The sequence below is a fragment of the Mercenaria mercenaria genome, chromosome 2, assembly GCF_021730395.1.
Source record: "Mercenaria mercenaria strain notata chromosome 2, MADL_Memer_1, whole genome shotgun sequence".
Lineage (NCBI taxonomy): Eukaryota > Metazoa > Mollusca > Bivalvia > Venerida > Veneridae > Mercenaria > Mercenaria mercenaria.
The window spans coordinates 105,044,942-105,189,120 of NC_069362.1; the positions used below are offsets into that span (position 1 = coordinate 105,044,942).

The 144,179-nt window shown below is 35.0% G+C and overlaps 3 protein-coding genes across 4 annotated transcripts; 1 reads left to right on the top strand and 2 right to left on the bottom strand.

The window, feature by feature from the left end:
- Positions 1-35,402: 35,402 nt before the first annotated feature.
- LOC123564792 (CDP-diacylglycerol--glycerol-3-phosphate 3-phosphatidyltransferase, mitochondrial-like) lies at positions 35,403-74,626 on the top strand. Of its 2 annotated transcripts, none has more exons than XM_045358616.2 (9): positions 35,403-35,494; positions 54,515-54,755; positions 56,237-56,314; positions 58,541-58,830; positions 64,420-64,598; positions 65,695-66,014; positions 68,524-68,749; positions 70,991-71,073; positions 72,238-74,625. In XM_045358616.2, exons 1-9 carry the CDS (start codon positions 35,421-35,423, stop codon positions 72,355-72,357), a joined length of 1,611 nt encoding a protein of 536 aa, XP_045214551.2. In that variant the 5' UTR covers positions 35,403-35,420; the 3' UTR covers positions 72,358-74,625. The 2 variants fall into 2 exon arrangements, with proteins under 2 accessions (XP_045214551.2, XP_053393399.1); XM_053537424.1 differs by lacking the exon at positions 35,403-35,494 and adding an exon at positions 53,249-53,740 and having other exon boundaries at positions 72,238-74,626.
- Positions 74,627-84,824: 10,198 nt separating this feature from the next.
- LOC123564794 (uncharacterized) lies at positions 84,825-110,662 on the bottom strand. The gene is made up of 6 exons (XM_053527578.1): positions 110,571-110,662; positions 93,193-93,261; positions 90,460-91,060; positions 90,054-90,212; positions 89,126-89,690; positions 84,825-87,541 (listed from the first exon to the last, which is right to left on the bottom strand). The coding sequence occupies exons 3-6, from the start codon at positions 91,024-91,026 to the stop codon at positions 84,825-84,827; spliced, it is 4,008 nt and encodes a 1,335-aa protein (XP_053383553.1). The 5' UTR covers positions 91,027-91,060; positions 93,193-93,261; positions 110,571-110,662.
- Positions 110,663-140,200: 29,538 nt separating this feature from the next.
- LOC128549884 (uncharacterized) lies at positions 140,201-141,792 on the bottom strand. The gene is made up of 3 exons (XM_053527582.1): positions 141,179-141,792; positions 140,789-140,947; positions 140,201-140,476 (listed from the first exon to the last, which is right to left on the bottom strand). The coding sequence occupies exons 1-3, from the start codon at positions 141,656-141,658 to the stop codon at positions 140,201-140,203; spliced, it is 915 nt and encodes a 304-aa protein (XP_053383557.1). The 5' UTR covers positions 141,659-141,792.
- Between the last annotated feature and the right edge of the window lie 2,387 nt (positions 141,793-144,179).

The window sequence follows — 144,179 nt, forward strand, 5'->3', positions numbered from 1 at the left end:
GGTAAATTAAGTTTGTCAAATTTCTCCTCCAGTTTGTATAAAAGTTTTAAATAAGACAAAAATTATGGCACTTTTTCGTACTTAAAATTAAAATTTGTTTTGTCCACCTTTTCGCAAAACTATAAGAGCTACATTTGAAATTTGTACACTTGTTTATCATCAAAAGTTGACTGTTTGTAGGCCAGAACTATAGCTCTGTTTTGCAGTTTTCAGAATGGACTTTTGTACTTAAAAAAATCTTTAAAATCTTGTTCGGTCACCTTTTCTAAAAAAATTTAAGAGCAAGCTTTTGAAAATTTTCACCTTATTCATCTATTAATACTATATAGTCAAGAACCATATCTCTAACCAGTTACTGTATTTTTCAAATTTTGACCTCTAGTACTTTGAAATTCTGAAATTTTTAAATCTATAAACGATGTTCAGCTGCAGATTAATAATGACCTGTAAGTGGTGCTCGTTTTCACCTTTATACCTAAGATAATACCAAAAATTTGAATAGGTCATCATGAACATTTAGTGTGAAATATTTTAACCAATGAAATAATGCGTATTTATCTGATACATTTAGATTAGTACAGTTGCAACAGCATTTTTATAAAGACTTTTTTATTTAAATGTCTAACTTGCAAATTATAAAATCATTATATTATTGTCTGCAGTGATAATTAACATTTCTGTTCAACCGAAATACATACTTTTATAATAATTGATTATATTTATAGACATCATTGTAGACACATCACACACATTGTTAGTCTTCATCATAGCATATTAATATAGTGGTTTTACTCTTCAGGCAGGCTGGAGTAGTGATTTCTTTCCTTATCCATTTGTATTTGTATTCAGTTTGATAGTTGGGCCCACCAAATAAGTTCTTAATGGCTGTTTTACTTGTGTTTTTTTCCTGTGTTGGTGTGTTTGCAAATTTATAACTGTTGGTTGTCTTTATAAGGTGCTGTGTAGTTTAGGTTGTGTTTTTCTGTAGGCAGGAATGGGAGAGTAGATTTGTCATCATGATGAAGACTAATAGAGTGCCATAGTGAAATACAAGCAGCAAAATGCAAGTTAAACAGTAAGCTTGCAAGGACTGTGTCAAAAAGAATTGGAATTTCTATAGAGACCCAGAAATTCTAATTCATTAGTCATCAGGTCATGCAAACTGTAATTCTAAGGGTCTCAGAATTATAGTTTGTATGACAAATGACTATTTGTAACAGTTTCTTGCAGCTGTAGTAAGGGGCTTGGGAATAATTGTCTTCTGCTTTATAATGAGGCATTGCCAATCTTTAAATGTTTTTCCTGAGGGTGCTAATGATGGTAGAAGTAAAACATGGTCAGTTAAATATTTTTTGATGAAGTAAGAATAGCAGAAATGTAAAAAAATCACTGCAGATCGGATCATTTTAATATCGTCTATTGTAAAATCTGAAATATTCATGAGAGATTGATTTTTACTATTTTCGCATTTTTAATTTTGATTGCAAATATAGAAAAACACTATTGCATATAGGGAGTTCAAATATCATGTCATTGGACTCTTCTTTTGATTTTAGCGTAACTGTGTTAACACGAAAATATCTGATGTAACAATATGAAGTTCAAAACAACTGTTCTGTGATGTACTCAACTCAACCTACAATGTCCATCCGATTGAAACAAACTTGAGAAACATTATTAGCTTACCTGATTTTTGGAAAAAAAAATCTACAAGGTATTGTCGTCACTTGATCGTCTATGTTGGCGTTGGTTAAAATTTTTGTTTATGTCCACCTTTTCTCAAAAACTGAGAGCTACAGCTTTTAAACTTTGCACACTTGTTTATCATCATTAGATGACTGTGCTCAGGTGAGGAACCATAACTCTGATTTGCATTTTGTCAGAATAATGGTCCTTTTTGTACTTGGAAATTCTGAACTGTACCTCTTTCCTTACATACTGTCCAGCACTTGCAGACGAGCAGTATGGCACCCATAGGCAGTGCTCTTGGTAGCATCAAGCAGACATACCCTTTTTTCATACCTGCAGTTCTGTTTTCGAACATTTTTAGGTTATGCAACTTTTTTGACCTAATGATATGATTCTATGAAGTTTTATGGGACATGTTCCAAACAGTGTTGACAATAATCTTGTTTTTTTATCAGTTGCTGTTTCAAGGTTTGAAATAGTAAATTGTTATGGAAATTATTGTCAAGAATTATTTAATGCACATTTACAAACTTATTTTTAAATAGATATAAATGTTTTATTGCAGTATGCATATTTGTTAAATATTATTGAAACAAAGCGTGCATGCCCATAATTATTATTGGTGGGTTATAGTATTTCAGTTGTAAAGTGGCAGTCAGTTAACCTACTAATAACTGTATTCCTTAGTTCTCTACCAGTAGTGACTTGTTCTCCACAAGTAACTAATAACTTCCTCACATGAATCGTAGTTTTGGGACAAATGACATCAGACAAATTGTCTACAATTTACAGATTTTATTTATTCTATATGGTATCCTCAGGTATTCTAAACCAAGAATGAGATTGAATTGATACAATTTATATAGTATGCAGTTTTATCTATCTGCTTGTAATTTGTAGCATCTAGAAATGAGTGAAAACTTCCACATCATTTAATCAACAAAAAATATGATGTCAGTTAATTGCAATAAAATCTGATGTTCCATTTTGACTAGAACTGGTCCGAACATCTCAATTTTTGGAATTTTGGAAAAATATCTGTCTGTTGTCTAAAGTGGGAAAATTCAAGCTGCTATATAATATGAAAATAGATTTTAATGTGGGATGACATTTTGATAATTTTTCAGCACTTACTGGTATTCTCTAGCCCACTAAAACCTGTAAGTTTGCAAAGCAGCAAAACTGTTTTTGTCAGAAAACCATTTACAGTAAAGAACAGTTATTTGGGAAATGTAATTTAGCATTGAAAAAAACTTTTTTGTGTACTCTAGGACTACAGACTTTGTCAAAGGTAACTTAATAGAGGGTGGTAGGGAGGATGGAAGCCCATGAAATTCATCTGTTGTAGAAGAAAACTAAACTGTTGATAAAAACTGTACATATTAAACATCTCTACAATTAAGTAACTGAAATGATAAATTTGATTATAAAGATTATGTACATCTCAAGATGGTAGGGGGCTCCATGGCTCACAGAGTAGTTAAGGGTGCTGACTTCAAATCACTTGCCCTCACTGATATGGGTCCAAGCCTCACTCAGTGGGTAGAATTCTTCATGTGAGAAAACCATCCATCTGGCTTCTGGAAGGTCGGTGGTTCTACCAAGGTGCCCACCAGTGATGAAATATTACTCTTGAGGTGCACATGAGGTCTTCCTCCACCATTAAAGCTGGAACAGTCGCCATATGACAAATACTTGTGTTGATATGATGTTAAAGCCAACAAAAATCAAGATGGAACCAGTGGAAATATTCAGTGCATGGTATATGTACCTTAGCTAGGGAATGTCTTGTTACCAAGCATTAAAATTTTCAATGTTTGGTAAAATAAAAACTTTATTGAAACTCTACAGAATCAAGAAGTCTGAAAAAGTAAACTATTTCATGCAAATGTGCTTTAATTAAAATGTTTTTACCAGTGGAAATGACAATGAAAAAAGATTAAAGAAAATGATTTGGAGGCAGGGGAGAGTCTGATTGACACATTCAGAAAGATTTGATAGGCTCAAAGTTATCCAACATTAAATTCATACAAGGCATTTCAGAAATAGAGATTTGTAAGGACATGCAGCAAAAATTTATAATAACTCAGTACCTGATCTATTAAAAATGGAAATGTTCTTGGACTTTATCACAAAATTTTACAACAACTGTGAGAGAGTTGCTCATTATTTAAAAATAATAGATCTAAAGTTTAAAAGCTTTGAGATAGGTGTAAATATTCATCAAATTTTCAAACACAAGAGAAAAAGTGGGAATTCCATAGGTTGCCCAATATGAAAACAATAAAAAATGTTGCAGCCTGTTTGCAGAAGATAGTGGAAATGCATGCTACAAATCTATTTACTACAGTTAAATTAATGAATTTACATTTGATATCAAATTTGTGATGAAAGGATTTATAACTCTGCTTCGACTTTTAGAGCAGAAATATCAAAGGGATATAATAATGGAATGTTTTTCTTTTGGGTTTCTTTCATTTGACATTCAACAGAGTTTCAAATTGGTAATGGTCCAGTATAGCAAAAAGTAGAACCCTGTTACAGTTTGGTACTCTGCCTAAATATCACAATTAATTAGTCTCATAACCTGCCCTATCATAAGCAATTTTAAAATTAGTAAGCTGAAATTTTGTTTAGAAAAGAACATGCTTAGAGTACTCCTTACACTAAGTTTTACTTTGTTATAGTTTTTCAAACTTTTATCTGTCAATTTTTCTAGATTTCTTTTACATGTTCTTCAGAGTATAAACTTTCCAAGAGTCTGACACAGATATTTTTAGCTCGCCTGAACCGAAGATTCAGGGTGAGCTATTAGTATAGGGTGGATGGTCTGTCGTCCATGTTTTTACTTAAACATCTTCTCCGCTGAAACTACTGGTCAGAATAACATCAAATTTTGTCTGTAGCATCCTGGTGAGGTGCTCTATCAAGTTTGTTCAAGTGAGGGGCATTTGGCCCCTTTCAGGGGCCGCTAGAGCTAAAAGTAGAAAAACCTTTAAACGACTTCGTCTCATGAACCGCTTAATGGATCTTCATCAAAATTGGTCTGTAGCATCATTATAAGGTCCTCCTTCAAGTTTGTTCAAATGGGGGCAGTTGACACCTTTTAGATGCCGCTAGAGCTAAAAATAGAAGAATCTTTCAATTGCTTCTTCTCATGAACTGCTTGATGGATCTTCATCAAACTTGGTCTGCAGCATCATAATAAGGTCCTCTCCCAAATTGTTTAAATGGAGGCACTTGTCCCCTTTTAGGTGCCGCTAGAGCTAAAACTAGAAAAACCTTGTAACAAGTTCTTCTCATGAACTGCTTGATGGATTTCATCAAACTTTGTCTTTACCATTATTATAAAGTCCTCTCCAAAGTTTGTTCAAATGGGGGCACTTGGTCCCTTTTAGGGGCAGCAAGAGCTAAAAACAGAAATACCTCTAAACAACATCTTAACATGAACTACAGGATTGATCTTCATCGAACTTAGTCTTTAGCATCATATATGGTCTGCTGTCAAGTTTGTTCAAATGGGAGCACTTGGCCCCTTTTAGGGGCTGCTAGAGCTAAAAATGGAAATACCTTTGAACAACTTCTGATCATGAACTTCTTGATGGATCTTCATCAGACTTGGTCTGTAGCGTTTTATATGGTCCTCTGTAAAATTTGTTCAAATGGGGGCATTTGGCCCTTTTTAGGGGTCTCTAGAGCTTAAAAAAGAAAAAACCTTTAAACAATTTCTTCTCATGAACCGCTCCATGGATCTTCATCAAACTTGGTCTGTAGCATCATTATAAGGGTCTTTCACAAGTTTGTTCAAATGAGGGCACTTAGCCCCTTTTAGGGGCTGCTAGAGCTAAAAGTAGAAATACGTTTAAATGACTTCTTATCACAACCTCTTAATTGATATTCATCAAACTTGGCCTGTAGCATCATTATAAGGTCCTTTCTCAAGTTTGTTCAAATAGGGGCACTTTGCCCCTTTTAGGGGCAGCAAGAGCTAAAAATAGAAAAACCTTGAAACAATTTCTTCCATGAACTGCTTGATGGATCTTCATCAGATTTGGTCAGAATTATCATAACATGGTCCTCTCCCAAGTTGATTTAAATGGCGGCACTTGGCCCCTTTTAGGGGCTGCTAGAGCTCTTTTAAGCAACTTCTTGTCATGAACTGCTTGATGGATCTTCATCAAACTTGGTATGTAGCATAATTATATGGTCCTCTCCCAAGTTTGTTCAATGGGGCACTTGGCCCCTTTTAGGGGCTGCTAGAGCTTAAAATAATTCTTATTTTTTTTTTAGATTTAATACTTTGTCGCATGCAAGATCTAATTAGGTCAAAGTCGGCCACAGGTTAGCAACTTAGTCCCACTTGGGCCTCTTGTTATATTTACATTTAAGTACCAGCTGAGTTGTGAGGACAGCAAGCTTTGTCAAAATGTCAACAATGATTTTAAGGTCTTAATAATTCAGTTAATTTGAACATTGAAATTTGTTAGGAATTATAGCAGTTAAGAATTCGTAATATGTAAGAATTACTTACTTGAAGTGAACTGTTACTGCGTTATCTAAGGTCAAAAAAAGAGAAGAAATTTACTAGAACTTGTAGTCGAAAGTGTACTGCATAGTGGATAAGTCACGAATACAAAATAAAATTTGCCATGACCTGTTGCCTGAAGTTGTAAAGTGATATGGCCCTTACTACTTCAGGTTAGAAATAGAAATTTCTAAGACCTATATTATTGTTTCAATGTTTTGCTATTTAAAATTGCATTTATCAGTTTATAAATAGAAATGATGAAGCCTAATGTTTTACAATAAGTTCATACCGGATAATTTAGAAAATTAATAGAACTTTAACTTGCAGCAAAAAGTTTTTTGATAACTGCATTTTTCAGTTTAGAAATGGAAATGTGTTGGCACAGCTATATTTGTAGACCAGAGTGTTGCCCAAACTGCATAACTTGTATTTCAGAAATAGAAATTAATTCAGACTTGCAGACCAAAGTATTGTCAAAACTGCATATTAAAACTGGTATTTCAAAAAATAGAAATTAATTCAGACTTGCAGACCAAAGTATTGTCAAAACTGCATATTAACTGGTATTTCAGAAATAGAAATTAATTCAGACTTGCTGACCAAAGTATTGTCAAAACTGCATTATTTGTATTTCAGAAACAGCAATTTGCTTGGAAATTTTTACCAAAGTATTACCATAACTGCATAACTGGTAATATAGAAATATAAATTTGCTTTAAATTGTTGATAAACCTATTACCCAAACTGTATTACTGGTATTTCAGAAATAGAAATTTTGTTTGAATTGTTTACCAAAGTGTTACCAGAACTGCATAACTGGACAGTGACATTTCAGAAACAGAAATTAGCTTGGAACTGTTGAAAAAATTATAACCAAAATTGCACAAATGGTATTTCAGTAATATAGAGATTTGATTGGAATTGTTGACCAAAGTTTTTTCAAAACTACATAACTGGTGTTTCAGAAATAGGAATTCACTAGGTCTTGTTGACCAAAATATTATAAAACTGCATTACTGGCATTTTAGAAATAGAAGTTTGCTTGGAATTTTAGACCAAGCTATTAAAATAACTGCATAACTGTTAATACAGAAATAGAAATTTGCTTAGATTTGTTTACCAAAGTATTTTCAAAACTATATGACTGGTATTTCGGAAGTAGAAATTTTTTAGGACTTGTTGACCGAAGTATTTTCAAAACTATGTAAAGTATTTTGGTATTTCAGAAATAGAATTTGCTAGGACTTATTGACCAAAGTATATTTAAAACTACACAACTGTTATTTCAGTAGTAGAAATTTGCTTGGACTTTTTGATTAAAATATTTTCAAAACTACATAACTGGTATTTGAGAAGTAGAATTTGTTGACCAAAGTATTTTCAAAACTACATAACTGGTATTTCAGAAGTAGAATTTTGCTTGGACTTGTTGACCGAAGTATTTTCAAAACTACATAACTGGTATTTCAGAAGTAGAAGTTTGCTTGGACTTTTTTAACTAGAAGTTTTGACTTGTTGACCAAAGTATTTTCAAAATTACAGAACTGGTATTTCAGAAGTAGAAGTTTGCTAGAACTTGTTGACAGAAGCATTTTCAAAACTTCATAACTGGTATTTAACAAGTAGAAATTTGCTTGGACTTGTTGACCAAAGAATTTTCAAAACTACATAACTGGTATTTCAGAAGTAGAAATTTGCTTGGACTTGTTGACCAAAGAATTTTCAAAACTAAGTAACTGGTATTTTAGAAGTAGAAATTAGCTGGAGCTTGTTGACAAAAGTATTACCAAAACTGCATTACTGGTATTTCAGAAATAGAAATTTTGTTGGAAATGTTGACAAGTGTTACCAAAACTGCATATCAGGACAGTGATATTTCAGAAATAGATATTAGCTTGGAATTGTTGAACAAGATATAACCAAAATTGCATTGTCGACCAAAGTTTTTTTCATAACTACATTACTGGTATTTCAGAAATAGAAATTTGTTAGGAATTGTTGACCAAAGTTTTACTAAAATTGCATAACTGTTATTTCAGAAATAAAAATTTGCTTGGACTTGTTGACCAAAGTATTTTCAAAACTACATGACTGGTATTTCAGAAGTAGAAATTTGCTAGGACTTGATGACTAAAGTATTTTCAAAGCTACATAACTGGTATTTTGGTATTTCAGAAATAGAAATTTGCTAGGACTTATCGACCAAAGTATTTTTAAAGCTACATAACTGGTAGTTTGGTATTTCAGAAATAGAAATTTGCTAGGACTTATCGACCAAAGTATTTTTAAAGCTACATAACTGGTAGTTTGGTATTTCAGAAATAGAAATTTGCTAGGACTTGTTGACCAAAGTATTTTCAAACTTACACCATTGTTATTTCACAAGTAGAACTTTGCTTGGACTTGTTGACCAAAGTATTTTCAAAACTACACCACTGGTATTTAACAAGTAGAATTTTGCTTGGACTTTTCAGAACTACACCACTGGTATTTCACAAGTAGAACTTTTTCAGATTTTCAAAAATACACAACTGGAAATTTGCTTGGACTTGTTTGACCAAAGTATTTTCAAAACTGCGTAATTGGTATTTTTTGTTGTGGGCCTACTATGCAAATGCGTGGTTATGTGGCTGTGTTTTTGGTGCTCTGTGCTTCTGAGAAATCTACTCTTTACCTGTTATCTTTTGTTGACAAAAACTGCATAACTGGTATTACAGAAATAGAAATTTGGTTTGATAGTAGACTAAATAATTACAATAACTGCATAACTGGTATCTCAAAAATAAGACTTTTCTTAGAGTTGTTGACCAAAGTATTACATAAACTGCATAACTGGTATTTAAGAAATAGAAATGACTTGGACTTGAAGATTTGGGGTGTAAAATTCTTCATGTGAGGAAGCCATCTACCTGGCTAACAGATGGTCAGTGGTTCTACGCAGGTGCCTTGCTGCCTTGTTATACCTGAAACAATGACTGGAGGGATGCCTTGGGACTTCCTCCTGCAATAACTAACAGAAAGATTGAAATATGATCTAAGATTTTCGTCTGAAGAAGCCAATGCTGCTGGCTTACGGAAGGTCAGGGGTTCTACCTAGGAGCATGCCCATGAAGAAATATTTGACAGAGGGGCACTTGGGGTCTAAATCCTCCACCATCAAAGCTAGAAAGTTGCAGTATGGCCATGATTGTATCAGTGTAACATTAAACCCAACAAAATGAAATAAAAAATTGCTTTTATCTGTAGCAGGAAGTTTTACAATCATTGCACATCTGTCATTTTAAAAACACTGCATACCCCAGTGTTCTTAGACTTCTAGTATTTCAGAAATAGAAAAGAGCTTTGACTTGCAACCTAAAAGTTAGTTACTGTGCTTTCCAGATGATAACTCAAGAATGCTTAAGCCTAGGATCATGAAAATTGACAGGCAGGTTGAACATGACCAGCAGATGACCCCTATTGATTTTGAGATCAATAGGTCAAAGGTCAAGGTCACAGTAACACAGAACAGTTTGAACGGTTTCTGGATGATAACTCAAGAACGCTTGGGGCTAGGATCATGAAACACAATAGGGAGGTTGATCATGATCAGCAGATGACATCTATTTATTTTAAGGTCAATAGGTCAAGGGCAAGGTCACATTTACCTAGAACAGTAGAACTTTTGTATACAATGACCAAACAATTTCTGTTCCTGAATGCATCAAGCGGGGCATTTTGTGTTCTATGAGCTCTTGTTAAAATTTGCTTATTTGTTTTTAAAATTTGCTATTCTCAAGTCATGCAATGACTCCCTACCAGATATTTTAAAAACAAACATTTGATTGGACTTAAACTCTGTATACCTTCTGATCCAGAAACAGAAATGTGCAAGGATTTGTAGTTAAAAGATTAACAGTACCAGGGCTTACCTGATGTTTTAAAGAGAAAAAATGCTGTAAGAAGTTTTTTTTACAAAAAATGCATATCCTAGTTTTTTGCTAGAATTACTGTTTAGTCTACGGTTTAAAATACTTGTATTTGATTAAGTTTTGTAGACTACCTCTCCTACAGTACTGACTGGATTTGAATGAAATCTTACAGGAATTATTTAGTCCCATGCTTAGTTGTGCCTATTTTATAGATATTTGGTTGATTGATTTTTAGTGATGTGGACCTTATATTCAATCATGTTTCTACTATTGACCATAATTTCTTTACCAGTCCTATTCATGCAAACCTTTTTTCCTAGAGCTTTAATCTTTACAATAAGTGCAATCCAAAGTTCAGAAATATAAATGTGTTAGGACTTCTATCCAGAAGTTAAGTAATAGCTGCCTATTATTTTTTCTGAAACATTGATGTTTACTACCAACTGTGATACCTGGTAATACAGACCTGATATTTAAAAAAGACATAAGTTTAAACTTAAGCCCACAGTTTAACAATTACTCTGCATATCTTATGATTCAGAAATAGAAATTTGAAAAAAGTCTTGTAGCCCACATATATAATATGTCTGATATCCTATCACTTATGGCCCAATGTTTTGTTGCATACATCTGTTTAGATAAGAAATGTGCTAGGATTTATAACCATTTTTTAAAATTTCTTCTATTAAATGGTATTTCAAAAATAGAAATTTGATAAGACATGTAGCTTTCCAATAACTGCATACCTTAGTTTAGAAATACAAAAATGGCGGAAGACTTGCAGTCCAGTGTCTACATAGTCAATATTTCAGAAGTAGGAAAGCCAAAGTGTTGTAATAAGCAATAACTGTATTATTTGTATTTGCAATTCAAAAAATAAAATTTGCTGATAGGAACCTGAAGCTAAAAGAGTCTTAATGTCTGCATAACTGGTATTTCAGGAATAGAAATGTGCGTGCATCTTTCTCTTTCAGTTAGTATTATTTCTTTGAATATCAAAGTACACATAGGTCTTTAATGAAGATACAATCTTTTCATATACTGTACCAAAAACTCGAGTACATAAATCAGACTTTTGATTAGGTGTTTATACTGTTTGTAGCTGGTGTAATACACAGCTGGTGTAACACACATGTAGTAAATTTAAGGAAAAAAAAGAAAAAAAAGGGAAAAAGTCTAATAGGGAAAAGCCCCATTCAAGGAACATAGCCAGCTTGATACAGCACTCATCATTGATTGAAATATGGTTACTGTATATATATGTACACACTGAGCACATAATATTATACATAAATATTAATGAGTGCTGTTTTAAAATACAGAGGTATCAAACAACATACAGTGCCATATCCATGCTGAAAAACAATTCAGGCAGGAATTTTTTTGTGTTTGTGAGTTTTGTTTCTCTCCTACAAATTACAAATAATGCTATTTTTTAAGCCACTATTAACAAATACTCGGAGCAAATCAGGTTGAAAAGTTTTTTATCCCCCGCCAATGAAATCGGGAGAGGGGTATTGAAATGGCGTTGTCAGTCCGTCCGTCCGCAGCCATTTCTCAGTAACTACTTGGTAGAATTTCATGAGACTTGAAATAAACATGAGCCAACATACTGCAATGATGCCCGTCAAGTTTTTTTTCGATTGGTCAATTTCTCTTAGAGTTATTGCCCTTGATTTAATGAAAAATGCACAAAAATATCCGTCCGCAGCCATTTCTCAGTTATTAGCAGGTAGAATTTCATCAAACTTGAAATAAACATGAACCAACATACTTTGATGATGCCCGTCATTTTCTTTTTTTATTGGTCAATTTTCCATATAGTTATTGCCCTTTAATTGTTTAAAAATCCACAGATCTGTACATAACAAACCAACCAATTGGAAGAGTTTCATTAAACTTCTTTCATTCTTTTCCATGAACATTTATTATAAACATGTGATGTTGTGTACCTACACCTGGTCACCACTTTACCTTGGTCACAACCCCTCCCCACCAATCTTTTTTTTTTTCATTTTTTTCCATCAATATTTATAATCAACATGTAAACTTTTGTATCCTCACCCCTCCCCCCAAAAAAACCCATTCATTTTCTGTTAATTTGATTTTGACTAATGAAATTATTTGCTTCTTGGTAACATTCGTAACTTTTTGCTGGATATATTTTTTTGCCGTTCCTCACCACTGACCCTTTCGGCGGGGGATACCAATTCATCGAATTTGCTTGTTAAATACTGGGTATCGATGGGGGTTTTGGGGTCCTTCCTTTAAAGTTTTGAAATTTTACTAGACAAATTATACATTTTTAAGCCATTTTCAGACAAAACGTAGTAAGCAAATCAGGTTAAGTACACTACTAGCAGTCTGGATAATTGGAATGCAGGTAGAGAAGGGTGTTTGGGAGTTCCCCCCACTTTTAGAGAAATTTTTAAAAATTCAACAAGACAGATCTGGTCTGCCATTTTAAGCCATAATTAGTGATTAATATTCAAAAGTACAAACTACTATTGAGTACAGAATGATGTTACCATTGACTCTACCACTATACAACAAACACAAACCACTTAGTCTCTATGTCAGTGGAAAAAATAGACAGCAGTAGGTTATATTTTCGTTCTCAAAATATATGACAGGCTGTACAAATTTGTTCCCATTTTTGTGGAAGTACAAATGATACCAATACAAACAGTATCCATTTTGTTAGTAACCGCTGCTCCTACCGTTATAGCCTGATGTCACACAGTACAAAAATTACAGGTTATATTAATACTGTTGCTTATTGAAAGTATCATTTTAATATGTACATGAAAAAGTTTTTAAACAATTGAAGTGTAACTATTAGGCTATTTCAACATGAAACTGTCAGTATGAAAATCTAAAAATATGTAAATTCTGAACATAATGACAGGTCTTCTAAGTATCTACATGTATAAATAAGTCATATTGACTTTTTATCGATCATTTCGAAGTTAAATGCTAAAGAAACAATTTGGGTTCTTGGATTTCAGATTTCATGTGTTCTTTGAATGTAAATCTCCCAAGTTTTGTTAAAATCAGGTTTTAATATGTTTTCATGTTTATCATATATGACTCTATATGTGCATTTATTTTACCATTTTCATATTAACTCATGTTCTTTTAAAAGTATTCTTAAAAAAGAGCATAATGTAATCATGTACATAAGCTTTAATTGAGTGAAATGATTATTTCAAGCAGTTAATATTAAAGGTAATTAAAAATGTTAAATGTCGTGTTTACATTTAATACTCGATGTTCACTGCATCAATATTTTAACTTTTTTTCGTTCATTGCCTTTTCTCAAAGAAAAAAAAGGACATACAATTGGTCACAGACCATCCATCAGTTGTATTTTGTGTCCTGTTTATAACTTTTTCATCAAGGGATTTTGATATTACTTAGTACAAGAGATGATGTTTTGTGTACATGAACCATGCCCCTAACTTCAAGGTCAAGGTATTCCATTGTCTGATCTATGCATGCCCATTAATTCTTATACAATCAAACCGGAGTTAAAGACCACCTCTAAACAGAGAGCACCTGGCTCTAAAGACCACATGTTTTGTTTACCATTTTAACATTTACAGTATATTTCAACCTGTGAATAAAGACCACCTGCCAATAAAGACCTCATTTTGGCTCTCCCAAGGGTGGTCATTATAGACAGGTTTGACTGTATTCGTCTAGGAATTTCTGCATTACTAGGCACAGTCTGTTGGTGATAACAAAAATGATAAAATTTGTAAGAAGGCCCTTTGGAGGAATGAAATGCAACAAAGCAAAATAATAGCATACTCAGGTCACTTAAAGCACAGAGGTCACATGAAAATAAAATGTAGTAATTAAAGGTCCAATGTCATTTTTCTTGCCCAGTCTGAAAATTAGCCTATTAATGGATTGACAAGCAATTTAAGATTTATTCTTTTAGCGAAGTAATTTGACAAAAAAGAAAAATACTGCTACATTTTTTTCTATTCAAATAATGATTTTAATTTTAATTTACATTTTGTATATGATATCATTACATAATTTTGATAGTATCTTTTTTTAGAAGTCAGAAATTGTAGAAGTTTGATTATTGGAGTAATTTATTATATAATAATTTTAATAGCGGGTATATTAATATTTACGAACTTTACTATTGAAACACATCATAAAACGTCACAAGCCTATAACTCAGTAAAAACATAAGTTATACATTTGTCAAATTACAAGATATAGTAAGTAACATGTGACAGATTTGGATTACAATTTTTGTATAATATGAAATAACAATCTGTCATCTGTGAATGATTAAAACTTGACACTTATTAGCTTTGAATAGTGTAGATTTTTTCAAGGTTTACAGGTAATATGATGCCTTTTGCACCCCATTCAAAAAGGAAAAGAGAGAAAGAAATGGACATAATAAAAAAAATGTGATGAATGTATGAATGAAGAAAAAGAATTTAATGAGTAAAACTGTAAAGAATGAAAGAAAACAAAATAAATGAATGGATGAAATCAAAAGGAAAATTGAAAGGAAAGGTTAGAGTGAACAAAAACTGTAAAGAATGAAAGAAAGCAAAATGAAAGAATGAATGAACAAAACTGTAAATGAGTGAAATGAATGAATGAATGAACAAAACTGTAAATGAGTGAAATGAATGAATGAACAAAACTGTAAATGAGTGAAATGAATGAAAACTGTAAATGAGTGAAATGAATGAATGAATGAATGAACAAAACTGTAAATGAGTGAAATGAATGAATGAATGAATGAACAAAACTGTAAATGAGAGAAATGAATGAATGAATGAATGAATGAATGAATGAACAAAACTGTAAATGAGTGAAATGAATGAATGAATGAATGAACAAAACTGTAAATGAGTGAAATGAATGAATGAACAAAACTGTAAATGAGTGAAATGAATGAATGAATGAATGAAAAGGAAAGAAAGAGAATAAGAATGATCAAATGAAAAGAAGAAAATCTATGTTAGAAGAACTAGAAAGAATCTGCATATTTTTTGTGAAAGAATGACTACAGTGAAATCATCTAATATTGTGGACATGAACATTTTTGCCCAAATGACTATTTTGTAGATACATGATTTTGTGGATGATGAAAGTAAATGGAGTTTAAATTACTTTTGTGGCTTTGCACGACCATGAAACATCACAGAATCCACAAAAGATTGTTCTCCACAAATACTAATGATTTTACAAAGCATACAAATAAACCCATTGATGAATTAAGACAGGTAGCAACACTCCAGGACTTTCTATATCATGATTTTTTTGTATTTTGGAATTGTTTGAAGGAGTTTTGTTTAAAAGAAAGCATGTTGATTAAATTTATGTTGAGCCCCAGGTTTTTTTTACTTTTTGGATATTCAGCTCTGTTTTATTTTATGCTTCCACTTTGCTAAGCTCCGGAATATATGCCTTTAATATGAATCATTACATTGACATAATGTTAACTTGATTTTATTTTGTAAAATAATTTTCATGAAAGTTTGCAATTCTTCAGTAGAAAAATTTAAATCAAAAAGATTAAAAAACAATTAAAGAAAATATTTTAATCTTTGATTTAATAATTATGTGTTTTACAGGAGTAAAAAAGAAATTTTAAACTGTCAGAATGTTTTCTGTAGATAATAATCACAAAAAAGTTTAAAAGATCAATTGTTTATATTTTTTTCTGATTAGAAACCGTTATATTTGTAGATTTTATTTACAGCATTATTGAATAAATGTTTCGAGTGTTCTCTCAAATACATTGTGTTTAACTTTTACAATTGATTTTTTTTTCAAATGAATAAATTTTTGTACTTCCTTTTGTTCTCTTTCTTTACACCCCTAAGCCCATACACATTTCAAAGAAGTTTTACTCCTGTTTCATTTGTATTGACTACTACAAAACTGTTTAAAAAAAAAATGTGTATAAAAAGGGCACATATAAAAGTAACTTATTCATATATTTCAAATGGGTATTGACTGCATATCTGAACTTTTAGTGTGAAACTACCCCTTTACAATTTTGCAAACAATCTACTCACAATGTTCCAAGTAACATTCTTATTCTCCCCTTTGAATGCAAAAAGGTTCATTGTTCCACTCCTGTCTGTCATGGAGCAGCGGGGCCTCCGCTTACAGGGGTAAAACGCTTGTTGCAAGATGTTCCCTTTTATTCAGTACATCAGTGGTCAAGATAACAGTGACCTCAACACTGGAAACTGTTCCCAATCTGTAACTGAAATATACAAACGTCGTAGGATGTCTGTGCTCACTTAATTTTCCCCCTCGTTTTAGGGATTTCTAGGTCTATGCCAAGGTCTCAGTGATGACTGTAGAAATGTATTTTTAATCAGTAATGGAGTATTTTCAGGAGGTCCCATCCATCAAACCTCATGTAAAGACTGCCTGCGGTGTCAGTAGGTGCCCCTAGAAGGGTGAAGGAGAACATGCCAGCAGGGTAGATACAAATTTATTGAATGTTAGCATTTCATAATACATTGTCTAGTTAAATGTTTTACCTGCTAAAATCTCATGTTTGTTTGTCTTGGTCACTTCAAGTAAATTTTTTATACCTTTCAAAGTTAATTCATATTAAAAGAAGGTAAATTATAATTGAAATTTAAGACCTCAGCTTATTTCAGTGTTACTCTTACCCATAGAAGTCTGCAATGTTGATAATTGTGTAAGTATATGCATTTGCTTTCTGATAAAAGCTAAAATGTGTATGTTGTGGGGCTGGTATATCTGTGGTAATGTATTTTCTTTCATTTTCAAGCACTGCATGATAAACTTTTTGATGGCTTCAGGGCCATTTTCTTAAGGCATAAAAAAAGAATTGTTTCCAGTATCCTGACCTACCCTAAATTTTTGGCCCAACCCTAAATGTTTTTTATGGCCTTGGGGATATTTTTTTCAACGTTTTAACAAAAAGATGCAAAAATGCACTTTTTATGCTTTAAAATGTTCAGCGATGTTAGAAATCAACTTACTGATGCTCTGAAGGCATAACCCTCTTATTTGTATTCATTTTTTGACATAAAAATAATTTCCAAAAAGTCTCAATAAAAAAAAATCCAAAAAAAAAAAAAATTCCAACCTACCTACTCTGACTTTTTTTAGCATGTTACCAGAAACAAAGAATTTCTTTAGGCCTTGTGACCTAAATGAAATATATGCAGAATATCAAACACATTGTATTCTTTGTATCGTGTCATTAAACGTTGTGAGTAAACATGGCATATCTATATTGCATTTTTATAGCTGTGTCCCTGTTTACTTAGAAAAGTGGTATTTATTGATTATTAGCTCCACTATTCGGAGAATAGGGAGGAGCAATATCCCACTCGCGTCAGCATCTGCGTGACCTTTCTCGGTTTAAAGTTTTTCGGCAACCTTTGTTTTTCTGTCATATCTTTGTTGCTATTGCATATATCTTACTGTAACTTCACATAAACATTGTCCAGCATACAAACAAAGTATATGCAGGGGCTGGGCCCATTATACCAAAGGTCAAGGCCACCAAGGTGTTATACTTTGGTTATTTTTAAGGTTAAAGTTTTTCAGCAACCTTTGTTTTTCTGTCATATCTTTGTAACTATTGCTTATATCTTACTGTTAGTTCACATAAACATTGTCCAGCATACAAACAAAGTATATGCAGGGGCTGGGCCCATTATACCAAAGGTCAAGGCCACCAAGGTGTTATACTTTGGTTATTTTTAAGGTTAAAGTTTTTCAGCAACCTTTTTTTTTCTGTCATATCTTTGTAACTATTGCTTATATCTTACTGTTAGTTCACATAAACATTGTCCAGCATACAAACAAAGTATGTGCAGGGGCTGGGCCCATTTTACCTATGGTCAAGATAAAAAAGTTGTTATACTTGGAATTATTTTCATGTTAAATTTTTTTCGAAAGCTTTGTTTATAGATTGATCTTTGGTACTTCTAAAGATAATGACTTGAAATTAAAAATATTTCTTTATAATCATCATCTGCATGTGTGGTTACAATCCCATAACTCTTACTGTATTTTTGACAGAATTATGCACCTTTCATACTGTTTTTTTGGCAATCTTCGCTTTCTGTATATAACTTTAGTACAATATAAGATAAAACTTGAAATGTATCATTATCATCATCATCTGCATGTGTGGTAACAATCCCCACTCTGATTTGTATTTTTGACCATATTATGCCCCTTTCATACAATTTTTTGACAAACTTCGTTTTCTGGACATAACTTCGGTATTAGGCCTATATAAGATAATGACTTGAAACTCAAAATATATCTTTACCATCATTAATTGTATATGTGGTAACAATCTCAATAACTCTAATTTGTGTTCTTGACAGAATTATGCCCCTTCGTGTATCTTCCTTTTAAAAGTAGAGGTCTCTTACTGAGACATACATTCATTTTACTGTCAAATCATCGAATTGTGGAGTGCGCTGTCTTACGGAAGTTCTTGTTTTTATTATGCTCCCATGTATATTAATATTGCACTGTGTGTTTATCTGTGTGTGTGTGTGTCTGTCTGTGCATGCATCCATCTGTGTAAGTTCTTGTCTGGGCTGTAACTGCCATCCATATCATTTTTAAGAGATTTTGAAATGACTTGGCAAAAATGTTCACCATAATGAGATGACGTGTTATGTGCAAGATCCAGACCTGTAGCTCCAAGGTCAAGGTCACCCTTAGAAGTCAAAGGTTAACAGCGTCTGTTTTGTGTCCAGTGCATAACTTTGCCATTAATGAATGGATCTTGAAATAACTTTATTATACCCCCACAAAACAAAGTTTGTGGGGGAGGGGGTGGGAGGGGTATATAGGTGTGAGCTTGACAGTTGGTTGGTCTGTTGGTTTTCATGGTTTCCGGATGATAACTCATGAAAGGCTAGACCGATTTTAATAATTTTTGGTACACAGGTGTAACATCAGAAAATATATGTCAGGTTTGAATTTTGGGTCAGTAAGTCAAAGGTCAAGGTCACAGTGACTCGGAACAGTTAAATGGTTTCCAGATGATGACTTGAGAACGCTTGGGCCTAGGATCATAAATTTTGGTACACAGGTGTAACATCATGAAATACAGGTCAAGTTCTACTTTGAGGTCAGTAGGTCAAAGGTCAAGGTCACAGTGACTCGGAACAGTTAAGTGGTTTCCAGATGATAACTTGAGACCACTTAGGTCTAGGATCATAAATTTTGGTACACAGGTGTAACATGATAAAATAGAGGTCATGTTTGACTATTAGGCTTGTAGGTCAAAGGTCAAGGTCACAATATTCGTAACAGTTCCGGATGATAACGTGAAAACCCTTGGGCCTAGGATCATGAAAATTGATGGGGAGTTGGTTTATAATGATCAGCAGATGACCCCTAATGATTTTGTGGCCAGTAGGTCACAGGTCAAGGTCACAGTGACCTGGAACATTTAAACAGTTTTCGGACAATAACTCCAGAATGCCTGGGATTAGGATCACGAAACTTAATAGGGAGATTGGTCATGACCAGCAGATGACCTGTATTGATTTTGAGTTCCAAAGGTCAAAGGTCAGAGTAACCTGGAACATTTAAACCTTTTCCAGACAATAACTTGAGAACGCTTGGGCTGAAGATCATGAAACTTTTATCGATTTTGAGGTCAGTAGGTCAAAGGACAAGTTCAGCTTTGACGTTGGCTTAGTTTTGTGACCAGGCCATATTGTGGGGATATAATTCATCACTCCTGTGATAACTCTAGTTAAGGTTTAGCACTATATCACAAAACAACAGATTTTTATAATAAATGAACAGCATCTTGACCAACAACTTATCTGTCCAATACATTTTTTTACTGTTTTGTCCCACAGAGTTGGATACTTAAAATATTCTAAAGGAATTGTCTCCCTTTAAATAAGAATGCCATTTGTAAACAATTAAATGTAAACAATTATCAAAAATGATGTTTTAACTACTTACGTAAAGTTTAAACACTCGTGCGATGTTATAAATGCATCGGAATGAAGACGTGTAACAGCTTTTTAAAAATGGTGAGTTTTTAAAGGCACTGAACTGTCCAGAAGTATGGCCCCTTCATGCAGTCCCTTTCTGGAATTCAATACATATACGAGTAAATTGACAATGGTTTCTCCAAAACATATATCTATAATTATCTTAATAATTTGTTTTAGGCACCTTTTTTTAAAAACTATAAGAGCTACAATTTTGAAACTTTGCACACTTGTTTATCATCATTAGGGGACTATGTAGGTCAAGAACCATAACTCTAACCTGCATCTTATCAGAGTTATGGCTGTTTTTGTACTTAGAAAATCTGAACTATACATCTCTTTTCCTGTTGGTGTGCTCTTGTTTTAAATAATTCAGCACTGAAAAATGTCATCATAACTGTTTTCTTGCATATTGCTTTAAGTTGAGCACTTAAGACAAGCATTGGCACCTGCAGGAGGTGCTCTTGTTTAAGTCTACCCCTGAGGTCAAAGACCTTGGAGGCATATAGTGTTTCAACTGTCCCTCTGTCTATAACTCTCGTGTAATCAACTCCTCCTACAATTTTCATATTTTTCAAATGAAACTTGGTTATCATATGATTAACAAAAAATGGACATGCCTGAAGATGCTGGACAATTGAAGATCCTTTGTTGGAAGATTAATAAGGTAGGCTCTGTAGCATGGCTTGAGAAAAAAGTCTTCAGTTGGTCATTGATGGCAGATTAATGATACCTTCAAAGAATTTTGAATAATGGTGTATGACATGATCATCCACCAAGCTTTTCATAGTCCATTGATTCAGACTTACTAAAAATGCTCCAAAAAGAAATTAAATCCAGGAAAAATATTGTGTGCGTTTAAACTTTTGTCTTTGATTGAATTGTGACAATTGACGATTTCTAAAAATTGTGCTCACAATTACTAAAATTTCATGAATCCTGTAACTGACTCGATGATTTTTAACTTGTCTGTTTAAAAAAAAATGCTATTGCCATCAATCAATCACCCGCGATGACTTTGATAAAGAATTTTGTTTAGGTCCACATTTTCTTAGAATATGAAGAGCTACAGCTTTGAAACTTTGCACAAGCTTGTTTGTCAGAATTAACTGAGTTAAATTAAAGAACCATAGCCTAAACTTGAATTTTGTCAGAACGAATTATGGCCCATTTTTTTTTACCGGGGTATAGAAAATTGAAATTTCTGAAATCTAGGCCAAGTTTGTAAATGGGTCATCTTGGGTCAAAAACTAGGTCACTAGGTCTAATCAATGAAAAACGTGTATATGATAGAGGCTGTATTTTTCAGTTGATCTTCATGAATTTGTCCGAATGATTACCTTGATGAAATAAGTTGGCCAAGTTTGAAAATTGGTCATCTGGGAACAAAAACTAGGTCACTAGGTCAAATCAAAGGAAAACATTGTGTATGCGATAGAGACTGTATTTTTCAATTGATCTTCATAAATTTTTGTCAGAATGATTAGCTTGATAAAATCTAGACCAAGTTTGTAAATAGGTCATCTTTGGTCAAAAACTAGGTCAATAGGTCAAATCAATGAAAAACGTGTATATGATAGAGGCTGTATTTTTCAATTGATTTTCATGAATTTTTGTCAGAATAATTACCATGATGAAATCTTGGCCAAGTTCGAAAATTGGTCATCTGGGAACAAAAACTAGGTCACTAGGTCAAATCAAAGAAAAACCTTGTGTATGTGATAGAGACTGTATATATTTTTCAATTGATCTTCATAAATTTTTGACGGAATGATTAGCTTGATAAAATCTAGACCAAGTTCGAAAATGGTTCATCTTGTATCAAAAACTAGGTCACTAGGTCAAATCAAAGAAAAACTTTGTGTATGCGATAGAGACTGTATTTCTCAACTGATCTTCATGAAATTTTGTCAGAATGATTACCTTGATAAATCTAGGCCAAGTTTGAAAATGGGTCATCTGAGGTCAAAAACTAGGTCACTAGGTCAAATCAAAGAAAAACTTTGTGTATGCGATAGAAACTGTATTTCTCAACTGATCTTCATGAAATTTTGTCAGAATGATTACCTTGATAAATCAAGGCCAAGTTTGAAAATGGGTCATCTGAGGTCAAAAACTAGATCACTAGGTCAAATCAAAGAAAAAGTTTATGTATGCGATAGAAACTGTATTTCTCAACTGCTCTTCATGAAATTTTGTCAGAATGATTACCTTGATAAAATCTAGGCCAAGTTTGAACATGGGTCATCTGGGGTCAAAAACTAGGTCACTATGTCAAATCAGAGAAAAACCTTTTGTATGCAGAAGAAACTGTATTTTTGAATTGATCTTCATGAATTATGGTCAGAATGATTACCATGATGAAATTTAGGTCAAGTTCGAATACGGGTCATCTTGAGTCAAAAACTAGGACACTAGGTCATATCAAAGAAAAAGCTTGTGTATGCAATAGGGACTGCATTTTATATCGAATCTTCATGAAATTTGATCAGAATGTTTGTCTGGATGAAACCTTGATCAAGTTTGAATATGGATTATTGGGGTAAAAATCTAGGTCACCTGGTCAAATTAAAGAAAAACCTTGTGTATACAGTAGAGGCTGCATATTACACTAGATATTCATAAAATTTAGTAAGAATGATTGCCTTGGTGAAATCCAGGAGGATTTCGAATATGGGTCATCTTGGATAAAAAGCTAGGTCACTAGGTCAGATCAAAGAAAAACTTTGTGTAAGCCAAAGAGGCTGTATTTTTCAATTGATCTTCATGAATTTTGGTCAGAATAATTGCCTTGATGAAATTTAGGTCAAGTTCGAATATGGGTCATCTTGGGTCAAAAACTAGGTCACTAGGTCAAATAAAAGAAAAACCTTGCGTATGTAGTAGGGGCTGCATTTTACACCGGATCTTCATGAAATTTGATCAGAGTATTTGTTTGGATGAAATCAAGGTTGAGTTTGAATGTGGGTCATCTAGGGTCAAAAACTAGGTCATCTGGTCAAATTAAAGAAATACCTTGTGTAGGCAATAAGGGCTGCATTTTGCACTGGATATTCATAAATTTTAGTCAGAATGATTGCCTTGATGAAATCTAAGCCAAGTTCAAATATGGGTCATCTGGGAAACATGTTCACACTGTTATGATGTGTTTCTCAGGTGAGCGGCCTTGGGCCATCTTGGCCCTCTTGTATACTGCTGGTGTCAAAGACCTTGGAGGATCATAGTGTTTCAACTGTTTATCCATCCTTTCGTCAGTCACGCCTTGTGTATGTCATAGCAAAGGTAACATCATAATATAAATAAATAGAATAAATAAAGTAGTTGTTGTTTTTCATTGCATGTGCATGCCTAAATTATATTATGTAATGGCAGCATAACATATATAGTCCATCATACAGTACTTTTATTATCCCCCGACGAAAGTCGGAGGGATATAGTTTTGGCGTTGTCCGTCCGTCCGTCCGTCCATCCTTCCGTCCGTCTTTCCGTCCGTCCTTCCGTCTTTCCGTCCGTCCGTCCGTCCGGAGCCATATCTAGGAAATGGTTGGGAATATTTATTTAAAACTTCATATACATGTTCACCACAATGAGTTCTTGCGGCCCGTCAAGTTTCAGTCAGATTGCCCAAGTAACACCAGAGTTATGGCCCTTAGAAGTTTCTAGTGTTAACTATATAGGGTACTATAAATATGGCAATTTCTGCATCATAACTTTTGATATATTTGACCTAGAACTATGAAACTTAAACAGAATTTAGATCACCATAATGAAGTTGTGTACACACAATTTCATTTGGATTTATTTGTAAATTAAGAGTTATTGCCCTTTAATTGTATAAAAATCCACATATTTGTACATAACAAACTTACCATTTTGTAGAATTTCATTAAATTTCTTTCATTCTTTTCCATGAACATTTATTGTAAACATGTGAAGTTGTGTACCCACACCTGGTCGCCCCCTTACCTTGATCACACACCTCCCCCCCTATCCCCCGACACCCCACCCCCCCCCCCCCCCCAAAAAAAAAAAAAAAAAAATTCATTCCTTATTTTAGATTTTTTTCAAACAAACTTCATATACATGTTCACCACTATGAGGTTATGGAGCCCATCAAGTTTCAGACAGATTGCCCAAGTAACACCAGGGTTATGGCCCTTAGAAGTTTCTAGTGTTAACTATATAGGGTACTATAGATCTATAGATATGCCAATTTCTGCATCATAACTTTTGATATATTTGACCTAGAACTATGAAACTTTAACAGAATTTAGAGCACTATAATGTGGTTGTGCACAGACAATTTTGTACGGATTTCTTTTTGTAACTTCAGAGTTATTGCCCTTTAATTGTCTAAAAATCCACATATTTGTACATAACAAATTAACCATTTGGCAGAATTTCATTAAATTTCTTTCATTCTTTTCTGTGAACATTTATTATAAACATGTGAAGTTGCGCACCCACACCTGGTCACCCACTTGCCTTGGTCACACCCCCTCCCCCTCCCAACCCCACTCCCCTCCCCCCTTCCCACCTCCCAATTTTTTTTTTTTTTTCATTTATTTTAGATTTTTTTCAAACCGTCCAAGTTGTACTATTCCCCCACCTCACTTCTCCACCCAGTCATGCCCACCACTGATCATGCATCCTCTGCGCCCCCCCCCCCCCCCCCCCCCCCCCCCCCCCCCCAACTTCACCCTTTTACATTTTTGTGCCCCCCCATGAGTGGAGGGGGCATATAGATTTGGTCTTGTCCGTGCGTCCGTCCGTCCGTCCGTCCGTGCGTGCGTCCGTCCGTCCGTCCGTCCGAAGTTCGTGACACGCCTAGCTCATAAAGTATTTGATATAAATTCATGAAACCTTGCATGAGTCTTTATCATGATATGAACTTGCGCACCTCCTATTTTTCGTCTGGCTCCGCCCCCTATTTTTAGAGTTATGGCCCCTGAAATAGTCAAAAGTGCACATTATCAGCTTGTGACGCGCCTAGCTCAAAAACTATTTGATATAGATTCTGGAAACCTTGCATGTGTATTAATCATGATATGAACTTGCGCACCTCCTATTTTTCATTTTGGTCCGCCCCCTATTTTCAGAGTTATGGCCCCTGAAATAGTCAAAAATGCACATTTTCACCTTGTGACACGCCTAGCTCAAAAAGTATTTCATATAAATTGATGAAACCTTGCATGAGTCTTTATCATGATATGAACTTGCGCACCTCCTATTTTTCATCTGGCTCCACCCCCTATTTTTAGAGTTATGGCCCCTGAAATAGTCAAAAATGCATATTTTCACCTTGTGACACGCCTAGCTCAAAAAGTATTAGATATAGATTCATGAAACCTTGCATGTATATTAATCATGATATGAACTTGCGCACCTCCTATTTTTCATTTGGGTCCGCCCCCTATTTTCAGAGTTATGGCCCCTGAAATAATCAAAAATGCACATTTTCACCTTGTGACACACCTAGCTCAAAAAGTATTTCATATAAATTGATGAAACCTTGCATGATTCTTTATCATGATATGAACTTGGGCACCTCCTATTTTTCGTTTGGCTCTGCCCCCTATTTTTAGCTCACCTGTCACAAAGTGACAAGGTGAGCTTTTGTGATCGCGCGGTGTCCGTCGTCTGTCGTCCGTCCGTCCGTCAGTCCGTGCGTCCGTCCGTCCGTAAACTTTTGCTTGTGACCACTCTAGAGGTCACATTTTTCATGGGATCTTTATGAAAATTGGTCAGAATGTTCATCTTGATGATATCTAGGTCAAGTTCGAAACTGGGTCACGTGCGGTCAAAAACTAGGTCAGTAGGTCTAAAAATAGAAAAACCTTGTGACCACTCTAGAGGTCACATTTTTCATGGGATCTTCATGAAAGTTAATCAGAATGTTCATCTTGATGATATCTAGGTCAAGTTCGAAACTGGGTCACGTGCGGTCAAAAACTAGGTCAGTAGGTCTAAAAATAGAAAAACCTTGTGACCACTCTAGAGGTCACATTTTTCATGGGATCTTTATGAAAGTTGGTCAGAATGTTCATCTTGATGATATCTAGTTCAAGATCGAAACTGGGTCACGTGCCGTCAAAAACTAGGTCAGTAGGTCTAAAAATAGAAAAACCTTGTGACCTCTCTAGAGGCCATATATTTCACAAGATCTTCATGAAAATTGGTCAGAACGTTCACCTTGATGATATCTAGGTCAAGTTCGAAACTCGGTCACGTGCCATCAAAAACTAGGTCAGTAGGTCAAATATTAGAAAAACCTTGTGACCTCTCTAAAGGCCATATTTTTCATGGGATCTGTATGAAAGTTGGTCTGAATGTTCATCTTGATGATATCTAGGTCAAGTTCGAAACTGGGTCACGTGCTGTCAAAAACTAGGTCAGTAGGTCTAAAAATAGAAAAACCTTGTGACCTCTCTAGAGGCCATATATTTCATGACATCTTCATGAAAATTGGTCAGAACGTTCACCTTGATGATATATAGGTCAAGTTCGAAAGTGGGTCACGTGCCGTCAAAAACTAGGTCAGTAGGTCAAATAATAGAAAAACCTTGTGACCTCTCTAAAGGACATATTTTTCATTGGATCTGTATGAAAATTGGTCTGAATGTTCATCTTGATGATATCTAGGTCAAGTTCGAAACTGAGTCAACTGTGGTCAAAAACTAGGTCAGTAGGTCTAAAATTTTTAAAATCTTTTGACCTCTCTAGAGGCCATATTTTTCAATGGATCTTCATGAAAATTGATCTGAATGTTCACCTTGATGATATCTAGGTCAGTTTCGAAACTGGGTCATGTGCGGTCAAAAACTAGGCCAGTAGGTATAAAAATAGATAAACCTTGTGACCTCTCTAGAGGCCATATTTTTCATGAGATCTTCATGAAAACAGGGTCACGTACCTTCGAAAACTAGGTCAATAGGTCAAATAATAGAAAAACCTAGAGACCATATTTTTCAATGGATCTTCATGAAAATTGGTCAGAATTTTTATCTTGATAATATCTAGGTCAAGTTCAAAACTGGGTCACATGATCTCAAAAACTAGGTCACTATATCAAATAATAGAAAAAACGACGTCATACTCAAAACTGGGTCATGTGGGAAGAGGTGAGCGATTCAGGACCATCATGGTCCTCTTGTTTGAGTTATGGCCCCTGAAATAGTCAAAAATGCACATTTTCACCTTGTGACGTGCCTAGCTCAAAAAGTATGTGATATAGATTCATGAAACCTTGCATGTATATTAATCATGATAGGAACTTGCGCACCTCCTATTTTTCTTTGGGTCTGCCTCCTATTTTTTGAGTTATGGCCCCTGAAATAGTCAAAAATGCACATTTTCACCTTGTGACACCCCTAGCTAAAAAAGTATTTCATATAAATTGATGAAACCTTGCATGAGTCTATATCAAGATATGAACTTGCGTACCTCCTATTTTTCGTCTGGCTACGCCCCCTATTTTTAGAGTTATGGCCCCTGAAATAGTCAAAAATGCACATTTTCACCTTGTGACGCGCCTAGCTCAAAAAGTATTTAATATAAATGGTTGAAAACTTGCATAAGTCTTAATCATGATATAAACTTGCACACTTCTAATTTTTTGGCTGGTTCCACCCCTATTTTTAAAGTTATGGCCCCTGAAATAGTAAAAAAATGCACTTTTTCACCTAATTATGTGCCTAGCTCAAAAAGTATTAGATGTAAATTCAGGAAACCTTGCAGGAGTCTTTATCATGATGTGGCCTTGCACTCTTGGCATTCTTCTTGAGAATCTTACTCTTATTACAGAGTTATGGCCCTTGAAATAGCCAGAATAGTGGATTTTTTGTTTGTGATGCTCATAGCTCAAAAAGTATAGGGCCTAGAATAATGAACCCTTTTCATAAAATGTTTGTTGAGGCTATACCCAATTAAGACTGCAAACATTTGAATTATTGCCCCTTATTTGTGACTAATGTACCAGTGGGGGGGCACACCCTGTGTCCTACAGACACATTCTAGTTTTTTTTTTCATTTTTAATTTTCAATCAATATTTATAATCAGCATGTGAAATTTTGTTTCCTCTCCCGTTCCCCTGCACCCCCACCCGCTAAAAAAATAAATAGATATATATATTTCCATCCTTTTTTTTTTTTTTTTAAATGTTCAAACCTTCAACATGTTAAGTTGTGACTGCACAAACCTTGCCCTCAGCCATGTTCAAGATATCTTATCTGTGTTCTCTTAAGGACATCTGATCTTTTAAGTTCAAATGTACATGTAAAACAGCAACACCTGGTGCCAAACCACTCAAAGACAATATTTCATTCCAGTTAAACTTCTAGCTCACATTTCAATTAACTGCATTTAATTTTAAAAGCTAAGCTTATTACAGTAAGCATATCCCATTCAAAATAAATTCTTTAGTCCGGATCAAAGTATCATACATTTATTGTGTACTCTTTAATTAAACATTTGTTTTCTGTTAAATTGATTTTGACTAATGAAATTATTTGCTTCTTATTAACATCCTTAACTTTTTGCCGGATATATCTTTTTGCCATTCCTCACCACAAACCCTTTCAGCGGGGGATACCAATTCATCGAATTTGCTTGTTACTTACCATTTAGCCTTTATAATACCCTTACAATACTCCAGTTATTCCCATGCTAACCGTTTACCTGTGCCCTTACGAATCAGTGATCTCTACAAGTCATATCAAAAAAAAAGCTTGTGTATGCAATGATGCACTACTCCCAACAGTTTTCATCCTTTTCAAATGAAGCTTGGTACATACATCATCAACATGAAGTGATGTAAAAAGTAAAGCCATCAGACCTTTCAAGTATTGAAGTAGTCGTGCATGAGTCTCATCATTTTTCTGCATTACTGTATTAGGAAATTAATTTGCCAGTCTAAAATTTGACCTCCCAGTGTGACTTTGACCTTGGAGCTATAAAGACTAGGCAGGATGATATGGCTGTGTTTTGTATTTATGACAAACAAATTATTGCCAGTTTTCTGAAATTCTTCAAGTAGTGAAGAAGATATGGAGTGGACTTGAAATTAAGGTATTTGGCCAGTGACCTCGAAGTTTGACCTTGAGTTTGAATGCAGTGACCTGCATCATACATGATCTTTTGTCATATTTAATGTAGTTTTGCTGAAGTGATGACACAATGCCATTTATCTATATAGAATAAAGCATGTACTTGACAAACCAAAATGAAATTCATGTCATGAATTAATGGCAATCCATGAGTAATTAAATTTACTGAAAATTTGGAAACATTTTGATTTACTGTCTTTATAAAGAAATATAATTGATACTTAGTAAACAGTTTGAAATGTTACATGATTGATTATTAACCCTTAGCCTGCTGCAGGCGAATTTAACAGCCTTTGCAAACAGCTTGGAAGCCGATTAAATCGGCGTCTGATCAGGTTCCAAGCTGTTTGCTACTCTGACAATATTTCTTCCAATTCTGGAGCAAATTGAATGAACTTTACAATTTTAGCAGACGACATTTCCAGCAGACGACAATTTATCTAGCATGCTAAAGGTTAATGAGCAAATATCTCAAAAACAGGTACCTAAACTTGTATATTTTCTTTCATTTTATTACAGAGGGTATGTTAATTTATGATCATGGGAACTTTAATTAATGTTACTGTTGTAGGAAATTTACTATATATGAAAATGCCATCAAAACTGTTATTTTCCCATAAATTTCGAAGAAAAATCGGGGATTAATCAAATTCTGCATTGTAGAAAAAGTTTTTGTCCAAACATGCAGAATTACTTTAATAATATCAGGGTGAACATTGTATGTGATTTGAAAGGAATTACAGGTGGACAGACCAACAGGCAGACCAACTGGTTGACTGTGACTCCAAGACTACTACAATCTGGAGGTGCCCTTAGTTATATTGCAAGCATCAATATTATAAGAAAATATGATTTTAGATTGTTTTATTATCTTTGTACTTGTACATAATGCGATGATTTTAATTGATGCCAAATTGTACATTTAACTGTTTGAAACGTCTCTAGTTCTGACATATATCTACATACTCTATTATTTTGGAAAATAGTACTGCTATGTAGTACATATATTACATCTATCACATCTATCAAGGAATTGTAACCATGCAGTTAAGTGTTTTATTAAGCTCTGAGCTGAGGTTTCTGTAGACTGACTTTAGCCATTCTTTTTGTTATTATTATCTTTATCCAGTATTGTACAACAATGGTCCATAATATGCAGAGCTGCCTTCAAGCGTAGCCTAATTGTAGAGCGTGGCTTCAAATGCAGAAGGTCATGGCTTTACTCCCTGGCCACATCATATTAAAGACATGAAAAAAATGGAGTTGATTATGAAGTAGTTTTCTTTGTTTGTGCTCTGCATTATTAAAAGGTGGTTAGTCAGATTTAGATTAAGTTAATTTAGCAAATGATCAATTACAATTTTGTGTTTATTGACTGCTTAATACATGTTAGATTTCCACTGATGGTATTTTAGCTCACCTGAGCCAGAGGCTCAGGGTGAGCTATTGTGATGAATCACCGTACGTCATACATCTGGTGTCTGTCCGTCCACACTTTCCTTTAAACAACATTTCCTCCTAAACCACCAGGCCAATTTTGATGAAGCTTCACAGGGATGTTACTTGGTTGGTCTTCTTTAAAAATTATTCAAAGAATTGAATTTCATAAGATTTCTGATATCCAAAGCCACAGGTCATAGAGCTTTGATATTTGGGATGTAGCATCATCTAGTGGTTCTCTACCAAGATTGTTCAAATTATCCCCCTGGGGGTCACATTTTTTACATTGTCTTATATAGGGAAAACTTTGAAAATCTTTTTGTCCAAAACCACAAAGCGTAGAGCCTCAATATTTGGCATGTGACATCATCTATTATGATCCTTTATAAAGATTGTTCAAATTATGCCCCGAGGGTCACTTAATTTTTATCCCCCGCCGATGAAATCGGGAGGAGGGTATTGAAATGGTGTTGTCTGTCCGTCCGAGCTCACATTTGCATACTTAGGTGGCTATAGGAACAATAGGTAACTGTACTTTTTCTTTGATGTCATTCATTCCGTAGGGCTTTTATGTGGCTATTTTTCTCTTACGTGGCTAAAAGAACAATAGAGAGAACAACTTAAAGGGTAGCCACATAAGTATCCATATGTAGGAACGTCCGTCCGTCCGTCCGCAGCCATTTCTCAGTAACTAGAAGGTAGAATTTCATGAAACTTGAAATAAACATGAACCAACATACTTCGATGATACCCGTCAAGTTTTTTTTTTGGATTGGTCAATTTCCCTTAGAGTTATTGCCCTTGATTTAATGAAAAATACCCAAAAATATCCGTCCGCACCATTTCTCGGTAACTATCGGGTAGAATTTCATAAAACTTGAAATAAACATGCACCAACATACTGTGATGATGCCCGTCAAGTTTTTTTATCAGATTGGTCAATTTTCCTTAGAGTTATTGCCCTTTAATTGTTTAAATTCTACAGATTTGTACATAACAAACCAACCCATTGGTAGAATTTCATTAAACTTCTTTCATTCTTTTCCATGAACATTTAGTATAAACATCTGAAGTTTTGTACCCACACTTGGTCACCACCTTGCCTTGGTCACACCCCTTCCCCCTCCCCCCCCCCCCCCCCCCCCCCCCCCCCCCCCCCCCAAAAAAAAAAAATCCTTTTTATTATTTTCTTTTCAAACCTTCCATGAATATTTATTAGCATGCAAAGTTGTACCGTTCCCCCACCTCACTCTCCACTCGGTCTTGCCCACCACCCCGATCATGCATCCCCATTCCCCCACCCAGTTTTTTTTTTTTTTCATTTTTAATTTTCCATCAATATAATCAACAGGTGAGATTTTGTACCCTCACCCAGTCACCCCTGCTGCACACCCCCCCCAAAAAAAAGCATTCATTTTCTGTTAAAATTATTTTGACTAATGAAATTATTTGCTTCTTAGTAACATAAATTCTTGCCAGAAATATTTTTTTGCCATTCCTCACCTCAAGCCCTTTCGGCGGGGGATACCAATTCATCAAATTTGCTTGTTAAATGACTTATTCACGAAAAAACACTTTAAAAAATATCTGATCATATTTCCTAGACCATTCAATTATAATTACCAGACGACCCTAAGTAATTAGGGGTCACTTGACTGTGACCTTGACCTACTGACCTACTTTCTTGTTTTTTAGCTTACCCTGAGCACAGAGTGCTAGGGGTGAGCTATTGTAATCGCTTACTGTCCAGCATCCGACCGTCCGTCCAACCTAGATGTTCCTTGGTTGGTCCCCTTCAAAAGTTGTTCAAAGAACTGAATTCCACACAGAACTCTGATTGCCATGGCAACCGAAAGGGAAAACTTAAAAAATCTTCTTATCCAAAACCGCAAGGCAAAGAACCTTGATATTTGGCTTGTGACATCATCTAATGGTCCTCTATGAAATTTTTTCAAATAATGCCCCTGAAGTGAAAAGAGGTCCCTCCCTGGGTGTCCCAAGTTTTACATAGACTTATATAGGAATTTTTTTTAAAAATCTTCTTGTCTGAAACTGCAAGACCTAGGCCTTTGATATTTGGTATGTATCATTGCCTTGTAGTCCTCTACCAAGATTGTTCAAATTATGCCCCTGGGATGAAAAGAGGTCCCCTGAGGGTCCCAAGTTTTACATAGACTTAATATGTAGGGGGTGTGGGGGTGGAAATCTTCTTGACTGAAACCACTAGACCTATATAGGTTTTTGATAATTGATGTTTTGCATTGCCTAGTGGTCCTCTACCAAGATTATTTAAAATATGTCCCTGAGGTGAAAAGAAGCCCGACCCAGGGCATCCCAAGTTCTAAATAGACTTGTATAGGAAAAAAAACTTTAACCTATTTAACTTCTTGCCTGAAACTGCAAGGCCTAGGCTTTTGATATTTGGTATGTTGCATTGCTTAGTAGCTCTCTACCAGAATTATTCAAATAAGTCCCTATGGTGAAAAGGGTCCAAAGTTTTACATAGACTAATTTAGGAAAAAAAATCTTCTTGTCTGAAAGTTCAAGGCCTAGACCTTTGATATTTGGTATGACTAGCATTGCCTAGTGCTTCTCTTAACAAGATTTTCAAATTATGCCCCTGGGGTGAAAAGACATACCGCCCTGGGTGACACTTCTTGTATATGAGTTAAATATTGAAAAAATTTGAAAATTATTTAAAAATATTTCCTGGACTGTTTAATTATAATTATGTAATGAACCCAAGTAATTAGGGGTTACTTGACTGTGACCTTGACCTACTGACCTACTTCCTTGTTTTTTATCCCCCGACGAAAATCGGAGGGATATAGTTTTGGCGTTGTCTGTCCGTCCGTCCGTGGGTCTTACCGTCCGTCCGGAGCCATATCTAGGAAATGGTTGGGAATATTTATATAAAACTTCATATACATGTTCACTACTATGAGTTCTTGCGGCCTGTCAAGTTTCAGTCAGATTGCCCTTTTAACCAGAGTTATGGCCCTTAGAAGTTTCTAGTGTTAACTATATAGGGTACTATAAATATGGGAATTTCTGCATCATAACTTTTGATATATTTGGCCTAGAACTATAAAACTTATACAGAATTTAGATCACCATAATGTGGTTGTGTACACACAATTTTGTTCGGATTTATTTGTAAATTAAGAGTAATTTCCCTTTAATTGTATAAAAATCCACATATTTGTACATAACAAACTTACCATTTGGTAGAATTTCATTAAATTTCTTTCATTCTTTTCCACGAACATTTATTGTAAACATGTGAAGTTGTGTACCCACACCTGGTCACCCCCTTACCTTGATCACTCCCCTCCCCTCCCTCCCCCTTCCCCCCCTACTCCCCCCCCACCCCCCCAAAAAAAATCATTATTTTAGAATTTTTTTTCAAACAAACTTCATATGTACATGTTCGCCACTACAAGGTTATGGGGCCCATCAAGTTTCAGTCAGATTGCCCAAGTAACACCAGAGTTATGGCCCTTAGAAGTTTCTAGTGTTAACTATATAGGGTACTATAGATCTATAGATTTGGAAATTTCTGCATCATAACTTTTGATATATTTGACCTTGAACTATGGAACTTAAACAGAATTTAGAGCGCTATAATGTGGTTGTGCACACACAATTTCGTACAGATTTCTTTTGTAACTTCAGAGTTATTGCCCTTTAATTCCCTAAAAATCCACATATTTGTACATAACAAACTCACCATTTGGCAGAATTTCATTAAATTTCTTTCATTCTTTTATATGAACATTTATTATAAACATGCGAAGTTTAAAACTTGTAAGTTGTAAAACTTGAACTGTGCAGGTACAATTTGCGTTTAAAGGGAGAAAAAAATCATTTACATCTTCTTTTACTAGACTCAAGCCAAGGTCTGTCTATTACATTGAAACATTAATTTGATGCAAGTATTTTGGCAGTTAATTAATCTCCGCTTCCTTAAATGTGGGTGAGTTATCATAAGTAGGCGGAACTATGACTTTTCATTAATTTTGTACCAGTTCATGAAAAGTTGATCAGTTTTTTTTCAGGTATGAAATCTGAAAATAAGTGAAATTCCATCTCTTAAAAAAAATGCCATGTGCACAGATGTTTCAATTATAAATCACCTATTTCTATCTATGTATACGGCTGAACTTCCCTCACGGGTATAACAGCCGGGTTGCACGTCACGCAGATAAAAGTTTAAAAAGTTTGTTTAAAAGCAGTGAAAAGGAATTAAAGCTTCAAAAAAGAAGATAGTGAGAAGGAAGATAAAAGTGTGAGTGTTAAGTAAGATGAAAAATATCAGTGAAAGTTAAAAGGGGGTAGAAACATCCGCTTTGTGAGTTCAGGGACGGTAAGAGAGGACCGAGGGGACAAGACATCATTTGAACCCCTCAAGGTCAGGCTGGAGTACAGTTTGAGAAGGCAGGTGGTTCCACAACACGACAGTTTAAGGGAAAAAGGAGTATTTGAAGTAATTTGCTTCATTATGGACTTGACGGAAGGACAACCATTTTTTTCTGCTTGACAGTTCTTATGACTAATAAAGACACAAATATTTTTAACAGTAAAAAGACTGATGTCAGAATAGCAATGGGGAATGATATCACTTTTGTTTAAGCGAACATAATTTCATCTTTTACCATATACTGTACGCTCCATGTAACGGGTACCATAACACGGACGGATTTTAGCGTCAGTGTTAAAAGCGGAAGTGGTATGGCTGCCTGTGGAAATTTGCGAATGTCAAAATATATTTTAGGAAGTTTTAGTTTTATTCCTCACAGAAAATGGTAATTTATTTCATTGAAACAATAGTATGAATCAAATTCTCTTTATTTAAAGTGCTTTTTCAAACAATTTTCTTGGTATTTTCTATATTTTGCTAATTGCATAAGACTAACAGATGATGAAATTGAAATTCGTTCCGAAAATTCTCGCGACACATATGCCGTACCAATTTTTGCCCCCGTATCATGTGACAAATTTTTTAAAACTTAGCAAATAGTTCCTCCTAGCGCAATTATATTCCTTCTTTTAAGAAAATCTGTTTAAGCAATGTGTTACAGATGTTTAATATGACTGATCATCAATACAAAGGTATCAAGTCAAAACGTCCCCTAGTCAAAACACCCCATTTTGTTGAAAACGTCCCCCATTCAGTATAGAATTTGGTCAAAACACCCCCTAATATTTTTTGTATTCTTAATTCTTTTTAATTAATTCATATATTTTATTTATCTTTTCAATTCGAAACTTACAAGACAATACAAGATACAAGAAACTTTATTTAACGTCGGATATGAAATTAACAACATTAGCTTAAAGCTATTTTCCGACAAACAAATGATATAGTAATAACAAAATAAAATAAAAACAGCTGTAAAAGAAAAAGCAGTCATAAAAGAGCAAGGGAAGTAACTCTGTAACAGTATTGACCACATCGACATTAAGGATAAATCCCGTTTTCCGGTATTTCCGTAAATAGGGTCAGGGGGGCTGGCGAGATCTATCTTCCGTAGACGTCAAACCCCTTGCGGGAACATAGACAAGATTAACCGATAAAAAGACCGTGTACAATATTAGCAATTATTTTTGCATGAAGATAAGGATTTAGGAAAGTTCTTACTTTCTCACAATGGAAATACTATTCTACGACCTCGGCAACATTTTTTTTGCAAAAATAATCTGTTTACCTTGAAAAATGCAAATAATTTTTCACCTCGGGTATCGAGCCACGGAAGCGGCAGTGTAGAATAAAAGATGAAATTTCAAAAATAAAGTAAACTTTGAGGATATTTTTGCTACATCTTAATTACAACAATGTTTAATGATAATTTGTAATACTTTTTAAATTCATTCTTGAAAAAAGGATAATCTAAACACTACCGCCATGTAGCGTAATGGCCAATACCCCACTTATCGTAAACGGGATTTATCCTATAATGTCGGTATCGAGAATATATACATTACTGACTTTGTTACTCCCCTTTGAAGCAAATTAAGATTAATTATACATGCAGAAAACAGGGATACAAAATAGGCAAAGTAAAATTCAGTTTATTACAAATAAGTATATGACATATGGGTATTGTGGCAAGTGTAAGACAAAAACCCTATCAAAGAAAGTGTCCCAGAAACAACCGAAAGAAAGGTGTAGATTTGGGAAAAGGGCCTGGAGGGGTCATACAGTTACATACACTTCACCACACCTACATCCAGGGATCAGCCTACAAGGCGATTTGAGCGATATCGTCGCTTTAAAGTCGGCCACTTCGCTTAATTATCGCCTCCGGGCGAAATCCAAATCGCCGAGTTTTTCAGCGAGTTATTATCTGTTTACTTAAGTTGCAAAACTTGATGCATATTCTAGATTAAATTATCGATAAATCCATAGTCAACCCCGCCTACTCGCCTGTCAAACTTCAGCCAATCGTAGCGTTAATATCTAACAGTGTCAATCAATAATATTGTAAGCCGCCGCCATTTTGAAAATTTTCAATCGGCGTGTAAAAAGCCGATAAACTTAACGAGAGCATGATTTTATGCAACAATTGTATATTATTCTTTCATTTTATTAAAGATTACTTCAAAAATTATTTCAATTACCATAATTACGGTCAATTTCTGTAAATGAACGGCACGGGTACTGTGGATAAAAAATGATTTCGCGGACGTCAGAACTGCCGTACAAAATATTGTAAAAAGATCGCCATTAACTACGAGTTTGGTATTATTTTCGAAAAAAATAATAAATGAATAAATTAAATGTATAAATCTGAACAAATTGGTGCAAAAATCGGGCATTATAAAAGTACGAGAATCGAAACATTAATGAAAATTTTCACGCCGTTTTGATCGTGCACCTGTTAAATTTACTAATTTCGGACATGTAAATTTCGGATAAAAATTTAAAGGCGACTTTTTCATAGCTAAGTTTATACTTTATTTAGAAATTCATGAAAATGATAATGCAAGAATCAATTTCCTTAAATATTTACTGTTTATAAGTTACAGCTAGACCCACAGAAAGTGGATATATATGGGCAAGAAACTGAATGCTATGCCGATTCTTCTCCTTAAATTTCTCAACTTCTCCCTAAATTCTGTGGAGGGAGAAGTCACTTCTCCCTAAAATTTTGACCTAGGCTGATCCCTGACATCTGTCACCTACCCTATATCACATTCATATTCTTTTTACCTCGACTAGCTATGCCAGAGGTATGGCCACTCCACATGCGATGAAGCCACACCAGAAGAGGAAAAAAGAAGCAAGCAAGTTAAAACATAAAAAACACAACAACTTTCAGTACATATTTACATAAAATTAACTAAACTAAGACAAACTAAGAGAGGAGCACATCTACATCTACATCAGTACAACCAGCAATCGATTTCTGATTATGACTGGTTGGCACTGTCACAGAAACAGGTGTTAAAGAAATTTAGTATATTACAATAATAAAAGTAAAAGATAAAAGGACAGTATGCTACAGTTAAAATAGGACAGAATGGAAGAATTACATGGTGACTGCTGCCAGCCTCTATAAAGATACTGAGGCTGGGGCTAGCTTTGACTGATGTGGGGAGGGAATTCCACTTCCAGAGACGGATGGTTCTAGGGAAATAAGAGTTAGCAAAGTACTGAGTGCTGGAATATGGGATCAAGTAGTTCAGATTTCTAATGGGGGTCAGGTAACCTTGGTCAGTTGCAATGGTCTGGGTCCTTACTTTGTAAAACAAAAGTAGTGAACAGTTTAACCTACGATATTGGAGAGTTTTCCGTTCTAGGGATTTCAGCATTTCAGTTACACTGCTTGTATAGTTGTAGTCATTCATAACATACAATTATTAATAATAAAAAATTACAAGTGACTATACATACTGCTCTGCCGTAAGAATAGTGAAATAGCCCACAGGTGGCTATTACTACGACTCTTACGATAGTTTTGTATGTCCATTTTGTATTGCATTGTACTTAATTATTTTAACTGGTATATTTTTGAACAAGTTCTTTTTCAGTCTCACATCAAGAGAAGACCAAAAAAGGAAGTGATTTTGTATATAGGAAAAGGCTAATCTTATGTCTAATGGGCAATATTGTTGTCATCATATTCATAATTTTAACATGTCCAAAACATTGCGAAATGATATCAATTTCACTTGGGTAATTATTACATTTTACTCGGACTTTAGCATAGACTCCCTGTGTAAAACCTCAAGGTATTAAATCCATTTATTTATTTATTTACATTTAGGTCATGGCATAAAAGAACACATTACAATACATAAATATCACAGACGTGACTTCATAAAAACATTTTCTAAAAAAAAAATCACAATTCTATTACATTAAATAGCACAGTATCACAATTTGCATACTTTTAATATGATAATACCAAATGTCATTGCTAAAAAAGAAACTGTGTTATTAAAATGCTATAATATTTCAATGAAACTTCAAAATTTTGAGGCATGTGCAGTGAAAAATCTTAATTTGATTTCTAAAATAGTGTATATTTACTTCTAAAGTCACTATAATGTTCATTGTAAATATACTTCATTATATCCAAGTGGAAACTGGCAGGTACTGGAAAATGCAGCTCTCTGATTGGTCAGTTAGGACCCCTGATGTACAGTGATGTCATGATAAAGTTATGAATAGTGTATATTAGTTACAGAAAGCGTTTCATTGTAGTTGATTGACAGTTTTCAACTCTATCCAGTTGATTAGCTGTATTCAACTACATCCAGGGCATATCTCTGGGAGGGGCTTTCAATCATAGCCCATAAAATATAAGTATGAAATATGAAATAATAGAATACATAAGATACATGTAAAGATATGTGTTAATGAAAGATAGTATATATAGCAACCACACCTTAATTTTTAAAATTCCTTTAACTTTGTTGGAAATCATTCTATTGTAAAGGTCTCTTGGAGAGCTTTTCAGAACTGTTTTTCTTTTTTAGATATCTCAAAAAATAAAAAAGTTATGGCAATTTATTTACCCTAATTTTACGCAAATATTAAGAATTTTTTCACTATATAATTACTATCTTTCGCACCGCGACGATGGCACCGAATAACGGAATCAGGGTGTTAAGAATTTAGAAAAAATGCCATATCTTTTTTGTTATTTGAGATATCTTAATGAAATTTGGAACACACATAGATCTTGAAGTGCTGCATTTTAATAAGTATTTAACATTCAAATAGTTCTGTAATGAAGAACAAAGAAATAATCACAAAATGCATGTTCAGTTGAATTTAATATCTTTTTTTTTTCGAATATCATTTCATCGCATTACACAGCCATTACACAAGAAACTAACACATGTAATAAATTAATTTGAAGATACAACTTCATACATTTCATCACAGTTTGAAGTTTAACTTGCAATAAATAACAACTGATTCTGCCTGGTGGCATTTGTTGTAGAAATATGTACGGGTTGTCAGAAAAAATACTTCTGAATTTATTTTTTTTTTTGAAGCTGATCAATTCATTTTACATTGCTTGAGATTAAAACTTCAGGGAAACATATTTACAAATATAATCATTTACATGAATGAAGAGCAATGCTTTTCTCAAACAAACAAAACTTGTTATTTTACTCTTAATTATGACACACATTTAGTCATTCTGAGCAGTTCATACAGTCAGGGATGAAACCAGTCTTTAAAACAAAAGCCAGATCAACAGTTTGTATGTCCTCTCTTGAAGGCCACATGAAATGACCAGTCTTCCTTGTTGGAGTCATGTATTTAACAACTAGCATTTGTTCCGACTTAACACCAGTCACAATACCGGGATACCAAGCATCCTGGTAGGCAACTGCCACATAGTCATTTTCTTTGATATTATCAGGAGGGGATATATCTTGTAAGTCACTGTCTTTGACTGGGGGATTAATTTTGGGTTTCTTACTACGGGAATTTTCACTGGCAACTTTGTGTTTCTTATTTTTGGGGACAGGTTCCTTTGTCATTTCATCATGGATTTTTGAAGAACACTGTTATCATGTTCTCTGTTTCACACGCAGTTCCTTTATCCCTTTCTAGAAGATTTCATTAGCAGTTTCAGTTTTTCCTCTGGCATTTTCTCGAGCCAATTCATCATAGGCTCCCTATTTCGTTTCAGTAATTGCACAGAGGAGTGGTGGTGAAATGAAGCATTAGGTCTCCGCTTTTGACTGCTATCCAAGTCACCGAAATGGTGCTCACAACCTAGGTTGGTCACATGGGCATAACTAGTGCGTTTCATTTCCTTGACAGTAGGAGCTTTATGGAATGAACCGCCAGGGAGAAAGTCAACTAATTGTTTTTCCACAGTCCTTTTCATTGCTTTGGCTACTAGGGAAACTGAAGTGAACAGGATATCGCGAAACTCATTTTCAGGTATCTGACTCAATGGCTCTGCAAAGATCTTACCATGATGAATGTCTCTAATTTTATGATTGTCTTCACAACTCCAGTGTTCATTTAATTTAAGGATTGTTGTCGGGTCCTTGCAACAAAGATCAAGGTAATCCTGAAGCTCTGTAATCTCCGTGTAAAGTTGTACATATGGAACACAACTACTTGTGACCAAGTTCCAGTAAGGACCAGTAATTTTCAAGTAGAACAGGCCAAGGCATTGAATAATGGTCATTACTGGCAAGGACTGAAGGTCTGCAAGTACTGACTTTAGTTTCAAATTGGGAGTTTTCACAGTCTTTAGAACTTCAATGAAGTCTTGTCTGTGCAGGAAAACCTCTGCTGCGGTCTGGAACAATGCATTAAACCGGTTGTCTTTGTAGTTGCCTACTGTTGACTTTATACCTTTAGCAGCACAGTGCGCTTCCCAAAGGTCACGTACCCCATGGTGGTCTCCGGAAGATCCAAACACATCAGAAACTGTTCGCAGTGTCCTTTCGACAGCTGTTCCTTTTGTATTCCAAAACTTGAATACAGAAAGTCCATCACGGCCAAGTTTACCACTTGATGATGCTAGTGTTGTCTCATACTCTTTCAAATCCATGCAAACATATCTGTGGAAACCTAACAACACATGCACCATGCAATGGAAATGGAGTACCTGATGCTTTTCTTCATCATCACAGTGTTTCAAGACATCATTGCGCCATTCATCGAGGAGTCGATCAGCTTTCTTCTCATTGCTAGCACGATCGCTCATCGTAAATGCAAGTTTTTCTAGGGAAGATTTTACATATGACTCCATGTCAATTCTGTCATCAATATTTGAATTCAAATTGGCTAACTCGGTGATATGGTCTTTTGTTATATCATTTATAGTGTCAGCAGTTTCATGGGCAACACGACGGAATCCGAGACTCATAACATCACCAGAGGCAAGTGTTATTGAAGTGTCCACGATTTTGATTTTTCGTCGGGTTGTACCATCTCTGTTCAAACCCCAATTATTTGTTTCTGCAAGCTCTTGAGAAATATATGCCTTGGCGATATAATGTCCCTGATCTACAATTCTTTGCACAGTAGTACTGGATGGTAAATCTTCATTACTAATTCTGCTGCCGAATAAATGCTTAGCTACAGCTACAATTACGCTCGGTACTTTCGCGCATGCTACTTCTAGACTGCTCAACTCTATAACACACATGCGAACATTATCTGAAAATGTTCCATCATTGTTTCTTGTTTGACAAGAGTTCTCTTTAATTTGTTCCATCAACATATTGTTAGTAACTTCAAGGTCCCGAATTTTGACGTCTGTACTCTTTAGAAGACTTTTTAAATGTTGAACAGGAGTGTCCTGAACCGAGCCATCTTTTAACTTAGCCATCATCTTCGAAGCTTTTACTTTGTAGTAGCTAGCGTTCTTTTGAGCAGTAAGTTTTTTCTGTTCTGCATTTTTCAACACTTCAGCATGTTCATTTTCTTCTTTCGCCCTGCATTCATCTGTCAGTTTTTGAATTGTTTCAGAGTTCTCTAAATCTTTCCTTCTCTGTCGTAACAGCTGTCGTTCAGTCTCTCGAAGTGATCTTAAGAATTTTCTTGCTCTTTCATCACGTTTGTTCACATTGCGCACAGTGTAGTGGCCAATCTTCAGTTTTAAATTTTCGAGTTCTTGCTTAGCTTGTTTTATATCATTTGTCAGCTTTTTAAAGACCTTTTCCTTTTTACTTAATTCATACTCGTATAAATTTAGAGACCGTTCTTCACTTTTACTAAATTTTCTATCTGTCACATTCTGTGGTAAACTTAAATCTGAGTTGCATTGCCTCAGACTTAGTAACACTAGCTCATCTGTATCCTCATCTGCATCATGTAACAGTTCAGAACTATAGTTCGATTTGTTAATACAAGGCGACAAATACAACTTTGTTGGAGTCACAACTGAGGTTGAATTTACATGCTCAGGTGCTGTTTTTATTTGTTCTGGTTGGGAAATGGCTAGGGGTTTGATTTCAGTCTTTGTCTGTATTTTGGGGACGGGATTTGGGATGTTTTCACTTTCATGGTTTACAGTGTTCACACTCACAGTATCTGATTCTGATGAAACTTGTCTTTTTTTGCCCGGTAAAAATGCTGTATATTGAAATTCACAGAGGCTTTTGAATTTTGCGACTCGTTTCTTACGTTCAATGTCCTTATAGGTTTTGTAAGTACACGAGCTTTCAGTGTTGTATAAGATATGGAAGGATACTTAAATACAAACATGTAATATAAGTATGAAATATGAAATAATATTATATATACTATAATTCCATTTCTGTAACTGCCATGTTGATGTTTTCGGGGCATGTTTCAACTTCGTTTTCACTTATGATATGACTGGCATTGATACAAGAGATTGAAATATCTTCTCCAATGAACCACTTTTAACACTACAAGGCATTTGTCATTTTCAGGGAGATTTTCAAAAGCCTTTGGTTTTTTCATAAGTTTCAGTCTTTTCTTAGGAATTCCTATCACAGTCAGCTCTGAACCCTTTGGCCTACCGCGTTGTTTTAGATTTGGAGGCAATGTCATTTTGCTAATGTTTTCATCTACACATGCTTCCTCAAGAACTACTTAATTTTCATTGAGTATTCGAGTTTCATTTATTGGTTGTGTATTTTCATATAGAAGTTCATTGATTTCATTTTCCGGAATTGAAATGTTTACACTTTTTCCAGTCTCCCAAGCTCTAAGTCTAACTAGTTGCTTCAGTTGATCTAATCGTTGACCAAAGTCGCTGTTCGATTCCTCTGATTAGCAAACAGCAGTACACTGGCACACACTAGATGCTAGTTTGAATCTTTGTTGTTGAGTGTTGGCTCTGACTGGTGTTTGTGAGGACTGGTCAACAACCACGTTTGTTTCATTGATTGCGAATGTACCAATGAAATGGTTTCGTGTCCACCTCTTATGGATAATACTGTTGTTATACAGGTCCAAATTGTTCCGTTTTCTGATAGCTAGGATGTGACGATATGGTAACATAGTCGCGGTGGAAGCTGCATTCACAAGAAGTTATTATGGCACTTAGCGTATTTTCTGTGCCCTCATAATTTTCTAACTCTGGTTGCATCATATCATACGCAAAGGTGTCAGCTTCTTCCTAAAGTCAATATACGCACTGCCATAAATTAGAACTACTATCCGACCAGGGATACCTGACAGTGACATCATATTGTGTTTACTTTCCAATGTTTACCTTATATTGTTATGGATTATCATTAAGTTTCTTTACCTATAGCCTACATTGAAACGTAGCCCAGAGGATAACGGCGCTTTTGTAATAACCGAAAGGTACCGAGCTCGATTCCGGTCGGGGGAACCTTTTTTCCGCACTAAATTTTCTTATTCAACTAAATAGTTATCTTGATTTTCTAGTGCTTCATGAATTATGTGTACAGAATAAATATTGTAGAAATGGCTAAAATGGCTATGAACACGTTTTTAACTGTAATGAGCTTTTGGAGAATAACGAGAAAGCAATATCTATTCTAAAACATAATGAACTGACGCTAACACAGGCATATGTTGCATTAACATTTGGTATACTTCATAATATAATAAATGATTGATATTTTAAAAAAAAAAAGAAAAGAAAAGAAACTAGCAAGAAAAACATATAAATGTTTTTGCTACAAAAATACATGAAATATACCTCGCCTACCACTGGTTTCGAACTTACATCGCCTGTGTGACAAGTAGCCAACACATCCTCTGGCCTATACCTTACTTTGAGTTTCTCATATGATAAGGACATATTTCTATCTATCACAAGTATACATTCGTTTGGGGATATACCGTGGTTATTTATAGTTTGTTGACAAAATGACGTCACTGTCAAAAATTGTCGGTGGATTAGTACTGTGCTTTCGATGTGACACAGCATAGTTTCCCATCTTTTTCTAGTCTGTGTAAGGCTAAGAAGGTCATCATGTCGGACGTGAAACTGTCCAATTTTGCATTTTTATCTACAACTTGTTTAATTTTCTGATTGATAGATTCCAATTAATTGTTAGTATTGTTTCTGAGACTGGATGCCTTTGCCAGTACCGATGTTTTCTTTGTGTCGTTGAGCATTTTTAGGGTGACTTCGTACACGTCAATGTTTCGCGAATAGCAGATTTTTCGCAGAATTTCCAGTATGTTGTTGAGTTCGGGTCTTGTGATACCCATTTTATCTGTTGTTATCTTGTGCTTGAATGTCCTTAAAGTACATGGAACAAACAAATTCTTAACTCTGCATCTGGGAAAAGAGTTGAGAATACAGTGCGTTCAACAAGGTCTTTGTCCATCATGATGGTTTTCACGGAGTCTTATTTTGAGTTTTGGTTGCAGAATAATTGTGTCATCTCATCTCAGTAATCCTTTGTTGAGTTCCATCTGCAACTAGCCATAGACCTACTATTTCTGTTTGCCCATTTCCATTTTTGACCGCTAGAACATACAGTGGCATTCTCAAGTCATTTACTTTATATGTACATGTAGCATCTACGTACAATATTTCTGTATACGAATCAAATATGGTACGCATCTGTGTGTCTTGAAAGAACAAACCTCTCATTTCATTTTCATCATTCACAATAAGCGTGACATGAGCACCTGGACATTGTGAGAACGAGTTAACTGCTGATTGCAGAAGCGTTAAGTCGTTGATGCTCTTGGATTTGTTCTTTGTTCTTCCTATGTTATGGAGGTCCTTAAGTAGTACTTGTTGATACGTACCATCAATATTGATCCAAGAGACAAGACTCATCTGAAAAGATTAAAAGAAACAGAATTCGCAGAAAGTATCGCCAATGCCCTGCATTGTTTAGCTACCTTTTAAAACAGTCCTTTTAAGGACTTATAAAGTCCTCTTTAAGACAGTACATTTTCACCAAAGAAACTCTCTCAGTATTGTCAATATTCATTTCTCTTTTCTATTTTTAGCTCGACTATACGAAGTATAAGGAGAGCTAACCTACTCGACCCGGCGTCGGCGTCTTTCCGCGTCCCAACCTTGGTTAAAGTTTTTTTACACTTTCTCTTTCTTCAGCTTATCTCTGTAATTACTTGATGGATTTGATTCAAACTTTAAATACTTATTCCTCATCATCATCCACATCATCTGACATAAGGGCCATAACTCTGGCACCAATATTTCATGAATTATCCCCCCCTTTTCACTTAGATTTTCAGGTTAAAGTTTTGATGCACTTTCACTCTATCTCTGTTATTACTGAATGGATTTGATTCAAACTTAAATTAAGGTGGCAGGGGAGTGCAGATTTGCGAATTCCATATTGACATGTGGGTACCAGTGTTGAAATATCCATAGAAATCTCGTTTTTGCTTATTTCTCTTTGAAACTACTATGGACTATTGCAGATACTATAGACTACATAAAGACAACTCTCCGGTCCTATGCACCTGTCGCTTTCCATGCCAGATGTAGTGAAAATTGGCCAAATCACCCAAATTTTATAGACCAAAATTAGCCTAACCGGGCCTCACTTTGAACTCTGCCATTCATCCATTTTGTATTTTTAAATCCAATTTCGTAGCATTTATGTATAGTGCGAACATAGATGCATACCCAGGTGGTGTGGAATGTGTCTCCCAACCACCACTTTATTTCCCTAATTTTCACTTGAAAAAAAGTGGATGGATAACAGCCGAGCGTCTGGCCGACTTTTTGTTCTGATGTTTATGTTTTAGCCTCAACTGGAAGTACGGAGCTAGGAATTTTAAAACACCCGCCATGTAGAATCATTAACCATTCCTCATTCCCCAGATATATTAAAGAATTAATAATGATAAATAACCAGTAAGATAGATATGCCTTTATATCTACCCTGTCCTGTTTATACAGAAAATCGACAGGGGCCAAACTACGAAACCGCTCCCCTGCCACCTTAAGTTTTTAAGATGTTTAAATAAAATAAAATGTAACCTGTCCTGAATCCTAAGACACTTATAGTGATATCAACTGAACAAAAAGTGTTGCCGTACCTTGCAAGATAGCCGGTGAATAAGCCAACAAATGTGCCCACCCCTCCACGCAAAAATCAGCCAAAATTTGCATTCTGAATCAAAGTAACCCCGAAAAACTATTTACTGCCTTTAAAGTTAATTTCACATGATATTTACATTTTAAAGCCTTTCAAATGTTAAAACCATGTACTTTTAACATAATTTTGGTATACAAATGCAGATTACCGTACTTATCCTATCGGGACACCCTTTAAAGGCCACCCATCCATCCTTTGGTGCCACCCCAGCCACTATATAGCTTAATGGCATTGCTAGATATAGACACATGTGTTGCTTTTAAACAAAATGGCATGAATAGTCATTATTTAGGCACTAATTTCTTCTTTTGGCCGTTTTATGATACGAATCCTACTGGCTGGGGGTCCTTAGCTTCATTATTATATGGCCACTTACTGCCATTTTGGGACTCGCTAGGCCGAATTTAGTACTCAGGAATGAATAAAAACCACTATAGGTTACAGTTCATTCCGTAATGGATTTAAATACATGCAAAAAGTCAATATTTGAGTGGTTTGAAAATTTGTCTATTTTCCTTAAGGTGGCACTGGGGAGTGCAGATTTGCGAATTCCACATTGACGTGTGGGTACCAGTGTTGAAATATCCATAGAAATCTCGTTTTTGCTTATTTCTCTTTGAAACTACTATGGACTATTGCAGATACTATAGACTACATAAAGACAACTCTCCGGTCCTATGCACCTGTCGCTTTCCATGCCAGATGTAGTGAAAATTGGCCAAATCACCCAAATTTTATAGACCAAAATTAGCCTAACTGGGCCTCTCTTTGAACTCTGCCATTCATCCATTTTGTATTTTTAAATCCAATTTCATAGCATTTATGTATAGTGCGAACATAGATGCATACCCAGGTGGTGTGGAATGTGTCTCCCAACCACCACTTTATTTCCCTAATTTTCACTTGAAAAAAAGTGGATGGATAACAGCCGAGCGTCTGGCCGACTTTTTGTTCTGATGTTTATGTTTTAGCCTCAACCGGAAGTACGGAGCTAGGAATTTTAAAACACCCGCCATGTAGAATCATTAACCGTTCCTCATTCCCCAGATATATTAAAGAATTAATAATGATAAATAACCAGTAAGATAGATATGCCTTTATATCTACCCTGTCCTGTTTATACAGAAAATCGACAGGGGCCAAACTACGAAACCGCTCCCCTGCCACCTAAAATAGTTGTTCAGCATCATCACCCACATCATATGACACAAGATGCATAACTCTGGCACAATTTTTCATGAATTATTTCCCCTTTTTACTTAGAATTTTAGGTTAAAGTTTTGATGCACTTAAAATAGTTGTTCAACATCATCACCCACATTATATGACACAAGGTGCATAACTCTGGCACCATTTTTTCATGAATTATTTCCCCTTTTTACTTAAAATTTCAGGTTAAAGTTTTGGTGCACTTTCACTCTACCTCTGTTATTACTGAATGGATTTGATTCAAACTTAAAATAGTTGTTCAGCATCATCACCCACATCATATGACACAAGATGCATAACTCTGGCACAATTTTTCATGAATTATTCCCCTTTTTACTTAGAATTTCAGGTTAAAGTTTTATGCACTTTCACTCTATCTCTGTTATTACTGAATGGATCTGATTCAAACTTCATTACCCTTATCATATGACACAAGGTGCATAACTCTGGAACCAATTTTTCATGAATTATTTCCCCTTTTTACTTAGAATTTTAGGTTAAAGTTTTGATGCACTTTCACTCTCTCTGTTATTACTGAATGGATTTGATTCAAACTTAAAATAGTTGTTCAACATCATCACCCACACCATATGACGCAAGGTGCATAACTCTGGCACCAATTTTTATTAATTATTCCCCCTTTTTACCTAGAATTTTAGGTTAAAGTTTTGATGCACTTTCACTCTGTCTCTGTTATTACTGAATGGATTTGATTCAAACTTAATATAGTTGTTCAACATCATCACCCACACCATATGACACAAGGTGCATAACTCTGGCACCAATATTTAATGAATTATGCCCCTTTTTGCTTAGGATATACTTATATAGTGTTTTGATACATTTTTAGCTCGACTATTCGAAGAATAAGTAGAGCTATCCTACTCACCACGGCGTCGGTGTCGGTGTCGGCGTCACACTTTGGTTAAGTTTTTCGTACCAGTCCACATTTTGACAATGTCTTTTGAGATAAAGCTTTGAAACTTTCAACACTTGTTTACCATCATCATGGCCAGTTATAGGCAAGAGCACATAACTCCATCAAGGATTTTGGCTGAATTATGGCCCCTTTTGACTTAGAAATCATGGTTAAGTTTTTCGTACCAGTTCATATTTTGACAAAGTCTTTTAAGATAAAGCTTTGAAACTTTCAACACTTGTTTACCATCACCATGGCCAGTTATAGGCAAGAGTACATAACTCCATCAGGGATTTTGGCTGAATTATGGCCCCTTTCGACTTAGAAATCTTGGTTAAGTTTTTCGTACCAGTTCATATTTAGACAAAGTCTTTTGAGATAAAGCTTTGAAACTTTCAACACTTGTTTACCATCACCATGTCCAGTTATAGGCAAGAGCACATAACTCCATCAAGGATTTTGGCAGAATTATGGCCCTTTTTGACTTAGAAATCTGGGTTAATATTTCATACCAGTTCATATTTTGACAAAGTCTTTTGAGATAAAGCTTTGAAACTTTCAACACCTGTTTACCATCACCATGTCCAGTTATAGGCAAGAGTACATAACTCCATCTAGGATTTTGGCTGAATTATGGCCCCTTTTGACTTAGAAATCTTGGTTAAGTTTTTCGTACCCGTTCATTTTTTTGTAAAGTGTTTGACATATGGCTCTGAAACTTTTATCACTTGTTTAGTATAACAGTCTCTCTATCTGTAGGAAAGAGAACATATTAACTCTGTCATCCATTTTGGCTGAATTATGGCCCTTTTTGGACTTTGAAATTGGTTCTGTTTTCATACAAGTCCATGTTTTGTCAAAACTATTTGACATATGGCTTTTAAACTTTGAACACTTGCTTATCATTATGATTTACATCTGTAGGCAAGAGTACATAACTATTTTGACTGAATTATGGCCCTTTTTGGACTTTGAAATTGGCTCATATATTGCCATTTAGTGCAAGACTTATCGAAATCAAAGTAATACAGGAACATTGTTTGTCTAATCTATTTATTTCTTTTGTCTGAATATCTGTGGAAATATTTTGACCCCATTCTTCAATCAGTTCTTCGAATAGTCGAGCGCGCTGTCATCAGACAGCTCTTGTATCTTTACCTCTCTTATTACTTTAAGTTGATATTTTTGACATAGACTCAGGCTATTGTGCAATATCTTCATCCACAATTGGAGTCATTAAACACTTCAGTGACAGCTTTAGTTTCCTCAGATGTGCCCAGTTTCACTATCCAGCATCAAAATAGTGGAACGCGCTGTCTCCTGTGACAGCTCTTGTTAGCTCGACTATTCAAAGAATAGTGGAGCTATCCTACTCGCCCCAGCATTGGCGTGAGCGTCACACCAATGTTAAAGTTTGCCTACCACCCCAAATATTTTCAAAGTCCATTGAGATGTTTCTTTGATATTTTGCATACTTTTTTACCATCATGACCCCAGTCTGTAAAAAGGAGGAGGCCCCTTTTTTGACTTAGAATATGCTTATTGTATATTAAAGTTTTACTCATAGCTTATATTATACTATCAAGCATTGAGAATAGTTAAGCGCTGTCAACTGACAGCTGTTGTTTATAAGTCTTATCTTTTAAAAATATTTTTTTGTCTTCTCTGGATTAAAGAAATATCAGATAAAAATATACCAGTAACTGTTGAATGCAATACAAAACTGTCATAGGAGCCTTAGGAATAGCTACCAATGGGCTATTTTACTATTCTTACAGGACTGTAGGAATAGCCACTTCCTAAAAAATCTGTTAGTAACTTAGTTTAGTTAACTTTATTGAAGTGTCTAGCTGTCTTTAACTGGACGGCTAGCAAGTCCTGAGGAAAATTTGTAGCCATCCGGTAATCAATTTGTTACTGAATAAGTAATTATTTAAATTTTAATACAATTTTACCTGTTATTTGCTTAAGATATCAATAGAGAAGAGGTGCAAATGCAAGTTAGCACAAATGCAAGGGCAAGGGATGAGAGGGGGTGATGGGGGTAGTGAGGAGAAAGAGGAAAGAAAAGTTGGCTAGATACTTCCTAACTTTATGTTTCAACAAATTGATGTTATTGGACCACAGTAATAAAATCTGAATTCAGTGCAGAAGTAACTTGCCCTCATATATGGATTTGCTTCTTGATTAACACAAATGCTGAGCGAAGGATGCTTAACCAGTCTGTGTTGATAATGTGTATATTACTTATGAATCTGGTGGCCCCGCAAAGAAATTACTATACAGCTTACCGGTAGTACATGTACAAAGGTCCATAATGTGTTTATCTGGTGCAGAGCCCTCACATTTTTCATCTCCATGACTACATATATGTACCTTAGATCATTCATCAAGTCACAAAACTACCGGTAGACTTCGAAACCTTTCTGCACAAGTTCCCATGATGATCTGTTTGGTAAATGTTGAAACCAGGTCAAGGCAGGTCCTTGAAGTAGCAAATCAAATGCTGCAACTGCACGAGCTGGCTCACTCTAGGCAGAAATATTCGGTAGTATTAAAAATGACAGAATTTCTTTCAAAAACTTCTTTGAATTCTAATGCATATACCTAGAATATTTTTCACAAATTTGTCATTAAAAGTAAGATTTGTCGGAAACACATACTGATTGAATCTATCAGATTGGTGTTTATGCCAGCAGGTTGCAGAATGTTAATCTTGATGATCTTTAATTAGGTTAATTTTGAATCTGGGTCATGTTGGGGCAAAAACTAGGTCACAGGGTCAAATGAATTAAACCTTACTAACATTTTAGGTCCCACAGTCCACATAACTGATCCAGTTTAGTTCTTTACTCACCCTCTACATACGTTGTGACAAGACCTATAAACTGACCTAAGTAATTATAAATCACCTTGACCTTCATATGACTTTTACCTTTAAACTTAAAGCCTTAATATCAACATTTTAGTCCTAAAGCCTACATCAATGACCCAATTTAGTTCTTACTCAAATTTGACAAACCTCATGGGAAGAAATTACCTATCACATGGTCTTCACCTTTAAACTTAAAACCTCAGAAAACAACATCTTTGGCCATATTTATACCCCCACCAAACATGTTTTGGGGGGTGGGGGGCTATATAGGAGTCAGTTTTGTCGCGTCGTGACGCGACGTGACTTATACCCCCACCAAACACGTTGGGGGGGTGGGCTATATAGGAGTCAGTTTTGTCGCGTCCCGTCACGAAATCTATTATCTCAGTTATTACTAAATGGATTTGATTCAAACTTAAAATAGATGTACCACCTTATCACCCACATCATGTGACACAAGGTGCATAACTTTGACACCAAGTTTTCATGAATTATGTCCCCTTTTACTTAGAATTTTAGGTTAATTTTGTTGTATTTTCACTATATCTCAGTTATTACTAAATGGATTTGATTAAGACTTAAAATAGTCATTCCACCTCATCACCCACATCATGTGACATAAGGTGCTTAACTCTGACGTCAATTTTTTATGAATTATGTCCCCTTTTACTTTAAATTTAAGGTTGATTTTGATGTATTTTCACTATATCTCAATTATTACAAAATGGATTTGATTCAAACTTAAAATAGATGTTCCACCTTATCACCCACATCATGTGACACAAGGTGCATAACTGTGACACCAATGTTTCATGAATTATGCCCCTTTTTACTTAGAATTTAAGATTAATTTTGATGTATTTTCACTATATCTCAGTTACTACTGAATGGATTTGATTCAAACTTAAAATAGATGTTCCACCTCATCACCCACATCATGTGACACAAGGTGCATAACTCTGACACCAAATTTACTTGAATTATGTCCCCTTTTACTTAGAATTTAAGGTAAAATTTGATGTATTTTCACTATATCTCATTCTGATTGGCTTAGAGTCAAAGGGAAGTAACCTTTTTTTAACTTTTGTACTGAGTTTCTTCCTCTTAAATTCCGGGAATTAGTCTATTTTTAGAAATCCTATTTTTAGATTTTCAATATTTTAGGTATTTTTCTAACTTTTTTATTATAAGTCCTATGTAAAAAGTAAATACATTTTTTGTGGTAACATGGGTCGGTAAGACACTTTTTTGTATTCACTTTTAGTGTATCTCTTATATTAGAGATTTTTTATATTTACTAGTATTACTATACTAGTATTATACTAGTATTACTTATATGTGGAAGCCCAGGATGAAGTACTCCAAAGACGAGTAAAATTCTTTTTAAGTATTAAGCTTTTTTTGACATTTTTATATTATTTTAAGTATTTTTAAGATTTCTTATGGTTGCCATTCTTCTGTGACAAGACCGTATGGTGGGGGTATGAGTCACTCCTGTGACAGTTCTAGTTAAACCTGGAGGTATGATGTTGCGTTTTGAAAACGCAGCTCCTTGTTGAATGATAAATTTTTACCAGTTTACTTATATTAGATTGTGTGAAAATATAACTCTTAATTTCCATTCAGCAAGCAGTGTGCAATTTATTACATGACTCTTTATATAAATCACCAGTAAATAATTTGTGTTATTGGCGGCTGTGAAGCCCAACACTTAGTTTTGCTGGGCTTAAGTCAAAACTTGAAATAAATAATTATGAAAATTTATTTCTTATGTCATGTTGTAAACACTAACTGAACAGCCTGTCAGCCAGTAGTGGAGACTATTTGCCTCCATCTGACCTTGGGCAATAGTTTGTCTATTTACCAGCAAGTCATTCAATAAGGCATAAAAAAATTCTTTGTTTCCGGTAACATGCTAAAAAAATTAGGTTAATAAGGTAGGTCGGAAACATTTCTTTTTTTTTTGGATTTTTTTTTTTTAAGGGAGACTTTTTGGAAATTATTTTTGTGTCAAAAAATGAATACAAATAGAGGGTTATGCCTTTGGAGCATCAGTAAGTTGATTTGCAACATCACTGGCCATGTTTACAGCATAAAAAGTGCACTTTTGCATCTTTTTGTTAAAACGTTGAAAAAATGTTCTCCAAGGCCATAAAAACATTTAGGGTCGGGCCAAAAATTTAGGGAAGGTCGGGATACTGGAAACAAACATTTTTTTTACGCCTAAGGTTTTCTTATATTTGAATATATTTCAGAGTTCGGGAAACAGTTGCTACATAATTATGTATTTTTCAGGGGTATTCCAGTATGTTCTAGTACAATTCTTTTGTTGTCTAGAAGACATAGACACTGTTTAGCTGAAGATCAAAATCATAAGCAACAAGAAAGTCAGAACACCACTCCAAGGATGACTGTGAGGCCAGAGGTTTTACGGGAAAAGTTTGGCTGGATTAATGAGCATGTTCCTTGCTTTGGTGTGAATGGTGACAATATCACTGTGATAAATCAGCCAGTGGACTTCTACGAAACTTTTAAAGTAAATAGGTTTTATTAATAATGTGTTGTATTAAAGTAAACTATTTTGAATTTTATGTTATTTACAAGGTTGTGAAAGCATCTGAGGCCTACATGTACCTAGAGGTTGCATTAGTTTATAGACTAGAGTGAACAGATCTCTAAAATGGGAGGCCATGACAGTGCATAAAAGTTGATTAGGAAATTGTCACTAGCATAAGAAAGAACATGTTAGAACTGTTCTGGTGAAAATATAGAAGTTCTAGAAATTAAGTTGACTGGGTACTGTTTCATTAACAAAATACTGCTGAAATAGAAGCATTAAATCCAAGATAAAACTATAAAAGAAATAAATAAATGGATTTAATGCTACTACATATACATCTTTACTATTTAAGTCAACTTGATTGTAAGAATAGAAGACATTTTAACAACTTCCTCCATAGCCTAAAGGCTTTGAACTTTGATGGTCAGTATATTTTGACAGCTGCTGCATAGGTATATGAGTGGTGAATGTGATTTCCTGTAAAATGGCATAAATTTTGTGTTCTGGGACAAGATTGCTATTTCTCAGGGGCATGAATTGAGGGATTTCAAATTCAAATGATAAAACAAACAGGAATTTTACTTGTTTGTACGGGTTTGATTTGGTGCATTAATGCCACAGTAAAATCCACAGAAAGTAGTCCATCACAGATTTTAATTGCTCACTCTATGTTGTGAGTAAATTCCTAGATTTAAATAAATACTCTTATAAAAACGCAGCCAAGCGAAATGCTAGATATAAATCTATCTTTAATATTCCAGTGTTGTTACAATAAATCCATAAAATATATGGATATACATTTAGTACGTACTTGGGAACATTATATATTTTTCTGTATGAACTTAAAGGAAAAATAGAACCTGGAATGAAGAATCTCCTTAATGTTTGAATAAAGCTACAACAAGCCAGCAGTAATAACTACCAGGAACTAGACATGCATGAAAGGGCAGTCGGGAGGGAATACACAATCACTGTCAAATATTTAACCTCGAGTGAAGCATTATCAGTAAACAATCACTTAAGTAGTCTACTGAAAACAAGAGAAAATAGTGAATTGCTAGAAAAAAATGTGGTAAAATAACTAACTACCTGGGAATAACTTTAATGATTTCATAGTAGATACAGTTACGAAGCTTGTCAAATTATCACTGCAGTTAAAGACTATGAATGAAGAGGCCATGAGTTCAGCTCATGAGTGTGTCAAATACTTTCTATGATGAATTGCTTCTAGAGGAAGTTTTGTTGAATGAGAAACTCATCTTTCAGAATTAGCAGGAAGTTCTAAAGTCATACCTAATTAAAGTCAGTGAAAGTGGGCTAAATGAAAAAAAAATGTTACTACTGTGTTTACTTGTAAATGTGCACAACTTCTGTCATATACTGTATTTAATTTGTTCTTTAAGTGATGCAAAAATGATTTATCTTTTTACCAAGAAATATTTCCATGTAAATTTCAGAACATGACAAGAAATGCCAGAAATCGTATTGTTATTGCCTCCCTTTATCTTGGAACAGATGATTTAGAACAAGACCTGGTAAGCTTATAGTAAAATCACCTAAGTGATATTGTAATATAACTCATTACATGTATATAAATTGCCGGTCCATAATTAGTGCTACATGATTCTTATATTCAGCACACATTTTTTGGACAAAAGTTAAACCTTGAGAAAAAAAAATTTGTGAAAAGTTGTTTCTAAAGCCATGTTATAAAAGCACATATTGATAGCTTATTAGTCAATAATCATAACTATTTGCCAAAAGTCTGAAATAAGGTTACATGACGATAGTTTCATAGTATGCTTCAAATAATAAAATGAAATAAAATTTTATGTTTTGCGCATCTTTGTTTCTCAAGATTAGATTAAAATTTGTTACAAAATGCGTATTTCTATGTAAATAAACATAATGTTAAAAGAAGTTCGTTTGTTTGCTGTGAATATGTTATATATCTGAGCCGCGCCATGAGAAAACCAACATAGTTGCTTTGCGACCAGCATGGATCCAGACCAGCCTGCACATCTGCGCAGTCTGGTCAGGATCCATGCAGTTCGCTAACTGTTTCTCTAATTGCAATAGGCTTTGAAAGCGCGGATGTGCAGGCTGGTCTGGATCCGTGCTGGTCGCAAAGCCACTATGTTGGTTTTCTCATGGTGCGGCTCATCTGACCTTGAAGTGAAACAATTTTCATTATAAAAATTGTCGCACTTCTCGGTGACATTGGAATATATTCCATATACACTTGCAAAAAAACGAGCCATTATCTCTATCTTCAAAACTTACAGGATATATAAGAATTATGTCTCCCCCAGGAGACATATTGTTTTTGTCCTGTCCGTCCGTCCTTCCGTCCGTCCGTCCGTACGTCACACTTCATTTCCGAGCAATAACTGGAGAACCATTTGACCTAGAACCTTCAAACTTTGTAGGGTTGTAGGACTGCTGGAGTAGACGACCCCTATTGTTTTTGGGGTCACTCTGTCAAAGGTAAAGGTCACAGGGGCCTTAACATTGAAAACCATTTCTGATCAATAACTAGAGAACCACTTGACCCAGAATGTTGAAACTTCATAGGATGATTGATCATGAAGAGTAGATGACCCCTATTGATTTTGGGGTCACTCCGTCAAAGGTCAAGGTCACAGGGGCCTGAACATTGAAAACCATTTCCGATCAATAACTAGAGAACCACTTGACCCAGAATGTTGAAACTTCATAGGATGATTGGTCATGAAGAGTAGATGACCCCTATTGATTTTGGGGTCACTCTGTCAAAGGTCAAGGTCACAGGGGCCTGAACATTGAAAACCATTTCCGATCAATAACTGGAGAACCACTTGACCCAGAATGTTGAAACTTCATAGGATGATTGTACATGCAAAGTACATGACCCCTATCGATTTTGGGGTCACTCCATTAAAGGTCAAGGTCACAGGGGCCTGAACATTGAAAACCATTTCCGGTCAGTAACTTGAGAACCACTTGACCCAGAATGATGAAACTTCATAAGATGATTGATCATGCAGAGTAGATCACCCCTAATGATTTTGGGGTCACTCTGTTAAAGGTCAAGGCCACAGGGGCCTGAACATGGAAAACCATTTCCAATCAATAACTTGAGAACCTCTCGACCCAGAATGTTGAAACTTCATAGGATGATTGTTCATACAGAGTAAATGACCCCAATTGTTTTTGGGGTCACTCCATTAAAGGTCAAGGTCACAGGGGCCTGAACATTGATAACCAGTTCCGATCAATAACTTGAGAACCACTTGACCCAGAATGTTGAAACTTCATAGGATGATTGAACATGCAGAGTAGATGACCCCTATTGATTTTGGAGTCAGTCAATTAAAGGTCAAGGTCACAGTGGCCTGTTCATGTAAAATCATTTTTTGGAAATAACTTGAGAACCACTTGACCTACAATGTTGAAACTTAATAGGATGATTGGACATGCAGAGTAGATGACCCCTATATATTTTGAGGTCACTTGATCAAAGGTCAAGGTCACAGGAGCCTGAACAGTGACTTGAGAACCACTAGGCCAAGAGTGTTGAAATTTAGCGGGATGACTGGACATGCCAAGTAGATGATCCCTATTGCAGCCAACCATCAGTGTCTCTTTGACTTTCGCTCCTGACCCCTATTGACTTCTTGCCTATAGGACTTTGCATTTGGGGAGACATGCGCTTTTTTACAAAAGCATTTTCTAGTTAAACTTTTTGTTGCTGAGTTTTGACTGAGCTTTTGTTTATACAGATCAGGAGTATAGAGTCAGCATGTGAAAGAGCTGTACAAAATAACAATGACAGTTTTGAAGTCCATGTACTGTTAGATTATACCAGAGGATCAAGGGGAAATAATAAAAGTTCACGAACAATGTTACTTCCCTTGTTGGAAAAATACAGAGGCAAAGTGCAAGTGTACCTATATCATACACCAGATTTACGTGGAATTTGGAAGAAAATACTGCCTGAAAGATTCAATGAGATTGTTGGCTTGAATCACATGAAAATATACCTGGCTGATGATAATTTTATCATAAGTGGGTAAGGCAAATTTATCAGTGTTTTCACTAAGTACCATTGTTTTCAAAAGTTTAAACAGTATGAGCATGAAATGTGTTATAGTTCCCTAGAAAATCCTAAGATATTGTTTTTTCATGCCATTTGTGATTTGGTGAAATGTAATCTTTTACAAAGCCATGTCCTCACGGGGGAGGAACTGTTACACGAGACTCGGTTGTGGAGGATATCATGTTACAGATTTAGGATGCTTCTGTTACAGTATTCCTGGATAACGTTACAGCATTCGGAGGATAATAATAGCTGTCGGTATTTTGTTTGCCAAAAATGTGGTAAAGATTTATCTCTTTTTCCAAAAATAAAAGTTGTTTTTCTAGATCAGTGATATGCACGTCTGTTGAGACATGGCTTAACCTGCGAAACACAGTATATTGATGCCAATCAAGCGTTTTATGAAAAAATTCGAAATTTTGATAGAAAAATATCTAAAAGAAATTGATTAAAAGATATTCCAACCGTATTTCATGCAAATTTGCATTGATTAAAACCCTCTTCAGGCATGGACTTATAAAACGAGGTAGAAAAAAATTACTGTTGATCTAATATTTCGCGGTTTTATAGAATGTTGCAGTTTAGCCGGATATGTTACAGTTGTGGGGTGCTGCTTTTGAATGTGTTACAGGTTTAGGATGATACTTTTTCCTTCCTCAGGATTCTGTTGTTAGATGTAAATACTGCTAAACAACATTCATTTTGTCATTTGAGGCAGTCAGACATGTACTAGAGTGGCGTTGCTGTAACGACGTTTAGAAACACAGGAAAGTCCACCTAACGGGAGAAGATGTCGGTTGTGATATGTCAAGAATCACATATGATGAACAGTTGATGATACAAGTTATGCAGAGCAAATCTCCCTTCCCTTTTTCATGCAAATTGACCGATCGTTTGAACAATCTCTAAATACCTCGGTTGTTAAATGTTTTTCCATAACCTCTAAATAAATCACCAAAGATATCGCGGAGCGAAATCGAAAAATGTTTTAAGTGTGTATTTATTTATATTCACATAGATTAGTTACTTTCATTCAAATCTAAAAAGGGAGTGAGTTACTATGTTTATAAGGTAACTCCTAATTTTTAAACAACCCGAATTTAATGTGCTCGTGCTCGCGTTTACGCAATGCCTACAGTCCTGAGACATGCCTTCTAATGGCGCACAGTCCTGAAGAGCCCTTGCCACCGTCATACACACAAAGACAAAGACGCATATACTTTTAGATGAAAATCCTGAAACATTATCCATTTTAACTATGAACTGCGTATAAATTCCTCTGTTAAATGATTTAGGCTCCTAGCTGTGACCAAACAGATTCAGTGCTTCAGATTAGCCTATTTGATTGTGCATGCTTGCCAAATCTTCATTGCGCAGATGCATGTCTGCTTGTAGGCAGCTACGTGCCTGCAGGCAGACTATGATTCGATGGTTGTTCCAACAGTAAACACATATACATGTTTAGCAAAAAAGAATCTTTTGTTATTTGAAATGAAGTTTTATTGCACATGTGCGAGTTGTCGTGAGAAAAGCCAATTAATTTCTTAAGTTCTCCATTACCGATTCCGAGAGGATATTTTCTTTTAAGCTTATTAGTAATTGAAATCGTTGATAAAGACACGCATTGCCAAGCTCTTCTGAAGCTAGGGCACATCGTTTGCTAGCTTAATACATGTAGCATAAACAGGTACTATTTATGAAAGAACAGCTTATTAAAGTGCAAACGACGATTCAATGCGAATTTGTGATTATGGTATCATATACATTAGATATAGAACACTAGCTTTCCATTGAAAATGTTTATATATCATTTTATTATATATAGCTGTTGAATCAGATTTAGAATTTCGAAATTAGAAAAAAATGCACTTGGTATAATATATTTGTTACATCTTACAAAAAATCCCGCATAATTCATGGTATCTAAATTTTATTTGCTATCCTGGTATTGTATATTGTCAAAATGTATTCCAAAAAGTATCATCCTAAATCTGTAACACATCCAGAAGAAGCACCCCACAACTGTAACATTCTATAAAACCACGAAAAATTAGACCCACATTGATATTTCTACCTCGTATTATAACTGCATGCCTAAAGAGGGTCTTTATCGATGCAAATGAGCATAAAATATGGCTGAAACATATTTTAATCAACTTCTTTTAGATAATTTTCTATCAAAATTTCAGGTTTTGTCATTAAATGCTTGATAGACATCAATATACTGTGTTTCACGTGTTAAACAATATCTCAGCAGATGTACATACCACTGATCTAGAGAAACAATTTTTACTTTTGCAAAAAAGAGATAAATATTTACTATTTTTTTGGCAAACAAAACACCGACAGTGATTTTTATCCTCCGAATGCTGTAACGTTATCCAGGAATACTGTAACAGTAGCATCCTAAATCTGTAACATGATATCCTCCACAACTGAGTCTCGTGTAACAGTTCCTCCCCCGTGGTCCTTAGAGAGAAGAAAGAAGCTTGAGTGGTCATGATTTTTGTCATCAGTTTGATTGTTTTGGGTTTAACGCCATTTTTCAACAGTATTTCATTTTTTCTGAACGGCAGGCAGTTAACCTAACCAGTGTTCGTGGATTCTGTACCAGTACAGACCTATTCTCCGAAAGTAACTACCAACTTCCCCACATGAATCAGAGGTGGAGGAAGAATGATTTCAGACACACTGTCTTTTATCAAATCATCACAGAGAACATATGCCTCACCCAGGGCTCGGACTCATGACCCTGAGATCTGTTGATATGCGATCTCCCTATTGAGCTAAATAGGCGGGCTTTTGTTATCTGTTAACTTGCTAAAAAGACTCTGAAGAAACAAAACTTGATTATACGTAACATCATAAGTTTATAGTAAGAATTTAAAGACAATACAAGCATATACCATGAGCAAGGCTAAATTAAAGATTTTGTTTTGAGCTTTTTAATTTGTTCATTTGTGGAAAGATTCATTAGACATGACAAAGCATATGAGAAGACAGATTAAGCACGCTAAAAAGAAAGTAAACCAGATTATTCAGGCTACATGGTTATAGAGATGAGTTTTCAGACCAGTCTCAGCCTTGTCATTGGGAAATTTTGAATTTGTACTCAGAAACAACCAGTCAGAATCTGGTCTCCAAAGCCAGCTTTTATCCTTTGGTCCAGGTGTCTAGGATGTTTTCAAGGTTGATTGCTTGATCAGTGTTTTTCTTGTATGTCAAAGCATGTATATTTTTAGCTCACCTGTCACAAAGTGACAAGGTGAGCTTTTGTGATCGCGCAGTGTCCGTCGTCCGTCCGTCCGTCCGTGCGTAAACTTTTCCTTGTGACATCTCTAGAGGTCACATTTTTCATGGGATCTTTATGAAAGTAGATCAGAATGTTCATCTTGGTAAATTCTAGATCAGATTCGAAACTGGGTCACGTGCCATCAAAAACTAGGTCAGTAGGTCTAAAAATAGAAAAACCTTGTGACCTCTCTAGAGGCCATATATTTCACAAGATCTTCATGAAAGTTGGTCAGAACGTTTATCTTGATGATATCTAGGCGAAGTACAAAACTGGGTCACGGGCCTTCAAAAACTAGGTCAGTAGGTCAAATAATAGAAAAACCTTGTGACCTCTCTAAAGGCCATATTTTTCATGGGATCTGTATGAAAGTTGGTCTGAATGTTCATCTTGATGATATCTAGGTCAAGTTCGAAACTGGGTCACGTGCGGTCAAAAACTAGGTCAGTAGGTCTAAAGATAGAAAAACCTTGTGACCTCTCTAGAGGCCATATGTTTCACAAGATCTTCATGAAAATTGGTCAGAACGTTCACCTTGGTGATATCTAGGTCAGGTTCGAAACTGGGTCACGTGCCTTCAAAAACTAGGTCAGTAGGTCAAATAATAGAAAAACCTTGTGACCTCTCTAAAGGCCATATTTTTCATGGGATCTGTATGAAAGTTGGTCTGAATGTTAATCTTGATGATATCTAGGTCAAGTTCGAAACTGGGCCACGTGCGTTCAAAAACTAGGTCAGTAGGTCTAAAAACAGAAAAACCTTTTGACCTCTCTAGAGGCCATAAACTTCATGAAATCTTCATGAAAATTGGTCAGAATGTTCACCTTGATGATATCTAGGTCAAGTTCGAAACAGGGTCAAGTGGGTCACATGCGGTCAAGAACTAGGTCAGTAGGTCAAATAATAGAAAAACCTTGTGACCTCTCTAGAGGCCATATTTTCCATGGGATCTGTATGAAAGTTAGTCTGAATGTTCATCTTGATGATATCTAGGTCAAGTTTGAAAGTGGGTCACGTGCCGTCAAAAACTAGGTCAGTAGATCAAATAATAGAAAAACCTTGTGACCTCTCTAAAGGCCATATTTTTCAATGGATCTTCATTTAAGTTGGTCTGAATGTTCATCTTGATGATATCTAGGTCAAGTTCGAAACAGGGTCATGTGCGGTCAAAAACTAGGTCAGTAGGTCTAAAATTAGAAAAACCTTGTGACCTCTCTAGAGGCCATACTTGTGTATGGATCTCCATAAAAATTGGTCATAATGTTCATCTTGATGATATCTAGGTCAAGTTCGAAAGTGGGTCACGTGCCATCAAAAAGTAGGTCAGTAGGTCAAATAATGAAAAAACGTTGTGACCTCTCTAGAGGCCATATTTTTCATGGGATCTGTATGAAAGTTGGTCTGAATGTTTATCTTGATGATATCTAGGTCAAGTTTGAAACTGGGTCAACTGCGATCAAAAACTAGGTCAGTAGGTCTTGAAATAGAAAAACCTTGTGACCTCTCTAGAGGCCATACCCTTGAATGGATTTTCATGAAAATTGGTCAGAATGTTCACCTTGATGATATCTAGGTCAAGTTTGAAACTGGGTCACATGCCTTAAAAAACTAGGTCAATAGGTCAAATAATAGAAAAACCTTGTGACCTCTCTAGAGACCATATTTTTCAATGGATCTTCATGAAAATTGGTCAGAATTTTTATCTTGATAATATCTAGATCAAGTTCAAAACTGGGTCACATGAGCTCAAAAACTAGGTCACTATGTCAAATAATAGAAAAAACGACGTCATACTCAAAACTGGATCATGTGGGAAGAGGTGAGCGATTCAGGACCATCATGGTCCTCTTGTTGATAATGTACGCTGAAATTTATGTCATGTCATGCCAACCCACTTGGATGGAAAGAAGAAGAAAACTGAAAAGGACTAACAAAACGAAATGATAGTGCTATCATATTTAATCTCTACTCTTTTACATACAAGACAGTTTAGAATTGAAGAAATATTATACAGGAGAAGAGTGTTAACAGTCTGAATCTGTTACATTCCGTAAGTAATAGTTCATTTAAGCTACATCCTAGTGAAATTATTCCAGAATCTAGGTGATTTATGTCTTTGTGGTGTTTTAAAGTAACGAAAAGGGCTTAAAACTGCTGTATATATTTGATATTTCTTACAATGTTATTTTAGCTGAATAGTGTTTAAACCTCTTTCTTTAATGAAAAAAAACATTGATCATTTATTATGTACTGTGTGCACTATTTTCCAGTGCCAATCTAAGTGATTCGTACTTCACAAATCGCCAGGATAGATATATACAGTTTCGATCTTGTCCAGAAATGTCCAACTACCTCTGTGATCTTGTATGTGCAGTATCTCGGTTCTCATTCCACCTGCAGTGCAATAATACCACTATATATCCGGAAGAAGCCCCTCATCCTTATGATGGTATGTATGAGTATATTATACAGGATGTTTTCTGTTACTGTGAAATCATTTTATTTTGCAAGCATGAAAAACGTCTGTTTCAAGCTGATATGAAGTCATGGATTTCAGCTTTATCACATGTTTGACATCGTGGGAGTGTAATAAAGCCATTAAATAAAAATGATAATACGCTAGTGTAATAAAGCTTTGACATCGGTGTCGTTTATAGTATAGGAGACGTTGGTCAAATTGACTTGTTTATATAGTAAAAGGTAGAATTTTTGATGTTTCGACAGGAAAGGTTAACATGTGATAAAAAGAATATTACATTTGTGACTTTCCACATTGAATTTATTAAACTCGTTGAATAAAATTAATAAAATGCTCAGCAGAGCCTCGCATTTTATCATTTATTCAACTCGTTTAATAAATTCAATATGCAAAAAACATGTAATATCCTCTATTTATAACTTAAATTAATCAGGAATTTTCTTTTTCATTTGGAATTTAGTTAATTGATTGACCCATCAATGAAGTCTGCCAAAAATGGTCAGAAACGAATATTATTGATTTGAAAGTAGAAGTTAAATGTTGGTTTTTCTTTCTGTATATTTACTGTTCAAAAATTGCAAGACCTGGCTCTAAATATAATCAACACAGCACCATTTTTAGCTAACCTGAAATGAAAGAGAATATATTTATCAAACATACTTCATGAAATTACATCAGTAAAGGTATATAGGGCATGTTGTGTACCCGGTAATATTAAAATGAAATAGAAATATAAAAATCTCAAAGAATTATCTAACTTTTCTAATATAATGTGTGTAGTGTTGTGTAATGATCATAATTTGTTGCTACTAAAAGTAAAAGTGGTATAAATAGAAAAAAAAACATTGAAAAGACATGAAATGAAAAGAAAATTTGTTTGTCTGCATGTAAGATCAAAATATCTTTCACATGTAAACACCAGGTGTTACATATTCTCTAACCACTCGTGAAAAGATTACATCATGTGTTCACTTGGTAAAAGTTGTAAAGTCACATTATGACTGAAACCCAGCAAAAACAAACATTGTCATGGACTTTGGTAAAAGAATTGGTGTTTACTTTACAGGTTCAGAAGGTATCCTAGTGTTCAAAGACTATGCTGGAGGAACAATGTCAAAACTGAACAAAGTTTGGAGGGAATCAAGGGCGTCAACTCAAATTACCTCAAATGACAGCAGTGTAGATACATGGTTGTATCCCTTGATACAAATGGGTCCATTTAAAATAAAAGATGATGAAATAGTGACTGAACGTCTGTTCACAAGCTCTGAAATCTGTGATAGAATACTGTTAGCCTCAGGATATTTTAATCTGACCAGTCGCTATGTAGATTTTGTGATAAATAGATCCAGTGCCGTGTTTGATATTCTCACTGCTTCACCTGAGGTAAGATTGTGAAATGGCTAATGAAAAACTATTTGTGATACTGAAAATTTTTTATGACGTGTGACATTTTTTCTTGCATGACATTTAGGTTTAACATTATTTTCAAAACTATGTAAAGGTAGTTCTGCAAATTTGATAAACTGGAAGTCCCTGTGTAAAAATAAGTCGACTCACTTTAGAAAAGACCTGTATTTTGTTTTAAGCATCTGCACAAATGCCGGATGAATAAAACAAACCAATATCTCAATTAAGATAGATATACATAGTGGCCAAGTGGTTAAGGTCACTGACTTCAGATCACTTGCCCTTCACCAATGGGGGTTCAAGCCTTACTTGTGGTGTTGAATTCTTCGTGTGAGGAAGCCATCTGTCTGTCTTACTGAAAGTAGATTGTTCTACCAAGGTGCTTGCTGATAATGAAATAATGCATGGATGGGCACCTTTAGTTTGCACCCACTATAAATGCTGGAAAATGACCATAATGACCTAGCATTGTGTTGGTGTGATGTTAAACCCGGCAAAAACAAGAAAATAAATTCTTTAAAAAATTTAACGCAAAGAATAAATATTTTTATATAAAAGTTTACATACAAATTCTGTTAAAAAGTATGCATTCTGAATTTTGACCTTTTCACACTTTTAGCTTGACTATACAAAGTATAAGGAGAGCTATCCTACTCAACCCAGTGTCGGCGTCCTTCCGCGTCCCCACCTTGGTTAAAGTTTTTTTTTACACTTCCTCTTTTTTCTTCTTATCTCTGTAATTACTTGATGGATTTGATTCAAACTTAAAATAGTTATTCCTCATCATCACCCATCATCATCTGACATAAGGGCTATAACTCTGGCACCAATATTTCATGATTTTTCTCCCTTTTTCACTTAGATTTTCAGGTTAAAGTTTCGATGCACTTTCACTCTATCTCTGTTATTACTAAATGGATTTGATTCAAACTTACAATAATTGTTCAACATCATCATCACATCATATGACACAAGGTGCATAACTCTGGCACAAATATTTCATGATTATTTCCCCTTTTTACTTAGAATTTCAGGTTAAAGTTTTGATGCACTTTCACTCTATCTCTGTTATTACTGAATGGATTTGATTCAAAATAAAAATAATTGTTCAACATCATCACCAACATCATATGACACAAGGTGCATAACTCTGGCACAAATATTTCATGAATTATTTCCCCTTTTTACTTAGAATTTCAGGTTAAAGTTTTGATGCACTTTCATTCAATCTCTGTTATTACTGAATGGATTTGATTCCTACTTAAAATAGTTGTTCAACATCATCACCCATATCATATGACACAAGGTGCATATCTCTGGCACAAATTTTTCATGAATTATTCCCCCTTTTTTTTTTATTTAGAATTTCAGGTTAAAGTTTTGATGCACTTTCACTCTTTCTCTGTTATTACTGAATGGATTTGATTCAAACTTAAATATATTGTTCAACAACATCACCCACATCATATGACACAAGGTGCATAACTCTTGCACCAGTGTTTCATGAATTATTCCCCCTTTATACTTAGAATTTAAGCTTAATTTTGATGCATTTTCACTACATCTCAGTTATTACAAAATGCATTTGATTCAAACTTGAAGTAGTTGTTCCACATCATCGCCCACATCATATGATACAAGATGCATAACTCTTGCACAATTATTTTATGAATTATGCCCCTTTTTTGCTTAGAATTATACTTATATAGTGTTTTGATACACTTGAATTTTACCTCTCTTATCAGTCAGGGGTGTAACTATTTCAAGTTATCGCAGTTTATAACCCATCTGAGTTATTGCTTAAACTTTCATAACTTGTTTCAGTTATCATAAAATATTACAAAGCCCTCCTGTGCCAATTCGTCATTATGAATGAGACTAATGCAATTATTTCTTGAATCCTTGACTTTTTATCTTTCCAGCTATGCAGTAAAATATTTTACGCAAGGCTGATAAAAGTTTTACGCAAACATTTTAAAGCTATAAAACTCTTAATATCCCATTATGCTTATCAGGACATGCTCAGACTAAAAGAGAATTTGATTAACCACAGTTTGCTACTAATTTCACTTTAAAGGTCACTTTGTGAGAACAGCAAAAAGACTTTTTTTGAATAACTTACCTGAGTTAACTATATTTTATAACTAATACAGGTTATAAAATGCTTGAAAAAGTAACTGAAATAGGCTACATAACTTAAAACAGTTACACCCCAGACTGCTTATTACTTAATATTTTTGACACAGACTCAAGCTATTGTGCAGTATCTTCATCCACCATTGGTGTCATTAAACACTCCAGTGCCAGCTCCAGTTTCCTCAGATGTACCCAGTTTCACTATCCAGTATCGAAATAGTTGAGCGCGCTGTCTCCTGTGACAGCTCTTGTTATAGAAATGATACATGTAACAAAGTAATATTTTTATTTGTTTAGAATTTTTACCATCTCATCCTCACTTAATACTTTTTTCTTTATTTCAAACTAGACAAATGGATTCTTCGGATCATCAGGGATTTCGGGCTTTGTACCTGATGCATACACAAGAATTGCCAAACAGTTTCATGAAGAGACATGTAAACAGTGTCAAGATCAACGTATATCTCTTTACGAATATTACAAACCTCATTGGACATTTCATGTCAAAGGATTGTGGTACTATATACCAGACTCAAGGTTACCTGTGCTCACCTTAATAGGATCTCCAAATTTTGGTAAATATAAAGTCTTAGCCATTTGATGCCAATTTTACTGTGATTGAATATTTATAGGATCTGAAATTTCTGTCTAACTGATTAATTAAGGACATTTTAAGAAAGCTCTATTCAAAATTAATTTGTAATATACATACACCATGGACAAGTGGTTAAAGCATCAACCTAAGGAAAAAAAGGTTGAAGTTTTTCTTTTGTGCCAGTTTGATATGTAACTTGCTAGTTAAAGAATGGTAACATTACTTACCTGCCTGGTACCTGGCAGTGAAGCATAGGATTCAGTAAATGACATACTATTAGCCTACCTGTCTGGTACCCAGCAGTAAAACTTCGGATTCGAGAAGTAACATTGCTTACCTGCCTGGTACCTGGCAGTGAAGCATTCAGTAAATGACATACTATTAGCCTACCTGTCTGGTACCCAGCAGTAAAACTTTGGATTCGGGAAGTAACATTGCTTACCTGCCTGGTACCTAGCAGTGAAGCATTCAGTAAATGACACACTATTAGCCTACCTGTCTGGTACCCAGCAGTAAAACTTTGGATTCGGGAAGTAACATTGCTTACCTGCCTGGTACCTGGCAGTGAAGCATAGGATTCAGTAAATGACATACTATTAGCCTACCTGTCTGGTACCCAGCAGTAAAACTTAACATTGCCTATCTGCCAGGTACCTAGCAGTAGAGCCTGCATTGTACCTGGCAATAAAGCATAGGTTTCAGGAAGTAAATGTGAACAAGGCTAAGGTGTCTTGTAAGTTAAAATGGATGGCCTAGTGAAAGGAGTGACACAATGATAAAGCAAACACTTTACTTTACTTATGAATTGTTTCCCATCAGCCATCTGTCAGTTGATTCTTCAGCCTGCCCGTCACAAAAAGTAGATTCTGTGATAACTTTTAAACTTTTGAAAGTATAAGATATTATTTCCTGAAATATGGTAAAGTCAAACTCGCTTTATACGAACTCATCTTGACCTGGGAAATATGTTCGTATCAAACAAAATTCGTATTAATGAATGTATGACTCACCGGATAATTTGTCTGAGCAAGTTGGGCAGTATCATCGGTGAATAGATTCGGATGTCAATATTATGGAAGTAGTTAGTAGTTTTAAACTGATTAAAGTAATTTATTCAGATAACATTGAAATTACTCAACAAAAGTCATACTTAAACATGTAAAACTGTATGAATTTAAATGTTAATGTGCGGTCGAGGTCAGGAGCACCAAATTATATCCACCTCCAACAGTATTTCTGTTATGAAACTTGTACTATATAATCATTCTTATAGGGATAAAAGTTTGTATATTTTGTAAGACACGGCTTACCTTTATCGACAATAGAACGTCAATAATGTGTTTAAAATTATTTACATGTCACCTCTTTAAATGTTGACCTGTCAATTAATTAAATTGTTTCTATTGACATGATACACAAAGGACCGAGTATTTGTTTTTGAATAAGCGTGAGCTACTCTATTGTCCAATTTGCCGCACAAGGTTGACAATATTACTATTTTCAACACATTTTATTTACTTCGATTACATATCAGCACTGTACAGTTTCAAACTATTAAATAGTCAAGCGTAACAAGGGCGAAATGACCGCAGACTTCTAAAATTAATTCGTATCAAAAGATTTAAAATTATAACATTTAAGCTAATTGGGGCTTCCAAAATATGTTCATATCTGCCGATTATTCGTATGAAGTGAGTTCGCTATTAACGAAATAATTTTACGAAGGAAATAGAAGGACTCGGCCGGGGAATCCAGATTTTGTTCGTTTTATCCGAAAATTCATATCAAGCGAGTTCGTATTAATGGACTCGACTGTACATAGATAAGGGGAATATGGACAGTATGCATTTCCTTTTAACTTGTAGCTACATCATAGTGATGTCTTCCTCCACCATAAAATGCCGGAAAGTTTGCATTTGAGCTAACATTGTTATGGTTTGACTTTAGCACCATTAAAATAAACAAATATAGATAACAGCATTAAAGAAAATAGGTATACCATTGATGAAAGTAAAAATGTTTTTATCAGTTTGTGTGTTTTGTTAATTTTAGGTTTCACATGTGTTTACTTAAATTGAGTGTGAAATTATTGTGAATCAAATTTGATTTAATATTGTAACCAGTATTCATTTTGAAATGGCTATAAACATTGTTATTATGTTTTATGCTAATAAAAATATTCGTATTCGTATAATGACCTGAAAACTGTCTTCCATTGTAGGCTACAGATCTATATACAGAGATTTAGAATGTCAAGTGGCTGTTCTCACAACAAATATCTCATTACAAAATCAGCTGAAACAGGTATGCTTTTATTATGACGTCATTTCACCAAGAATAATAGGGTGTATATATTTATTATTCACCCCTTACCCACCCCTCACCCACCCTTCACCCACGCTTTACTGTTTTACGAGACTTGGCCAGTCACTGTGGTGTTAGACCATTAGGTTTCCATTCATTGAGTTGAGAAAGTTTGTGCCTACATTTAAAAAGTCCACTTGTTTTAGAGGTCGGTATGTCAAGGTCTCAGTGGCTTCAAGACAGAAAATATTTCAGATTTTTTTGGCCTACAGCCTTTTGAACATCATAAAAATTATGATGATTGCCTTTGGTACAAAGATGACCCCTATTGTTCTGAGCCTTGTAGCTAAAAGTCCGTGGTCACAGTAACCATTACACTATTATGGTTTCAGATCAATAACTGAAGAACGCTTTAGAATTAAGGGATGACAAACTTCAAAAGATGATTGCCTGTGATTAGTAGATATTTTTGATGTCTGTATATTGAACGTTTAAGTCATAGCAAAATAAGACTGAAGATAACATTGTAAACTGACCTTTGATTATCTAGCATAAGTGGCAGTTATTTTTCTGACAAATAGCATTTGAAGAAGAGTGTGTCTACTGTTTCTAATATATTTTTCAAAGTAAACAAGTTCAGCATTAAGTTATATAGATGTCTCTGATTATTGATCTTTCACCTGAGTTGATATAGACATCTAATTTCCACAAAGGTGTATTTAATTACTTGCTTCTGTCTGTGTTGTCTTGTTCTGAGATGTATCAACATTTTGCCCTTTTATATTTTAATTGAAAAATATTTACACTGAACATTTACATTTGTAGTCTGTTATAGAATTATGTGTTATTTGAATATGATCTACTGTAAAACACTTATTATGAGCATTAACTTAATTTTCACATACATTTCTGAGTTTCATTCCTGTTGGAAGTTTTGAAGAAAAATCTGACAAATTTATATCATCGTATATCCCATTGTATATCCTGGTTTCACTTTTCACAACATCATGAAGGTAAAATCAAGGGAATAAATTTAGCATCACGCAATTAAATAACCTAGAATAAATGAGACTAACATTGCGAGAGGAAATATTAGTGATTTTTAGGATAGATTTAAATAAAATTTGTGCTGTGCCAGACACTAATTTTTATCCCAATTTTCAGGAGCATGAGCGACTATATGACACATCATATAAGGTGACAGAGAAAACATTTCAACGTCCAGACAGATATGTTCCACTTTGGGTACGATTTGTAACCAAGATCATCAAAAACTTCTTTTGATGCACATCAGCACTCAGCTTAGTAAATGGATTTTAATAATAATTTGAGAACAGTTTTGAGATGCACTTTGCAAATTGGTATATTCAAGAACCAAACTATAAAGACTAGAACCTTATGGAGAAATATAAGTACAGCTACAAAGGAGAGTTAGTTCAATTATTTTAAAAACACATTGAAGTATTAACAGACAAAAATCAGATCTGGGGCATAGGTCATAACTGCTCTTCAAAACTGGGTTTTATAACCTGGGATCCAGTAATGAAAAACAACATATTAACAACAGTTTGAACTATTTCATAGCGTTCTTAAAGGTCTGTAATTTATCGGATGTTAGACATGCGTTTATTTTTTAATTTCCTTTTAATTCATTAGTCATACTTATGACAGTTAGATAGAAATTTAAGAGGTTACATTACAACAAAATATGGTAACAATCAAAAGCTCATTTAGTAGTAACGTAAAAGTTATACTATATTCATTTTAGTGTTTTAACTTTGTTTCATTTTTGTACCCCCCGACAACAAAGTTGTAAGGGGGGGTATACTGGTTTCAGGTTGTCTGTCTGTCTGTCTGTCCGTCTGTCTGTCTGTCCGTCTGTCCGTAGACGCAATCTTGTGCGCACCATCTCTCCTTATCCCCTTGACAGAATTTAATGAAACTTCACACAAGTGATCAGTACCAACAGTAGTTGTGCATGGGGCATGTTAGGTTCATTTAGAAAAAAAATTTGCAGAGTTATGGGACTTTGTTTTTTTGTTACTATACTATATACATAGACACAATCTTGTGCGCCCCATCTCTCCTCATCCCCTTGACACAATTTAATGAAACTTCACACAAGTGATCAGTACCAACAGCAGTTGTGCATGGGGCATGCTAGGTTCTTTTAGAAAAAATATTTGCAGAGTTATGGGACTTTGTTTTTTGTTACTATACTATATACATAGACACAATCTTGTGCGCACAATCTCTCATCATCCCCTCGACACAATTTAATGAAACTTCATACAAGTGCTCAGTAACAACAGTAGTTGTGCATGGGGCATGTTAGGTTCTTTCAGAAAAAAAATTTGCAGAGTTATGGGACTTTGTTTTTTTTGTTACTATACTATATACATAGACACAATCTTGTGCGCTCCATCTCTCCTCATCCCCTTGACACACTTTAATGAAACTTCACACAGGTGATCAGTAACAGCAGTAGTTGTGCATGTGGCATGTTAGGTTCTTTCAGCGACAAAAATTGCAGAGTTATGGGACTTTGTTTCTTGTTAACATACTATGTACATACAGTCTGCATATGCAATCTTGTGCGTGCTTAGTCTACCAAACCCTTAAACACAATTTAATGAAACTTCACACAAGTGATCAGTACCAACCCTAGTTGTGCATGGTGCATGTTACATTCTTTTAGATAAATATTCTGCATAGTTATGGGACTTTGTTTTTTGTTACTAAACTGTATACATACAGTCTATATACATACAGCCCACATAATTATGCAATCTTGTGTGCGTCAAATTGCAATGTACTGTGTCGGTGCATGTGGGGGGTACATTCATCACCTTTAGTGATAGCTCTAGTTGATTTTCGGGTCACTCTATGAAAGGTCAAGGTCACAGGGGCCTGAACATGGAAAACCATTTCCGTTTAGTATCTTGAGAAACATTTGACTCAGAAAGTTGTAATTTTATAGGATGATTAGACATGCAGAGCATAATCACCCAAATCGATTTATCAAAGGTCAAGGTCACAGGGGTCTGAACATGGAAAACCATATCTGATCAATAACTTGAAAAACCACTTGACATAGAATATTGAAACTTCATAGGATTATTGGACATGCAGAGTAGATGACCCGTATAGATTTGGGGTCACTTTTAAAGGTGAAGGTCGCAACAGATAGAAGATGGAAATCCATTTCAGATTGATAACTTGAGAACCATTTGACCTAAAACCTTTAAACTTTTTAGGGTGATAGGAATTACAGAGTAGATGACCCCAATTGTCGTTTTGGATAACTTCATCAAAGGTCAAGGTCACAGGGGCCTGAAAATAGAAATATTTTTACAATCAATAACTTGCGAACCAATTTAACTAGAATGTTGAAATCAGTCCAGTATTTTTGAAAATAAAATGTTAAAAGTCAGATTCACTAAAAAGATAAAAAAAAAATCCATAAGAGTTTTTTTTAACAATGGCTTTCAGCATGTCACTTACTCTTATATTCATTCAGTATTTTTGTTGTTGCCCCTGTCATTCTGTATGTTTCTAGAACTATGAACATGCAATAAGTTTGAAAGTAAAATATATATATTTTTTTTTGGCAGTGTCAGGTTTTGAGATAAAGGCAGTGGTCCGTTTGTCAAACACATATCCTACATGATCTCATTGATACAGTATAACAATTATAAAACCCCATCTGAAAATGTGGCTGGGGTCATGTATGAACAATATACAGTCTTACAAGTTCAATAATTTATTGTATCATGATGGTGGATTTACAGTAAAAGATTACTGTAAGAGCCTTTAAAAATAAAAAAACTTATAAAAAAAATGATACAATACTCACTTACAATAAAAAATTGAATTACTTCCCTTTTATGTTACTATAAATAGCATATTTTGGATGCTAACTCAAGAATGCTTGCACCTAGGATTATTAAGCTTGACAGGGAGGTTGATCATGACCAGCAGATTACCTCTATTGATTCTGAGGTCAGTACGTCAAAGGTCAAGGTCACATTGACCCAGAATAGTAGAACTTTTATGTACAGTGACCAACTAATTTTGTTCCTTATGCAATTACTGAAGGCATCAAGGGGGCATTTCATGTTCTACAAGCTCTTGTTTTGATGTAAATGAGATGTGAAACAAAATTTTGTAGTCCTGTACTGCGCCTTATAACCTGTACTGTGTTTGTGTGCCTTAAAACCCAGATAAATAAATAAATATGAAATCAGTCCATTCACATGGAACAGCTTGAAAAGAATGCCCAAGAGATGTTAGTATGGCAGGAATTAGGTATTTCATGGGGTTAGCAAAGTTATGTGTGGTCGGGCGAAATTTAGTCAACACTCACTCACAATTACTTTCTTCCATACCATGCTCCACCCTTGATAATAATAACAGAGTTTGGCATATGCAGCTGTTAGGCAGACAAACTTGTATGATTTTACAGATCAGTAATAAGGACAACATGATATTTACAGGGACGGAAATAGGAAGGTGTGCTATATTGCATGTATATAAAAGAATAGAACGTTTGACCTAACACTGAAAACAAAGTTCTAACCAGGGCTACAAAAACAAAAAAAAACAAAAAAATAAATAAAACACCCTTTCATGGTACCTGAAAATGAAATTCTACAACTTATACTAAACTGAAACCACTAAACTTAAAGGGCAGTTTAAAAATATTTTCCAGATTGGGTTTGTTAGATTTAATTCTTGTATACACTTATTAGTCCCCTACTGGTTGAAAACCAGTTTCGGGGACTATAGGAATGCGCTTTTCCGTCATTCCGTCATTCTGTCATTCCGTCCGTCCGCAATTTCGTGTCCGGTCCGTAACTCTTTTATCCATGAAGGGATTTTAATATTACTCGGCACAAATGTTCCCCATGATGAGACGACGTGTCATGCGCAAAACCCACACCCCTAGCTCAAAGGTCAAGGTCACAATTTGAGGTCAAAGGTCAACAGGGCATTTTTCCTTGCCGGTCCATAACTCTCCCATCTATGAAGGGATTTTAATTTCAATTTGCATAATTGTACCTCATAATAAGATGATGTGTCATGCACAACTTTGAGACCCCTAGCTCAAAGGTCAGGGTCACACTTAGCAGTCAAATGTTAACATGGCATGAACAGGGTCTGTTTCGTGTCCGGTCCATAACTCTTTCATCCATGAAGGGATTTTAATATTACTTGGCAAAAATGTTCCCCATGATGAGACGACGTGTCATGCGCAAAACCCACACCCCTAGCTCAAAGGTCAAGGTCACAATTCGAGGTCAAAGGTCAACAGGGCTTTTTTCCTGTCCGGTCCATAACTCTCCCATCTATGAAGGGATTTTAATTTCAATTGGCATAATTGTACCTCATAATAAGATGATGTGTCGTGCACAACTTTGAGACCCCTAGCTCAAAGGTCAAGGTCACACTTAGCAGTCAAATGTTAACATGGCTTGAACAGGGTCTGTTTACTGTCCAGTCTATAACTCTGTCATTCATTTAGGGATTTCTATATTACTTAGCACAGATGTTCCCCATGATGAGACAACATGTCGTGCGCAAATCCCGGAGCCCTTGCTCAAAGGTCAAGGTCACCATTGGGGGTCAAATGTCAATAGGGCTTTTTTGCTGTCCGGTCCATAACTCTGCCATCCATGAAGGGATTTTGATATTACTTGGCACAAATGTTCCCCATGATGAGGCAACATGTCATGCATAAAACCCGGACCCCTAGCTCAAGGTCAAGGTCACAATTGGAGGCCAAAGGTCAATAGGGTTTTTTTCCTGTCCGGTCCAGAACTTTGTCATCCATCAAGGGATTACAATATTACATAAATGTTCCCCATGGTGAGACGACGTGTCGTGCACAACACCCAGAACCCTAGCTTAAAGGTCAAGGTCACACTTTGAGATCAAAGGTCAATAGGATTTTTTTCCTGTCCAGTCTATAACTTTGTCATGCAAAACAGGATTTAAATATCAGTTGGCACAAACATTTCCCTGGATGAGACAACATGTTGTGCGCAAAGCCCCGGCTCTAGGTCTAAGGTCAAGGTCATCCTTAGAGGTCAAAGGTCAAATTCAAGAATGACTTTAGTCTGGAGCATTTCTTCTTTATGCATGGAGGGATTTTAATGTAACTTGGCACAAATGTTCACCACCATGATACGAATTGTCGCGCGCCAGAACCAGGTCCCTAGGTCTAAGGTCAAGGTCATACTTAGAGGTTAAAGGTCAAACTGAAGAATGACTTTGTCCGGAGCATTTCTAATTCTTCATGCATGGAGGAATTTTGATGTAACTTAGTTGAAATGTTCACCACTATGAGGCACACTTTTTTTAGAATTATGTCCCTTTGTTGTTACTATAAATAGATTATATTGTAACTTTTTTATTACTGGCCGTAAGGAAAAATTGAGACCACTTATGTGGTACAACATGCATGGTACATCCAAATTTTAGGTGTATTTTGATCTATCTCTACCTGGTGAAGAGTTTCTTGTGGACTTATATTTTATAGATTTTTTTTTTTTTTTTTTTTTTTTTTAGGGTTTATTTCACTTTGTTGTTACTATAAATAACTTTTATGATAACTTTTTGTATAATCGTCCAAAAAAAAAAATTCCAAATGAAAACAACTGTACGTTTTTATATATGCAAATTTTAATCCAAGTGCTTTGTTATATTATATTGTATATATTCAATATTATTTATACATCATTGACAGATATCAGTTCATTATGTTATACTGCAGTAGAGAAAATTAGGTGCCTTCCAGTAGGGGACTTTGTATTGCATGGCAATACTTCATTCACTTGTTTTTAGAGGAAGGCTGGCTTATTTCGCTATTTAAAGAATCTTAAATTTGTTGGCAGCCTTTAACTCCAAAGTTTATTATTGCTATTATTGATAAAGAGTGAAGATTTCATACTAACAAAAAGAGTGAGGTATAAAATAAAAGTCATTATAACAGTACAAAAAAAAAAAAAAAAAAAAAAAATACACCCTTTCATGGTACCTGAAACTGTAATTCTGCAGTTTATCATAAACTGAACCAACTGCACTTAAAAGGCAATTTATAAATATTTTTCCAGATTGGGTTTGTTAGATTTAATTCTTGTGTCCACTTATGTTGAGAGGAAGGCTGGCTTATTTTGCTATTTAAAGAATCTTAAATCTGGCCGCAGCCTTTAACTCCAAAGTTTATTATTGCTATTATGCAGCAAGGGTTGCTCAGATCCATTTTAACATTGATAAAGATTGAAGATTTCATACAAACAAAAAGAGTGAGGTACATAATAAATGAGTCATTATAACAGTATCTAAATCTGGGATTTTGTATTCGGCTCCTGTGGATTTTGCAAGAGAGATCACGCTCGTGCCTTGTGTGATCCAATCTAGCAAAAAACCACTCGGCTGAATACAGCATCCCAGATCGAGCTACTATTATAATAACCGTATTTTATTGGCCTGTAACTTTGTGATCACTGTAGAGCACTGGTATTCTTTACAATTAAGTTACACTCCACCCTACTTATGCAAATAGTTATAATACTCTTTGTTGAACCCGCAAGCGGAAGTGAGGACATGGTCATCCAAACAGCTATTTGATGTATGTGCATGTGTCCGTTCGTCTGAATTTGTCAGAACCATAAATTTGACATGCATAGAGCAATTTGGTTTATATTTTGCATGAATGTTAACCTCAGTAAGACAGGGTGTCATGAGCAAAACCCAGGTTCCTATCTCAAAGGTCAAGGTTACAGAGACCCAGAACAGTTCACGATTTCCGGATGTTAACCCAAGAACTCTGGGGTCTAAGGTCATGAAAGTTAAAAGCAGGTTGGTCATGACCAGCAAATGATCTCTATTGATTTTTAGGTCTGTAGGTCAAAGGTCAATGTCAAAGTGACCCGGAACATGTAAATTGTTTCCAGATGATTCTTGAGAATGCTTAGGCCTAGGATCACGGAACTTAATAAGGAGGACCAGTAGATGACCTCTATTGATTTTGAGGTCAGTAAGTTGAAGGTCGTCAAAATGACCCAGAACAATTAAACCATTTCAGGACGATAACTAGAGAATGCTTGGGCTTAGGATCAGGAAACTTAATATGGAGGTTGATCCTGACCAGCAGATTACACCTATTGATTTTGTGGTCAATAGGTCAAAGGTCAAGGTCACATTGACCCAGAACAGTAGAACTTGTATGTATAGTGTCCAAAAATTTTTTGAAATGTTTGATCTAACATTAAAGACAAAGTTATACCATAATACAGTCTGGGCTACAAAAAAAAAACAAAAAAAAAAAAAACCACAAAAAAAAACACCCTTTCATGGATGGTACTTGAAACTGAAGTTCTGAAATTTATCCTAAACTAAAACCACTGCACTTAAAAGGCAATTGATAAATATTTTTCCAGATTGGGTTTGTTAGATTCAATTCTTGTGTCCACTTATTTTGAGAGGAAGGCTGGCTTATTTTTCTATTTAAAGAATCTTAAATTTGTCTGCAGCCTTTAAACTCCAAAGTTTATTATTGCTGTTATGTAGCAAGGGTTGCTCAGATCCATTTTAACATTGATAAAGATTGAAGATTTCTTAATAGGTAGGTTGATCATGACCAGCAGATTACGCCTATTTATTTCGATGTCAGTAGACCAAAGGCCTAGGGTCACATTGACCCAGAACAGTAGAACTTGTATGTACAGTGTCCAAACATTTCTGTTCCTTCTGCAATTACTGAATGTATCAAGGTGGGCATTTTGTGTTTACGAGCTCTTGTTTCGATGTAAATGAGATGTGAAACCAAAACTTGTAATCCTGTTTGGCGCCGTATAACCTATACTGTGTTGGTACGCTGTAAAACCCAAATAAATATGAAATCAGTCTCACTCATTGTACCCCCGACAACAAAGTTGTAAGGGGGGGTATACTGGTTTCAGGTTGTCTGTCGGTCCGTCCGTCCGTCCGTCTGTCTGTCCGTCTGTCTGTCCGTAGACACAATCTTGTGCGCTCCATCTCTCCTCATCCCCTTGACACAATTTAATGAAACTTCACACAAGTGATCAGTAACAACAGTAGTTGTGCATGGGGCATGTTAGGTTCTTTCAGAATAAAAAATTGCAGAGTTATGGGACTTTGTTTTTTGTTACTATACTTTATACATAGACACAATCTTGTGCGCTCCATCTCTCCTCATCCCCTTGACACAATTTAATGAAACTTCACACAAGTGATCAGTAACAACAGTAGTTGTGCATGGGGCATGTTAGGTTCTTTCAGGGAAAAAAATTGCAGAGTTACGGGACTTTGTTTTTTGTTACTATACTATATACATAGACACAATCTTGTGTGCTCCATCTCTCCTCATCCCCTTGACACAATTTAATGAAACTTCACACAAGTGATCAGTAACATCAGTAGTTGTGCATCGGGCATGTTAGGTTCTTTCAGAAAAAAAATTTGCAGAGTTACGGGACTTTGTTTTTTGTTACTATACTATATACATAGACACAATCTTGTGCGCACCATCTCTTCTTATCCCCTTGACACAATTTAATGAAACTTCACACAAGTGATCAGTTACAACAGTAGTTGTGCATAGGGCATGTTAGGTTCTTTCAGCAACAAAAATTGCAGAGTTATGGGACTTTGTTTCTTGTTAAAATACTATGTACATACAGTTTGCATATACAATCTTGTGCGCACCTAATCTTCCGAACCCTTGCACATAATTTAATGAAACTTCACACAAGTGATCAGTACCAACCCTAGTTGTGCATGGTGCATGTTACGTTCTTTTAGATAAATATTCTGCATAGTTATGGGACTTTGATTTTTGTTACTATACTGTATACATACAGTCTGTATACATACAGTCCACATAATTATGCAATCTCGTGTGTGTCAAATTGCAATGTACTGTGTCAGTGCATGCGGGGGGTACATTCATCACCTTTAGTGATAGCTCTAGTTAGTTTTGAAGCTCTACTGTGATATATTCCTTAGTATGAATATATAATATAATATTTAAGACTACTTTTATTTCTTTTCCTAGTCTATTCATCTGAACAAAGTAAGAATGTGAACTGACTCTAAATTTAAGTCAGTTGTTTGCATACTTTACAAGTCATATGTTATTACTTTATTTGTAATAGAACCATATTGCAATGTAATACCATACATTTTATGTTATTGAGTGTAATACAGTTCAACTTGCTTGAAACAGTTCTCTTGATATAACATGATCTGTTCTTTAGCTACACAAAAGAGAACTGAAAAAGTGATGTCTTAAGGAAAATTTTCACTCAAAAGACATGGTCTCACTAGCATGTTTGATTGTAGTGTACTTGCATCCTTGTTTTGTTTAGTTTGAAAAAAATTATGACACTCCTGATTATTTAAAATAGTACTGGTTTGGATATTTTATTGCCACAATTTAACAATCACTTGCCTGCTAATGTAATAGATTCCACAGTAGTTTTTCATTGAATTTTGTTTAAACGTTTTATTTATCGTTTATATATTGGAAAACATATATTTTACTAACTCACAATAGACATCCGTGTCTCTTATATGTAGACTTATCAGTATTGAAATGACACATTGTTTCATTGTGTGTGTAAAACAAATTAGAATTTTGGTTGCCATTACAGACTAAACTTTCATTGTTGGTCCATCACAGTTTATTACACATCAACCTTAATGTTTCATGGCAACAGTGTTGAAGACTCGGGAAGCACAAAATAATGTTTGTACTGTCTGTCATTCTGTCTGTCTTTCACACTTTCTTTTGTACTCCTCTTGCTGTTAACACCTAATTAAAATGAAATGCTGTATACATGTTTAATATTATGTGGTCAGAGGCATATTGTCAGGCCCTTTTATCAGATTTTTAGTTAGACAATACAAAGTATATGGAGATTTATCCTACTGGACCCAGCGTCAGTGTCTGCCTCACAGTCGGCATCCATTCCGCATCCACACGATGGTTAAGGATTTGATGTACTTTATTTTCATCTCAGTAATTACTCGATGGATTTGCTTCTAGCTTGAAATAGTTAATCCTCATCATCACCCTCATCATGTGGTTCAATCACTAGCATCATATACCACAAGCTCAGTAATTCAGTCACCAATTTTTCATGGGTTATGCACACTCTTTACATAGACTTTTAGGTTATTTTTATGCATTTTCATTATATATCAGTCATTACTGAAGAGATTTGATTCAGACTTAAAAAATTCTACATTATCACTCACATCATATGACACAAGGGCCATAACTCTTGCAATAGTATTTCATGAAATATTCCCCCTTTTTATTTAAAACCTCACGTGAAAAGTTTTGATACACTTTCACACTGTCTCTGTCATTACGCAACCGATCTGATTCAGATTTAAAATAGTTATTCCTCATCATCACCCGCATATTATGATACAAGGGCCATCACTCTTGCAGAAATATTTCATGATTTATTTCAGTTCAATTTTTACCATATCTCTGTTAATAAATGGATTTGTTTCAAACTTAAACGTATAACTCTGTGTCATCACCCACATCAAATGAAAAAAGTCCTTAACTCTGGCACCAATATTTTATGTATTATGCCCCATTTTTTCTTAGAATTTCATATTCTGGTCTGATGATTTTTCACAGTTCTTGCCCTTTGACATTTCAGCATGGGTATACTGTAGCTCCATTTCTTGTTCAGAGAATTCCTTAGTAGAATAGGTGCTGGTATTCAGTGAAACTTTACGGGAAGCTTCCCTTCCAGTATGGGATGCGCATATTATCTTTATGTTCCAGTCAGATATATTTTCACTTAATAATTGCCCTTTGATTATTCAACATTAGTTAACTATGACATCATCCTTTTTTTTTAAATAACAACTGGCTTGAATTCAGCAAAAATTCATTGGTTGCTTCTCTACCAAGAGGAGATGTGCACTTTAAGTGCTCAGTTTTGTTAACAGCTACTTGCTGGAGTTTTAAGTCTTGTTTTAAGTCGAGGTTTGTGCCCAGTCAATGAATCCCCATTTTATGCGTTTAAATATACATGTATTTATATTTCAGGGAGTATTCATTGGTTTTACCGATATTTTCTTGTTCGAATAGTTTCGCCTAACCCCTTTTGGGGGCTGTTGGAGCTAAAAATAGAAAGGTCTCTTAACAATTTTTTCTCAAGAATTGTTTGAAAGTTCTTTGCTAAACTTGGTCTGTGGTATCCTTGGATAGACCTTTCTCATTCTGAAGGACTGCATGTAGGGCTAAGAATAGAAAAATCTATTAGCCTCAGCCATGTAGTGATGTAACAAAAAAAAACACCACCTTCAGATAGGTTCTATTAACTTTCACTTCAGAATTGGAACCCTGTTTTCGGGACAGTTGCTGCGGACATATTATTTGTCAATTCAAATATAATCTTTTTGGCTAAATAACCCAAATATGCAATGAGACATTGGGATCAAAGAGATATCCAGTTTAAAAAGGTGCAATTTCTTTAGGCAGATGATACTTTTTTAAGTGTGAACCGTGACCAACTTTTGCTGGGGATAACAATATGCTGAATTTGCTTATTATTCCTTAAATCATATAAATTCAAAATTTACAAGGAATATTTATGCCGACCAGTTTAGTGACGTAAGCATTGCTTGTAAGTAGAATGCAATGTTCGTTGAAAAAAGAAAGTTTGCTGTTTTGATACCCCAGATGTTTTTAGGGGGCACTAAAATTTGCCCTTGTCCATACGACTGTCCATCTGGATATCTGTTTGTCCAAAGTAGTGATGTGCGTATCTCAAAAAGAATATAGATAACATCATATGATTGTTATTCAGCATGTGAAGTTACATGGCATTTTATTTTAAGGTGGGCCGGCATTCTAGTGGTAACACGCTTGACTGTCAATCCAGAGGTCTGTGGTTCGAATTCCGGTCCAGGCACTGGACATTTCTGAGATGCTGTCGAGTGTCTTCCACCTAACTAAGAGGCCTGTACTGGTTCTCCCCAGGAAAGACGACTTCGCATGTATCAGTGCTATACACCTGGCACTTTAAAGAAGTTTTTTTGTGAATAACTTGCATAACCATACAGCTAGTTAGTGCACCAGTGTTTAATGGACACAGATGTAGTTTATTTAAATTTGATATTGAATTTTATGTACTTGATATCTTTTCGATAGGGTTACATACATAGGTTAAAATATTCGAATACGCTCATTTGTAGGGGCCTCCGTGGCCAAGTGGTTAAGGTCGCTGACTTAGAATCACTTGCCCCTCACCGATGTGGGTTCGAGCCTCACTCGGGGCGTTGAATTCTTCATGTAAGGAAGCCAACCAGCTGGCTTACGGAAGGTCGTATGTTCTACCAAGGTGCCCGCTCGTGATGAAATAATGCACGGAGGGGCACCTGGGTCTTCCGCCACCATCAGAGCTGGAAAGTCGCCATATGACCTTTATTTGTGTCGGTGCGACTAAAGCCAACTAAAACAAAAACGCTCATTTTTGTTAATTCTAAATAAAAAAATAACAATATTTTGATATGCACTTAAATTTTTAATGCTTATCTCTCATACAGTATATATTAACACTGAATGTTCTATAAGATAACCATATCAGTGTGTCAAATAACACACCAACAATGTATATTTCCAACAAGTAACCGTGTACTTTTTTCTGCATGCATTTTAATCTTCATTTAAAACAAATGTTTTCTTTAAAAAAAAATCAAGTGTTTTTATTTTTGTCAAATCTAAATTTTTCTTGCTCCCAAGCATTTGGTCCTTCAAGAAGAACTTTCGATATTTCTGAATTGCAGATGTACATTTTAAATGTATTATAGTCCTCCTGTGGTAGTATTTTACATTCCCATAGACGTACGTCAACATACTGTGGATAAGTCTCTAATCTTTTGACTAACCTGCGGAGTGAGAAGCATGTCATTGATGTTTTAAACATCAACAGATACTCGAAGCGTTTCATTTCGAGAGGCAGCAATAATTCCTCATCACCAAAGTCACAGTGCTCAATAACAATGTTTTGCAAGCATATTAGTTTTTGCAATGCTGATTTCATGTAGGTTACATTGGAGCAAGATTTCATGGCATGGCAGAACAGAGTTTCAAGATTTTCTGCTTTCTTAAGTGAGTTGAATGCGGATGCCATTACTTCACTATCAGGAAACTTACTTATACTGTATTCCTGTAGTTGTAGAGCATTAAATAACAATTTCTGCATAGGAAAAAATCCTAGTCTCAGTACTTTCAATTTCCAATGTTTAGAAAGGTCTAGAGTATGATCAACACATGTATATCCACCATGATGTTGTTTGCACTTAATATTGTACAATTCTATATATTCCATGTCTGTTTTCAGTGATATGACAGCAAGTAACAGTCCTATCTGATCATGAAGCATCATTGCATTACATAAGGACAGGACTTGAAGATTTTTCATCTTCTGAAATATATTTATCCTTTTATCGTAGAATGGAATGTTTCGAGATGCACTCTCATTACTTTTTAGTGGTTTTTTGCCATTGAATTGAAAATTTTCTATTGTTCGAACAGATCCTGACAAAAGCTGGTATATGTCGTCTGCTCTGAAGTAGCCAGGTAAATACAACATTTGCAGAGAAGGTAGGTTCATTAATCCGTACGTTGCTATTATATCTGATATTTCTTCCGGGTCATTATAGTCTAAAATACAGATTGATTTTATGTTTTCTTTGTTCCAGCTAATGATATCCTTTAGACAACGCTTGTCGTCATCATGGTTAATATCATCCTTTATAAAGAAGAGATCTTTAACGTCACAATGGACATCTCCGTTTCCAGTTTCTCGAGATATCCATAATGATGATATCATTATATCTTGAAAATGCTTCAATTTATGATTTTTGATTTCATCTTCATTAAAATGATGGGAAATGCCTGAACGTCTATATCTTGTCGTGCATGTATCTTCTTTCAGTAGTCGCCCGACGCCAGCCATAATATGACTTGTAGCGCCTGGTGAAAACCCGCTTAAGAATCTTAGAATTGCCCATATTTCATTATTGAAATATTCTACAGAATTCCAATTTCTTTTTACTCTCTCAAAAATGTCGGTTTTATTGCTAGATGCTATGAATAAAGCAGCAAAATAATCTTGAAATAGTTTGTGTTGAAATGCGATGATAGCCATTTTTGAAGAGACATTATTTGATCTGCTCCGTGTTAAAAGTCCTAGTTTAAAACAGTACTGTAACTGAGCAGCTGTCATATAATTAAGAACAAATTTTCTATCAAAGACTGTAACTGTTGTTAACTCCTTGTTCTCACCGAAAGATGCATCATAAGCAAGGTGTCCTATTTTATTTAAAAGTGTGAACTGTTTCACAATGTATTCATTTCTCTTTAGGCACTTTGGAATAAGATCTAAATCAACAGTTCCTGAATTTTTCGAATCATTTTCACTGTCTTCACATTGTTCAAAATCGTGCTTTTCGTTTTCTAGTGCCATGAGTAGTTCTATCATTTCACTAAAAACTTGACATGAGGTTTTCAGAATGGCCTTTCCATCAAACCAAAGACATATTAGTTGTATCAACATTATGGGAACATATCTTATGTGATCTAAATAAAGCTGTGTGTAACTTAATTGGTCAGAAAAGGAGTCAAGCTTTTTATTCTTCCCGTACCGATAATTAAGCTTTGATAACACATTGGCAGTGAGTTTATCAGATGATTCTTTGTCGAGGTACTTTAACTCTATGTTCTTATCGATGGTCGAAAATGTTTCTGCATAACTGCCCATTTTCCACCGTCTTGTTGTAGAAATGAACGTGGTTTTAAGTCTAGATTTCTTATGAGGTATATTTGTCCTTGTTGACCCGCAACTGCATTTTGGGGATCGTGTTACAGGATGCATCCATTCGTCAAGGCCGTCTAAGATTACCAAACACTTTTCTTCATGCAGTATTCTTTCCATGATGTCAGCTGTATACTGACGAGCGCGAGACAAGTTTCTTAGAACTTGACTTTCAATAAAATCATCTACACCACATTCAGTGAGGTTTGCCTCTCGTAATATAATGACAAACAAGAACTGAAAATATCCCATGCTTTTTAGATCATCACTTTGAAAGTAAATTTCTTCAGTCTCCAGTTTGGATCGAGACTGACACCACGTGAGGGCCATTTTTTGTACGAAAGATGTTTTCCCAGATCCTGCGTCAGCTGTTATATAGATGTTTTTACAGCGATAAGTTTCAGTGTAAAATACGTCTTGGTAGGATCGGATTTCCGTGTTTGAACTGTCATTACTGTGCGCTTGATTTGTACAATACATTGTTGGATTCACGTAGAACTCTAATAGTTTCGTATCATTTTCTTGAACCATTGGTGAAATTGGCAATGTCCAATACCGATGTCTATACCATTCAACGAGATCTCCTTGAAGATCTGAAATTAAAACACAAGATAACAGAACATTTCTTTTTGAAAAATTGCAAAAAAATCTACTTCTTTTACTTAGACAATGTGCAATTTCCTTCCAGCAATTCATCGTGGGTTTGTATTGTACAACTTTTATAAACATCTATTCATAACACTTCAGTAATCATGATACATGTGACAAATGAGATTGTTGAGGGTCGCATTAAGATAAATGTTTGTCGCCATAATTATTTTTAAAGTTAGAATACATTTGTTTCACTATCTATGATAAATATACAACTGAAGTGACACGGTTACATTTGTAGTTTTAATAGTTGAAAATAAATATCCACTGCATTATTGTGGTTATGAATGTTTTCATACAAAAGAAAACATTCTAACATGGCTCTGTTTGATTTCCAGTTAAGCAAAGAAGGAAATCAAGCTCTTTATATTCAACAACGGTTGGCGCGCGGACCGGTTACAGAGCATTATGACGTCAATTATGTCGTCAAGTTGCCGCATGACGTCCGATAATTACTCCTCGGGTAAATGAAGTCCCGCATAATATTTATTAAAATATGTCAATGAGCATGTCAGAATGAAAAACAAGGCCTTCTTGTGATTTATCGTCTAATTTACCATGGTTCTTCGTTTAGATACTTCAGTATTTAACCTCTCGAGCAAACGCCCTCGTGATTCAATTCCTTTGCATCTGAACTCTGAACCGTGGTGAATTAGACGATAAACCACTCGAAGGCCTTGATTATTTATTAATTAACATTGAATTATAATATAAACATATTTTGTATGTAAAAATTGTGCATACATTTAACCCTTAGCAACCAGTAAGTCTACTAGCACCATGGGGAAAAGCATGTATAATTTGTAGGGTATAAATAAGTGTCTTTAAAGACGCACCACAGAATAATTGTATTCTTTTGTTTTCCAAGATGGCAATTATACATGATTTCCATAAATGATTGAGAAATGTAAGTATCTAGTTACAAACTGATAGCGGCAGATATTAAACCAAGACAAAGTGTTTCATGTTTAAATATTTTACTAAAGTGGTGCAGCAGTATGCTTAGTATTTGATGTATATAATGTAGATCACTCCTTGTTTCTGTAGTGTTAAGAGTAATTTATCTGTTTTTTTTAAAAACTATTCTAAAAGAGATTGACCTAATAAGTTAGCAGTAGAAGTTGTGAAAACACATTAATTCAGGAAGGGCCTAATTTATTCATCTGTCACCTTGTAGTATAGATGTATTATTCCTATATTATTAAAGTGACTTTTATTAAGAGTATTCGGGGAAAAGGACTGTGAAGCGAGGACAGGAAGACCCGACAAAACTGCAGTCTTCCGTGTTGAAGAGGGTAGGAAAGAGTAAAACAATGTTATGACTGCCTTGGAGACAAATTATGACACTAGTTCCACTGTGCGGGAAATTGACGTTAACCGATGATATGGTGATGGAAACTACAGTCTTACACCACACAATATCAATTTATGTAGGACAATATGCAATAGTATTCTTTATAACTTGGTATTCATATGGTACAAGTTCTTGCATAATACAAGTGTAATACCTCATCGTAGTTTGGTACCTGATTTTAATCGGAGATAGTCGGTATCATTCATCAGTGTTATGCATTCTGACTCTGTCTTCTGAATGTCACTTATAGCTGTCTCTGTTGTCTTTTGAACTTCAGCCAATTTCGAGCTACCCAAACGCTCAATATTCTCCATCATTTGTTTAGACATTTGTTGTAGTGATTCGCGTTCAAGGTCTCCAGTTTCTACCAAGGACTTTCTTTCTTCTTCGCCAGACTGCTTTAACAGAGCTGCCATATTATCCACAACCTTTCTAATTTCTTCAATCTGGATTTCCTTTGCCTCAATTAGTTCATCAAGGCTTTCATTTGTAATATGCTTTAGTTTTCCCATATCATTTTGTATTTCTTGCAGCAGCTTAACTTTTCGCTCATTAATATCGTTTCTGTGTTTCTCAAATAAGTCTTTAATGTTTTCTTCTTTCTGACCGATACTTTTCATGGTCTCGTCATGACGATCTTTCATTTGTCCAACACTGGTTGACAATAGATTCTTTGAGGTATCTTCAAGGATCTTGGTTATGTCTTCTGTTGTTATCACAAAGGACCCAACTTTTAGCTGCATTTGTGAGAAATGAAAAGACATTTCTAACGTTATGGTATAGTATGTAAAGTAAGTATTTAGTTGTCAAAATCTAGAATTATAGGTGAACTATGTTTATTAAGTCTGACCAAAAGGGGTTTTCATTTGCTTAACAGTTATGGGTATGTTTGATAACATAACTGTAAAGAAACAGGTTGGAAAATCAGTGTTTTGTGAGAGAAATTTCAAGCTACCTCGCCAAAATAATAAAGACCTACATAAGCTGTTAAACAGTTCAAAGATAATTTGTGCAAAAATAAAATATATGACTTAGGGCGTTCACACAGCCGAGCCACTGTACAATGAGATATATACATATTGTTACACTATTAATATTACCTTTCTGAGTTTATCCACTGCGTCGTTTGCCTTCTTATCAGAGGACAAGTACTTTGCATCAGATAAAAGATCAACCAGTGCATCAATATATCTATTAAGGTCATTGTCTTCTATTGACAGACCCGGCGAATGCCGTACAGCTCTCCCTACATCTCGAGCCTTCAAAACATACATGTATATAGCCTAAATAAAATAACTGAATTACACATTAAATGTTTCTTAATGCCTTTGTAAAGTTTTTTCTATAAGTTCAATGACAAAGAAAAAGTCGAATGTAAGTTATATAAGAGTATACTTTTTAAAAGGATTGTAGAAGTATAACTGATAAAACAACATGTACATTTTGCATTATTTCAATATGTAAGGGTATTTTGTTATTCATAATATTTGTAAACGTTTATACTACCTCTGTGCATATATTCGTTTTCTGAGACAGATTTATTGCAAGCTTGTTTTGGAACCTCTTATTGGTAAGAATCGCACTGATGACTCCATTAAAATCAACCTCTCTGATGGACGTGGCCCCACTGTAACCATCTGGTGGCAGGTAGCATTTTGCTATATAGAAGGCGTCAGTACACCACAACGTTGCATCCGTGTTCTTCCAAGATGGATTAGTGAACCGGTGCATGGTTCGTATTGTATCAGAGAACTTTTGGCAGATCTTATTCGGGCACTGCTGATTTGGCTTCTTGTTGGAGACTTTTGAATCATGCACGAAACATTTCTTTCCAACTGAACAGAAATTCTGGGTTCCACAAGGCAGAACATTTGCGGTTGTACAAGCTGTGCAGACTGTATGTGGCTTAACTCCATAATTAGTGTAGATGTTTTGTAGAATATCTCGCTGAAATTGTATGATTTCATCCAACACAAAATCTTCCAATCCTTCTTTGCAAAAGATTATTGCAAGAGCTCCCTTTAGCCAGTTCTTAAACCTTTCTTCCTGTAGTTTTTGGATGCAGTGAGCCATTTATTCTTGTCTGTTTCTGGTCTTACGCCGAACGCTAAACAAGTACAAGATTAAACTTTAGTAGCATTGAACTATACACCTCTAGTATATCCGATAGCACATAGAAATACTGAGCATGCAGTACTTAGTCCTACAAAACGTTTCTATCAGATCTTAATGAAATTTAACCAGAATAATTATTGTCTTATCATCTATTGAATGACATGGACCAAAAACTACATTTTGTACAAGAGCCATTCGTTTCTTTATAAAACTAACAAACATAGATCTACAGTGAATTATGGAAATATTACATCTGGTATTCACTCATGAAAGACATTTCAATCTTACACTGAACCAAATAAATACCTCTATTTATTAATCATGTTTAGATTTTTATTGATAATTCTAACACGAATTGATTCATTTTCCTATTAAAAATAAGGCTGAAAGTTGTGTGTTCACTGTTCTGACGTCACAATTAATACGTCATAGCGTAAAACGACATAGCAACGCGTTGAAAAAGAAACCAACAAACCAAACGTCCTTCAGATGCGTACTATTTTATCAATTATCAATCATATAATTCCTGAAGGCTTCGCATCTGAACACCAAATAATGATTTATTCAAAGACAAATCACTTAATGAGATATATTATTTCTTAAATATGTCTATGACCGTTAGTTGGCGGGGCTTGAAGATTTCTATTCGGATATTTATTCATGTTGTGTGAATTCAGAATGTAGGTTTTACATCAAGGGCGTATTCGCGTTATATTGGAACTCCAAAAGGATGACTGTTTGAGAATATTCTGTGCGGAGGTTGCTTATAATCAGTTTGCAATGCGTTGATACGTAACGCAATTACAGACAAAATATTGTTTCACATTGTAGGATATCTTGTTGGGAATAGTAGATCTAATCAAAGGCCTGAAGGGCCTGAGTCGGCTAATGATTGATGTACTGACAGTATAGTCTACCAGTTTCAGTTTGTTTTTAGTTTTTTTTCTTAAAATTTCATAACACAGCTCGATATTTACCCAAAATATTATATCCGGATACGATTACACTTTTCTCCAGTTTCAACAATATATTTTACAAATTGTGATGATACGGAGACATTTAGCAGCAATTGGCAGTATCTGACATTGAAGTTTACGGTTAAATTACCTCTTATTTAAATCTTTTCATAAAAAAGTTGTTTCGTTTCGTGAAAGCAGCCAAACATAGACGATCTACTTTCGATTTCAAAAACTACAAGAAAATACAATTTAATGTTTCGCCGATTTGTTTATTTCTCGAAAAATAAGAATTAAAATCATTTTTAATATCAGTAGTAACTAAACAAACCAGTAAGAGCTTCTTCTTCCGATAATTTATCCGTTTACTGACTGCCAAATTCAACCCACGCAAAGTTTATAGAAATCATACGATGCGTGTATACGTTCAATGTGGGAGAATTAAGGCTGATCGGCTATGTTACCTAACGCATCCAGACGATTCAGATTTTGTTTTTAAAAAAGCATTGTGTGCGTTTCTGTAATTTTATATACGTTTTTATACGCTTAGAAATTATTAGACATGCGTATTTGCATTATTTCTATACGTAATTTACGCTAATACGCATCTTATCTGGAGCCCTGTGGAACTATTTTTTGTCTTTCGCTGGATGTTACGCAAGCTTTGTAAGCCTGCGCAATTCTTAAAATGCACATTTATGCTTAATGAGTTACATTCGAGTATTGCAAAATTACAAGTTATACATATGACAGATTACATCGTATATTGGTCATAGCAAAGGGAATTGACACAACTTAACTTCATTCATGCAGTGATCTGTTTGAAATTTGAGAAATCTAATGGAACTACATCCCTTCACGTGTTATTCGGTCCATTTAGAGAATCGCTGAACAGCAAGGGCTCGTCAAAAGGCTTTAGCCTTTAGCCGACTCAATAAAAACCTTTAAGAGGCAAAGTAGGGCCTATATTTTTGATATTGAATCCGAAATTGTATGTAGATATAGTACTTCATGAAACAATTATCTTTTTTATATTCTGTATATCTTTGAAATATGTAGACCCTAGCTACATCTTATGTTATACTGAAAAATGAAAGATATAGACAGTCATAAAATAAATAAATTTCTCGGCAAAATTAATAAAATCAATAGAATCTAGTAATTTTACCTATTTTCGACAGAAATCTTGGTTTTGCTTCAGATAATTTTCTTCAACAGGCATCTTTCCACCCTCTATCTGTCAAAGAAATAACAAGATTTAGAAATAAATTTAACTTTCAATGACTCTTAACTGTAAAAAAAACAAGGAAGAATATCTAACAGGGAAAGCCACGTTCAAAAAACGCAGCCTCCCCAAAGACACACACGAACAACTATTGCACACCATACACAAAAATGAACACAAAAGGACAAAACAAACAAATAAAGGAACACAGTTGGGCACCGCCTTGGAACGGTCAGTGGCAAAACCACCACTGGGGAGTTTAAACCGGTTGATGGTGCACCTAACCTCACTCTTACCCCCACCATGTACCAAAGTCACAAGACAGTGTAAATAAAAGTAATCCCCGCCAGGTGAAACCCTAACATACGTAAAGGCAACAGAAGGTATGTAATATAAAACACAAAGATGCCCTTGTAGAATGATATAAAATATTATGCGCATCTTACTGCACAGTGTGTTTTTTGGTGAGTGTTCTATAAAAGCAAGTTTCGGTTGCTGTGAATTTAAATGTGTTAAATTAACGATAATGCCACATAAGTATTTGAAGTTAATGCTTTAGAAATAAAGAAATCGGGCTAATGAAATAATAGAGCTTTTCTTCAATCTTCTACGCAATGATCTCCCTTACCTAAAGATAGAGATTTCTGAAGTAGAAGGGAAGCAACTCCTGCATGCAGTTTGACTTTTCTTAAAAAGACTGCCCCACTCAAAATAAGAAAAGTCATTTCGTTCTGGTAACGGGAAGAGTTTGGTATGTTGGGTTAAAAGCTATAATTTCCTCCATCCTTTTTTTACACACACACTTCTATTTCAGCTGGATTTTTATTTGAAAATGCATATAATTCCACTTTAAGAACCTAAAACGCATGTACTCTAACCATGTCTAAACAAAACTTGTGGCATACCACACGGCTACTAAACGCTAGCGCCACCACCAAATTGTGGTGATAAGGAAAAGAGCTATCGATATTTCCGTGGTGCAGCTATCGCCCGTTTCTGCTTGTAAACACGTGAGTAAAATTTATATTTGATCTTATATTTTTATTGATAGAACTTTTTTCGAAAATCGGAGAATGTAGTTCCGTGTAACAACACTTATATTCACCAAGTGTATATTATGTACATAAAGTGATATCTGCCTTACATAGTTTATTATTTGAAATTGTGTAAGGATCCAAATATTTATTACTTTTTAGCATTGATTAGCTAACGCGTTAGGCATTCGGCCTTGTATTCTTTCTGCACGATCCGCATGGAAATTGCACTTGTATTTCCCCAACCCATAATCACAAATCACAATATTCTAAATTGTTCAAATATTAATAGTTTATATATTCCAATGAAACAAATACCGTATAGCGGGTGAATTCTGCGGGTTTTTATTTCTGCTTATCCTGCGGGTCGAGGCTGTCACGCAGAAATAAATTCCGCAGCTTTAAACATCAGCAGATATTTTTTGAAGCAGAAATAAACTTTGATATTTCGCTTGAAGACCCATTACGACCATGTGACCTCCTTTTTCCACCCACAAAAACTTTATGGAAATCATTTTTAAAATACAGGTAATATACAGCTATACTACAAGTTTTCAGATGGACGATTTAGGTCCTTTCTGAATAAAGGTGTTTTCGCAACTTCATCTGCGAACTTATTCAGTCAATCTTACAATGTAGAAACGGAATGTGATTGAAATTTAACTTAATACACTGATTTCTTTACATATTGCTACATTAATTCAATAAAATGTTAAGACATTAAACGCATTGTCTTGGCCTATATTAATATATGCCACTGTCAATTTGAAACTAGCCCGCCCGCTTAGCTCAGTAGGTAAGAGCGTTGCTCTACAAATCGCGGGGTCATGAGTTCGGTCCTCGGGCGGGGCGTATGTTCTACGTGACTTTTTGATAAACGACATCGTGTCTGAAATCATTATTCCTCCACCTCTGATTCATGTGGGGAAGTTGGCAGTTACTTGCGGAGAACAGGTTTGTACTGGTACAGAATCCAGGAACACTGGTTAGGTTAACTGCCCGCCGTTACATGTCTGAAATACTGTTGAAAAACGGCGTTAAAACCAAAACAAACAAAACTATTTGAAACTAAATGCTTGTATATCTCATAATTTAAACGATTGTTTTATTTCATTTATAGTTCTTGCTAAGAAGTGAATGCTAATTACCTCATCAACAATTTGATGAGATAAACACATTTTAGTATTCTTATTCACGGTTTTATCGGCTTGTCTCAACATTTTATTTGAGCTTAGGTTAGCAACTACATCTTTCTTTTAACATGGTGTTTTAAATGTGCGTATATAATAAAGTAATATTGGTATGTTTTAGTTATAAGTCTCTTATAACTCTTTTATAGAGTGGCAGTGTGCATTTTATTGATATTTTATTATGTATATTATGTAATATATGTTGTACACTGATGAGACTGAAATAAAGAAATAATATATATATTTCAAGCAAAGCATGTATAATTACCATCATGGAAATGCAAAAGAATACAGTTATTTTGTGGCGCGTCTAAAAAAAGTTAATTTAATGACCGTTAACTTTATCTTAGAGTTTTCGTCTGCTGTCAAGTTATTCATACCGTATCGATTGCGGTAGATTGTTTTTGTTATTGTATCAATCTATTGTCCACGAATGAATGGTTACTTTTGGGCGTGTAATCTTTGCAAGCGTATATCACAATACACGCTAGGTGTATGAAAAGTTTGACAAACGTTATATAAATTTGGGAAAATAAAAATGAGCATTTTGCGATATTTTACTGCAACACCAGGAGAAACAATTCAAGTTACTCTGATTTGAATTTGTTACAGTTATGTCCCTTTTAAATATATATATATATTTTGGTTTATGTTTTATAACGGTTTTACTGATCTAATTCAGTCAAGCACTGAGAGAAGTCGAGCTTGCTGTCTTACGGACAGCTCAACAACATGACATAACTCTATCCTCCTTATTTGTTTAATCATCTTCCTTTATAATTTGCACGTAATACTGGTTCAAGTGAAAATGTTCGACGTACACGATGATTACTCTACCCTACTTTTTGAGTTATGTCCCTTAAGTAAGTAACGCAGATAGTATACAATGACAGAGGGCATTGAGATGAAGTGCAGCGTACAAGGACATAACTTTTACCACACTTTTTTAAAATGATATCTCCCTATATTAATTTCTTTCATATAGGGCATAAGTCTGTATCTAACTTTACAGACTATGCATAAGTTATATATACCTTAAAATAGTTTGTTTATTTTTTTTATACGCCAGTTTTGAAAAAAAACGGGACGTATAATGGAATGCTATTATCCGTCCATCTGTCCGTCCTTCAACATTGTTAACATTTCGACTGAGCACCGCTTTGGAAGGATGGTGTGTGTTTTTGTTTTTAGTCGATCAAAGGTCAAGAACATACTGACCTGGAGACTAAAACAGAATTTTCACCACATCGAGACAACGTGCAGAGTGCAAGTTTTGAATGGCTGGTTTTAAGGTTTAGGTCACAATTAAAGGTTAAAGTTCATATTTATGATATGCACGAGTCCGTTAAGTACAAATGATAGAAAGAACTTAAATAAAATTGCAGATTACTTTGAGGAGTAAGGAACAATGCACCTTCTCTAAAGAAATATCAAAATTGTACATCCTGCAATGTACTCACAACTGATTTCTTTAGTCACTCCAAGAAAATACTTCTAAAAAATGAAGAAAATATATTTAATAAAAAACACATTCATGGGATTGAGAATTAAAAAGGAAACAGTTAATGACATTGATTTGTAATTTTGAAACTTACATCGTTTTGATAATCTACAGCAAAAGTCCGTTAATTATTATGTTACAATCCGGTCTGGTAATGAATATTTTGGTGAAGTAAATTATTATTATGACACGCTTGACTTTCAGTCCGGAGGCCCAGGGTTCAAATACCAGTCAAGCACATGACATTTATGAGATGCTCTTTAGAGTAGACCACCTTGGTATGAGGTGTGCATTGGTTCTTTCAATGAAATAGTGCTACGTGTGTATTGATGTTGTACACTAAGCACACTAATGATTAAAAATAGCTAAGTTCAGTAAGCCAGAAATGTCTGTTTTTAAACGATTTCTCTCTTTCTATTACTGGGACTTAGATCTCCGCTTTGTCGCTGTAGTCAGATCGCTTTGTGTCTGTACTGAAAGAGGATGAATTTGGCACCCGGAGTGCCTGCCACTTTATGTAAAATTGTTCATAATGGACGGGTGCTGAGTAAATCTAGTAATCTAATAATGAAAATCATATAATAACAATAAAAATAATGAGAAGAAAGAAGAAGAAGAATGCCATGTTGCGTGTTGGCTACATAGAAAGATCTAAAATGATTGAACGCATCAGTGTCATTTACAGGCAAATAAGTGTCCCTAGGTAGGACCACAAGACTTATGTAGGTTCCGCACAAAAACGCGAAAGAAAGTATATGTTTCATTATACCAGTATGAAGATATGTTATTAATCCAAAAACAATGAATAATATTAGTGATATAATTAGAATGAAATTAAACAGCTGTTCCATCTGAAAACTTTTATAAACTGACATTTTTATGTTGTTAATTGTACATATATTGTAGGAAAACACATATATATTTCTGGTATATACATGTATATATATATATATATATATATATATTTTGTAAATAGTTTTAGTTGCCAATCTTTATATTTGATTGAAAACTTTAAGAGGACATATGTTGCTTGTACAAAAACTATTTTTGCAATAGAAGGTTTTAGAAGTAGCAGATAAAAATCTTAAATTACAGTGTAAATTTATGTATATGTACAACCCGTAAAGAGTTCGTTTTGTACAGGAATTACTTTTTCATGCACGGCTACGATTTTTTCGTCACTATAAACTGGCACTGTACCTTCAATAACTTTTTAACAAACAACGATAAACATGTAAGACTAAAAGGCGAGAAGCCGAGTGAAGATCAATTATATGGCCACCGACTGGGCGTTATCGTTTTGAATTTTGTATATAATAAACACACCACTGCAAAATATGTCCTCTATTAGGTCAAAAGGTAAACAAATAACGCCATTTTGAACTGCAAACAGCATTTTCCTTGCCTAAAAAGCAGCAAAATGCAAAACACGTCCACCCCATGACTATCAGAGCTGCTGGGTACAGCAGATTTATTATGGCATAGTTAATGCGGTAGCTTTTACCCATGCGCAGAATTTACTTCCGGTTTATGCAAACCGTAAAAATTAATTCATGCTTATCTCGAAGGTCGTAGGAATAAAAAACGCAGAAATAGATTAGGCCCATTTTAGGACAAAACCGCAGATTTTTTTGCCCGCAGAAATAACCCGCTCATGATACGTTAATCACAATGCAGAATAAAGAATACATAACAAAATAGATCGTAAAAATGCATTCATATTGATAATATTAACTCAGAAGAAACCAATTAAACTCTGAGTATTTTCTTTGACCAGTGACATTGTTGGATTAAAGATACCTTTCATTCTGATCAGCGCCATGCGATCCAAATTGAAATTGAAATTGGCCCTTTAATAATTTCAGTGTTGTTTTAAGCAGATGCAAATTTTCAAATTTTACGATTAAAGACGACAAATGTGACATCAACCGTTAAATTTCAAGTGAATATATAAAACCATGGCGGCATTTTGCCTTTTGGTGATATTTATAGTGCGTTTTATTTGACCTGGCGGGGCGGAGTTAATCTCTGGCTTATGCAAATAATGGTAATCTAAAAAAACGAGCAAATAGGTTGAGCTACAGTGGTCACAGTGTAAGGTAAATGGCCAGTGAATAAGAAATCAGGTTGCCGAATATACTACATATCCTGCACAATAATGCAGTGGACCGTCGCGAAACCCCACCCCGCCAGGTCGATTAAAATGGACGATATTTAAAAAAAATCACAAATCACAATGTGTGGATTAGTCGGTCTAAATGCATTCTGTAACGACCATTATCGACATTTGCCCTTTTTTCTACGCTGCACTAACACTTTCTGTTTTTTTATAAACAGCTAGACATACTACAAAGGTTATTTGAACCAATTCTTCTCCCTATATGATATCGATCCACAGGACGATCAATTAAGAATAACTGAAAAATCTCATATTATGAAAACCAAATTAAAAGTAGGGTTATTGACTTGTGTTTTAGATGACACCATGACTATAAAATTGATTGAGGGATTGAGATTCGATAATTGTAAATTTATAGATACGTGTGGTATTTCATTCATCACCTGAACATAGCAATATTTATACAATTTAATCGTGCACGTTCAGAATTTATCCTTATGCTAATCTTAAATCTGAAACTTTGTAGAAAAGCGCAAGTCTACCCCAATGCATAGTCGTATAAGCAAGAAGTCAATAGGGGACAATAGCAAAAGTCAAAGAGACACTTATGGTTGGCTGCATTAGGGGTCATCTACCTGGCATGTCCAATCATCCCACTGTTTTTCAACATTCTGGGCCAAGTTGTTCTCAACTTATGAACTGGAAACAGTTTAACCATGTTCAGGCCCCTGTGACCCTGACCTTTGATAGAGTGACCCTTGATCGAGTGACCCCAAATCAGAAGAGGTCATCTACTCTGCATGTCTAATAATCCTATTAAGTTTCAACATTATGGGTCAAGTTGTTCTCAAGTTATTGGTTGAAAAGTGTTTTCTATGTTCAGCCCATGTGACCTTGACCTTTGATAGAGTGACCCCCTGCCCCCCAAAAATAAGGGTCATCTACTCTGTAAGTCCTATCATCCTATGAAAATTGAAGGTTCTAGGTCAATGGTTCTCAAGATATTGTATGGAAACGGATTTCCATGTTCTGTCCGCTACGACCTCGACCTTTAATAGAGTGCCCCCCCCCCCCCCCCCCCCAAAAAAAAAAATCAATAGGGATCATCTACTCCCCATGTCCAATCATCCTATGAAGTTTCAACATTCTTGGTCAAGTGGTTCTCAAGTTACTGACCGGAAATGGTTTTCTATGTTCAGGCTCCTGTGACCTTGACCTTTAATAAAGTGACCTCAAAATCAATAGGTGTCATCTTCTCTGCATGTCCAATCATCCTATGAAGTTTCAACAATCTGGGTCAAGTGGTTCTTATGTTATTGATCGAAAATGGTTTACCATGTTCAGGCCCCAGTGACCTGACCTTTGATAGAGTGATCCCAAAAACGATAGGGGTCGTCTACTCTATAAGCCCTGCCACCCTATGAACTTTGAAGGTTCTAGGTCAAATGGTTCTCCAGTTTTTGATCGGAAACTAAGTGTGACGAATGGAATGATGGACGGACGGACAGGACAAAAACAATATGTCTCCCCCATCCCCAGTGGGGAGAGACATAAAGATTAATTACTTCGGATGCTTATAGCCAAATAAAGCTGTTTCAAGCACGTAGATTTATACACTTGAACGTGACTTGAAAGTCTAAATCTACCTTTCTTATATTGTGACGGAATAATACAACAATTCATTTGTATATTGAATATAAAACGGAATATTCATTTATATTAGCAAATTCTAAAATCGATTACGTTTTAAGTAAATGATACATAATTTAATCGATAAAAATAAACGCCTACAGATTTTGGAGAAAAAAAACCCGTTCGTATTAGGCCAGAGATAATAAAGGTTTAGATTCTCATCCGGATGATGCAAAAAATTGGGAGGGTTGACACTTTTTATTTTTTTTAAGTAATTATTTTTGAAACAAGGGAGACCTAATGTCAAACCTTACATAAAATATGAGAAATCGGATCAAAATACTAAATTGATAATATTAGACAAAGTACAAGCCCATGCTTACTGTCGCTCTACGGTTATATATTACCACAGACACTTGGGGTCAGAACCCTACCCCCTCCTCCTCCGCCCCTGCCAACTGTTATTGTTAACGTCATTCTAGGCTGAACACCACTAAAATCCGGTTGTTCTTTATTTTAAAATCCACTTACTTTATAATTGGTTTTCGACATTTTCTAGCACATCAGATTTTCAGAGACTTATATTCCAACAAAGAACTATATCGCTACTTTAGAAAAACAAAAAGGGGGTGTTAAAGTGGAATTATAAGCATTTTCAAGTAAAAATCCAGCTGAAATAGAAGTGTGTGTAAAAAAGGATGGAGGAAATTATAGCTTTTAACCCAACATACCAAACTCTTCCCGTTACCAGAACGAAATGATAAGTTTCCAAATATGACTTTTCTTATTTTGAGTGGGGCAGTCTTTTTAAGAAAAGTCAAACTGCATGCAGGAGTTGCTTCCCTTCTACTTCAGAAATCTCTATCTTTAGGTAAGGGAGATAATTGTGTAGAAGATTGAAGAAAAGCTCTATTATTTCATTAGCCCGATTTCTTTATTTCTAAAGCATTAACTTCAAATACTTATGTGGCATTATCGTTAATTTAACACATTTAAATTCACTTGCTTTTATAGAACACTCACCTAAAACACACTGTGCAGTAAGATGCGCATAATGCCACTTTAACTTTTATATAAGAAAACTACAGTTCGTTAAATACAACCCGCTGAATTTACTCCTTTTTGCTTCTTTCAGTTTCTCTTTTCGAGACATTAAATTCTTACGCCGCCATTTTTACCTAGCATGCGAAAGGAACATGCCGATTTCAACAGAATGCAAAGTGATACATACTGAAACGCGGTAGAGTAAAAGTAAAAACGTTGCTATTGAGAAAAGGCAGTAGGAAAGGAAAAAAGGATTAGCAAAATTTATAGTTTGACTACTTGTGACTAGACCTGCGGAGGCTTACATTTGATCTGGTTGTAATAAACCTATTTCTAAGATTGGAATTAAAAATGGCCACCGCAGATACGAAAACCTTGACGTTAAACCGAGGAATAAACTACAATCTTTTAGGCATTCAATGTGTATTTATGACTCAGCCAAGAACTCTAGTCTGCTGGCTGAAATCCCAGTCAAAACTGGATATGCACAACTTCACAAGCTGCATAACAATCCTATATTGTTTTATGAATCTTAGTTCAAATAAATTTTGAGATATATGCATCAAGAACGTTTAAGCCATTTATGTTTATTTTTGACTACGATAATGGCCGTAAGTGTGTTCCTGCTGAGTGAATTCCCAAACAAAACCATATATGTATAACATAATGAATAAATAAATTTTATATAAACTTATATAAAAGGATTTATGTATTTGTTTACCATTTGTATTTTCTATTAAAGTTACATGTTTTATAATTCAACTAAGTTTATGACGCATGCGATAGAAGGTAGCATCGTGGATGAGATTATTAAGTAGAGCCAATGAGAATCGAGATCCCTAGTCACGTGATGCGATTACACCAATCGCCGTCTTGTAAAGCATTCTTGTTTTGGATGCGGAAAGGATCAGTTAAATGTGCATTTTCTCTTAACAAAATACAGTTTTATCATGTTTTGAAGACGTTAACCTTAAAAACTTTAATGGTATGAGATTTTAGAGATATTGTTTGTGCTTTCGGCATATTTAATTTGTCAGCACAACCACCGTCGCTCGGAATAATTTTGTGTGAATGTTAATTTCATAACAAAGGATGTAGGCTATCACCAATAGTGCGAATAGCCTAGCGGGAACTAGGTCAAACTACAACCTGAATCGGACTGCAATTTTTTTTTATCACAGCCACGTGACATCGACCCAGCGTTCAAGATGGCGGATCGGACATTGAAATTGTTTGGTCACTCATTTGTGAAACATTTGAAGAATTTTGTCTTGTCGCACGATGATTTTCATCCACAGTAGTACACTAGTGCAATACACGAGTTTCAGTGGAGGAAACGTGGATACACTAAGACAAAATTTAGTGTATTTGAAGAACTTTGATCCGGACATTGTGATTTTAATCATTGGCACTAATTACCTTGCTTCGCCGAAAAAAAGTTCCGAATCAGTCAGTTCGGCCATTATGGACTTGGTGGATACGTTGCTATTTATTCAAGCAGTACCATATGTAATAGTGTTACCAATCTTTTATAGGTTGGTTAACAAAATTTCAATCCCTCATGTAGTGGATATTCCCTGGTTCAATAACGGGGTTTATGAAACAAATGGCATTCTCACTGCAAAGATAAATGGTTGTTCTCATAAACGTGTTCGCTTTTGGGTGCCAAAAGGTTTCTGGTCAGATGAAGTGCTGACGGAGGTCCTAGCCAGTGACGGGGTTCATTTGTCAGAGAGGGGTCAACAGAAACTCTACAACAATATCCGGGCGGCGGTGGTTGCAGAGCAGTCTTGTGTTATAAGATACGTATTGTTTTAAGTTCATTTTATTTTTAATTTTCATACATATGCTTTGAATATTATAGGTTATTGTGTGTCGGCAATTGTAATCTAGTTACTGCTTGAGAGCTAAGGCTATTCTGCAGTCCTTTTTCACTATATATATTTTTCAGTGCATATACCGGGTATATGACATACGTAATATATGCTTGACATCTGATATATCATATTTTTCAGCAATATTGCGTAATTACTTCTTGAGAACATATATTATTCGGCAGTGGTTTTAACCCGAATGGCTTCCTGTCATATGTCTGGGGTCATTATACACATTATTACTTTTACACAATCATTTACTAATAATGGAATCAGTATTGATATACAGCAACGCTGGATTGGTTATCTGAATGAATTGTTTTGTCTATAAATCTACTCGCACATTTATTTACAGACAGAAATTTCCGTGCTGATCTGTCGGTGAGTCTGTTTAAGACAGTTTAAATGGCCCAGCAGGGCGAATTAAAGTTATTCACTTTTGTTTATTGTCTAAAGTACATGGATTTATTCAAATTTCTGTATTTCAGATGCTGTCTAAACGCAAAGCTGTTTCCACAGTGTCTTCCTGTCCATGTGGCCCATCAGAGAAAAAACCACGAAAAAAAAGGGCCAGCAGAAACAGTTAATTTTCAGGTTCCCATGCCCGCTGCCGACATACAAACTGAAACTAGTCGTAAATCCCGAAAAGCACAAAGGCCTTCGGTTGATACGGATAAATCACAAACAGGAAACAGTCTAAAAGCACGTAAATCCTCTCGCGTCCAACAAAATCAGAATGACATTCAAGTGCAATCATCCGTGTCAAAAGTGCACAAAAGCATGAAAACAAAGGGAAATCATCCACACAGAGAAATTTAGGTGAACTTGTAGAGGAGAATTCAGAGGAAATTTCCACGGAGGATGATCTGTCTGACGCCTCCAGCAGTTACTCGAACATTCCAGTGTCTTCAGATGAGGAGGAAAGGCTGCCATTTGGGGAGGCTATACAGAGCCACATAAATGACATTGTACCAGGAGGTAATAGACTTCTGTTGGTAGAACCTATCTCCACTATTATTGAGTCACAAATTGATATTAAGGTTCAGAAAAAAATTTGTGATAACAGATATATAGATTTAGGTGTTTTTCTGCCAATGCATGAACCAAATATGGCAAATAATGACAAATTTATGATACAGGCGGACAATGCCAACAATTTTAATTTTGTTCCCCAACAAAGATCTAGAAAGATCCTTTCAATTGAGTTATGGACTACAGCCTTTATAAGATTTTGTGCTGTATATGCGCTGAAATTTCCGAAGGAAATGCCAGCGCTCATGAAATATATAGAAATTGGTAGGGATTTAGCGTATAGGCACCCGGGGTCAGCTTGGCAGCACTATGACACCCAGTTTCGTATGTTGCGCGAAAATGTCACTTTCCCAAGGGATCGCCTCTACATGGAATATTGGTTAATGGCTTCTACACACAGCCCAAACCAACTTTTCGTCCCTTTCGGAACACCACTTACTCTCAACAAGGGGGTTCCCGTTTTCACCAAAGAAAAAGACCCAGTTAACGTCCAAATAAATTCTTGGAAAACACATGTTGGGTGTTTAACAACAGGTCGGCAACTGCAGATTTCCAAGCTGCCGGCATCCACACGTCTGTGGATACTGCAGGGGTAAGCATCACGCCCAGTCATGTTCATTCAGCAGTAAGAAGCAAGCCGCGGCAGAATTGTCTCCGATTAATTCCAAACCACACCCAGTCCAGTCCCGTTCAGGCAGAAAATGATTTGGTCACCCCAATAAAAGTAAGACTGTTGCAATATTATTTGCAGGGCCATCCACACACAAACTATTTAGTTCAGGGTTTCTCACAGGGTTTTGATATTGGCTATACCGGTCCAAGACGTCCCGTAGATTGTATGAATATGTAAACTTGCGAAGATTGTCCAGAACTGATTCAGGAGCATATTGATACAGAGTTGGCAGCCTCACGATTACGCGGTCTGTTCAAATCGAAACCATTTCCGAACCTTTAGTTAAGCCCAATAGGGTTGGTTAAAAAGAAAACACCGGGCCAATTTAGGTTTATTCAGAATCTCAGTCATCCAAAAGGTGATTCATTCAATTACCACATTAGGTCAGATTTAGCTTTTGTAAGATACATGACTTTTGAGGATGCCACATTATTAGTTCGGAAGTTGGGGCGAGGCTGTTATATGGCAAAGACTGACATTGCGAATGCATTCAGAATCATACCCATTCGCTCAGCAGATCATGAGCTTTTGGGTTTAAAATTTAGAGACAAATTTTACTACAATGTCTGTCTGGTAATTGGTAGCTCCTCTTCTTGTGCAATTTTTGAAACTTTTAGTTCTGCTATTCATTGGATAGCGCACGTCTAGCTTAAAATACCAAACTTGGTTCATATTTTAGATGACTTCCTTCTCTTTGGTAAAACATCCACAGTATGTCACTTTTACCTGTCATCCTTCTTACAATTCTGCGAGGAGGTTGGTATACCAATAAATGTCTATGAGTGTAGAAACATGCTTTGGTTTTTGGTTGCGGGTTTATCCCGATACCAAAATTAAGTGTATTCTTGACAATCATATAGCATCTTTATTTGATTCCAAATTACATCCAAAGGATGTTCATGTGCTACACAATGTGGTCCCATTCATTAACAATGCGGATGAATTATCAATGATCAAGCAGTTCTTATCCAACCTCTATCCATTCACACTGACCATTTAGATTATGGAAGATCTATCAAAGATAAGGTATTCAAGCTCATTGTTACATCACTGACTTCCAGCTGTCAATTTAGATAAGTTCATGTAAGGTCAGGCAGAGTTAATCGTAGACATTAGGCATATTTGTATTTGATTCTTATACATGTATATTTATAGATTGGAATTAAAACAGAAAATAAATCTAGCAAAACCCGAAACCATCAGACATCTCAAGGCTTTGATTTTACATAGACGTTGTGCATTACATGCTTATTGGTTTCAAACACGAGTTCCCTTTAAGCGGAAGTTTATTATCCATACACGTGGAAAGGAGTTGAATCGGGAATTTGTAAATACATACTTACATTCTAGTATACAATGTGCGCTCCAAAACCCTACTTAAGAGTGACACCAAACCATTTTACGGGGAAAGACCGATGAGTTGAGAATGTCGTGATGTTCGTTATAAAAGAATGCAGCCCTTTTATTATTTTCCTGTTTGTTAAGATTTGCAAACTGATGACAAACGAATATCTACAAATGTAATTGTCTGCGAGATGCGAAATTGCGTGAACAATATGCTTAACTGTTTCTGATGAAAAATAATGATAAAATCCTTTTCTTGTTATCTGATTTTCAAACAAAACCTAGGTAAATAGATTTTTACCTTCAGCAAACTTCAGCAATATTAACTTCAATTTAAAACAAAGCAACACATTCCTTTCTACATTTAATGTCATCCAGTTTTGTTTAATGTTTTGTTTGCGTGTCACTAACGTTTATTTGTGATGATCTTATGATGGATTGTCAAAACTTAACATAACTTTACCAAACGATATCTTTTGAAATTGTCTTCTCTTTTATTTCAACAAGTTAAACAGTTTTTGGGTAATGCAGATGTACAGAGAAATGATATTTTGCCCTCTAAATTGCAAAACATAGACCGTAAGGGGACGATAAATGTTAAGATTATTTTGTGCCCACTGTAACTTAATTTAAATTGTACTTTGTTGTTTTTGCAGTTTGATCAACCTTTTCCGTTAGAAATCTGTGCATGATTTCTCTTTGAATATAAAACAATACCTTTCACAACATACAGCAATAATTTCATAACCTTAAGGTCTGTAACATGAACCTTTTAGTTGAAAAAAAAAGTCATAACTTATTGCAAACAAATTGTGATAGCATATTTCCATTGTAAATTTAATCAATTTAGGACACGCGAAGTTTTGAAATTTTGAGTTTGGTTTTATTTGCTGATGGAGTAATTAGGAAATGATATCTAGTGTATAGCTTCTTTCTGGGTCTTCCAAAATTAAGTAAAAATTAACGCAAATCGTATTACGTAATTGGCGGATCAAACAGTATATCGCAATAAGATCAAGTAAAATGTAAATACTTATGCTGTACCCACTTCAGCTTAACAGTACACTTTATGTCATAGACTCAATTAAACCGAGTCTGCTATTACTCTGCCTGGTTGCATTCTAAGTTTCAATGGGATCTTCTTACAGATTTTGTTAACTATCACAACAGCAGTTTTTAAGTGCCGTGTGACGGCTATAAAAAGGATGCTCTTACTTGGAATTAGTGTTGATATATTTTCTGATCCTTTTAGATCACGGAGTCCATTCAATACCTTTATGATAGAGTTCCATTCAAGAAATTATTTTGTCACTCTACACAAAAGTTCTACTGTTCTGGGTCAGTGTGACCTTGACTTTGACCTATTGACCTCAAATCAACAGGGGTTATTAGCTGGTCAGGATCAACCACACTATTAAGTTTCCTGATCCTAGGCCTAAGCATTCTCAAGTTATCGTCCAGAAACGGTTTAACTCTTCCGGGTATGACCTTAACATTTGATCTACTGACCTCAAGTGAATAGGGGTCATCTGCACGACCAACCTCCCTATCAACTTTGATTATCCTAGGAGTCATTTGCTGGTCATGACCAACATAACTATCAACTTTCATGATCGTAGGCCAAAGCGTTCTTGAGTTATCATCCGGAAACCGTTTAAATGTTCCAGGTCACTGTGACCTTGATCTTTAACCTACTAATCTCAAAATCAATAAGGGTCATCTGCTTGCTACGACAAACCTAACTATCAACTTCCATGATCCTAGACCTAAGCGTACTTGAAGTATCATCCAGAAACGGACTGGTCCACATAGAAACTTTTCTTTATTAAATAATGAACAAAAATTTATATGGTTAATGTCCTCTGAAGGTCCTGGCTTTTATTGATATTTTCTATATATATACATGATATATATAATAAAAGAACTCTCTTGCTAGCTTACTAGTCAGATCATGTAGCACCAACAATGAATGAAAGTCATAGTTTACTGTGGAATTTACTTTAATCTCAGTAATTGTTTCTTGTCTTCTTTTTTCATTGTTATAAGCTTATGTTAATTGTGTCGTAACAATACGAATGGAGCTTTATTTGCCTTCATGTCCTTATTTATATTTTTGTCAATGTCCTCCCTATAATTATGTTTTATAATTCTGATTATACATGTCATTATATATGAACCTTGATTGGCTTAATATTCTATTCTATTCTATTCTATTCTGATCAGCTGATTGACCTACTGCCCATCACTCGCTTATCCACCAAAATTAGAGCCGACTGGCGAATATATACGTAGACAAATTTACTCTGTTTAAATATCATCGAGAGCATTGTTTATAACAGTAATAACAACATTTAAAATACTGCAAAATTGTCTAATTTACCCATAATTTCAAAAGAAATCCATCTTGACAACAAACGCTAATTTTCCCGCATGACGTCACACCAGTTTTTTCTTACCTTTACGCCAAGCTCAAGAGCTTCGTCCCTTCAAATGGCTATTTTTAGAGTAAAATTTTCCGATAAAAATACGGTATTTGTTCGAAATTTACTATGAGCGCACATTAGAACAATGTTTTCTCATGTATCATTCTTCGTGTTTTTGTAATCCTCAAAACATATCCAAAAACTAAAATTGTTCTCCCCTGCGCTCGTATCGTATTTTTGTGATAAAGTGCATGACAATGTCTAAAAATGTACAAAATCTGTGTTGATGACATGAAACTTGACCATGCATTATGACTTTTAACGCAAAACTGTTACATTTTTACCTCAAAAAATGCAAGATTAATCCTTTATGTTTCAAATAATTCGTAACGTTGATATGTATTTTTAATTTCATTTTCTTCAAAATTTGGGGGCTAAAACCGTGCCTTATCATACATGGTCCTTTGCAATCAGATGTCAAAGGCGAATTTGCTTTCATCATTCAGATGATTTTATTAAATCTTTTCATACACTTTATTTTACTATTACTAAGAACAGAATACCGTGCAATGTTCAGTATGTGCCATTCAAGTCACACACACTGTTAAGTTTTAAATTAACACTTTAGTGGCACGGTCATTTTTATTAAAAATGCTCAGTTCAATTTTGAAAATGTACCCATATTCTATGAACTGGCTGCCATCTTGGTGGCCATCTTGGATTTCTCAGATTCGAAAGAGCGGTCAGCTGGCCAATGTCACTTTTCATAAACACTGGACATCCTCCAACATAATAACCTAGAAATGATTTGTATAGCGGGGTAGGGTGTGAGCAAAAATTGTATTTTTTTGAGCTTGACTCGCCTTGGCTCCCAGACTATTATGATCGTAAAACAATATAAAGCAATTAAAATAAAATTACACGTATTAAGAACACTGGAAATATGCCTGAAGTGAGCGGATAACAGCTGCTTCAGACGACCAGCCTAACTTAACATGCATAGGGTCCGTATAGCTTGAAAGCACTTATGTAATAGAGAAAGAAAACGTTACTTGATCTTTATCTTGTATCTCAAGATAACATGTGGTATTGATATCCCCGAGATTCCCTGCGGTGAAAAACTGATTTCAGGTATCCATGCAATAATCACCTAGGTATTATTTAAGTCCAAGAAAAGTGGTAGAAATCATAGATATGGTAGAAAGTCGTAAAACTGTATTCCTGGGAAAATATTGAAAATCACGAGAACAGAAGCAAGCAATGTGATAAGTACTCTGACCGTATTAATTAGCATTTATAACAGGGATATGCGTGTTCTCCTTTGCTCCACCCTTACTTGTAGTGGATTCGTGGCTCTTGTTATATCTATTAAAGGAAGATGCTTACAAAGTTAAATATTTTCTCTTACTTTAATTCTAAAGAACACCAGCAAAAGAGAGAAAATTTTTAATTTACCTGTTATTAGTTTACATCCTTAAATCTTTCAAGTTTGTATCAAAGTAAACTGTAATACTGCGCAGAAGTTTAGATATTGATGTGAAACTTCCTTGTTAGGATATAATATTACTGTGCTTCGACAAAATATGTATTACAAAACCTATGAACAAGATATCATGTTAAACATTCAATGTACAAAATGTATTGTATTTTATAAAGATAACATTTTCAAGGTTTTCAAGGAAGAAGTTAAAACGTATATTGTATGTCGTGACAGTCGCTAAATATTGACATAATACGACATACTAAATAACCTCATGGGTTGCAGTTTTAGTATATTGATATTTGTAATATCTCGTATAAAGAATTTATAATATTGTAAATTAAAATAAAGAAATTTTCAGTTGAAGATTCTAGCCATTTTGGTCTATAAAATGCCGAAAACAGATGCAATTATCTTACACCTACCTGTTGCACATTAAAGACGAAATTCCCGATTTCTGCATTTAACTCGTATTACGCCGCCCGGAAAATAATGCATTCGTTATCAATACAACAAATATCTGAAAATACATGTGACAGTCAGTATGAAAGTTCGAGAAGTCATATAGTTTGATGCAATATCACGTGGACGCAAATATTTTTCTTACATCAGTAAAGAGTTTCTGCATCTATATTTAACCGACGCAAAATGGATTTATGCCCAGGGAACGTTCGACTTTTTCTCCTTGTTACGTTTTTCTTTCTTTGCCGGTTCCTATCGGCACGTACATGAGCGGCTAGGATAGCATTAATACTTGCAAAGCTTTAAAGACATTTGTACAACGGCAATCAATACATTTAGCAGCTCTTCGAAGGTACAGAGAGGTCTAAAAACACGTATGCAAACTTTGCGTGTTTTTCAATCGACGTTGTCAATGTCAAGCGGCTGGCGTAAGCCCGATTGTATTTCAACTCTGAAAAATGCCAATCACTAGAATTGCCTGAGTTCGTCTTAGCAAAAACGTGTTGATTATTTTCATAAAGACATCCTTTTTATTTATATATTATACTAAAATGCAAACGAGTTAAAATCTCAAACCTGCTAATAAATGAATTAAATAAACATGGACATACATCCAAACAAAGACAACTTGATGGATTGTCCTTCCGAAGCATAGAACGCAGCCGAGCAAAATAATAACATACTCGATCTAAATAGCGGAAAGGAAATATGCAACATCCATCACACCCCCTAGCCCCGGCTTAATATGAAAGAGCTAAATAAAATAATTACACTGAGTCCATGTACGGAGTTATTTTACCGCCACCGCATGACACTTTAAAGACACCAGACAGATTGTAATGCTCTTACATTACTTTAAAGTTAAATACTCGCTTACCTGAGCGCAGGGAAAATCAAAAATGTTTAATATGCAAAACATTCAGTAAAATTTAAAGCATTCAGCCTTCGTAATTATACTACTATGCATCTTAACTCAAAACCGTGTTTTATTTACCAACAAAGCACGTAAAACTAAATAACAGCAGGTAAAGACATTAATTGTGAGCAAGCTTGTACAGCTACGAACACTAAAGAGGACATTTTTGAGTTGCTGATTTGTTTGAATCAGCAAACAGTAAATGAAGACTATAACCTTATTGAGATATATAAATATTGTTACTGAGTTATTTCAATGGAATTATTTTATAAACACATTAAGTATTAACAGAAGAAAAGCAGACTTAGAACAGAGGTTATAAAACTCAGATTGGAGATCAGTCTCAAAATTGTAGTATGTGGTTGTTTGATTTTGAGCTCATTATTTTGAGCTTGTTATTTTGAGCTCACTTATGAAATTAACTAATGACACTGATGAATCAGGGAACTACACTTCCAAACTGGGTTTTATAACCTGGGATCCAGTAATGAAAAACGACATATTAAGGGCAGTTTGAACTATTTCAGAGAGTGGTTACAGGTTTATCAGATGTTAGCCAAGCGTTTTAGTTTTTAATTTCTTTTAAATTCATCAGTTAGACTTATGTAGTGTGAGAGAAATTTAAAAAATCATATTACAACTGAATATAATAAAAGTCAAAAGCTCATTTTAGTAGTAATGTAAAAGTTGTACTATGTTCATTTCAGTGTTTTAACTTTGTTTCATCTTAGTTTTGAAGCTCTGCTATTATGTATTCCCTAGTATTAATATATAATTAATATTTAGGACTACTTAACAAAGCAAGGATGTGAACTGACTCTAAATTAAAAGCAGTTGTTTGCATGCTTTACAGCATGTCATAAAACTGTAAAATTGTTATTATTTTTATTTGTTATAGAACCATATTGGAATGTAATACCATACATTTCATGTAATTGAGTGTTATACACATTAACTTGCATGAGGAGTCCTCACAAAGGGAGGGCAAGAAGTGGTTTCTTAACACAAGTGGTCTCTTGATATAATATAATATGTTCTTTAGCTACACAAAAAAAAGAACTTAAAAAGTGATGTCTTAAGGCAAATTGTCTCTTAAAAGACATGGCCTCACAAGCACATTTGACTGTAGTGTACTTGCATCCTTGTTTGTTTAATTTGAAAAAAAATATGACACTCCTGATTATTTGAAATAGTACTTTTCTGGATAAATTATTGCCAAAATTTAACAATCACTTGCCAGCTAACGTCATAGATTCCACAGCAGTTTTTCATTGAATTTTGTTTAAGCATGATGCTGTATCGGTTATATTGGAAAACATATATTTTACCAACTCACAATAGACATCTGTGTCTCTTTTATGTAGACTTATTAGTATTGAAATGACGCATTGTCACTGTTCCATTGTGTAACACAAATTAGAATTTCGGTTGCTATTACAGACTAAACTTTCATTGTTGGTCCATCACAGTTTACATCAACCTTAGGAATGTTTCATGCCAACAGTGTTGAATATTCAGGAAACACATAATACTGTTTGAACTGTCTGTCATTCCGTCTGTCTGTCACACTTCCTTTTGTACTCCTCTTGCTGTTAACACCTAATTAAAATGAAATTCTGTATACATATTTAATACATGGTCAGGCACATATTGACAAGCCTTTTTTATCAGATTTTAGTTGGACTATACAAAGTATATGGAGATTTATCCTACTGGACCCGGCATCAGTGTCTGCCTCCCAGTCGGCATCTATTTCGCATCCTCAGAGTGGTTAAAGATTTGATGTACTTTATTTTTATCTCAGTAATTACTCGATGGATTTGCTTTAAACTTGAAATAGTTAATCCTCATCATCACCCTCATCATGTGGCTCAGTCACTAGCACCACTAGCATCATATACCATAAGCTCAGTAATTCAGTCATCAATTTTTCATGGGCTATGCACACTCTTTACATAAACTTTTAGGTTATTTTTATGCATTTTCATTATATATCAGTTATTACTGAAGAGATTTGATTCAGACTTATAAAAATTCTACATCATCACTCACATCATATGACACAAGGGCCATAACTCTTGCAATAGTATTTCATGAAGTATTCCCCCTTTTTATTTTAATTTTCATGTGAAAAGTTTTGATACTCTTTCACTCTATCTCTGTCATTACTCAACTGATCTGATTCAGATTTAAAATAGTTATTCCTCATCATCACCCGGATAATAAGATACAAGAGCCATCACTCTCGAAGAAATATTTCATTATTTATTTCAGTTCAATTTTTACCATATCTCTGTTAATAAATGGATTTGTTTCAAACTTAAAACGATTACTCAGTGTCATCACCCACATCAAATGAAACAAGGTCCATAGCTCTGGCACCAATATTTTATGAATTATGCCCGATTTTTTTCTTAGAATTTCATATTCCGGTCTGATGATTTTTCACTTAGTTCTTGCCCTTTGACATTTCAACATGTGTATGCTGTAGTTCCATTTCTGGTCCAGAGAATTCCTTAGTAGAATAGGTGCTGGTATTTAGAGAAACTTTACGGGAAGCTTCCCTTCCAGTATGAGATACGCATATTATCTTCATGTTCCAGTCCGTAATATTTTAACTTAATAAATTTTCTTTGATTATTCAACATTAGTTAGCTATGACGTCATCCTTTTTTTAAAAATAACAACTGGCTGGAATTCAGCAAAAAATCATTGGTTGCTTTACTACCAAGAGGAGAGGTGCACTTTAAGTGCACAGTTTTGTCAACAGCTACTTGCTGGAGTTTTAAGCTTTTGTTGTAAGTGAAGGTTTGTGCCCAGTCTATGAATCCTCATTATATGCATTTAAATATACATGTATTTATATTTCAGAGAGTATTCATTGGTTTTACCGATATTTTCTTTTTCAAATGGTTTCGCTTAACCCCTTTTGGGGGCTGTTGGAGCTAAAAATAGAAAGAGATTAGGCCTCCTATCAATTTTTTTTCAAAAATTGTTTGAAAGATCTTTGCTAAATTTGGTCTGTGGTATCCTTGGATAGACCTTTCTCATTTTGAAGGACTGCATGTAGGGCTAAGAATAGAAAAATCTATTAGCCTCAGCCATGAAATTTCAGGCCCACGAGATTGAATGGGTTCACAGTACTAATATTTATCACTGATCAAAGTCAAATGTGGTGATGTAACAAAAATAAACCTTCAGATAAGTTCTATTAACTTTCATTTCAGATTTGGAACCCTATTTGTAGGACAGATGTTGCACACATATTATTTGTCAATTCAAACACATGTATAATCTTTTTGGCTGAATAACTCAAATAAGCAATGAGACATTGGGATCAAAGAGATATCCAGTATGAAAAGCTGCAATTGATTTAGGCGATGATACTTTTTAAGTGTGAACCGTGACTCACTTTTGCTGGGGATAACAGTATACTGAATTTGCTTATTATTCCTTAAAACACATAAGTAAAATTTACAAGGAATAATTATGCTGGCCAGTTTAGAGACGTAAGCATTGCTTGTAAGTAGAATGCAATGTACGTTGAAAAAAGAAAGTTTGCTGTTTTGATACCCCAGATGTTTTTAGGGGACACTAAAATTTGCCCTTGTTCATACGACTGTCCATCTGGATATCTGTTTGTCCAAAGTAGTGATGTGCGTATCTCAAAAAGAATATGGTCTAGCGTCATTAAACATCATATGATTGTTATTCAGCGTGTGAATTTACCTGGCATTTTATTCGAAGGTGTACCAGCGGGCTTTATCTCACTCTGTCCCTCCGGGCAGATCGCTCTTTGTCTGTACAAGTAGAGCCCTGTGTGGCTGCGTTTGCTATATGTAAATGGCCTTTGAACATGTTTATCATGAAGAGGGCGCTGTAGAAATCTGGTGCAATAATGATAATATAATAATAATAATTTTGAAGTTCACTCAGAAGTGCCATAGTTATTGCCCTTGACCTAGTAAAATGTGCAGAAACGTCCTAATGGTTTTTATTGCAGAAAAGTCCTAATGGTTTTTATTGCACGTATCTCAAAAGTTAATGACCAATGGTCATGAAAGATGAAGGATTAATTTTCAGGATGTGAAGTTGTGCTGTAGGTTTTATTTTCGTTTGGGATAACACTCAGCCAGATCAAAGTTACGACCTTTGACTTAGTAAAAAAATACTCTTAAACGGCATAGAGTTTGTATCACACGTTTCTAAAAAATAATTGACCTAGAGTAAGGACACTGTATAGGAATGTTATTCATCATGTAAAGTTGTAAATCGAAGGATTGTTTCGGATTTTAGAGTATGATCCTTGACCTTGTCAAAGTATACTGAAAGGGCCGAAATGTTTTTGCCCCACATATCGCAAAAAGTATTTGACCTATGCATGCTTAGAGATGTTGGTCACACGAAGAAATAGGTTCGGACGATGCACTACTGTCAATTTTCAAATCTTCAAGTTGTGAATAGATGCTTGTAAAAATATTTCAGCAGTATTTGGTAAATTATCAGTGAGAGAACTTGTCATTCGAGTTTGAACAATCAACGTTAACTGAAAAACTTTAACAAACTGTCGGATACTGAAATGCACTTGTTTACTGATACATGAAATGTCTGTTACATGTATCACAGATGTGTTTTCGGAAAAGAAAATGTCCAGATCACCAATATTTTTAGGTCATTAATAATATATGATTTATTTGTGCTCTTCATGTCGATACAAATTACATAGCATAATAAATCATCACAGTATTTCACAGATATCACAGTTGTAATATTAATGTCATCTATCATATATTATTGATTATAATTTATCACAGGATGTTATTCTTGTTTTGAATATATAGTTACTGAAACAAAAAATGTATAAGATATCGATATCACCTCTAGATAGTTGTAATACTTGTTCCAGTATTTATAATTTCAAATAGAAGATAGTGCACTGGATTGCCCGTAAAGCTTCGGCATTTACATGCAAAAACGGGGTCCATGCTGTCACATTTAGATCTTAAGTGACTAATTACTCTTCATAGAACTGTCACATGATGGTATAAAAGTGATAATGAAATCATAAGAAAATGATCTTACGTTGTCATATTACATATTATAGAGTGGTAGATACATTCCATTTTAAAACAGTATTCCTTTTTTGAATACAAAGGTGTTAACACGTCATGATCTTATGAGTGACGTTAAAGATTTAGGTGTTTGTGTCATAAGCATATTATATAGGTCTTACAAAATCAATGACACTATGATACAAACATATGCAGAAACTAAGAGTCTAATAACTTTCTACACGAATTGGCATGATAACACAAATACTAAACACAAATTTCATAAAAATACCATAAAAATGTTGAAACAAAACCAGTTAAAAAAAAATATATATAAAGATTTCTCATCTCTTTCCATTTCTGTTAATAGATGTTTCTTTAAAAGTTTCTTAAAAGTAGCATTGGAATTTGCTGATTTTATGTCAGCTGGTAACTTATTTCAGTCCTTAATTGCATTGTAATAAAATGAATTTGATGTAAACCCATCAACTTGTGGCATATAAAAATTTAAATGAGATCTGCTCCCGTAAGAATGGATATCACTGCATTTTGTAAAGTGTTCATGCATGTATCTGGGAGACTTGTTATGGAAAATCTTACAGACATGATTCAGTCTCAGTTGTCTATACCTGTATTCAATATTCAAAAAACCAAGATCTTTAAAATCTGCGACGCAAAGAGATGATCTACAATGGTACTTGTGAATAAAACGAATTACTTTGTTTTGAGCCACTTGTAGTTTACTCTTCAGCTTTTTAGTAAGACCACAGTACCACGAGGTTGATGCGTAATCTAGATGGCGTTGTATTACATGGATTTTTATAAAATGTGCTGAGTCTTTCAAAAACCTAGCCGGTATATCATCTTATCCAGTACTTTTTGAACAATTCAATTTACCCAATTCTTTATAAACAAAAGATTCGGAAACTGTTTGAAGCATAAAACTTTTGGAATCTGGATTTCTTATTTTGTAAAAGTATTTAAATGCATCGGACGCAACATTAAAACAATTTGGAGCTGCAGGGAGCTTGTCTACCAACACAGAAGCTACAGTAGTGAAGAAATGGTTAAAATGGTCCGCTATCAATTTTGCTTCAAAACAAAGACGGTCTTTTATCTTTAGAACAACATTTGGTGATGATTTGCTGTTATTACTGTATCCTAAAGTTTTTAATTGAGACCAGAGTGGTTTCGGGCTGTGCTTATTTTCTTCCAGCTGTTCAGAGATATAGTTTGCCTTTGCCTTATCAACAGCTCTTTGTACTTTATTTCTATAAGAACAAAATTGTTTATAAAAATCTTTGTCACCATATTTCTTGTATTTATACATATAATTATCTCTATTTATTATCACATCTAAAATATTTGAACCCATCCATGGCTCTGTGTGTTGTTTTAAGCGTACTTCTTTAATTGGAGCTACATCGTTCAAAACAGACAAAAAGTGTCCTTGAAACTTAATCAAGACTCTTGTATTGATTTAACAGTGAACATTTGATTCCAATCCTTCTGTTTCAAATATGTAATAAAATCATCAACATTATAGTTCCTTATGCATCTGTCATTAACAGTATTATGCTTACTGAATTTACCTCTAGTTACCTTCCTTGTGCAATAGATAGGGAAATGATCACTTAAATTCAAAGGTAATGTGCCAGACTGAGAGATTTTATCAGTATGACTAACAAGAACATTGTCCAATAGTGATTGAGTAGTGTCAGTAATTCTAGTAGGACTTGTAATAAGATTAAACATAATCAACAACTAACGATAATTATTGATTAACCCAGTCGTTTTATTCTTAAGACAAATGTTGATATCTCCAAAAATAAACCATTCGATGTCACTTCTGATTTTAGACAAAATATTTTCGAATTCTTCAATAAAGTCATTTTGATATGGAGGCCTGTAACAAGAACAAGTTAAAATTGACTTGGTTTTCACGAGATATAGTTCTACCCACACTGCTTCAATTTTATCACTTTGTAACTCTGGTTTTTCTGAAAAAGCAATGTCTTTGCGAATATAGAAACACACTCCGCCACCATTCCTGTTCCTGTCTCGACGAGCAATGTTATATCCTGGAATAGCCACTTCATTCTGTCAAACTTGTAGACAAAAATCCGTGACACAGAAAATGGGTTTTCATGAAAACCGTGACATTTAAGAAAGAAATTTGCAGTAGGGTCACTGCTTTTTAGCACCACTATTCGGAGAATAGAGGGGAGTGAAGTGGGGGGGGGGGGGGCTATACTACTCGCCCCGGCATTGTCGTCCGCGTCGGCGTGACCCTTCTTGGTTATAGTTTTTCGGCAAACTTTTGTTTTTCTGTCATATCTTTGTTACTATTGCTTATATATTACTGTAACTTTACATAAACATTGTCCAGCATACAAACAAAGTATGTGCAGGGGCTGGGTCCATTTTATCCAAAGTCAAGGTCACCAAGGTGTTATACTATAATTATTTTTATGTTAAATTTTTTCGAAAGCTTCGTTTATAGACATATCTTTGGTACTTTTAAAAGATAATGACTTGAAATTAAAAATATTTTTTTATAATCATCATCTGCATGTGTGGTTACAAACCCCATAACTCTATTTGTATTTTTGACAGAATTATGCCCCTTTTGTACTTAAACTTTTTTGCAATCTTCGCTTTCTGGATATTACTTTAATGCAATATAAGATAAAGACTTGAAACTTAAAATATATCTTTATCATCATCATCTGCATGTGTGGTATTAATCCCCATAACTCTGATATGTATTTTTAAATTATGCCCCTTTTATAATTCTTTTAACAAACTTCGTTTTAGGGACATTACTTTGGTACTATATAAGACAATGACTTGAAACTCAAAATATATCTTTACCATCATCATCTGCATGTCAAGGGGTAAGTGCCAGAACCTGCTATGTGCATTTTTTGGAATTTTACAGGAAAGCGTTTTTTTCTCTTTTCTTGTTAATAGTAGGGTATTTTGAGATATCAAAACTATGGTTTTATTTACTTTATCATTATTTAATACATGATATATATATTTTGTTTATATCTTTAGTAAATTAGATCAAATCCAAAAAAATTGTTTTGGCACAACTAAAAGTCCATTTATTTGCAAATATCAGAATAACTAAAACATTCCATTGAAAGATATCTGGTTTTAGCATTACCAATTCTGTTAAAACTTTTGAAACTATACTGAGCCAGAACATGCTATAAATTGATAGCTGGTGAAGATGTTGCATGTCATAGTTTTTGTAAGTGTCGAAAACATTCTTTAAAGCAACAGAATCTTCTAGCATATGCAAAGTTGACATAAATGTAAATTTTTTGGCATACAAATATATTCTGTAAAAACATAGATTATTATGGCATGATGCACTCTTTGTCTTAGCTTAAGACTTTTCAAGTCACAAATAGCCTATATGTATATATCTCCATTTAGCTCTTATTAGACTGACTTATCATGTATTAAGAATCATCTACGAGGGGCGTTCAATATGTAATGTTACTCTGTATGTAGTTCCGTAACCGCTAGTTATTTTTAGATGCGGTTTTTCGGCACATTGTAGAGCAATTTATTGGGAACACAATGCTATATAAATTATAAAAATCGGTAGATTCAAAATAAAAATATAATAATTTGAGTGAGGTGTACTCAGATATACTGGACAATTTTATGTCCAAAATATTGAAATTGTAATATGCAATTCCTTGATTCTGCTATTCAACAACTAGAATTATAGTTTGGCCCGCCCGCTTAGCTCAATAGGTAAGAGCGTTGGTCTACGGATCTCGGGATCGCGAGTTCGATCCTCGGACGGGGCGTATGTTCTCCGTGTCTATTTGATAAACAACATTGTGTCTGATATCATAAGTCCTCCACCTCTGATTCATGTGGGGAAGTTGGCAGTTACTCGCGGAGAACAGGTTTGTACTGGTACAGAATCCAGGAACACTGGTTAGGTTAACTGCCCGCCGTTACATGACTGAAATACTGTTGAAAAACGGCGTTAAACCCAAATCAAACAAACAAAAATCAAACAAACAATTTTCAGTTTAAACAGAGGAAACAATTCATGATCTTCACAAAAATATATGAAAACTAAAAAAAAAGAAGTTTATAACAGTTTTAAATTGAGTGTGTACATTTTTACTCGAAAAATGATAAGGTGAGTACAATAAGCTTCTGCAATTTTGTCAGGCGCGATAATCATCGTTTAAAAAATTCTCGTATTTTAAGTTGATACTAGTATCTTAATTCTCGATTGCGAAACTAGTTCTTACAACTTAGATTAATCGCTTTCAACACCCATTCCAGTTGGAATCAACCTCGAGTTTAGATTTTTTAGTTGTGTTGTAAAATTAAATGCAATAAATAATTTAAAACAAACGCAAACTCATCACAAATTGCTGTACCTCGTAGAAAAATGATAGAATTTTGTGATTTTACAAGTTATTCTATTTTTCTGAGATTATTGATACCCAGGGCAAACTTAAATTATAATTATTGTCCAGTATACCTGAGTACACCTCACTCAAATAATTATATTTTCACCTTGAACCTGCCGATTTTTATAATTCATATAGCAATGTGTTCTCAATAAATTGCTCTATAATGTGCCGAAAACCGCATCTAAAAATAACTAGCGGTTACGGAACTACGTATGGAGTAACATTAAATATTGAACGACCCTCATACAACGTTTTAGTTAATGTGTTTATGTATTTCATAATACATTAATGTAATGTTATGAAATATAAACACTGCATTAATAGAGATATAAAGTTTGATACGTATGTTTTTGACTGTAATCTATTTAACTATCATTATTGTCACACACTTGGGAACCACATTGTCAGTCACATTTAAAATGTAGTGGTAAATTCATCTGATTCTCAGTGTTAAGTTACTATCGGAATTATTGCTTGAATTTTGAACTGCATTTGGTTCTGGTAAACAATCTCGGGTAGTGTTTTTGCTTTTAATTAAAGCCTTGTAATACATGGAAATATTCAGGATCATTACCACTCTTGCATAGTTGCGATAGATAATTTTTCTTTGTGGCAGAAATAGGTAGCTTTGAATAATACTTCATTGGCAGAGATACAACAGTATTTGCTTGTTGTCTTCTGGAGGGAAACATTTTCAGTTTTTCAAATTCATTATTAAAATCAAATTTGAAAAACACACAATCTGGTTTCTACTTAGTATGTCTAAACAATTTTGACCAGAGAACCTTGGTTCCTGTTTCTGATTTTTTCTGTACCTTCATATTGTTACTCTGATAGTGTTTAAAGTCTATGAGGTCAGTGTACCATATACTGATTTCACATCTGGCCATCTAAATAACTGTATCTTAGTTTGACGGTACAAATATCTGTGGACTCAACTACACATCTTTTTCTGGTGGAAGTTACTGGTGATGTAACTACTTCTGATGCTCTTCTTTTTGCATAAACCCCAGACCAGGCAAAGCATGCTAAATGTTTGTAAAATGTATGACAGAGTTTATGCATTTAGTACATCAGGCTCACCAAACATTGAACATTTGCCACTGACTGGAGATCAAAACATGCTACATAACTATTACATTGAGATTCACATTTCTGTTTATCGTTAGCTTTCAGTTCACTTGATCACTTCTTTCTTTGCTTAGGTTTGTCAAAAGCATTATTTTGTTCATAAATCATAATTCCTTCTTGCTGTGCCATGTAAAACTGATTACATATGTTGCACTGGTCCTTCTTAGGTACAACATTAATCTGTATCCTTCCAATAAAAATTTTTTTTCACTCCTCTAGACAGAGGTCATACATTTTTGGCAGTGTGAGATGCAAATCAAGGAACTGTCTGTTTTTCTCTTCTCGTATATAATGTGAACTTATGGGTGGGAGAGATTCAGTATGCCTTATCACTGCATCTACTCTACTTTGAGAAATTTCGTTATGAGGGTATGTTTTCCTCTCTAATCACTTCCTGTAAAATGTCCGTCCTTTTTGTTCTTCAACGTATGATCAATATAGTTAAACTTACTTTGATAACATGCTATGTAATGAAAACTGTTTTGGCATAACTTATTGACAGAGATTCTGCAATGACTGGTTTGATATCAATTAAATAACTTATGAAAGAAATATGATATAATGACGCAAATTTGTGCAAAATGTGCGGCTTGAAAAGCTCTACCAGAAAATGCAAAAAAGTAGGGATGGGAACGAATACTGAAATCAATATTCGAATATTCGGTTTGCCATATTCGAATATATTCGAATATTCGGTTAGTTTTAATGGAAGCCTTAAATTCTTATTAAGTGATTGGCATATACACAACGTATTCATTTGTTTAAAGCGTGGATCATCGTAACTAAGGCCAAAAAAATGTTTGTTTCGGGTAACCCGATCCTACATAGCGAAACCCTCCGATCCTAGCGTTTTATTTCACGATTCTTTCAGTATAATCATGAACATATTTAACTAATTCAGTGTTTTAGCTTCAAAATGATACAAAAAATCCAAACGATTATAATTTAGACCGTCGCAATTTTATCTAAAAATAGCAGGTCGTCCCATTTAAACACGTGACGCGCTGTTGTATTACCGCCGCCATTTTGAAAAATTTCAATCGGCGTGTAAAAATCGTCGTGTAAAATGCAAATCAGGCAGACTTAAACCTCCTTCAACACGAACTTGTGCATCAGTCATACGTTTTTCTTGACTTTATTATTAACTACTTCAAAATTTAATTCGAATACGGCCGATTGCGGATGAAAACCGATTCTGCGGATGGTCTGAAACGTCGTACAAAATATTGTGAAAAGATCGACAATATCTACAAGTTTGGTATTGTTTTCGAAAAAAAAAATCTACAACTTGTTACATAAAACAGGCGCCAATAAAAATGAACAAAAGATAAAAAGATACCACATTTACGCCTAATGCAAACTGTTAATCCGTAGCGATGACCCCAGGTAATTATGCATTGCAATTTTCTTGTTAATTGGACATCTTTTGACATGCATCTGACACATTGACGCCTGTTGCAAACTGTTAATAAGTAACGATGGCCCCTGCCAATTATGCATTGCTATTTTCTTGTTAATTGGACATCTTTTGATACGTGATAAACTAACATGACATGGTTTTATTCTGTATGTCTGGTTCATATTGCCCAAAATCAGTGAAACTTATTTTGAAAAAAAAAAAAAAAAAAAAAAAATACAATAATTTACGAATATTCGAATTTGATTTTCATATTCGAATATTCGACCGATTTTCGAATATTCGAATATTCGAACATTCGTTCCCATCCCTAAAAAAAAGTGAAAAACGTAAAATATGGTACATAGCACCTTCTGGCACTTACCCCAAGATGTGTTGTAATAATCCCAATAACCCTAATTTCGAGGGGTAAGTGCCAGAAGGTGCTATGTACCATATTTTACGTTTTTCACTTTTTTGCATTTTCTGGTAGAGTTTTTCAAGCTGCACATTTTGCACCAATTTGCGTCATTATATCATATTTCTTTCCTAAGTTATTTAATTGGGATCAAACCAGTCATTGCAGAATCTCTGTTAATAAGTTATGCCAAAAACAGTTTTCATTACATAGCATGTTATCAAAGTAAGTTTATCTTATTTGAAATGAACCAAAACAATCTATATACTAATAGCTGCTTTTGGTAGACTGCATTTTAAGGCTTTGGAAGGATTTTTCAAAATCCATAACATGTTATGTAAAGATAGCGTGTTTTAGCAGAGCAGTTTTCTACATATTATGCAATAAGGTGGAATGCGCCTAATTTGAAGTTGTTAGGTTCCGTTTCGAAATTTTGTTTAATGTAAAATTCAGCATATTCCTCATAGAATGCGTATTTTACATTTTTGATATTCCTGTAACTTTTTTCTCTACAAACCTTCAAACACGACCATTGACGTCCATTTTTGATGAACTATGTAGAGACCGTACCATAGCTCTTCGCATACTTTGATTTTTCAAACTAAAGTGATTTTTACAAGTGCACCGGTTACGATAAAAATGTAAACAACGGACTCTGTCTATGAAACTTTGAAATGAATGAATGACAGTCGATCTCAGTCATAATACTGATTGACAGTGAATGCTAATGACTCCATGTGTTGCAGAAAGGTATTTAGTTTGTAACTGTAATTTCCCATCAATTGAAATCCTCTCAAAACTGGTAAAATAATTACTTATATTTGGACAAATCTCATCGTCTTTGCCGTTCGGCAGCTGCAAAAAGGGCAAATATAAAAGATTCAGTGTAAGTAATATTTCACTGGTACTGCCAGTTAGTAAGTTCATACTCTGAACAACACGTCAGAGAAATTTGGGCAGATTTGACCAATTATGACGTTGGCAGCATTAGATTATATTTTTTTACACAAAAATTGCCGTTAGGTAACAAAGCGAATACGCCGATAATCCGGAGTTCACCGATTATTGTTCCAGTTCACGCAATGTAATCCAGCAATTAAACTGCATAGCTATTAGCTACTGCTGTTATAGGGAAGTGGTAGAGTGTCTGCCTTAGGGGTGAGAGGTCCTGGGTTCGAGTCCCAGTTAGAGCTTAACTCTATTAAGATTCTGCTAAAGCATAGTTTTGCTGTTAATAGACTGTTCCAGATGTTCTAAATTTTTAGCACACAGTATCATGGATCAGTATTTAGCAGTCCAGATCAAAGTTGAATGTTAAATCAAATGCACCCAATTAGAAAATATTGACTATATTATGTCCCTTTGATGTTTATGCTCTCCATGTTCAAGAAGAGTTACATTTCCTTGATCACAACATTTTCGTTATTATGAAAATATTAAATGCTCATAACTCCGCACTTCTGGTTAAAATATTGTCCATATTTCTGTTTTTGAGAAATATATGGACATTCCTCTTCATTTCAAAGCTTTTTAACTTCAAACCTATGATTTGAAAAACTTAGGTACTATCTCTAAACTATGATTTCACGTCCGTCAGACTGTTTTCTTAAATCGTTCTGTTCAGTCAACAAGTATCGATTTGCTTTTTTTCTCGTTATAATTTCATTTAAAAATGTCTTTGAAATTGTGTAAAATTTGTGGAGATAATTTAAACGTTGAAGTCGATATTTACGTTAAAGTGACGTCAGAGCGACAAATATAACGTTTAGTTTTGAAAAAAAAGTTTGCGTTAATCTTGTCTTATGTAAAACTCGAACGATAGAAATTGACAAAAAACTAACATTATCATGAAAACTTTATTTTCTGTCGATTGAAGGAATAAAAGTATGGGGTCACCGAATTCGTTTTCGCGTAAAATTACGTTACGCTACCCCTACCCCCCAAATCACAAGATAGCGCAATTGAGTATTTTCATGTATCTTCTCCTTTTACGATAAACTCTACTATTTTATTTTTCTTAGTAAAATTAAATCAAAATAGCCTTTACATTAGCGAAATAATTTCTGTGTAGAACTCAGATTTTAATGTTTAGATTATATTTGATATTTGAGAATGCGACAAAACCAACACCTCGTTACCCTTTGCTCTGAATTACTTTACTATACTCCTATCCCTGATAAAAAAATGCGTAATTCAATGGATTTTCTGATTCTCGTGATAAAGACAAACTCATCTTTAACCTATTTAAGTAGAATTTAATCAAAAGAGGCCTTTACAATTATTAATGATTTTATTCGTTACAAACGTTACAAGTGAAATAATTTATCTCGCAAGTTAATAATAATACTTGAAAACTCTTGTATCGATGCACATTACATTGTTAACATTTACAAAAATAAATTTTAAAAGAAAACGACAGAATATAATGAAAATCCTTTATTTGAATTATCTCAGCCTTTTAATTTTAACAAGTACCAGTATATAATTCCATCACATGCCGCTAATAGAACTGAGGCAAACAAATATAGGCCTACTTTATAAATATAGGCCTCTATGCCATAAATATCTTATTAGTTAATATAGGTGCATTCTTAATGAAGCAGATTCGAACAACAACCAGTCTTCAGAAAATAATACTGGGGTAAACAGAACCTGGCCAACCTCGGCACAGTACGAAAAAAAGTAAAACGTAGATGAAAATGAGAAATATTCATTTTAACATAACTCGGAAAAAAGTGCTAATACAACTTTTTAAAATTTAGGAAGCCTTTTTGTAATTATAACATCATGTTCGAGTAAACATTATTTTATCTAACTTTACTACAAATTTTACGTTTTGGAAATATTTCGATTGTTTGGAGAGTAGTCGGACACCCCGATTTCGAATATAGTGAATCCTCCTGAATAACCGCTGGAAAACAGCTACGGAGGCTGTTGCTCTGAAAAGGTTAATTTATTTAGCAGCTTGGCTAGATAGAAACACCATCATTTGCAAAGAGGTTTTAGCTCTCCGGAGATGTGTGTACAAATGTTATCCTTGTATTCATAGACACATAATAGAAACATATTCCATATATAATACTGTTTCCTAATATTAGAAACATAATAAGAAATACGAGTAAAGAAAACATTCCATGACATAAAAAAAAAAAAATTTTTTTTTTGGTTTAGCTCTGTTTTTCTACGTAACTGCGGGCAGTTAACCTAACCAGTGTTCCTGGATTCTGTATTCTCAACAAATAACTTCTATCTTCACCACATAAATCAAAGGTGGAGGACGAATGATTTCGGACACGTGCCTTCTATCAAATCGGCATGCCCTACCCGGGGACCGAACTCGCGATCCATAGAACTGCACTCCTACTGAGCTAAGCGGATGGGGTAAAAGAAAGAAAGAAAGAAAGAAAGCAGCGGTTGTGACTCAACAAACCTCTCTTATATCATGAATAATGAACTTGTAGAAGTTATGATTTATTTCAAATAGCGTCTGTGGTATAAAATTTCAAAATAATGAAAAATTAACTCTGACCCGTGAAACCAAATTCCGCCATCAAATTATGCGAACGTATGCGTGGAGCGGGTAATTAACCGGGCAAGCCCATGGCAACTTATCTTATGGTCAGATGTTACTAGGGTGGTGAAGTAAGAAACGAAATAGTAAAATGGTAAGACCTTGGGATGTGCGTGCGTGCGTGTGTGCGTACTTAGGGAGGGTTAGGGATAATACAGTAAAACTTCTCCAGAGCGGCCTTCTCTTAAGCAAAAACCTCTCTATAACAACATCATCAAAATTTCCCTCAGCTGAAATATACTATCACGCCTGTAGTGAACAACTGACGAATGAGAAGGTAAATATTAAGGTTTGAAAAGAGATATATCAGAAAAACAGCCAAACTAAGCTATGTTGTTATTTGGGGGTAGGGGTAGCGTAACGTAATTTTACGCGAAAATGAATTCGGTGACCCCATAATTTTTTTCCTTCAATCGACAGAAAATAAAGTTTTCATGATCATGTTAGTTTTTTGTCAAAGTCTATCGTTTGGGTTTTACATGAGACAAGATTAAAGCAAACTTTTTATTCAAAACTAAACGTCGTATTTTTCGCTCTGACGTCACTTTAACGTAAATATCGGCTTCAACGTTAAAATGATCTCCACAACTTATACACCATTTCAAAGACATTTTAAAATGAAATTATGATGAGAAACAAGCAAATCGATACTTGTTGACTGAACAGAACGATTTAAGAAAACAGCCTGACGGACGTGAAATAATGGTTCATCAAAAATGGACGTCAATAGTCGTGTTTGAAGGTTTGTAGAGAAAAAAGTTACAGAAATATCAAAAAAGTAAAATACGCATTCTATGAGGAATATGCTGAATTTTATATTAAACAAAAGTTCGAAACGGAACCCAACAACTTCAAATTAGGCGCATTCCACCTTAACCCAACTGAGCCAGAAAAAGTCATGTAAAGATAGGACTAAATCTTACTGATATTTTACAGTAGTGCAACAGCCATATTGTGCTATGTTATGATAGAAGATTCTGGTTGAAGGCCCGGTAGTAAGATTGTTTGTCATTTGCATGTCAAGAAGCAGACATTCCACGATAGGTTTATTTGGCAGTGTTGACTTTTACTGTTTTTTCAATAATTAGGTGATGAAAACGGACTATCAAGTTTAGAGTGTGTGGATGATATTGTATTTTGCTCTGGAATGTTGAACATTCATCCTGTTTAAATGTTTTAGAAAAAAGAGTGGAAGTTATTAAAAGTGAAGTAGACTTACTACTGTCAGCAAATGATCCTGGAAGAGGAAAAATCAAACCTTATTAATTGTAACTGCTTTTTATAAGCTAGTTGGAAACACATTGGCAAAAATCCTTCACATTTATGACACTCTTGAAGAAAGAATGGAAAAGTATATTGTCTTTGTGTTAAACTGGCATTATTCAGATTATGAAGGAATAACTGTAGCTTCATTACGTGTCAGTGGCAGACCTTTTCCCATTAGTACTGGCTAATTACACAAAGCGCAATTTTATATTCTACACAAATAATGTTGAAGAGCCAGTCAGCATAATGAAACCAACCAAAAGTGATTTACTTGCCACTGCAGATAAAAGTAAGTGTAACTTCTATACATCCTTTCTGGAATTTTGGATCAGTTTGAAAGATACCTTTAAAATCTAGACTCTAAAATATACTTTACCTCGCCGTTACAAGATGAACAATTTGACTAACAGAAACAACAAATATACACCTACCACCACTGATAAATCAACACCACAGAAAAGAGCTACATCAAGAAAACAGCAGTTTTTATAATGCCTGAGGAGTTCCATACTAGAAAGGAACAGCAATACCAGAAACATGGAATCAATGTGAAAAAATGTTACAGGCTGTCAGGTGCAGAGTATAAATCAGCAGATGGAAAGCCAAACACCACTAGTTGAGCCAGTAGGCTGTAGCAACTGCAGACAAAATGTGACACAAAAGTTACATCAGAACAAAGGCAACAATTCTTTTAATCAGTTTGGTCACTGACAAATTATGATAGACAAAAAGATGTTTGTCAGTTGTAGAAGAGACAGACACTAAAACATATCAAAGCCAAATCAAAATGAAAACAGGTGTCAAGAAGAATTTCTTTCGAAATTGAAAAAAAGGTATTCAGTCTGTAAGACGTTTTTTTTAAAAAAAAAAACTTCAATGGGTAAGGCATAACTATATTGATCATACGTTGAAGAACAAAAAGGACAGACATTTTACAGGAAGTGCTTAGAGAGGAAAAAAACCCTCATAACGTAATTTCTCAAAGTAGATGTAGTGAAAAAGCATACTGAATCTTTCCCACCCATAAGTTCACATTATGTACGAGAAGGGAAAAGGAGACAGTTCCTTGATTTGCATCTCACACTACCAAAAATGTATGACCTCTATCTGGAGGAGTAAAACAATTAAAACAATTTTATTGGAAGGATACAGATTAATGTTGTACCTAAGAAGGACCAGTGCAACAGATGTAATCAGTTTTACATGACACAGCAAGAATGAATTATGATTTATGAACAAAATAATGCTTTTGCAAAGGAAGAACCCAAACCAAAATGGCAAGCTTAATTAAAATAGAGAAAAAGTGGAAACTTCACAGGTCGCTCAACACGACAAAAACGAAAATGTTGCAGGCTCGGTTTGATTGAGCCTGTTCATGGACGGTAGTGGAAATGCAGGCTACCGTCCACGCCCTCTAGCCCCGGGTTGAGCAGAACTCAACATTTAAACATGCTAAAAGTACAAAAAGCAATTTAGAGACATCCGCAGATGTATTCAAACGGCGATGAACATGGAACCTTCAATGATACACGTGTTGAGGCGTGTAATTCCATGAAGAGCGGCGTTTGGTCCCCAGATAAAGTGAAGGGTTTGCCCCAAACGAGAAAACAATGGGCAGAACTAAACAAACTGGAATTTAGGAAGGGGATCTGAGGTTATGGAGCCTGCGTATCACAGGAACTGTCAAAAGACAAAATTAAAAAGCAGGCACCATATCCAAGGGGTGATTATAAAATACCCAAGGCTATGAAAGCGGGCGTATTGGAACCACCCAAGCCGAAATGGTCATGTTTAGAAACTAAACAGTACCAGTAACACGACATAAAAGTCGTGCTGAACGATCTGAGAAGATCGAAATATAACAGCCCTGATTGAATGTACGGGGAGACTTTTTACGGCCGCCACACGTCACAAACAACGCTGCTGTGATAATAAAATAGAGAAAAATGGAAACTTCACAGGTCGCTCAACACGACAAAAACGAAAATGTTGCAGGCTCGGTTTGATTGAGCCTGTTCATGGACGGTAGTGGAAATGCAGGCTACCCTCCACGCCCTCTAGCCCCGGGTTGAGCAGAACTCAACATTTAAACATGCTAAAAGTACAAAAAGCAATTTAGAGACATCCGCAGATGTATTCAAACGGCGATGAACATGGAACCTTCAATGATACACGTGTTGAGGCGTGTAATTCCATGAAGAGCGGCGTTTGGTCCCCAGATAAAGTGAAAGGTTTGCCCCAAACGAGAAAACAATGGGCAGAACTAAACAAACTGGAATTTAGGAAGGGGATCTGAGGTTATGGAGCCTGCGTATCACAGGAACTGTCAAAAAACAAAATTAAAAAGCAGGCACCATATCCAAGGGGTGATTATACAATACCCAAGGCTATGAAAGCGGGCGTATTGGAACCACCAAGGCCGAAATGGTCATGTTGAGAAACTAAACAGTACCAATAACACGACATAATAGTCGTGCTGAACGATCTGAGAAGATCGAAATATAACAGCCCTGATTGAATGTACGGGGAGACTTTTTACGGCCGCCACACGCTCAACACGACAAAAACGAAAATGTTGCAGGCTCGGTTTGATTGAGCCTGTTCATGGACGGTAGTGGAAATGCAGGCTACCGTCCACGCCCTCTAGCCCCGGGTTGAGCAGAACTCAACATTTAAACATGCTAAAAGTACAAAAAGCAATTTAGAGACATCCGCAGATGTATTCAAACGGCGAAGAACATGGAACCTTCAATGATACAAGTGTTGAGGCGTGTAATTCCATGAAGAGCGGCGTTTGGTCCCCAGATAAAGTGAAAGGTTTGCCCCAAACGAGAAAACAATGGGCAGAACTAAACAAACTGGAATTTAGGAAGGGGATCTGAGGTTATGGAGCCTGCGTATCACAGGAACTGTCAAAAAAAAAAATTAAAAAGCAGGCACCATATCCAAGGGGTGATTATACAATACCCAAGGCTATGAAAGCGGGAGTATTGGAACCACCCAGGCCGAAATGGTCATGTTGAGAAACTAAACAGTACCAATAACACGACATAAAAGTCGTGCTGAACGATCTGAGAAGATCGAAATATAACAGCCCTGATTGAATGTACGGGGAGACTTTTTACGGCCGCCACACGGCACAAACAACGCTGCTGTGATAATAAAATAGAGAAAAGTGGAAACTTCACAGGTCGCTCAACACGACAAAAACGAAAATGTTACAGGCTCAAAGTTTGCATTAAGGTCGCAGCAACATTGCAGTTGCGATCTTAACAAGATGCAGCAAGATTGCGATTGGAACCATCGCAACTATAATTTAAGCTTGCGCAAAGTAATTTGCGTGCTTCCTACAACCTATTTAAGATCTTGCAAGCTTGTGATTGGAACCCTAACGATCTTAATTGCGACCTTGCAAGTTTACACAATCATAATAAGATTGCAAGCTTGCGCAATCTTGCAAACTCGCACAATCATAACAAGATTGTAAGCTTGCGCAAACTTGCAAGCTTACACACACATATATCAGTGTACTGAAAAACATTTGCGAGTCCCGTGCAACCTTATAAACATAACAAGATTGCGCAAGCTTGCAAACTTAACTGTCTTTCCAAACATTGTTTAGGTTTATGAGACAGTTTTAATAAGTTTAGGGTGTAAAAATTTAATTATAAACAATTTTATAAAATAATATTTGTAGTGATCAGTAGATATTAAGACTCAACAATTAGGGACAATAGTTTTTAAAACAACATATTTTGACATAAAAAGTTTAATATTTTTATATGTATCAGTGAACTAAAGGAGTTTTACAAAGGTTATAGGTAATGAATTTGAAAAACAGAAAATGTTTCCTTCCAGAAGACAACAAGCAAATATTGTTGCCAATTAAGTATCATTCAAAGCTACCTATTTCTGCCGCAGAGTAAAAGTGTCTATCGCAACTATGCAAGAGTGGTAATATTCCTGAATATTTCCATGTATTACATGGCTTTAATTAACAGTAAAAACAGTACCAGAGATTGTTTACCAGAACCAAATTCTGTTCAAGATTCAAGCAATGACTCCAATAGTAACTTAACACTGAGAGTCAGATAAATTTACCACTACATTTTAAATGTGACTGACAATGTGGTTCCCAAGACTTAGCCCTCTTCTTTCCCTTGCATTTATGCTACTTTTTGCATCCCATCCCCTTTACTTTTAGTAAGTTTTCGTGGCTTCTCTTTATTTTGGCAGCCGAATCCAAAGACGGTACTTGATTGTTTTTTCGTACTTGTGTATGTGTGTTTGTAAGCTTGTGAGTCTATAACGGTGCCCTATTGTTTTCTTATGTGTTGCTTGTTCGTTTTTCTATATTATTCAGTTGATCTTCGTTGTGTGTTTGTCTTTGGTACATGAGTGTCTGCGCTACTGTGGTTTACGTTGTAGTGCGACTGTTTTTAAAAAACATGGCATTCCCTTGTATATTTGTCCTTGTTCAACTTTCCCCTTCGGATTCCTCCCCTACCCCCGACCCAATTTCGCCCCTTACCGTTTCCTTCCCCTTTATTAATATTTAGCTTATATTAATATGTATTTGTTTGATGTTTGAAGCAACCCGTCTGAAATATTTTTCCATTACAGCTTCTTTTTGTTGTGGGCCTACTATGTAAATGCGTGGCTCTGTGGCTGTGTTTTTGGTGCTCTGTGCTTCCGAGAAATCTACCCTTGCCTATTATCTTTTTTAGTGTGTGACAATAATGATAGTTACATAGATTACAGTCATAAACATGTGTATCAAACTTTATATCTCTATTAATGCAGTGTTTATATTTCATACCATTACATTAATGTATTATGAAATACATAAACACATGAACTAAAACGTTGTAGATGATTCTTAATACATGATAAGACTGTCTAATAAGAGCTAAATGGAGCTATATACATATAGGCTATTTGTGACTTGAAAAGTCTTAAGCTAAGACAAAGAATAAGAATCTATGTTTTTATAGAATGTATTTGTTTGCCAAAAAACTTACATTTATGTCAACTCTGCATATGCTAGAAGATTCTATTGCTTTATAGAATGTTTTCGACACTTACAAAAACTATGACATGCAACATTCTCACCAGCTATCAATTTATAGCATGTTCTGGCTCAGTACTGTTTCGAAAGTTTTAACAGAATTGTACATGCCAAAACCAGATATCTTTCAATGGAATGTTTTAGTTATTCTGATATTTGCAAACAAATGGCCTTTACGTTGTGCCAAAACATTTATTTTGGATTTGACCTAATTTACTAAAGATATCAACAAAATACATATATCATGTTGATAAATTAAATAAAACCATAGTTTTGATATCTCAAAATACCCTACTATTAAAAAGAAAAAAGAAAAAAAACGCTCTCCTGTAAAATTAAAAAAAAAAGCACATAGCAGGTTCTGGCACTTACCCCTCGATTTGTGTTCTTGACAGAATTATGCCCCTTGGTGTATCTTCCTTTTAAAGTAACTTTTAGGTCTCTTATTGAGACATATATTCATTTTACTGTCAAATCCCCGAATGGTGAATTTCGTACATACTCTCGTTTTCAATGACGACATAAAACACAGAAATTGTCCTGAAATCCGTGACAGACTGCAGACAAATTAATTACCAAGGTTCGTCCGAAACCATTCCTTCGTGCGACAGACATCCGTATGCGTGCAATGGTCATGAAACTATAGGAATGTTACTCCGCATATGAAGTTGTGCACCCGAGGTTTTATTAAGGATTTCACTTACCAACAACAAACTCAGACAAAAATGTTGTTTTACTGTCTCAGTTTCTCACCCAACTCCCCTCACGACTGGCACTCCAAATTCAAGTTATTTGAAAGTTTATTTGTTTTGTGAATAACTTGCACAACCATACAACTAGTTAGTGCACCAGTGTTCAATGGACACACGTTTAGTTTATCAAAATTTGTTATTGAATTTTATGCGCTTAATATCTTTTCGATAGGGTTACATACATAGGTTTAAATATTCGAATAAGCTCGTCTGTAGGGGCCTCCGTGGCCGAGTGGTTAAGGTCGCTGACTTAGAATCACTTGCCCCTCACCGATGTGGGTTCGAGCCTCACTCGGGGCGTTGAATTCTTCATGTGAGGAAGCCATCCAGCTGGCTTACGGAAGGTCCCAGGTGCCCGCTCGAGATGAAATAATGCACGGAGGGGCACGTGGGTCTTCCGCCAGCATCAGAACTGGAAAGTCGCCATATGACCTTTACTTGTGTTGGTGCGACAATAAACCCAACTAAAAAAACAAAACAACAAAAACGCTAATTTGTTAATTCTAAATATAAAAATACTAATATTTTGATCTGCTCTTAAATTTTTAATGCTTTCCTCTGATACAGTATGATTATATTAACACTGAATGTTCTATAAGATAACCATATCAGTGTGTCAAATAACACACCAACAATGTATATTTCCAACAAGTAACCGTGTACTTTTTCTGCATGCATTTTAATCTTCAGTTAAAACAAATGTTTTCTTTACAAAAGTGTTTTAATTTTTGTCAAATCTAAATTCTTCTTTTTCCCAAGCATTTGGTCCATCACGAAGAACTTTCCATATTTATGAATTGCGAATGTATGTTTTAAATGTGTTATAGTCCTCCTGTGGCAGTATTTTACATTCCCACAGTCGTACCTTAACATACTGTGGATAAATCTCTAATCGTTTGACCAACCTGCGGAGTGAGGAGCCTGTAATTGATGTTTTAAACAAAACCAGAAACTCGAAGCGTTTCAATTCGAGCGGCAGCAATAATTCCTCATCACCAAAGTCACATTGCTGTATAACAAGGTTTTGCAAGCATGTTAGTTTTTGCAATGCTGTTATCATGAAGATTACGCTGGAGAAAGTTTCCATTTCATGGCAGTACATAGTTTCAAGATTTTCTGCTTTCTCAAGTGAGTTGAAGGCGGATGCCATTACTTCACTATCAGGAAACTTACTTATTCTGTATTCCTGTAGTTGTAGAGCATTAAATAACAATTTCTGCATAGGAAAATATCCTAGATTCAGTACTTTCAATTTATAATGTTTAGAAAGGTCTAGAGTACGATCACCACATGTATATCCACCATGTTGTTTGCACTTAATATTGAACAATCCTATATGTTCCATGTCTGTTTTCAGTGATATGACAGCAAGCAACTGTCTTATCTGATCATGGAGCATCATTGCATTACATAAGGAGAGGACCTGAAGATGTTTCATCTTCTGAAATATATGTATCCTTTTATCGTAGAATGGAATGTTTCGGGGTGCAGTCTCATTACTTTTTTGTGTTTTTCGGCCATCAAATTGAAAATTTTCTATTGTTCGAACAGATCCTGACAAAAGCTGGTATATGTCGTCTGTTCTGAAGTAGCCAGGTAAATACAACATTTGCAGAGAAGGTAGGTTTAATAATCCGTACGTTGCTATTATATCAGATATTTCTTCCGGGTCATCATAGTCTAAAATACATATTGATTTTATGTTTTCTTTGTTCCAGCTAATGATATCCTTTAGACAACGCTTGTGATCATCATCATGGTTATAGTTATTCTTTATAAAGAAGAGATCTTTAATGTCACAATGGACATCTCCGTTTCCAGTTTCTCGAGATATCCATAATGATGATACAGTTATATCTTGAAAAGGCTTCAATTTATGAATTTTGATTTTCTTATCATTAAAATGATGGGAAATGCCTGAATGTTTATATCTTGCTGTGCATGTATCTTCTTGTAGTAGTCGCCCAACGCCAGCAATAATATGACTTGTAGCGCCTGGTGAAAACCCGCTTAAAACACTTAAAAGTGGCCATGTTTCATTATTTAAATAGTCTATAGAATTGCAGTTTCTTAACACTCTGTCAAGAACATTTGATTTATTGCTAGATGCTATGAATAAAGCAGCAAAATAATCTTGAAAAAGCTTATGCTGAAATGAAATAATAGCCATCCTTGTGGAGACATTATTTGATCTACTCTGAGTTAAAAGTCCTAGTTTAAAACAGTACTGTAACTGAATAGCTGTCATATAATTAAGAACATAATTCCTATCAAAGACGGTAACTGCTGTTAACTCACTGTTCTCTCCGAAGGATGCATCATAAGCAGGATGTCCTAATCTTTTTAAAAGTGTGAACTGTTTCACGATGTTTTAATTTTCTTCTAGACACTTTGGAATGAGATGTAAATCAACAGTTTCTAAATGTTTTGAATCATTTTCATTTTCTTCGAATTGTTTCGAATGATGCTTTTCGTTTTTCAGTTCCATGAGTAGTTCTATCATTTCGCTAAACACTTGAAATGATGTTTTCCAAATGGCCTTTCCATCAAACCAAAGGCATATTAGTTGTATTAACATTATGGGAACATATCTTATGTGATATAGATATAGTCCTACCTTGCTGAATTGGTCTGAAAAGTATTTAAGCTTTTTATCTTTTCCGTACCGATTATTTAGCTTTGATAACACATTTGCAGTGAGTTTATCCGATGATTCCTCGTTAAGGTATGTCAATTCTATGTTCCTATCTACGTTCGAAAATGCTTCTGAATAGCTACCCATTTTCCACCGTCTTGTTGTAGAGATGAACGTGGTTTTACTTCTAGCTTTCTTATGAGGTATATTTGATCTTGTCGACACGCAACTGCATTTCGGAGATGGTATTACAGGATGCATCCATTCGTAAAGGCCGTCTAAAATTACCAAACACTTTTCTTCATGCAATATTCTTTCCATGATGTCAGCTGTATACTGACGAGCGCGTGACAAATTTCTAAAAACTTGACTTTCAATAATATCATCTACACCACATTCAGTGAGGTTTGCCTCTCGTAATATAATGACAAATAAGAACTGAAAATATCCCATGCTTTCTGTATCATTACTTTGAAAGTAATTTTCCTCCGTCTCCTGTTTGCTTCGAGACTGACACCACGTGAGGGCCATTTTTTGTACGAAAGATGTTTTCCCAGATCCTGCGTCAGCTGTTACATAGATGTTTTTACAGCGATAAGTTTCAGTGTAAAATATGTCTTGGTAGGATCGGACTTCCGTGTTTGAACTGTCATTACTGTGTGCTTGATTTGTACAATACATTGTTGGATTCACGTAGAACTCTATTAGTTTCGCATCATTTTCTTGAACCATCGGTGAAATCGGCAATGTCCAATACCTATGTCTGTACCATTCAACGAGATCTTCTTGAAGATCTAAATTCAAAAGACAAGATAACAGAATATTTCCCTTTGAAAATTTGCAAAGAAGTATACTTTTTACACTTATATATTATCTTAATGTAGCGGATTCTATAGACAACGTGAATTTCCCTCCAGCAATTCATCTTAAGTACTCTTACGAGAGTTTGTAATGTGTAACTTTTTTAGACATCTGTTCATCACACCATTAATCATGATACATATGAGATGATTAAGGACCGAATTAAGATAAATGTTTCCCGCTATAAATATTTTTAAAGTTAGAATAATTTTGTTTCACCATCTATGTAAGATAAATATACAACTGAAGTGACATGGCTATATTTGTAGTTTTAATAGTTGAAATTAAACATTCATTGCATTATTGTGGCTATGAACGTTTTATACAAAAGAAACCATTACCATTGAATTATAATATAAATATATTTTGCATGTAAAATGTCATTCAGGACCTCAAAATTGTGCACATATCTATCCCTTGGCAAACAGTAATTCTTCCAGCAACACGAGAACAGCATGTATAATTTGTAGGGGTATAAATAAGCAACTTTAAAGACGCACCACAGAATAATTGCATTCATTTGTTTTCCAAGATGGCAATTATATATGACTTGCATAAATGATTGAGAAATGTAAGTATCTAGTTACAAACTGATAGCAGCATATATTAAACGAAGACAAAGTGTTAAATGTTTAAATATTTTACTGAATCGATGCAGCAGTATGCCTAGTACTTGATGTATTTAGTATGGACCATTTGCACGCATTGTTTCTGTGGTATTATGAGTAATTTATCTATGTTTTAAAAACTATACTAAAAGAGATTGATCGACCTAATAAGTTAGCAATTGAAGCTGTGAAAACACATTAATTCAGGAAGGGCCTAATTTATTCACCTGTCACCTTGTAGTATAGCTGTATTATTCATATATTAATTTTATGAAGTGTATTCGGGGGCGTGGGGAGTGGGGGGTGGGGGGGGGGGGGGGGTAAAGGACTGTGAAGCGTGGACACGAAGACCCGACAAAACAGATGTTTTCCTTCCTTTAGTGTCCGAATACATCACGAAGGCACAATATGGTAGAAACTAGTCACTATGATAATCAGCACTTTGTGATCACAAGTGACACAAATTGATATGATATCGGTAAACTATTACTTTTGACACTAAAAAACCCCAGAAGTTTGTTATTGCTGTAAATTATGCAGGGATTGGAAACAGTACTGAAGAGGGTATAAAAGAGTAATACAACGTTAGGAATGCCTGTGAGACAAATTATGACGCTAGTACCGCTGCGGGGAAATTGACATTAACCGATGATATGATGGAAACTACGATCTCACACCACACACAAGCAATTTTTGTAATATAGGACAATATGCAATAGTATTCGTTATAACTTGGTATTCATATGATTATGATGCAAGGTCTTGCATAATACGAGTGTAATATCTCATCGTAGTTTGTTACCTGATTTCAATCGGAGATAATCGTTATCATTCCTGTAATTTATGCATTCTGACCCTGTCTTCTGAATATCATTTATAGCTGTCTCTGCTGTCATTTGAACTTTGGCCAATGTTGAGATACCCAAACGCTCAATATTCTCGATCATTTCTTTAGACATTTGTTGAAGTGACTCTCGTTCCTTCCTAATTTCTTTAATCTGGGTTTCCTTTGCCTAAATTAGTTCATCAAGGCTTTCATTTGTAATATGATTCAATTTTCCCATCTCATTTTTTAACTCTTGCAGCAGCTTAACTTCTCGCTCATTTATATCATTTCTGTTTTTCTCAATTTCGTCTTTAATGTTTTGTTCTTTCTGACTGATACTTTTCATGGCCTCGTCATGACGATCTTTCATTTGTCCAACACTGGTTGACAATAGATTCTTTGAGGTATCTTCAAGGATCTTGGTTATGTCTTCTGTTGTTATCACAAATGATCCAACTTTTAGCTGCATTATTGAGAAATGAAAAGACATTTCTAACATTATGGTATAGTATGTAAATAAGCATTATAATCTACATAAGATTTGTAAAATCTAGCATTATAGGTGGACTATGTTTATTAAACCTGACTAAAAGTGGTTTTCATTTATGGGTATGAGAAATTTCAAGGTACCTCGCCAAAATAACAAGGACCGATATAAGTTGTTAAACAGTTCAAAGATATTTTGTGCAAAAATGAAATATATAACTTAGGGCGTTCGCACAGCCGAGTCACTGTACAATGATATATATACATACTCTTACACTATTAATATTACCTTTCTCAGTTTATCTACTGCGTCGTTTGCCTTCTTATCAGAGGACAAATACTTTGCATCAGATAAAAGATCAACCAGTGCATCTATATATCTATTAAGGTCATTGTCTTCTATTGACAGACCCGGCGAATGACGTACGGCTCTCCCTATATCTCGAGCCTTCAAAACATACATACAGTTTAAATAGAATAATCGCATTACGTATAATTATTTCTTAATCCTTATATAAAGTATGCACTTAATGTGACAGAGAAGCAGTACAATGTAAGTTATTTAAGTGTATACTTTTTAAAAGGTTCGTGGACGTAATTATTGATGAAGAACCATGCAAATTTGGCATTATTTCAAACATGTATGATACGCAATATTTGTTAACGTTTAATCTACTACCTTTGTGCATATATTCGTTTTCAGAGATAGACTTATCGCCAACTTGTTTTGGAACCTCTTATTGGTAAGAATCGCACTGATGCCCCCATTGAAATCGACCTCTCTGATGGACGTGGCCCCACTGTAACCATCTGGTGGCAGGTAGCATTTTGCTATATAGAAGGCGTCAGTACACCACAACGTTGCATTCGTGTTCTTCCAAGATGGATTAGTGAACCGATGCATGGTTCGTATTGCGTCCGATAACCTTTGGCAGATCCGATTCGGGCATTGCTGATTGGGCGTTTTGTTGGGGACTTTTGAATCATGCACGAAACATTTCTTTCCAACTGAGCAGAAATTCTGGGCACCACAAGGCAGAACATTTGCGGTTGTACAAGCTGTGCAGACTGTATGTGACTGAACTCCATGATTAGTGTAGATGTTTTGTAGAATATCTCGTTGGAATTGTGTGATTTCATCCGACACAAAATCTTCCATTCTTCTTTGCAAAAGATTATTGCAAGAGCTCCCTTTAGCCAATTCTTAAACCTTTCATCCTGTAGCTTTTGGATGCAGTGAGCCATATTTCTGTCCGTTTATGGTCTAATGTCCAACGCGAAACAAGTACCAAACGTTGTTCTTCGTCTTATACTCTGATGTCTGAAAATATACCCATGTCCAGGATGTATAAATGGCGTTAAAATTTGCATTGTTGAGAATTCATTTCGTTTTGTACGCACTCTTATTGGAAAACGAAATTTACAGTAACGTAAGAAAACCCATAATTTACCTTATTCTTAAGTACATGTGCACTAATGCATTATTATGTTCCATCTAGTCTATTTGTTCTGATTAAAAGGCTCTGAATATATACAGAAAAAGCAAAAATACAAAAAATACGACTTTGATTGGATCAAAATATTATGACACGTTATAAGTGCCGAAAACAAATGTAATATATCCTGTAGGTATGTAATCTCTTGGTGCTTTTGTAACCGTACACGTTTTGTGCAATACTTTAAGATAATGCCAATTTATAGACCAAAGGTTTAATGACACCAATCAAACGTCTTGGAAAATGTAAATCTTTCATACCATTTTAATGTATTGTAAAATATGAGCTATATGAACTAGAAGTTATATTGTTGTTACTAATGATAACACATAAACGTTATCAGTGTCCAAATCATGTCACATGATTGTCATTATCACGGCACATGATTGTCATCGGTCTATATTGTAAACTGTAATTCAGATACTAATCAATGTCGATAATACCTCCACTCCAAAAAAAAAAAAAGAGAATAATTTATTTTTCATAACCCACGATTGTGCGATAGGTAACTTTTTACAAAAATGCTATCAAGATACATCCAAGTGTGAGTAGGCAAAAATGAAAGTAGTATCTTGTTTTATGCCCCCATCCTTTAAAAAGGAAAGGGTGTATTGTTTCTATCAATAACTAAGAAAGATGAGTTGGCCGATAGTTGTCAAACGTCATAAGATGATTGCCGGTGGTTAGTGTGTTGTTCACGGACCAGGACCACAATAACCTTGATACTGAAACATGTTTCCGCTCAATCACTAAAGAAAACATTGGCCATACAGTGGATGATAACACATGGTTAGTAAATAATACCTTTTGTTTCGGAGGACTCTATGTCAAAGGGCAAGGTCACAATGACTGCAACTAAAAACCGTTTCTGCTCAATCACTAAAGAAAACTTTGACCCTATAGTCCTCACACTTCATAAGTTGATTACCTGTTGTCGGTTGTGCGGATCAGTATGTCAAAGGTCGAGGTCACAATGACTTTGAGACTGAAAATGTTTTCCGCTAAACAACTAAAGAACACTTTAGCCTACGGTCGTCAAACTTTATAGAAGGATTACCTGTTTTGGGGCCAGTAGGCCGAACGTCAAGGTCACAGTGACCTCTAGACTGAAATTGGTTTCCACTAAATAAAAATGACCTTATATCTATTGTCTTCAAACTTCATAGGATGATTGTATGTGGTTTTTAGATAAGCCCTAATGTTTCGGGGGTTGCTAGTTCAAATGTCAAAATCACAATGACCTTGATAATAAAAGCAGTTTTCGCTCAAACACTAAAGAACGCTCAGACATACAATTGTCAAAATTCATAATTATAAATGCCTGTCAATTGATGTTGTATTGAGGGTCGCTAGGTCAAAGGTTTCTGTTCAATATCTGGGGAATACCTCCATAGGTTCACTGCCTACAGGCAGAGATGATGACATATATTTTCGAAGTCAAAAGTCAAAGTCATAGCATAGAACATTAAATGCCCTCAACATGCCATGAAGTGGACATATGTGCTTTCAAACCTCTCTTATCATTGTTTCTTTTGACACAAAACAGATGAAGCTCACTACAGCTAATTACAGTACAACGTTCGTTAGCTTAAACCCATGGTTAAAATGTTATAAATTGCGAAACAAGCAAAATAATAGCTTTTATTCTAAAAAGTGTTGACATGAAGATATTGAAAAAAGAGAGAAAAAGACACATGACCACATATTGAAAAGGCTTACGCAATGTTATGTACATGTATTTTGTAAAAGGTTTCGTTTTTTTTGGAACCAACATTCATTTATCATTTGCAACATTGCTTCTTGCTTCGTAAGTCATTCGCTGTTTGTTTTTTTTAAATTGTCCTAAATATTAACATAGCTCTGCGGTACTGACACAGATATTTATATAGTGAGTGATATAATAGATATAAAAGTATATGACCCTCAAAATCAGATAAGAGTTGATATATTAATTTTTGTTGACAACTAATATTATTATAAGATCACGCAAATGACAAATTTTTCCACGCTCATATAGGCGTGAAACTGAGTGGTCAAAGTCGCTGAGTTCGACGACTTGACGACGGCCTCCGCGGCCGAGTGGATAAGGTCGCTGACTTCAAATAACTTGCACCTCATCGATGTGGGTTCGAGCCTCCCTCGGGCGTTGAATACTTAATGTGAGGAACCTATCTAACTGGCTTA

Coding starts and splice junctions, on each gene's coding strand:
- LOC123564794 (XM_053527578.1), bottom strand. CDS start 91,026: ATGGCTCACTGCATCCAAAAACTACAGGAAGAAAGGTTTAAGAACTGG. Junction 90,213..90,459: donor AAACGAATATATGCACAGAG/GTAGTATAAACG, acceptor TATGTTTTGAAG/GCTCGAGATGTAGGGAGAGC. Junction 89,691..90,053: donor CAGTGGATAAACTCAGAAAG/GTAATATTAATA, acceptor TCACAAATGCAG/CTAAAAGTTGGGTCCTTTGT.
- LOC123564792 (XM_045358616.2), top strand. CDS start 35,421: ATGGCTGCCTGTGGAAATTTGCGAATGTCAAAATATATTTTAGGAAGT. Junction 35,495..54,514: donor TTTATTCCTCACAGAAAATG/GTAATTTATTTC, acceptor TGTATTTTTCAG/GGGTATTCCAGTATGTTCTA. Junction 68,750..70,990: donor AATAGGATCTCCAAATTTTG/GTAAATATAAAG, acceptor CTTCCATTGTAG/GCTACAGATCTATATACAGA.
- LOC128549884 (XM_053527582.1), bottom strand. CDS start 141,658: ATGGAAGATTTTGTGTCGGATGAAATCACACAATTCCAACGAGATATT. Junction 140,948..141,178: donor AAACGAATATATGCACAAAG/GTAGTAGATTAA, acceptor TATGTTTTGAAG/GCTCGAGATATAGGGAGAGC. Junction 140,477..140,788: donor CAGTAGATAAACTGAGAAAG/GTAATATTAATA, acceptor TCAATAATGCAG/CTAAAAGTTGGATCATTTGT.